The 119,940-nt window shown below is 37.9% G+C and overlaps 5 protein-coding genes across 9 annotated transcripts; 4 read left to right on the forward strand and 1 right to left on the reverse strand.

Annotated features, from left to right (window-relative positions):
• Nucleotides 1-3,902: 3,902 nt before the first annotated feature.
• Nucleotides 3,903-6,744, reverse strand: LOC120344739 (tetratricopeptide repeat protein 19, mitochondrial-like). The gene has a single exon (XM_039414051.2). It carries the CDS (start codon nucleotides 6,637-6,639, stop codon nucleotides 5,500-5,502), a length of 1,140 nt encoding a protein of 379 aa, XP_039269985.2. The 5' UTR covers nucleotides 6,640-6,744; the 3' UTR covers nucleotides 3,903-5,499.
• Nucleotides 6,745-8,316: 1,572 nt separating this feature from the next.
• Nucleotides 8,317-13,362, forward strand: LOC120343946 (dnaJ homolog subfamily B member 11-like). Its single transcript, XM_078113271.1, has 2 exons — nucleotides 8,317-11,715; nucleotides 11,818-13,362. Exon 1 carries the CDS (start codon nucleotides 8,345-8,347, stop codon nucleotides 9,413-9,415), a length of 1,071 nt encoding a protein of 356 aa, XP_077969397.1. The 5' UTR covers nucleotides 8,317-8,344; the 3' UTR covers nucleotides 9,416-11,715; nucleotides 11,818-13,362.
• Nucleotides 13,297-18,427, forward strand: LOC120343947 (selenoprotein F-like). The gene is made up of 5 exons (XM_039412997.2): nucleotides 13,297-13,472; nucleotides 14,041-14,226; nucleotides 15,810-15,873; nucleotides 17,319-17,368; nucleotides 17,893-18,427. Exons 1-5 carry the CDS (start codon nucleotides 13,434-13,436, stop codon nucleotides 18,022-18,024), a joined length of 471 nt encoding a protein of 156 aa, XP_039268931.1. The 5' UTR covers nucleotides 13,297-13,433; the 3' UTR covers nucleotides 18,025-18,427.
• A 2,936-nt stretch (nucleotides 18,428-21,363) lies between these two features.
• On the forward strand, nucleotides 21,364-27,833 carry LOC120344313 (putative palmitoyltransferase ZDHHC24). The gene is made up of 5 exons (XM_039413454.2): nucleotides 21,364-21,555; nucleotides 22,881-23,022; nucleotides 23,736-23,930; nucleotides 24,580-24,732; nucleotides 25,591-27,833. The coding sequence occupies exons 1-5, from the start codon at nucleotides 21,393-21,395 to the stop codon at nucleotides 25,784-25,786; spliced, it is 849 nt and encodes a 282-aa protein (XP_039269388.2). The 5' UTR covers nucleotides 21,364-21,392; the 3' UTR covers nucleotides 25,787-27,833.
• A 4,310-nt stretch (nucleotides 27,834-32,143) lies between these two features.
• On the forward strand, nucleotides 32,144-111,722 carry LOC120344714 (uncharacterized). 5 transcript variants are annotated; one of them, XM_078112902.1, is made up of 68 exons: nucleotides 32,144-32,280; nucleotides 34,484-34,650; nucleotides 35,066-35,188; nucleotides 36,476-36,642; nucleotides 37,351-37,459; nucleotides 40,087-40,098; nucleotides 40,425-40,477; nucleotides 40,820-40,886; nucleotides 43,850-43,959; nucleotides 44,462-44,566; nucleotides 44,801-44,919; nucleotides 46,000-46,105; nucleotides 46,282-46,406; nucleotides 46,709-46,754; nucleotides 48,509-48,660; nucleotides 49,606-49,812; nucleotides 50,440-50,632; nucleotides 52,502-52,612; nucleotides 53,321-53,431; nucleotides 54,035-54,123; nucleotides 54,449-54,526; nucleotides 54,925-55,182; nucleotides 55,793-56,028; nucleotides 56,378-56,503; nucleotides 58,025-58,171; nucleotides 58,645-58,842; nucleotides 59,992-60,105; nucleotides 60,808-60,908; nucleotides 61,164-61,341; nucleotides 62,423-62,573; nucleotides 63,230-63,352; nucleotides 64,055-64,121; nucleotides 64,868-64,930; nucleotides 65,975-66,106; nucleotides 67,279-67,562; nucleotides 69,232-69,396; nucleotides 71,251-71,363; nucleotides 72,642-72,817; nucleotides 74,481-74,592; nucleotides 75,159-75,229; nucleotides 75,733-75,858; nucleotides 76,537-76,613; nucleotides 77,421-77,577; nucleotides 78,151-78,235; nucleotides 78,906-78,998; nucleotides 81,092-81,165; nucleotides 81,904-82,074; nucleotides 82,668-82,745; nucleotides 84,240-84,395; nucleotides 85,043-85,148; nucleotides 85,570-85,701; nucleotides 86,249-86,463; nucleotides 87,212-87,330; nucleotides 87,867-88,333; nucleotides 90,347-90,453; nucleotides 90,925-91,096; nucleotides 92,263-92,417; nucleotides 94,246-94,335; nucleotides 94,798-94,927; nucleotides 96,308-96,388; nucleotides 97,307-97,551; nucleotides 98,718-99,315; nucleotides 100,275-100,555; nucleotides 100,770-100,860; nucleotides 102,377-102,582; nucleotides 103,670-103,747; nucleotides 104,095-104,124; nucleotides 104,580-111,722. In XM_078112902.1, the coding sequence occupies exons 2-68, from the start codon at nucleotides 34,539-34,541 to the stop codon at nucleotides 105,117-105,119; spliced, it is 9,870 nt and encodes a 3,289-aa protein (XP_077969028.1). In that variant the 5' UTR covers nucleotides 32,144-32,280; nucleotides 34,484-34,538; the 3' UTR covers nucleotides 105,120-111,722. The 5 variants fall into 5 exon arrangements, with proteins under 5 accessions (XP_077969028.1, XP_077969032.1, XP_077969031.1 ...); XM_078112906.1 differs by having other exon boundaries at nucleotides 81,904-82,059; XM_078112905.1 differs by having other exon boundaries at nucleotides 54,038-54,123.
• Nucleotides 111,723-119,940: the final 8,218 nt, after the last annotated feature.

The following is a 119,940-nucleotide window of genomic DNA, read 5'->3' on the forward strand; positions in this document are numbered from 1 at the left end:
ACTTCGACAGCGTAGTGTGTTTAAGATGTTGTTGGATATCAGTTGCTGCTTCTATCTAGCCTTGTTCGGAGCAATAGGCACAACTAAGCGTCATATTACGTCATTTATACAAAAAAAGTTGGCCCCGCTCAAATTTTGAGCTGGCTGCGCTCTTTATTGCCTACCCAATTTGGTACTCCCGAAGTATGTGAATCAAGATGGCGGACACCGGAACGTGGAATGTGTACCAGGTTAGGCCATAATTTCAGGTACAAATACTACGGGAGTTACTTGGCTAGTCCCCGAACTCGTAATAGAACTAAAAAAAGGAAAATTGAAATAAAATGATGGCCTAACCCTAATCTGGTACACATACTACGTTCCGGTGTCCGCCATCTTGGCTCACATACTTCGGGAGTACCATCAATTTATTATACCCTGGCCGAAGCATGGTATTTGAACTAGCTAGATCAAAACCAAGAAATACCATTAACTTCTTAATTCTTCAAATCAATAATGTTTCGCGCACGGGTGCAACATTCCTCTTTACTTACTTTCACTCAAGCATAGATATTTATTCTTTGAAGTTATCGACATTTACAACTTTTTCCAGAGCAACTGAGGCGGAACACTATTGACGATTATTAGCTAATAATAGTTAACAAAAATTATTACATTAGGTTTTTAAAATTCATTTCGGATTTGACGAAAGTCGATAATATTAATCGCTTAAGTATATCGCGAGCCATGAACTCGCTATCTCCGCCAGTTACCGGTACTGTCATACTAGGCCAGGGATGTCCAACTCGCGGCCCGCGAGCCGCATGCGGCCAGCTACGTTGTGCGGTATCAAAACTACCCGTTGATATTAGACAGTTGCGCAATGACATTCTAAAGCAAGTTTCGCACTAGGTGAAAGAAAAAATTGCAGACCTAAATTTCTTTCGATTTTTTTATGACAATGTATTTTTTGACTGCTGATGAATTGAGATACTAGCACGTTATTACTTGGCTATAAAAACGAGTTCCAATTATTTTATTGAAACATTTTACGATTAAAACTTCACATCGTTTTCATGCCCTGTCCAAATGGTGCCCGTGGTATGAGCCATCGCTGCCACGCCCTAGATACGCCTCTGCCCACATACCAACCCTGTATTGATAGCCGGATGAGAGACCGTGGTGTGCCAGTGTACTTTCCCGTCTTTACATTTATGCTTTCATTTGTTTCGGCCAATAGTTTCAGAAGCTTTTGGTATTCCCGCTCCCAACTTTGACCAAAAATGAAACTTCTTTACTGCTCATAGCCTTATTCTGAGCAAACCATTTCAAAAAAGTTAACGAGTTATCAGTTATTGGGGTATCGGTAATCGTATTGATTAAAACTAGACCGATATTTCGCTCCTAGATCTGATTTAGAATGTTTCAAGTTAAGATAAAATTTAATATATGATAATTACATATGATTTTACCTTTTTTTTTATCCTTCATGCTTCATTGCCATATTTGCTGATGTAATTAATACAGCAACAAGGTGTCGCTGACTGGATGACTCATTGAGTCTTTCGCGACCTCATGTCAATTGCTATGAATCAATGTTTCTCGTTTTTTAGTTAACTTTGTTTTTCTTTTGCTATATATCAGTTCTTGCATGACGAAATAAATATCAGAATATCAGTATGATCGTTTTTCGTTGGTATTGAATCGGTACCGGCGATAAGAATAGTATCGGTACATCACTGATAAAAATATGCCAAACCATGGCTCCACAGTCCCGACGGACGGTGTTTCACTTTTAATACTGACCAACCTTGACCTAACCTCTCCGCGGTTGTATGTAGTACGTATTCAATGTGTGTAATAATTTAATACTTTTGTGTGATCCAACCCAATTCTTTTGGCAACACCTTTTAGTATAAAATCTGGTTCTGGGAAAATTCGCCGCAGAAAATTTTGCCGTAGGAAATTCGCCACATAGGAAAAATCGCTTTATTTGAAGAAGATTCGGTATTCAAGAGCATACCCAAACCTTATAAATCTAACTGTTTTAATCACAAATACTTGTTTTTATGGCGAAATGCTCTTGCGATTTTTCCTATGCGGCGAAATTTCCGACGGCGAATTTTCCGGACACGATAAAATCTGTACGTTTTAAATCTTACTTGAGGTTTCGTTCTCTTTTCTGATTCTGTAATCAGTTTAACTTATTTTGTTTTCATCAATTATTTTATCGTTGGTTACGCCAATTATGAAGCCGAAATAAATTTATACATTATAAGCTCTTAGTGATAGCAGGAGGGTTCACGTCCACGATTCTGAAATAATTGGCGCGGCGGGTTGCGCATCGTGCTAGGCGACTGGTTTTGAACCAGTGGGCCATGGCCCACAGAAACATTATCAGGTGGGCCACAGACCTATTGAGAATTGCCAGAGTTATTACTTATCGATTTTAATCGGTAAGTATGTTGATGGGTATTTGTCTGTCTGTGTGTTAGATGCACGCGATATCTCACGAAAGCGAGGTTCAATCTGCTCCAAATTTTGCATGTGCAATCATCTTAGCTCGGATCAGAAGCCTATTAATTTTGAATGGATTATGTCGTATAATTATCGAGTTGTTAATTAATTAGTGATGGGACACACGGTGTCACTATGGAGTAAGACCACTGTTTTGGGGGATCCCCTAACCTTCGATCGATAAGTCTTCGGTTTCCAACCGAAATCTAGTTTTGTTTTTATCAATTATTTTATCGGTTGTTACGCTAATTATGAAGCCGAAATAAATTTAAACATAAGCTTTTAGTGATAGCAGTAGGGTTCACGTCCACGATTCTGAAATAATTGGCGCGGCGGGTTGCGCATCGTGCTAGGCGACTGGTTTTGAACCAGTGGGCCATGGCCCACAGAAACATTATCAGGTGGGCCACAGACCTATTGAAAATTGCCAGAGTTATTACTTATCGATCTTAAGATCGGTAAGTATGTTGATAAATATTTGTCTGTCTGTTAGATGAACGCGATATCTCACGGAAGCGAGATTGAATCTGCTCCAAACTTTACATATGCATTCATCATGGCTCGGACCAGAAGTCTATTGATTTTGGATGAATTATGTCGTATAATTAGCGAGTTATTAATTAATTAGTGATGGGACACGCGGTGTCACTAAAGAGTCAGAGTAAATGAATGAAGGATCCCCTAACTTTCGATCGATAAGTCTTTGTTCTCCGACCGATATTCTCGTTTATAAATTACTTGAATTTGATTGTTGTAGCAATGAATGATGATACTGTCTTTGCTACTGAGTTGTAATAAATCTTTTAAATTATTGAAGTAGAAGTTCTATCCTGTTCTTCTCGTAGTTTTTCCCTTGCATGAGAAAGTTAACGGGCCACAGAATTTTATATATATACAACAAAAGTAAGCCGCAAGAGATAAAGGTTGGAAACCGCTGTGCTAGGCAGTGCCTAGTTTGCATCCCGTGGTGGGTAATCATGCTGCACACTTGCCGTCTTACGGTGGTTCACGCAATCGCTGGTCGTTTACCTCCACCATCAGGTCCATGTATTTGAAATAATAACCGGTAAACTATTCCCATACCCGATATGGACTGTAAACCGGACGAGAGGACGTGGTTCCCATATGATAGGGTAGTTTTATCGTTTTTTTCTTTCGCTGGCCATAAATATGAAAACGTCCAATCTGCTAGCTAGTCGGGCATGGGTTAATCAGAGCTCCAGAAGTATGTGCACCAAGATGGCGCACAACCTGAACATAGTATGTGCACCAGGTCGGGTTCAGGTTGTGCGCCATCTTGGTGCACATTTTAATGAGTGACCAAATAAGCATAAGGACTGCATATTTGGCTCCTCAAATCAACTATTTACCCCATTCATATTATATGTTATCATTACTCAAGGGTGCCATATTTACGCCGAAATTCTTATTTCATCATTGTGCATCTCGTGTTGTCGCTATTTATATGAGTTGTTTTATAAACTTCCTTGTACAAATAGACTAAAACCATTCTACACATGTAAAATACACACATGGTGAAAACGTTTTAAATCAACAATTCAGAGGGTGAAAATAGAAGCCAAGAAAAAATTAAAAACATGTGCATTTTTAGGTCTGATTATTAAAATTTGAAAGTGCTTAGTACAAGGGTGGGCAAGGCTTTTTTAGACCAGGGGTCGGAAATTTTGTTCACTCAGACTGGCGGGCGTGTAAGCATGACGTAAAACGTTATTACAATATTACAGTGTTACAAATGCGAAAGTGGAAAACAATAAGCCTTGTGCCAAAACTTTATTCATTCGCAATCTCAACAAATTTCCTTGAGCTATTTTAAACCAAATCATCAAAATGTGAGATTAGTTTGGTTTTGGCGGGATCCGGCGGGCCAAACTGAATTACCCAATGGGACAGATTTGGCCCACGGGCCGCAGTTTGCCTATTTCAGATTTAGAACAATAATGACAAAAGCGCAAATGAATTTCTGTTCCAATCACACTCTATGAAAGTATCTGCTCTACTCTTATCTTGAACTAGTGAGAATCAGTGTTGGGGGGACCTGTGCGATAATACGTTTGTATTATTTATTTATTCAAATTAAGATACAGTCAGTTTAATACAGTCGAACGGCAACAATTTAAAAGTAAAGCACACTGACTGAGAGAGCGACGCCAAGAATCAAATACTAACAGCTTTTGCATGTCTATCGAAAGCCGTAACCGACCAGCAGTAACGAGAACCACTCTATGACGTCGAGGAGTCCATCAATCCTATAAAAGATAATCATCCCCACTGGGTTCACACCCAACCAGTCTAATCAAAGATTATACAAATCACAGTCAATTTCAATTAACAAGTAAACATAAAATTCAAAAAATGAGGTTAGAATCCTTTGCTAGTGTTCTGTGCACATTTTTATACAGTTCATAGTGTATGCATAAATAAGTTATAATAGAATAGTAATACTAGCAAACTAACGAGTTTAAGCAATACTACCCTTGTTTATTGAATATACCACAAAGATTTACCCAAAGGAATTATTATTTATGCATGGAGGTATTATAGTAATATTAAAAAACTGAAGAATTTTAGCAATAGTAAACCAAAAACAAGTTTCTCCCTGGGGGGGAGTAGGCGATGCTAAATTGGGAAGATTCCCGACGCTGATTTTGATCAGTAGCTGTATGGGAATGTCTCACTAAAAACTTAGGCGCTACAGAATTATGTGTACCAATATGGAGGTAACTAATTTTGTTCGCCAACTTTACATCAAGTTGTGTAAAGAGACTGAAACATATGCGCAGGAGAATATTCATTTGCTAACACATACAGTCCCAAACTCGTATAGTACTTAAATAAGTAAATACAGAATAAAATTATGGCATAACCCTAACCTGGTACACATACTACGGGAGTACCAAATCTTTATTGTCTTGGTGTTGAAGTCTAAATTAACAGCATTCTTAATATTAATTTAACCATTACACAATTCTGACCGGTTACACGTCATTGCATTCCTAGTTCATTTATATAAATATCAATTTGCTTTTGTAGAGTCCTATCATTACTTGAATTTGCTTCTTTTCGAGCTTTTCGTAAGGCATCAATAGCCTTTTTCTTTTCTCCTTGTTTATTAAATATACCGCAAAGATTTACCCAAAAAACGGCAAGATCGCCATGGTCAATATTTTTTGTTTTGTTCGCTATGGAAACAACTTTTTCTAAAATTTCTGTCGCCTCTTCAATGTTCCCCATTTGGCTTAAAATAGAGCCAATATCATTGTATAAAACCAGTGTTCGAATGTCATTTTCTCCGAAAAGTTTTATTGAAATGTCTTTGGCTTCTTTTGTGACCTCTAACGCTTCTTTTGACCTTCCCATGGCAAAATGGTAACGGCCATAAGAATCGAGCGTCATTCCTAACAATGCAAATTGATTATCATAATCTTCTTTTTGCTCAACTGTTTTCAATTTAGTTTTTTTCAGTTCTTCTAAATTTGATCTACACGATTCGATGGTCCAATTATATCCAGAAATAGCTAAGTCATGTTTATTTGTCGCAGCATATATAGTTGCCAGTTTTAATGAAATTTCAATAATAGATCTATCATTTTCCTTAATTCCTCCATCCAGTAAGTTCCTAATTACGTGTTTAAAAAGCTCTTCCGCTTTTTCAAGTTTATTGAATCGTAGCGCTAAATTTGCAAGCTGGTCCTGAACGTAGGCGATGGTGTTACGATCTTTTCGAGTCAAAGCAAGATGCAATGCTTCTATATAAACTTCTTCTATTTTTTCAAAGCTGCATCTTTCTTTTAACATCTTGCGTCCCTTCATTATCAGCAAAGCAATGTCTCTATTTCCATCTCCCACAAGTTTTGTTTCTTCCAAATCTGTTTCCTCATGGTTTATCGATGCTGCAATTAATACTAAAAAGGGAAAAGTGATTTTGGAGTTGCCAGAATTGTGTTTTTTATAGTCATTCCTTCTATTGTTCAAAACTAAATTTGGAAACTTTTGTTCGGTGTTGTTGTGATTGCATTCGGGAATTATTTGCAGCGGGCTGGAACCAGGTACATCTCGTGGACGCCAACTTTTCGTGGTAGCAACCCTACATACTCTTCCAGAAATTCTTCCCCACATTGTCATGGGTAAATGAGCTAAAATATAAACCTTAATAGCGTCCACATGAGTGTGGAGCCCCAGAAATCAAAACAAAAAAACGATTGAGATGTTACTATACAGCCAGTCATACGTACGTTAGTAAACGCAAGAAAAATATGTTGGAAACTATTCGGTAAAAATCGATTATTTTTGTTGATACTTGCTATGTCACCAAATTTTATGAATAAAAAAAATAAATGCAATGATATGGAATGAAACAAGATTTTAAATATAAAAAACTAAATCAAAATTCAAGAAATTGTGAAATAAAATACCTGGCAACAGTAATGTCTTCACGCACGATTTACAAAATTAACCTTCGCACTTTGACCCTAATCATTCAAAACAGAAAAGGTCTCAAATTTTTATTACCCAAACTTCTTTTTTAATAGTATTTGCATAAAAAATATTGTATTTTGTATCATAAATTTGCAACTACAAATATTTTTTATTATATATACTGAAATTTGGTAAATAAATGACAAATTTAACCACAGATTAAATTTCGCCGGAAGGAAATTTGATATAGGGCTGACGTCACAATTTACCACACTAGAGATACGTCTTTTAAGCAAGACGTGGCGATATGTTCTTTGATGGCCGCGAGTTATGAATTTTTAATGAATTTTGATGAGAATATTATCAAATAGGTACTTAAAATTGACGTACTTTTGGTGGGTGTAACATTGGATTGGGCAGAGTTGCACCGTGATTCAAAAAGGTTTTAGGCAGTCATGAATAAGTGCGGAAGGTAGGACGCCGGTAACGATGTGTCGTTAGGTCTAGCGTAGTGCTACGACTTAATTAAATGCTGCGACTGCTTAAAAAAGCCCGCAAAACAAAGGTAATGGGGAAATACAGCCCAAACATTACAGTACCGTATTACTGTAACCTAATTATAAATATCAAGGCTTACTATACGAATTGACAGACAGACAGAAGCATAACACTACGTAATTTAATCATGATAAATTTATCGAATTCCAGTTTCAGAGTTTGTAAAATATGTTTGCCTTATTTTGTTTGGTGTATTCAAATGTTCAATTGATTTGAAAATTATTGCCCAATTCCATATTGTCCTTTTTTTTTCTGGTGGTCGGGCGTATTTTTCTTAAACGAAGGCGTTTGTTACAATGGCTTAAGACAGTAAGATTGAGTCATCGTATTGTTCTTAAACGAAGGCGTTTGTTACGATGGCTTTAGATAGAGTCATCTTATTTTTCTTAAATGAAGGCGTTTGTTACGATGGCTTAAGATCGAGTCATCTTATTTTTCTTAAACGAAGGCGTTTGTTACGATGGCTAAGATAGAGTCATCTTATTTTCCTTAAAGAAGGCGTTTGTTACGATGGCTTAAGATCGAGTCATGTTTGTCATGATGATAATATAAATCAATCCCGGTAGGCGTCGGCAGTTCTGTGACCAAATTCCCCCCTTGCGACTGTTTATTGCAGAAGACTCTCTCGATGAAAGTTTTTTCTAAGAAACCCAATGTTGACGTTTTTAGATTGCGCTTCCTTTTAGTTTATTGCGCAGTACTGGTTTGTCTATTTGTGGCGATATGGAGGCGCCAGACTGTCTTTTGGGAAGAGCGGCTTACATTCACCGTTAGAATCTGAAAATTGTGTTGTACTAAAAAAATACTAATTCTTATTTTTTATATCAATAAATTCTGCAGATTTTTAGACAAAATGAATTTATACTCAATTTTCTCGGTATGTGTCTTCGTGATTGGAGTATTAGGTGGAAAATCATATTATGAAATACTAGGAATTGATAAAAGTGCAAGTTTGAAGCAAATTAAGAGCGCGTATCGAAAACTTGCGAAACAAATGCATCCTGATAGAAACACAGAGGATCCCCAAGCTAATGAAAAATTTTCAGAGCTCGCGCGAGCGTACGAAGTTCTTTCGAAAGAAGATTTGCGAAAAACCTACGATAAATACGGAGAGGAAGGACTAAAAGATAAAATGAACGGACGAGGTGACCCTAGTGATGCATTTGGAAGCTTTTTCGGTGATTTTTTCTCTTTTAATTTCGGTGGGGGTCATGGGGGGGAAAAGGAAACCCCTAAAGGGGATACAATTATTTTACCCCTTCATGTAACATTAGAAGAAGTGTACATGGGTGAGTTTGTCGAAATTGTACGATACAGACCAATCGCGAAACAGACATCAGGAACCAGGGAATGCAACTGTCGTAACGAGATGAAAACGATACAAATGGGACCTGGAAGATTCCAGATGATGCAGCAGAGAGTCTGTGACGAATGTCCGAACGTAAAACTCGTCAACGAGGAAAAAGTTTTGGAAATGGAGATCGAAGTTGGGATGGAAGACAAAACTAAATATCCTTTTATCGGGGAGGGGGAGCCAGATATTGACGGGGAGCCTGGGGACTTAATCTTCGATATACAAATATTGAAACACCCCGTTTTTGAACACAAAGGTCTTGATTTATTCACAAATGTAACTATATCACTCTCTGATGCCCTCTTGGGATTCACAATGAACATCAAACACCTCGACGGCAAAAAAGTGAAAATCGAAAGGAAAGAAGTTACTTGGCCAGGAGCGAAGATTAAAAAACGTTCGAAAGGTTTACCGTCTGTCGAAAATGTAAACGTCCGTGGCGATTTGTTCATTACTTTCGACGTGGAGTTTCCAAGGGGAGAATTAACTGACGAACAAAAGGAAGGGATTACAAATTTACTTAAAATTGAGTCAAAACAGAAAATCTATAACGGTTTGCAGGGATATTGATGAAATTAAATTAAAAACCACTTTGCCTATGAGTTATTATTGAAGCAACATTTTATGGAGATTTTTTGTGTAACTGGTCTAAAGCCTGGTGCTCAGAGGACTATGAAAGTCTGGTCTACCTTGGAACATTCAGTGCTTTTATTTTGTTAAAAATTAGTGAACCGTGATTGGTCGGAATATTGTTAATCTAATTTATAAAGTATTGCTGCCGCTGTTTTATGCTGGATAAGACTACAATCTGAATCACTGAAATTATTTGGGAAATATAAAGAAATTTAAAAAATTCATCTTGTTGTTGATAAAGTGTAACGATATGTTGCAAACAACGACTGATGCGCTAAAAGCTTTTTATATAAAATATTGCTCAAAGTAAGGCCCTGTCAATAAAAAGAACTGCAATTTTGCCCAAGGCAAGGCAAATATCCTCATACTGAATATTTGTAACAGTAACAATAAAAGAGTTGTGAAACACCAATGACGCATTGAGAGCTATGCATAAGTTTTCATGTACAAGATTGCTCAAAGCCTCAAATCGAGGTCCTGAACTCTGAATAAAAAGTACTGACTGACAAATGAAAGGAAGGGAATAGTTGCTAGTTTGGCCAACGATAGGTTTCTAGATGCTCACTAAATTTTTGGAAAAAGAACTGACAGAAAAGTCAAACAGTAGGAAAATATTCTTTCATGTGATAAATCAAAGCAACATTCGCTTTCAATATAATTGTTATATTATGTGATAATCAACTATACCCTTTATTTAACCCGGGCACACAACTATGATTTGCCATATGACCAGCTTTCTTGTCCCTAAAAAACAACATAAAAATCCTTTCTGAAAAATATTTGGGAGTGATTTTAATATTTTAGGCAATTTTTGACCAGTTTAGCAAAAATTTTTGCTGCTCAAATATGGGAACTAAGCCTTATTTTTTGCTTCTATATTGTGATGTAATTAGGAAAATTTTTTTATATTTTCTCCTGTATATCTTATAGCTGTTCAATTCATTCCCAAAGTTTCATTTGTGGGTAACTCCTTATATATATTGACAAAAGGGACCTCCGGAAGTATGCGCACCAAGATGGCGCACAACCTGAAATCAGATAGTGTACCAGGTTAGTATTCAGGTTATGCGACATCTTGGTGCATATACTTCAGGTGTACCGATAAAAGTTTTAGTATTTTTTCAAATTTGGGATCCACTGTTAGGAATTTGGATGGATATATTGAAGTAAATGGCCCACTCTTTAGAGGGCTATTGGGCCACCATTGATTAAGTCCGCAACTGGGCCCAATCACCGATTTATTGATGTTTCTATTGAGGGCCAATAGGCTGATATATAGACCAGTGGACGGCAACCACCGGGACGCGGTTCATTGCCGGTCTGTGGAAAGGTGACTGCCAGTCCGCAGAGATGTGACACAAAAACAGACAGGGGCCGAATAACACCTCTACAATCCAACCACAAGCCCTATGACTAAAAACAGCAAACCAGACAAACACAGCGCATTAGTTATTGCTAAACGAACATCAAGCAATGCCCAGATCTAGATTCAGAAACTGTTACCTTCCACAGCATCATATCCATTTGAGGCCGGGTTTTCGATATTGACAACGAAATATCGAAGTAGGCTGGATGTAAGAAACACGTACTTTATTACATAGGCTTAGTCCATTTGTATGAAGGCGGTCCGCCAAAAATTTGATCGGGATATACCGGCATATATTCGTCACTTATAAAAGGTTGCCGACCACTGATATAGACTGTTATATCTACCGGTTAATGGATATTCGGTTCCTAGTATCATTTGATTGTCTCCTCCAGGGATACTGGGCTTCCATATAGACCGTGGGTTAGAAACTGGTAAAAAAAATTTCCCTGATTTGGGTTCCACTGTTAGGAATAGCAGCCCCTTGTGGTCTGTCCCGCGAATATCCTTCTGCTTCTTTTGGCCATCTTTCAATCAACTTTGGGAACCACTGCTCTGAAATTTGTTTCAATTCCAAGTGACCTCCGTTCCGTTTTTTTCACCGTGCATTATGAACATGGTTAGAATATGAATTGACTTATTTACGCCAACATATATTTTCATTTTTAGAAAATTGTATAAACATTTAATTCTGGTGGCTTTTTTTTATCATAACCATTATGACTTATTTATGCAAGAACAGACATTTGTTTTGTACCAGGGTTTTCCGTTGAGTTGCTCATGGGCCGTTTATTGAAAAAAAAATGGGATAATAAAACGGACCAAATAACCAACCGAGCTGCCATATGGCAGTCGATTTGCGCAAATTTAGGTACTCCTGAAGTATGCGCGCCAAGATGTCTCACAACCTGAATTATAACCTGGTACACAACCTGAGTTCAAGTTGTGCGCCATCTTGGTGCACATACTTCAGGAGATCCCAAATTTATATATATATTGGATGTTTTGTATGTCAAAGTAGATTTCAATTTGTCAAGGAAACAGCAGAATATTTTTCGCCATAGTAGAAAATATGTTTTCTCACTGAACAGCTGTTTGGTCATGATTCTGGAAATAATTCACCTAGCTGTATCACACAAATATTCACACCAAAAACAAATTTTTCGCTTCTCGTTTCTCATTTTTGATGTGACATGGCACTTGGGTACTTTGGGCCGATATCAATTTAAAATTGGGGAAAGCGTTAAATCTCAGCATCTTATTTGAGCTCATGGGTGGCATTCCGGAAAACCCTGGTATTGTATATTCTTGTGATCTTTAAAAGAAATAATTATTCATTTTGAAATAACATTATCGAAATCAAGTTAAAGTAGTTTTGAATTCACGCCATCTTGAACTGAAAAATTTGTAGAAAACACTTAAAAATTATAGAAATTGATGGTGTTTAGTTAATGTCGAGTTAGGTCAGGGCTTCCCGAACTTTTGGGCTCGCAACCTCTTCCAATAATTAAAAATTTACTGCGACCCTTGTTATGCAAGCGCTCATCTTCTCGCGTTTTACGATCAACAGTCGGCATTCATATGCAGGCGCACTGCTTCTTTGATTTTATTTCGGAATCGATAGATTCATGTTTTGTACTTGTTTTAATAATTGTGTTTCGAATATAAATATGATAGATATAGTTTTGTGTAAATTGGTGTACTATTCGCGACGCCTAAAATAAACACCCATGTGAGTTTGCGAATTGCGACCCCCAGTTTGGAAAGCCCTGAGTTAGGTGACTTAAATAAGTGATGACACTAGCTGAATCAACGATTCGAACCCCCCAAATACTGGCAGTAACTGTGCCATTTGTTCATATATTTATGTATTGCTCTCGTTAGGTCTGTCTAACTTTGGTACGATTTCAACTTCGCCGCTAGTAGTAATAATTTTTAAGGTATGATGATCCAGAATAACTCCCAGTTCGACTATTTTGAATTTTCATATCCAAGCGAAGAAAGAAAACCAATAATACGACCTAATTGTATTATTATATGACAATGGTCTTTTGGTATTTTTGCTCCAAGAGGAGAGAAAATAAAAGTAAAACAGCTTAATCATATATTCACTGCAATTCTGTGTTTTTGTGTCAAGTTGTTACGGAGTCGTACTAAAGCTGACTAGATGTTTCAATATTATCCATATTTTGGCGCTTCAGAAGTGTGTGTACCAATATGGAGGTCAATAATTTTGTTCGCCTACTTTACATCAAGTTGTGTAAAGGGACTGAAACATATGGACATGGGGTATATTCACTTGGCTAACACAGACAGTCCCCAAACTCGTAATAGAACTAAAATGTGGAAAATCGGGATGAAATTATGGCCTAATCCTATCCTGGTACACATACTACGGGAGTACCCATATTTTTGTGAAATTCCGAACAAACATTAAAAAAATGTGAAATTTTTTTTTGAATTTATGTGTTTTTGTAATTCTCACTGATTATGTTTGTTGAAATTTATCAAATTTAGATTTTTATGTTTTCATAATTAGAGTTTATGATATCATAGTATATTGTATTGTGACTTCATATTCAGAAGAAAATGGGATTCCGGCTTTTACAGCTGGTCTTCCTAGCATGGGTAAGTTTTTTTGTATTGTTTTTTAAATAACAAAATTTTCTTTACACGAAATAGCATTAGATCAGTGGTGGGCTTACTTTGCTGAGTGGGGGTTCCAGATAATATACTTGCTTACTGGGCCAAAGACTGATCATGAAACTATGAATCGAAACAGTTTATTTGCAAAACAACCGTGTAACTGCTAATGCACAACAAACATCTATTACACCAAGTGTGCTCTGTGGCCCACATTTTACACTGGTGAAAATATTTGAATGGATCAACAACAATGGATCAACCATAATGTACAACAAACACCTATTATGCCAAGTGTGCTCTGTGGCCCACATTTCACACTGGTCAAAATATTTGAATGGGTCAACACGACACATAGAGTAGTTTGTGTCAGTGCAATCATGAAAACAGCTGTGTTGTCAAAAAAAACTTTCGGCATACAAAATTTATTTTGTCTGCCAGGTACATTGACAATAATACTGTTTTGCGGCAGCCATGTGGCCCCAAGAATGCTGGCCTTGTTTAGCGAAAAAGGAACTGAAATAACGTCATTTAAAAAATTTGACTTTTCTAGGTCCACAATGCAGCATGCACAGTTGAAGTGTCTGAGCCATACACAGCGGCGCAATGTGCTGATATCGGTTTCAAGCGACACCTCATGTGTGGGATGTGTGTGTCTTTGAAAGAATTCGGACTTGAAAAACTTGAAAATGATTGTCTGAAATGTTGTCAGAAAGAGGCAGATGATAAAGGGACTAAAGTGAGTTGGGAACAATATTAAACTCAAAAATTGAGATCGTTTGCCAATTTAAGTACCGATTTTATCACACCTTGGGTAGAATAGGATTTAGATATTTATTCACAGGGAGAGGAAAGCTGATCAGATGACTTAATCGTATGGTGAACTAGTCCTCTCGTCTGGTTACTGGTCCATATTGGGAATGGGATTAGTTGGCCAGATATTTTTTTCAGATGCATAAACTTGAAGTGTAACTGACCAGCGGTTACATGAACCACCCTACGGCGGCAATGAACCCAGCAATCTTCTCGGAAGAGACCGAGGTGATGAGATTTGAACCCTAGATATGAAACATGCGACACCAACACAGTTAATAAGCAAAACTCTTTAACCATTTGGCCAAAATTCTATTTAAATCTATTTGCCTCATAGGCTACTTACGCTACAATTGAAGTCTGTAAGTGAGAGATTCTAAACTACCCCCAGCTTCAAGGTAAAAGTAGAGAGGGATAGCCTGTTCGTCAATAAATTCTGTGTTAGTTTGGGTACTCCCGTAGTATGTGAACCAAGATGGTGGACACCGGAACGTAGTAGGTGTACCAGGTTAGGGTTAGGCCATCATTCCAGGTGCAAATACTACGGGGGTCACTTGGCTAGTCCCCGAACTCGTAATTAAAATAAAATGAGGAAAATTGAAATGAAATTATGGCTTAACCCTAACCTGGTACACATACTATGTTCAGGTGTACGTCATCTTGGTTCACATACCCCAAGAGTACCTTAGCTTGTATGTAGCATTATAAATGTAGGTTGTATAATCAGCATGGCATGGCCAACACAGTTAAATCTGATGCTTTAACTGCCAGTGGTTCCCAAAGTGGGGTCTGCAGACTTTTTGGGGCCGAGAACCACTTTTAGAGGGTCCACAAAAGAAATCTCATAGTGTGCTTAAATTTGCAAATACACATTTGTCACTTTTTGCTGTTTCGCAATAATTTTCGCATCTGTTTCGCATGTCTATTTGTCGTAGACACTGATTCTACATTTTCTGTTTCGCTCATGATGCCCCACTGTGATGTGACAGAGATGGGGGACTGTGATATCACAGAGAGAGTTCAATTGCTGCCAATATAAGTTAACTGACAACAGAGGTGTAGCTGACGCTGTGTTTTTTGTCGTGATCTTCCAATGTTTTGTTTTTATTTCACAAGGCCAAGAATCGTTGAAAAATTGCATGGGGCTCGTCATGGAATTTTTTTTTAAAAGTTTGGGAACCACTGCGCTAGGCCATTGCACGACCCAAAAAATATGGATAGTGACTCGAAACGACTCGAGCCTCCCCAGTGAGTCTGGAAAACATGGGTTTTCAAAAGTATTGGGTGTCTAAATAGTGTTTTAAGCTACAAAAATTGCTATGTGTGATACAAAAAAATGCTCTGTTTTTACATTTAAAAAAAAGGGGGGGGGGGGGGGCAGTTTCAACCCTGGCTACATCTCTGTTTGTATATACATTATGTTAGAAAATGTAGTCCAATGTTAGAATTTATTAGCGTACTTTTGCAATTCGAATTTCCAATTGCAAAAATACTTTTTGATATTTGTAGAAATTTCCCTCTGCAGTCCTAGAAGTGTGCGGATGAAAAATAGGACGATACCCCCAAGTCAAGGGTGAGTACAGTAGCTATCATTGTAGTTTAAAAACAAATACTTTTCAAAAAACTAGGCTCTTCCGATTTAATAAAAAATATAAGAATACCATCTCAGTAGGGAAAAACTGCATCATTATTCATTGCTGCTACAATCAAATTTAACTAATTCATCAATAACTCAATTTTTGATAAGTTTGTAGCCCACCTGGATAGGATAGGATAGGATTTACATATTTATCCCGGGGGAGAGGAAAGCCGATAAGACGGCTTATCCATATGGCGAACCACGGCCTCTCGTCCGGTTACCATTCCAAGTCGGGTATGGGATTAGATTTACTGTATTGTTTGTTTTCGGAAGCATGGACTTGGTGGTGGAGGAAGCCGTAACCGACCAGCGGTTACGTGAACCACCCAACGACGGCGAGGAGTCCAGCAATCCTCTCGCACATAACCATCCCTGCATGGGATTCGAACCTGCGAACCCACGCAGAGTAGTTGGAGGTGCGGTGGCGAGCGTATTCCTAACGCTTAGCCCGTTGAGCCACACCGCCGCACCTGATAATGTTTCTGTGGCTTCAGCAGTGGCCATGGTCCACTGGTTGAGTACTGGTGTTCTAGGTAAAGGCAAGATCGGGCCCAAAAACTCCAGATAGACCCCGTGGGTGTTAAACCCGACCAGAGTCAAACTAATTAGTTGTATTTGCAGGCCGAGCTCGAATCTTACCCGAAATTTCATATTTTTTTAGGAGTTCTTTGAATTCCACACATAGTTTTGTATATATTTTTTATAAACATATATTTATTTTTAAAAAAAGTCAGCGATAGAGAAGCTTGATCCGAATGTAATGATTGACATCAGATCTTAGTTCTAGGGAGTTGCTACGACTCCGATATCAATATGGACTGAACTTTAACCTCACAGCCCTGTCAATGTCTGAGCCCAGCTAGTGTTAATTATCCATTTCTACCTTCAGATGTGTGTTTCTGTCTGAACTTTTACTTTGATGGCGATCATTTGAAGTCTGACTTCTGATTCAACGGATTTTCCAAAATTCGACTTCACAGACCCGTGCCTGTATATATCAGACATGGGCAAAGTATGGCCCGAGGGCCAAATCCGGCCCGTTGGGTAACACAATCTGGTCCGTCTGATGCTGCCACAACTAAAAATAACTAAATTTTGTTTTAGCTAAAGATAACTCCAGGAAGATTTTAAGATTGCGGTTAAATTTAGTTTTGGCACGAGGCTTATTTATTTTCCACTGCTGCTTTTGTAAATATTGTTCATAAAATGTAACTTTTTACGTCACACCCACATGTCCCCCCAGTCTAGGTGGGCCACATTTTTGGCCCCTGGTTCAAAAACCCTGCCCACCTCTGGTCTATATCCTGAGCCCAGCTGGAGTTCACTTTTTCGTGCATTTTCATGCTGTTTTTTTTAACCACTATCAATTTTTTTTTCAGAGTTTGTGAAAGGAGAAAAATCCAAGCGTTTTCCTAATTTAAGAGTCAAGGTAAGTTTGTGTCTGAGCCTAAATATTTCCTTTCAAAAGCAGAGTACTACTGTATATGGATTTCGAGCACAATGTTATCAGCTACCCAAATCCTGTTGCACAAATTCCCATATTTTAGCTGTAAATATACAATTTTTGAAAGACCACTTTTTAAAATTAATGTAGACGTGAATTAAAACACATTTCTCTTGGTACTCCGGTAGTATGTGTGCCAGGTTGGAGTCATAATTTTATTCCAATTTCCCTTCTTTTATTTATATTAAGAGTTCGAGGACTGCCTGTGTTAGCCAAGTAGCCCATAGGTTTCAGACCCTTAACAAATTGATGTAAAGTAGGCGAACAAAATTAGTTACCTCAATATTGGTACACACACTTCTTGAGCGCCCCTAAAAGATTACGATCCTTCCATATTTTTTTTTCTTCTTGCATACTGTTAGATATCAGTGGCCACTTGTACAGGGCAGGAACTGCACAAATAAATTTCATATATAAATTATTAAAATCTCTCTTTTCTCTGTTTCCAGTATCTCAGAGGACAGGATCCAATCATTAAATTATTAAATGAAGATGAGGAAGTTCAAGATACTTTGAGCATTGCAAGCTGGGACACCGACACAGTAGAAGATTTCCTGAACGAAAAACTAGTGAAAATGTAAAGTATTCAGACGCCAAATTCCGTTAGCTGTGAGACTTATTGACAATGTAACTACAATGTACCTACCAACCAAAATTTTTTTGATACACTGAAAGTTTTTTCTGCCAATTTCAATTATGTGTAATGCAAAACCTCAGCTGTTTTCATGATTGTACTGACACAAACGGTTTCATGTGTCGGATCAATCAGTATTCACCAAGTCCTAATTCAAACTGTGGGGCGCAGTCAAGTTTTTGAGAGTTTGTAAAGCTAATTAAAAAATGTGTTAGATTCGATCTTTCCTGCCTTATTTTGGATATTTACATTCTATACACGTATTTTCAACATGTTTTTTAAATAGGACATACATTCGCTTCACCATCTGTTATTTGTAGCTTATTGTTAGCTAGTTATTTTTGAGGTGGGAACAAACATGACGAATTCTGAAAAGGGAACATGGCATAAAAAGTTTGAGAACCACTGCTGTAATTCCAGATTGGAATAAATTTGGTTCAATTATTGTTTTTTCTCTGTTTGTATTTAAGTAAGGTGGAGTAATACCCTACTAAAAATTGAAAACAATTTGAAAATTTTTCCTCTCTAGCAATTGTCCTATACAATCATGTTCTGAGTCAATTCCAGTGATAATGTGAATTCTAGTTTGCCTTTTTTTATTCAACTTATGCAGTTTTTGCACCCACACTGTTAAGAGAAATGTGTTAATTTTTCACATTTCAAAGTTATTTTATGCTTTTTTCATTACTCTTTGGAAACATAATACAAAATTAAGAGAGCGATGCCAAGATTATTAGGTCATTTGTCCAATTTGAGTGTTCTCATGAATTGGAACAAGACCGAAATTTTGAATGGACTACCCGAATATTTGTAATTTGTATGTTTGAATGAAATTCTGTATATGTATAGATATATATATATATGAAATCAATTTTTTCTCAGCAACAACAGAAATTTATCATATGATACATATTCTCTGACAAGAATAAGAAAAATTCCTAACGTGGCAACCTTAAGTTTGAAAAACATATCTTGACATTAACTATGAATTGTTATGGAATTTTGCATATTTTTCTTAGCAGTGTGGACTTGTTTTTGTGCTTCTATTTTGTAATATTTTCGATTGAGTTTCATTTGTGATAGCTCATTTATGGGGAGGACTCTAACTGATCCTTTATGGGGGTAGAGGAGATGTTAGGGGAATTCCCTTGCAACCCCAAAAAGTACAATTTGGGGATTGGATTTTGATTTCACCCCAATTGCCAGATTTGGGCTTTTACTCGGCCACTAGCGAATGAAAATGCTCCTTAAAACCTCATTGGTGGGGTGCATAAGATAAATTTAGTGGCCGGAGGGGATATTTGCTGTGCTATTCGTGTAAATGAATCTTTAATGTTCGGTGAAATTAAATGAAAGTGTAAAATTATTTTCGGAGAAGTTTTTATTGGGGATGGGGGCAGTGGTTGGGATTTAGCCGGTTCGCACCGGTTCTATAGAACCGTCTCACAGAATTTTATGAGATCAGCGAACCAGTTAGCATTACTGGTTACTCTCAATGACTTTTTGTAACAGAACCTGGTGAAAAATATGACTTTTGTGATGAGTCCGGCTGACAAAAAAATTGAATTCCACCACTGGTTGGCTCTGTATAAGTAATGATATATAATATTATGGTGATGAACCACTATTTTTAGGACGAAAAAATTTCAAGTTCAGTATTGCCCATCTTATTTATAAAGCTCGGTGTGAGGTGAGCTTATGCAATTTTAACCAGAGATGCGTTACCTGATAGATAAATTAGCACTTTCACCACTAGAAAAATACCGCACATCTCCCTTGGCCTCCAGTTCAGGTGAGATTGAGTTTTGGTGAACTACTTAGTTTTTCGTAATCATCCCTGTGCCTTTGTTTTTGAGTTAACAGTGCAAGTGTGAATGGCTGAAGTCTAAATTGTTGGGGTGACCATAGCAGTTACGTGAACTGCTCTCATCTTCATTTTCGGTGGTACGTTAGCTATGGCACGGCGACTTTCCTCTCGTCCAAGATAAGATAGGAAAATCCTAATGGATGTTAGGATAGGATAGGATTTACATATTTATCCTAGGGGAGAGGAGAGCCGGCTTAATCATATGGCGAACCACGGCCTCTCATCCGGGTATGGGATTAGTTAGCCAGTTATTTGTTTTCGGAAGCATGGACTTGATGGTAGAGGAAGCCGTAACCGACCAGCGGTTACGTGAACCACCCTACGGCAGCGAGGAGTCCAGCAATCCTCTCGCACATGATCATCCCCGCATGGGATTCAAACCTGCGATCCCACGAAGGGTAATCAGAGATGCGCTTAGCACGATGCGCCACACCGCCGAGCCAATGTTTCTTTGACCCCAGAAAAATTCTCTCTGTACTTTACTATTGCAAAATTTTGGATGCTCATTTTGCAAGTGTTTTATAGTTGGCACCTAAAAACCGAGTTACATGATTGAAACCATCATTTTAATCAAACTTCCAGAACGGGACCACTCAGCTTTGGTTATGTCTCCGGGAACACGCGTTTGCTCACTGCCAGTTCGTTTTTGTAAGTTGGCGGTTGTCTATCACCGGACGCAGTTACATACTGCAGTACTGACCAGCGCAGGGTGTACCGGTCCCTTAACAGTTCATTTAGAGATGATAAAATTGATATAAAATGATAATAAAATTAGGAGAACGAGCAAAGGTTAAAATGTTCAATACGCACAGAATTTAAATTATAAGGTGTTGCCAAGGGAAGTCTTCATTCATTCGAAATAAACTAGCCTATCTATCTATTCTGCAAGCGGTTGCCCAGTGTAGTTATGTAGTAGCAACCGCCTTTATTTCTGGGTGAGTGCATGTGATTTTGCCGTGGGCAAATTTCATAAAAAGGGTTTTTTCTTATTCATATATTATTCGAATCCCATTCTTTTATAGCATTTCCCATACTTTTCAGATATTTCCCATGATCATATTTCAGATTACTGTCGGGGATAAGGTACCGTACCGGTATTTGTTAGGGGATTGCTGGACGGTCCCAGACCTGGACTTATCTTTGCCATAAATAAATAATGATTTATTTCCGAATATTTCATTACATATAAGTACAATAAGAATAAACAAACAATAACCATAAAATATAATCATGAGCCTGTAGTGTAAGCGGGCGGGAAAGACAAAGTCGACCGACCCCTAACAGCCTGAGGAAAGTTTCTATCAGAACAAGATACTCTGGCGCAGGCATCATAATTACAGTGAAAAAAAATGGATTAAGTGGTAACTGCACGAGATGTCTTGGTTCACCATGTGATATATTTTTATTTTAAACAGAATTAATAATCGTAAAATTAATTACAAAATAAAATGGAGCCAAGGAAAAAGTTCTTTCGATTTCGAAACGAAAAGATAATTTTTTTCACTTTCACTGGACTTATGCTAGCTGTTTATTTATTTGAATTTTTCATCATTCTACCAAGAATTCAGGCGTCAGATCCAACATTTCATAAAGGAATTCATATATTTTTTGGTAAGATTTAATTTTTTGTCAGTTTTTCATATTTTTTAGTATTTTTCGCTAGGATTTCCTGGTTACCACTGATTTGATTCTTTTGTGCCTTATTAATATTCTTCATGATATTTTTCGATAGGATAGAATATTCTTATCTTAGGCCAATGGCAAATCTTGAAATGTCTATGGCAGTGGTTCTCAACCCTTTTTCTTTCGTGGCCCACTTTTGCAAGTGCAGTTTTAAGTATTCTGTGGCATCTGCAGCTGCCGCAAAACCATGGCAGTATTTCCATACCATGGCCGCTACGGCCAAACTCATGGCAACTGACTTATTAGCTGCCACAAACCAATGTCGAGCTACCGTTACCGCGGCAGCAAATTGAAAACCAATGGCAGGTAAAATTTTGCTGCCGTAACCGCGGCAGGTGGGCCGTAAAGACAGGGCTGTCTATTATGGTGACAAATATTGGGTAAGTTGGAACGTTTTTCTTATGGATACAGTTTTGATCGATTTGGGGTTAGGGTTTAAGTAGATATAATTCCACATGATCAATTAAAATCTGGTACATTAATTTGTGAATATACCGTTAATACTGATTACTGAATACTGGATAGCGCTATAAAACCATGGCAAGAGCTGCCGCGGTTCGTTTGTGGCAGGAGCTGCCAGGAAGTGGTAAGAACTGCGCCTCCACTTTTGTTGCACAAAAAATTCTTTGGCCCATTAACCCTCTTGCATGGAAAAACTACAAAAAATATTATCTCAAAGAAGGCACTTCCATTTTAATATTCAAACTGAGAATTACTACTCAAATTCAAAAACACCATCATCATTCAATCAAGTTTAACTAACTTATCATTAGATCTGACACTTTTTAACAGGTTTGTGGCCCACCTGAAAATGTTTCTGTAGCTCGGAAGTGGACCATTGCCACTGATTGAGAAGCAGTGGCCGAGAGCTACTGTTACGGCCCGGCGGTGTAGCTCAACGGGCTAAGCGTTAGGAATACGCTCGCCACCGCACCTCTAATTACTCTGCGTGGGTTCGCAGGTTTGAATCCCATGTAGGGATGGTTATGTGCGAGAGGATTGCTGGACTCCTCGCCGTCGTTGGGTGGTTCACGTGACCGCTGGTCGGTAACGGCTTCCTCCACCACCAAGTCCATGCTTCCGAAAACAAACAATATAACTAATCCCATACCCGACTTGGAATGGTAACCGGACGAGAGGCCGTGGTTCGCCATATGGATAAGCCGTCTTATCGACTTTCCTCTCCCCTGGGATAAATATGTAAATCCTATTGATAGTCTCGCTCGCTCAATCAAAATTATTATGTTTTCAAGGTACTCTTATATTAATCAACGCATATTTGAGTGTGTGGAAATTTATTACAACCGATGCAACAAGTGGGAGCAGGGTTCTGCCAAGTTCGTTAGAAAAAGGTTGGAAATATTGCTGGAAATGTGAAGCCAATGCTCCTCCAAGGTATGATATAATTTAACTGCATTTTAGGATAAGAGTTTCATATTTACCACGGGTAGGAGGAAAACCAATAATACGGCTCAATCATATGGCGAACCACGACCTCTCGTTCGGTTATCAGTATATGTTGGGTATGGGATTAGTTAGCCAATTATTTGTTTCAAATGTGTGGACTTGATGGTGGAGGAAGCTGTAACTTAATTCTTCTGCACACAATTATCTCTTATTGCGAACCTTAACATATACACACTCGTTTGCTCCGGACAAGGCGGTGCTGTAGTGTTACTAATTTTCTTGGTTATCACTATAGTTATTTTTAATGTGCACAATAAAAAACGGTTGAACTGTACAAAAGCAGGAGTGTGATTTTCGTACTAACGTAAGGATCCATGGCGCTCCTGAAGTATGTGTACCAATATGGAGGTAACTAGTTTTTTTCGTCTATTTTACATCAAGTTGTGTAAAGGGACGTAAGCCTATGGGTAGGGGTATGTTCACTCGACTAACACAGACAGTCCCTGAACTCGTAGGGGAACCAAAATTATGATCTAACCCTAACCTGGTACACATATTATGGAAGTATCGGACCCATTACAGATTAATAAATAAAGTACTATTTACTCATAGTGAGAAAGGAATGAAAAGTTATAAAATATGGGAAATGAAGTATTTAACGAGAAATGTTGCTAATATTTGTTATTCAATATTATTTACAGATCTTATCACTGTTTCACATGTCATAAATGCATCTTAGTTCGAGACCATCACTGCGTTCTTGTGTCACATTGTGTCGGACATGCCACGATGCGATATTTTCTAAGTATGCTGATGAATATGTGGGTCGCCCTGCTTTATTCAAATATTTTGAATTTCGATTTCGTATGGGAGGTGTTCCATGTATTACAGCCAAAGTAAGTTTTATTTTGTTCTTTTTTGTAGGGGGGAAGGTTATTGCTCCAAACTAGTCACTGCACGGAACAAAACAGAATAATATAGTTTTTCTAATAAGATAGAATTTTATTCCAGAGGGGGGGATAACGAACCAGTTACGTTATTTATTTTAGAATGTGTTCAAAATCAGTAACAAGTTTTAAATATAGCCTATTTCATTTTCTGGATATTCCTGATTGCAAGCTGTGCATTCTTTATTTTTCTGTTCCATTTACATATTGATTTGTCTAGAGAAGTAAAACTATAATTTAAGAAACTAAATTTACTATTTTGTTGAAAAAGATTATGTGATTTTGTATTTCCACAAACTAATCAATCTTCATTATCTTAACAGAACATTACTAACAATGTTCGTTCCATGGTTAAACAGCATCATCAATTATTATACAATGCTACTGCAATCAAAATTAACTATAGTGACACAAATTAAACTAGCAATTTTAATAGAATTGTGGCACATCTCAAAAAGAATCTTTGGCTCGGCGGTGGGCCATGGCTCTCTGGTTGAGAATCAGTTATCTGATTAAAACTTGGGATAGTATTTAATGGAAATAAATTATGCTTTTTCGCTTTCCTTTATGAAGTAATCAATTTTAACTATCTTTACAGGACGTTACTAACGATGTTCGTACCATGGTTAGCTTGGGTTCTCGGTTATGCTGAATCTGAGACATTTGTAATGGCGATCATGACCTCGATATGTCTGCTAGGGTTCATGTATTGCACTGTGATGTTGGGTTGGCACGGAAGAAACCTGTTAAAGTAAGTACGCTTCGGCCTAGTAAAGGGTGTGCAACACTTTTTGTTGGCGGGCCACATAACCAACTTCAGATATCTATTGAGGTCGCGCAAAAAGTTTTTTCATATACACGACAAATTAAGAAATTCTCACGATGAATTGCTAATATGGCTATTGCTTGGCTATACAGTTATAAAAAGCATAAAGCTACAGTGAAAATCGCCAAATCATTTACCGCAGTGATAAGGGAAAAATAAATTTATGCGAAAATTGCTATGCATGGTATAAGAAATATGCTTTTTTACATTTCAAAAGGAGGTTCTGACCCCCCAGGTGGCATGCCGAGCACATTATGACACAAGAATGCAATGATGGTCTCGTACTAAGTCATTATACAAAAAAAATTGCCCTCGGCCCCCAAAATTTTGGGCTTGCCACGCTTTTGCCTAGTTTGAGGAAAAAGGTGTCGATAATCATTGTAGTATAACAAAAAAAATTTTCAAGTGTAAAATTTTTATATACTACAGGGGAATAATTGCCATGAGGGGGGGGGGGGGGGGGGGAATTTGGGGGTTTGAGGGGCACGCCCCTCCCTCTCCAATTTTCAACAGTTTTTCAAAAAAAATTTACAGCATTTGCAGTAATACATAAAATTAATTCATAGTCTTCTCCAACATCATTTTGCTCTCTTCCTGAATGATTTACTGAAAACCAGAGGTTTCGTGTGTTGCTATTAATTTTCTTATTACTTAATAAACTAAACGAGAAAGCTGTAGATGCCCCACAATTTTTGGGCCGGCTACGCTCTAGCCTATCTAGCCTAGTTTGAAGAGAAAGGTGTGGAAAATGGTTTCACGTTTTAAATTTTTCATATTCTACAGGGGAAGAACCTGCCATGAGATGGCCAAGAAGATTGGTTTCAACTACGATTTGGGGGCAGCTGAAAATATTGCGCAAGTCTTCGGCGTAAATTGGAAATACGCATGGATTTCTCCGATCATACCAAGTCCGCTACCGGGGGATGGAATAAGTTTCAAAGAGAAAGAATTTGTAGAGCGGAACGGGAAAGGATTGTGAATCATAATTCAGCATTATTATTTCATTATTTAGTATAATTTTAAGAAATTTCAAATAAGCCCAAGTGATTCGAGAGTCTTTCTTGCTGCACAGGATAAGTAGTTAGTCCTGAATCAATATTTCAAATGTCTATGTGGAAATTTGGGGTATTGAGGGCCGGATGTAAACAAAAAGGGTACTTCCGAAGTAGTATGTGTACCAGGTTAGGGTTAGGCCATAATTTTAGGTACAAATATTACTTGGCTAGTCTTCGAAGTCATAATAGAACTGAAGTAGGGCAAATTGGAATAAAATTATGGCCTAACCCTAACCAGGTACACATACTACGTTCCGGTGTCCACCATCTTGGTTCACATACTTCGGGAGTACCAAAAAAGCATTTTTCTGTTTCATACATGCCCCTCTTCGAAGCTTGACACACTTTTTAGACTGGGGGTTCCCAAACCAGGGGTCGCGACCCCAAATTGGGTCGAAGTGATAAGTAGGTAGGGTCGCAAACAGGTCATGGGGGTCGCTGAGGTATGATCGAGGATGTACAAAACATCTACGATTTGACAAACCATGTTAAATTTAGCCATTTGTACCATGACTTACAGTAAAACAGGTCCATAAGCATCGCTCTATGTTTATGCTATACATAGAGAATGTAGGTGCTTATTGTGACATCACTGTTTGGTTTTAGCTTATTTTACTTAATACCACCACATGACCAAACTCAAAAGTCTAGTGAAAGAAGCTCTAGTTTCATGAAAATTATATATTGACCTGGGGTCGCATTGGACACTTGAAAGTGGTCTTTGGGGTCATCCTGAAAAAAGCTTGGGAACCCCTCATCTAGCGAGTCACGATGGAGCTTTTTTTCAATTTCAAGAGGGGGATTCTGACTACCAACCACCCCCCTTGTTTTAGACCCTCAAGACCCCTGTAAACCCACGATACCGGCCGTACCCTATAGCTGTTACGGTCTGACTTTGGCGATTAAAAATTTTAGAATCATTCCTTCAAGAATTTCTCGCCACGCCCCTGATCGCACCCATTTACGTTTTACAGTAAATCTTATTCGGATCATTTATTTAGTTTGTATGATTTCATGCTTTTGATATGTGTTTTCTTTATACAGTTAAGGATTTTCATTTTACTATGTAAAAATTTGGGATTTGATTACACTTTCATCCGTAGTAGGTTGCTAATTTGGAAGAAAAATTAGGACTTAAATTAACTTCATTCCCTTCCTTAATCACTTCTAAGGGAATGAAGAAAAAATTTTGGGTGCTCCCGAAGTATGCGAACCAAGATGGCGGACATCGGAACGTAACATGGGTAACAGGTTAGGGTTAGGCGATAATTTTTTTCCAATTTTCCTTATTTTAGTCCTATTATCAGTTCGAAGACTAGCCAAGAGCCTCCCGTAGTATTTATACCTAAAATTATGGCCTAACCCTAACCTAAGACACATATTACATTCCGATGTCCGCCATCTTGGTTCGCATACTTCGGGAGCCCCAAATTTTGGAAATATACTTCCAACAAAAACATGCCATATTCTCAGCTCTCCTTCGTATTCAGCATAGCAGAGAGGAAAGCCGATAAGATATACCCTAGCATTTTGTATGGCCAGCATTTAAAGTCACGCAAGTGGGTACTCTCTCTAGATCTGAACTTTCTTAGGCCTTAATTGAAGATATGCATTATTAAACTTACACATTATAAACTATGATATGTTTAGGTCAGCATATTTATAATGTGGAAACATGACTCGTAATGTAAGCAAAATTACTTGAGTTTGTAACAGTTTATAAAATGCCAAAATGAATTTACTTTTCTATAAAATATCTTTATTTATTATCTTTATCTCTGATCAAGAGCTGATGGTTAAGGCTGCCATTGGATTGAGTATATTGTAATTGAATAGAAATTGCCTTACCATCTTTTCTCACCCTAGTAAAATTGCAGCATAATCTGTGTGTTGTTATGTAGTCTTCATACTGTTGAATGTTGATTATACCTTGATTTTTCACTGTTGATTAAATTTTATAATTTTGGACTATTATTCTCTGTTTGGAGTTGGCGTATCCACTAAGCTCGACATGGCAGACTACAACCCGCAGGCCAAATCCGGCCTGTTGGGTGAATCAATCATGCCCTGCAATGAGCTTGTTAGATTTTTATGGTGGTCTGTATGAGTGTATTTCACGTTGTCACAGACTTTAATGAGAAGGGACTTTATCAAAACTTTACGTTTTCTCGCTCATTCTATTCCAAGGCGTACGTTTCATACCTCTTTCTTTTGCCTCGTGCACTTGTCATGTGTGGCCATGTGTAACTTTTCAAGTCACAATTACATGGCGCGCCCGTATTGGGGTTGCCCACTCTTGTGCTAAGCGATAGGAATATTGACATTGCACGCCCGATTACCAAAAGTGTGGTTTGCAGGTTCGAATATTGTGGGAGATGATTATGGCTAGGCTGTTGTTGCATCATTTTAGGCATTAAGAATCAGCTGCGGTGTGGCGCATCGTGCTAAGCGTTAAGAATACGCTCGCTACCGCATCTCTGATTACTAGGGCTGGGAATATTAGGGAAAACACTTTGAGCGTAACCGGGTAAAATTAACCGGTTAACCGCCGCGTGACGTTTGACGTAATAATTATAATTTCAGTTTGTTACGTCACAACGGTTGTAAATCAATTTCGCGTGTTCTTATCCCGGTATCGCCCAAAATTATTCACGAATCGATATAGTTTCATGATTCCTCTGCTGCAATAGATAGGCAGCGTGGTTCGGGCATGTGGAGAAATTTTAGAAAACCCGATTCCGTTGTTAAACGTCATTTATGTGACAAATTTTTAGTGTTCGATGTGCAATTTCTACTTCGAGATATATATCATAAAGAAAATCGGCATCAACTGCGCACTTGTTGTATGACATTGAATATCCGATTTTGGAATGAAATCGTGAACAGTATATTTCGAAATCGACCGAAAACTGATTCTGAATTCATCATTGTAAATTTTCATTATCAGCAACCTTGGTGCTTCCATTATTTTTCACATTTATTGATTCTTTACCCCCACAGTCAGCAATATTTTTTTGAATTAAACGCCGCAAGAGATAAATTTGCGATGGCATAAATTTTTACGCCTTTACTTTACTACCGTCATTTTGCTCTATTTTTTGAACGATTTACTATAAATTAGACGTTAAGCAGTATAATATTTTAGTAAGATATGAACTTGTTGCGACCCTGCAGGTGGTTACGAGACGCGCAAAAATACACGGGCCGCTGGGATCTTTTTCAGTATTTTGGATAGGCACAGTAGGATTTTGCGCCTGCGCCAAAAGTTACCGACGACATTGTAATGTAAATTCATTTCGTTTGAGGCGTCGATCAACTGCAGAGGGATGAATGGGATAAACCAGATAGAAAAGAAAAAGCTTGATTAAAATTGTGATTCTACTTTACAGTGCAGATTTGAAAAAGAATCAGTCACAATATTGGATATCTCTTGATAACGAATACCCATCGCCAAGTAATCGAGCAATTAAACTGTTGTCCGTATTTTCAATCAGTTCGTTATGCGAAAAAACATTTTCATCACTAGCTTTAATTAAAACGAAGCAAGGAAATTGGCTGCACGCTGCTGCAGAAACTTTTTTGAAGCGCCTATTGCAATCCTTGTGTTTGTACATGATTTGGCATGTACATGTTGTTTATGTGAGTTTTCTGTGTACCTTTGGCGTACAATGGGTGCCCAGCACTACATTTTATTACGAAAATATACGGTATTATTTTATGATTCACCCATTTCAATTTTCGGCCGGCGCATTATTTGATTTTCTCCGTGTGAAATATTTTTAAGTGTGCCTTTTTTGTCTAGAATAGAAGCATAGTGAGTGCCAGACATTGCATAATATTACCCTAATATATGATATTTCTTTCTGTTCCACTCATTTCAATTTTTTGCCGGTCGGCGAGTACATTTTATTAAATTTTATCGGTCCGCTCTGGTACAAAGGTTGGGAACCACTGCGTTAGACGACGGCAGCAAATAGGTAAACGTGAACTGCAGCCGACGACTACCACGTTGGCGTTTTAGAAGTTATTTATTAGATTAATGTGAAGCGGGACATATTAATGCAGCTTACGTTGTGACATTTTCTGAAATGAGGGAGCCCTTTATGGTCTTTACTTCTGCTTACTTTTATACCTTGGAGGTTGTGTCCGTTTCGTGTAATTATTCTTATTTTCGACTGGTTAGATAAATATAATTTTTCTCTGCTCCTTCTCTCTAAAATACAAGACAACAATTGTCACTGACTTGATAACCCTGAATGAATAACATATATATATTTGCGTAATTTCGGGCAATCACTATGCTTTTAAAGAAAAAACGGTACATTTACATTTCACACGAGAAAAACTATCAAATATTGTGCCGGCCAAAAATTGAAATGGGTGGAACATAAAATAATAACATATATTTGCGTTAAAAATGCAGTGCTGGGCACGCAGTATGCGTAAAAAAGGCACACATATCACAAAAAAATTATGTACATGCCAAAACATGTACGAACGCAATTCAACCCCAGTGGGAATTTTGCTACTGTTTCGTTTCTAATACAGGATTGCAAACGAGACATCAAAAAAGGTTTTGCAACACGTAGTTCTGCAGCGGTTCACAGTCAATTTATTTGCTTCGTTTTAAATAAAGCTAGAAGTAACTGGTTAAAAATTCGCACAACAGTTTGATTGCTCGATTACTTAGCGATGGGTATTCGTTATCAAGAGAGCTCAAGAATGATTTGTGACAATGATTCTTTTATAAACCTGGACTGTAAAGTATAGGTTTCATCGGGTTCATCATATTCATCCCTCTGCAGTTGATCGCGCTCTAAACAAAATGAATTTATATTACAATGATAAAGTCATTGCTAACAAGGCATCTGGCTCAAAACCTGCTGTGCATCGGGAAATATCTCAGCGGCCTCCGCTTTTGTTGCGCGTCTCGTGACCACCTGCAGGGTCGCAACAAGTTCATATCTCGCTGGGTGTCATGGTGCAGCTCTTGAATATTATACTGTTTTTGACAGTTTTCTGGTTTGAACAAAGAAATATTCATAACCTTTTATTTGGATGGTAATATTATTCAAAAAAGGCAAGCAGAACGGAAAAAAGCACGCTTGCTGATTTTCAGGTTTCTAAATCTTGCGAGATTTGACGGAGCGCTTTCGCGATGAATCGGAAACGAAAAAGCGAAAAATGTGATTACTCCAAGCTAAGACGTCACCGGGCTATTAATACCGCACTTATCAAACACCCATATGACGCGGAAAGAGAAATTGCGTAATAAACCAAAGTAACTTCGACTTATTAATCAAGAAAAGCATGCAGAACGGGAAAAGCACGCATGCCCATTTTCAGGTTTCTGAACCTTGCGAGATTTGACGGAGCGTTTTCGCGATGAATCGTAGCCGAAAAAGCGAAAAGTGTTATTACTCGGCGCCATGATGTCGCCGGGACATACCGCTCGTATAAAAAAGCAATATGACGGCCGGAGAGAAATTGCGTAATACACCAACGTAACTTCGTCTTTTCGGCTTCGGTAAAGCGATTGAAACGTTAGAAAAACAACAAAATGAAATTTCCCGCGGACCGACGAAAAGGCTTCGCGGAACGGCACCGGTCCCCGGACCGGCGATAGGGGACCTAGGTCAACGTACGAACTGCGGATCCAGTGCGCCAATGGATTATGTGTATTTCAGAAGTATTTTAAATTTACATGCCGTTTTTGATCATAATCACAGCTTAAAAGATTGATTGATTGATTGAGCTTCCCGTTCAATGTATCGCATTTATGTGGATTATAAAAACGAAACAAATGCACAATGAATTAACAAATGCTCCGAACTTGACCAAGAAATTATATTTTATGCGTGATTGCGGTTTTTGAAGAATGCTTTACAGTTTTTCTGTAATATTTACCATTTTATTTTGGAAACAAAACAGAATTAATATTATAAATATATATATTAAACGAAATGGTGCAAAACTCTATAATATCGAACATTCCGGAAATGGTCGTTTCGTCTTCACTCAAGCATTTTTGAATGGAATTTCCGTCGCGTTATTCAGGAAAGACACCTAGTGATCACAAATATTATTATTCAACAAATCCGTTGATGCTTATTTCATCAGTTAGATATTGCAATCGTTTCGACAACTCCCAATAAAATTCAATATTTTGTTTTAATTTTTCATTTTGTCTGATTCGAATTGAAACAGAGTATATTTTGTCAAACCGGAAAGAACGAATTTTCATCATCACGCTTTGTTGTGCTTAGTGACGTCACGATTTGGCCGCCATTGTAGAAAGTGGCGGTTTGTTGGTTTCTAGGTTTTGATTTTTGGTGAATTAAATCCAAGTAATCCTTTTATATTTTATGTTTTACAGCTTAGTATTTGATATTTTTGAATCCCGAGAGAACTGACCAAGGTAATGAATGATTTGAGATATATTTTTACGCAATTTATTTGTTACAAATTTTGTTTAAATTACTGGTGGTGGAATTACTTTCTTGACCTTCGGTTGCAGCGTAATTCCAGTTGTTTGCAAAAAATCGCACTGTGGAGTCAGCAACGACATTTTGTTTATTAATATGATTTATAGGCGATTAAATTGCGAGAAATCAGGAATTATTACACAATACAAGTTTCTTTGTTTTCACTTCCTCTTCTAGTTTCAGTGCCTTTGGCAAATCAGCAAATGACAGACGAAAAAACAAGTATGCTTGACTAGTCAGTTGGGCCGTTGTGTAGTACCGATGCAAGATTATTGATGTAGCCTACTTTACAGACAGCTGGATAAATTTAAGCAAATCTAAAGATAAACATTCTGCCATACCTTACATTACAGCATCAGCTTATTTTCGCATTGTCAAACTAAAAGCAGAAAGGCTGTTAGTTCTGTAGTTCCCCTTTGACTCCTGTCTTCAGAATGTAAAATTGTTTGATAACTGACTCCAACTCCGAACCTTATGCTAATGCAAGCCTTCTGTCAGGTATCGGTTGTAACAGTGATTGCAGAAATTACGGGCTACGCCATCCAAAAATTACGTCACTACCCCTCCCTTTGTGAGAAACAAAGAGTGTTTGTATCATTGAACCAAATGGAGGGAAATTTTAGGGATTTGGATAGTGTGCCGTACTGGGGTCTCGTGTAGTTTCGTACCTAACGTACTTCTAGTGGGCGCAGCATAACAATTTCTTGATATGCCAATCCTAACCCCCATCTGACTACGCCATCCAAAAATTACATCACTACGACATCACAATCACGTCATGGTGCTTGCCAAATATACGTACAATCACTCAAAATGGCATTGGTGCAGACGATAAAGAACTGACTGACATTATCGATCTCTCTCCTATTGGAATCGTTGCGACGAGAAAACGAGAGATATAACTGTTCGATTTCGGGTGCTCATTTGCGCATCTTGGATGGCGGTTCGTATAGTTTGGCTCTATTACGTCACTGTGACATCATGTTGACGTAATTTTTGGATGGTGTAGTCAGGTGGGGGTTAGGATTGATACGTGAAAAAATTGTCATGCTACGCCCACTAGAAGAATGTTAGGTACGAAACTACATGAGACCCAGTACGGCACACTATCCAAATCCAAAGTATGTTAGGTACGAAACAACATGAGACCCTGATCAGACACCCCTCCTTTGAGAGACGTCTGGACATTGTTGTCCCTCAATATCAGTAAAAACACAGTATAATGAAGTTGCGCAAAATACTACGAAAAAGCTCAATCTAATAACGTCATCATTGAATAACTTGGGAAATAATAATCAGATTTACTGAAGGAAAAAAAATGATACCATGGCATTCGAGAGATTTTAGCCGGTAATTTTGGTCATATGATGGCGCGATTAATTTAGCTTATTATTGAGACAAGCATGGCGCGATATGACGCATCTGACGTGGTGCCAGACGCCCCTCGTTTGTGAGACACATGGAGTGTTTGTTTTATTGAACCAAATGGAGGGAAATTCTAGGAATTTGGATAGTGTACCGTACTGAATGTCCTGTCATTTGGTTCAATAAAACAAACACTGCGGTTTTTGTTGAAAACTCTCGAATGCTACGGTGAAAAAAATTTTCATTTGTTAAATGGGATTATTTTTTCGCCGAGAAATTTAATGATGACATTTTTATATTGCGCTTTCTTTTAGTTATTTGTGCAAATTCGTTTGCGGGACATTTTTGGAATTTAAAAACTGTGCACACTGTTTTAGTTGATTTGTGTCGATATGGAGGCCCAAACTGTCTCGTACTAGATTATGACTCCTTACATTACACTTATCCATATAATAAGTCGTAGATGTATGACATCAAAACGAAATGTTTTGCATCACAGTACATTCAAATATATTATAAATTTACCAATTTATATTGATATGGAGGCCCAGACTGTAAATCGTTATTTTTCTCTGAGGAATCCAATTATTGCGCGATCTCTCATATAGCGTAGTATCCGATTTGTGGTGATATGGAAGCGCCTAACTGCCTATAAAGCTAGGGTTTAAATATGGTGGCCTTTGGTCATTATGGTAAAAACTGTACCTTACTGCATTATAGTCCCAGAATAAATTTGTGCCGGTATGATAAGTTATTCTCTGTCTTTCACAGGTCTAGTTCGGGGCACATTGATATCTCCGATGCTTCTAAGTGTGTTTGAATTGATATGTCAACTGGGTATGGAGTTGCAAATACGAAGGGGAAGGATGGACGGTTCCATACGCTTAATCTGACGTCGACTTACAAAGGAAAAACTATTGAAAACCCTAAACCCTCTTGTGAGTCAATTTTTGTTTTAGATTCAGAGCAGTGGTTTCGAACTGTTTGTTGGCCTAGTGCAGTGGTTACCAACCTTTTTTGACTCGTGGTTCCCTTTTGGAGGCTTGAAGCATTCATGTATCATTCCAATGGTATTTTGATTGCAGGATTCCAAATTCCATTATGCGTAAACAAATCATGCGCAAAAAAGCGAAAAAACTGTGAATAACCTTATCAAGGAATAAGAACAGGGAGTTTTCGTGTAAAGTGAAACGTAAAATTAGTTTTGCGATTAGCATTGTGCCCCCCCCCCCCCAACTGCTATATGGCCCTCGATTAAGAACCACTGGCCTAGTGACTTCTTCACTTTATCACTAATAACTAAATATCCCCTGAAATTAAAATAAAATCTCTTTTTATAATTTTACTTTTCAGCGGCAGTACGACATGGCTTACAAAGCTTGGGAAAAGTTCAAAATGTTCGTAGAGTTCCCCCGCCCGCTAGTTTGCCGAGTTTAAAGTCAGAAAATTTAGGAAACGACCCGAATATTGAGCTAGGTAAGTAAAACAAGAGAGCTATGCTCAAATATATGGACACGTAGCGCCACCCAATGGCAATAATTTTGATGACGTCATAGCGAAAAAAAAAAGTAATAGCCTTCTGGAGAAAAATTTTATCTTCAACCACTGAAAATTTCAAAGCAATTGGTCCAGTATTCGAAGAGAAAAGCGACTTTTTAAAAACGTGTCAAAGAACAACAACAACAACAACATAATATTGAAACGATCGTTATGTCCACTTCGTGTCCAACAATTCGGATTTTAGGTCACACGATGGAGTAGAAACCTTGAGTCAGGGGCACTCTAGAATTAATAATGATTTAATGTCGTTTCGTATATATTTTTGTATTTTATCGTTAACTATTAAAGCGTATAAGCAGGTCTCGATTCTGCATATATCAGTATTTAGGAATTAGATACATTTTGAGGCAAAAAATATTGTAATAGTCTTGAATTCCATTGTCCTGGGAAATGTCTTAAATTCCAATGCTTAACATAAAACAGTTCTCCAATTTCAAGATGTCCAGACTAGGGACATTACCAAATAAGCAATACGTTTACAATTTTGCTATATTAACATCTAAATCCAACAATGTGGGGAATTCCCACTATCTTAATAATTATAAAAATAGAATAGGATTCAATATTCTTGATTCAAGTATTCTAGAATAGTAAATTGTCCTATATCGCCCATCCCTACTTTTACAGTATTTCTGTGAAATATATAATATGAAATATGTAATCCAAGCGTCTACAGAGCATTTCACGGCTTGTGGCCCCCTTCCGAAGGCTTTTAGCGCACCTGGCCTTTTGTTCTTTATTCAAGTGGTATTTATAGTGTTATTTTGATTGGTGGATTTCATAGATTTCCATGTTCAAACAATTCAATTCTCAAAAAGTGAACAATAACCTGTGAAGTAACCTTATCAGGTAACGAAACTAGGAAGAACATGGTATTTTCTCAAAAAAAAAGTATGCAAACAAAATAACATTAAAATCAATTTTAGCAACTAGTATTGTAGCCCCCTCCGACTTCTCTGTGACCTCTTTATGGCAACGAGCCCAATGAGGTAGAACGCCAGTGTTATAGAATGTAAGGGTTCTGACATTTTCAGGGAACAGAAAAGCATGCAAACAAAATAACACTAAAATCAATTTTAGCGACTAGTATCGTGGCCTCTTCTATTTCTCTGTGACTCCTTTTGGGGTCCTGGATTGAAGACCACTGTTATAGAATGTAAGGGCATGGGTTCTGACATTTTCTAATTGAATTCTAATTTTCAGTCCCTAAAGACGGCACAGGATGGGGTTCGAAACAGGACCCAAAACCAGCAGCCTCCTCCAGTTCAGCAGCAGGAGTTGTAGGCTCTCAGCAGCGTGTAAATCAGCAGCAGACGTCGGAATCGCAGCACCAACGTCAGCAAGCCCGATACACTCAGCAGCAACAAATGGTGAGGATTACTATTTAGTCTATGTCAACGGTGGGCAAACTGCGGCTCGCTGGAGTTTTCATGCGACTTTTCTCACTGGCAATAATTATATATTATCCAAATGTAACTAAGAGAAACTTTAGCGTAACAGTTTTTTGTTCAATTCATTAAGCGGTTGAAGAATATATACTTTGCAATATTGTTATTATACGTTTGTGTAAAGTTCTTTTCAGGTCACGATATTCTAATATTATTAATTTCTAAAATTATGCGGTTGTCACATATTTCTGACTAGCTGTATGCGGCTCTTATACTAAAATATTTAGCCCACCCCTGGTCTATGTCCAGGGCAGGAGCCTAGTTAAGAATTCTCAAAAGGAAAGGGGGAGTTAAATATTAAATTGCAAAGTTAGACCATAACAGGCAGCTGGCTTTGTCTGGAAACGTGATTTTTCCAAGAGTTGTGATGGTCAAGCTACAGAAAATTGCTATTTATATTACAGATAAATGCTTTCATTTCACATTTTAAAAGGGAGAGGACTGACCCATCACCAGCTTCCCACTGGTACTCTCCTGGTCCAGGGTTTAATCCATTCAGTTTAGACCCGAATTTAGACATATGCCTGATTATTTACCATCAAGTTTTACTGAAAATATCTTTTTTGATAACAACACAATTTTACGAATTCTTTAAAAACCCACTTCATTTGAATGTTTAACTTTTTTCAGTCATACGCAGCAGCAAATTCAAGCAGCAACAGCAATTCTACGCAACAAAAACAGCCCGCACAGGCAGGCGGAGGGTGGGGAAGATTTCCACGTAACACACATCACCAAGGTACGTGAATTCTTAGATGAGGGTGGTCCAAGATTGGCAGTTCTGCGGGCCACAAAATTACTTTTGCATTGTTTGCGGGCCACAATAGTTCCAAGAACTTCGCTCGTTTAACTTCGCTAGTTGCCTCAGCTAGCCATAACACTAGTCAATTCGGTGACATTGGTGATGCAACAATAAGTCAAAAGATTTTTTGGTTGATTTTATGACGAAACAACACAAAATGCGATTTGTTTGATTTCTCTCCGAATGCAAAGCGGGCCGCAGATAATGAAGCGGCCTGGGTTTGAACTACCCTGTCTTAGATTATTAGTAAGCAGGTTGTCTTGTTCTAATGATATCTCGATTTTATTTGTTTTCCCATTTACGTTAGAGTCCCATCTTGTAGTCTGATAAGAGCTAGTTGCATTAGACTAGGAGTGGGCGAATTACTGCCCGCAGGCTGGATCAACCCCGCTTGTGCTCGCTGAAATCACGTCTATGATTTTTATGGATCTAAATTTGCGTTTTTATGGATATAAAATTTCTGTTTAAAATATCGAGGAAAATAACAAACGAGAATATCGGTCAGAGACCGAAGACTTATCGATGAAAGTTAGGGAATCCCCCAAAACAGAGCTCTTACTCCATAGTGACACCTTGTATCCCATCACTAATTAATTAATAACTCTCTAATTATACGACATAATTTATCCAAAACCAATAGGCATCTGGTCCGACATATGATGAATGCACAAGCAAAATCTGGAGCAGATTCAATCTCGCTTTCGTGAGATATCGCGTGCATCAAACAGACATACATACAGACAAATACCTATCAACATACTTACCGTTTAAAATCGATAAGTAATAACGGGTTAACTCAGGAGTGGACAATTACTTTATCGAGTAGGCCAGTTACAAATAATACACTTGGTTAGGGCGACAAAGAAACTATGAATAAAAAAGTTTATTCACACAGCTAGGCTAACGTTTATATAATAAAAAGACGCACAATGTAACAAGAAGGGATGGGCAATATAGAATACCGAATCCGGAGGATTCGAATCCCAAAATATTCGAATCCAACGGGATCTGATAACAGGATTCGTTTTCCGCCTTTCCGGCGCTATGCGTCAATTTTTGTATTTCGGGTTTCTAATTTATCAATTATAGACGAGCGTTTTTCTCGCGTGGAAATCTCTCTCGTTTAATTAAACTTGCGTCTGCTCGCAAAGAACCCGTAAATCGGTAAACATCAAACACTGTAATTTCAATCGGCATATTCAGGACAAGAAGTCGGCAATATAACCTCACGGCGAAGACTCGTTATTGCACAATTTTTTGCGTTTTCCTTCTTTGCTATCTAGCTAGCGTTATTTGTGCCGACTCACTGGTGATATTCCGATAATCTGAATGTAACAATCTTTAATTGTTTACGGACGTGCCTTGCTTCATTTTAAATTAAATGATTTTTCGCGACCTATGAGTTTTCCAAAAAAATGATGCACTTAAACCAAAAGCCAGGCGTTAAATGTTATAACATTACTTGCGATCAAATATTATTTACTAATAATTTTATTATACCATTTTCCGAAATACAAAGTTATATCGCAAAACGCGAACATCTGTCACATTTAAATTTCACTCACAAAAGATTACATATTTTTCGGTCTAGAATATTCTAAAATAGTAAATTATTCTACATTGCCCATCCCTAGTAACAAGCCGGATCATTAGGACATTATACAGGGAGTCCTCGACTTACGACGTTGTTCCGTTCTTGAGAAGCGGTGTAACCCGAATTTTAGTGTAAGTCGGAACATTATACTGTACAGTACATAAATTACTCTATACATATCATACTGCGTTGTAAAGTATGGTACAATAATAAAATGTACAAATAATGCAAAAAGTACGATGTAAATGACGAAAACCAATGAGCACAAAGCACTGATTTTCTTGATCACAATTATCCAGTTTAAGGGCTTAGATATTACAGTACAGAATTCTATTTTATATTTTTTTAAAAGTGCGTTCGTAACCTCGAAACAGCATAAGTCGCGACCGTCGTAACTCGTAACCCTGTATAGTCTTATTATCAGCATACACGAGTTGGCCGGGTGAAATATTTCGGGCCATAATTTGCCCACCCAATCTGGCTTAGATATAACCAGGGCTGTGAAGACAGGGAACTAATTTTACACCAAAAATCAAAACTTTAAGCAGATAAAAAAACAACATTTTTTGAGTGCTGGGCATTAAACAGATATCTCACGGAAGCGATATTTCATGGAAGCGAGGTTGAATCTGCTCCAAATTTTGCATGTGCATTCATCATAGCTCGGATCAGAAGCCTATTGATTTTAGATGGATTATGTCATATAATTAGCGAGCAATTAATTAATTAGTGATGGGACACACGGTGTCACTATGGAGTAAGACCACTGTTTTGGGGGATCCCCTAACCTTTGATCGATAAGTCTTCAGTTTCTAACCGATATTCTAGTTTAAATTGTTTGCTAGGATTGCTCCAACTTGATATATTTTTATTTTCTGTCGAAATTTAAATTTTCATTTCTCACCTTGCCTTAGTGAAATCTTTAAAAAAAGATGATAGAAGTTATGCAACATGCAAATTTTCTTTTCAGGGGGAAACCAGGGTCATTTATCAGATGATTTCCCATCTCTATCAAATACAAAGAGTACACAGCAGGTAAGTAGTATATATTTGCTTATATTATGCAGGGTGCTCCCGAAGTATGCGAACCAAGATGGCGGACATCGGAACGTAACATGGGTAACAGGTTAGGGTTAGGCCATAATTTTTTTCCAATTTTCCTTATTTTAGTCCTATTATCAGTTCGAAGACTAGCCAAGAGCCTCCCGTAGTATTTATACCTAAAACTATGGCCTAACCCTGACCTAGTACACATATTACATTCCGATGTCCGCCATCTTGGTTCGCATACTTCGGAAGCCCCCTAAGGACACTTATCAGATGATTTCCCATCTCTATCAAATACAAAGAGTACACAGCAGGTAAGTAGTATATATTTGCTTATATTATGATTGAATAAACAAAGTTGTTTTGTGCATAGTGTGGGATGAATAGGCAAAAGGAAGTAAATATGGTTTAAGCCAGGGATGGCTCCATGGCAACTTCAATCTAAGTTAAAAATTTGAAATTATGGCTTCAAGTGATAGCAGCTTTAGACATCGTAACAAATTTTTGATTCAATCTTCGAAGTCTAAGATTATCGAATTTTGGTACCGAAAACTTTAGCATACTCGAGAGTTTTTTAACTGTTAACTGTTGAGGACGTTTAGTAAACTTAACTGCTGAAACCATATATTTGAGCATTTCCTTCTTTGTTTTCACAGGAAGATTCAGAAAGGTCTAAAGAAGTAAATCAATACGGTGCTAGTGGTCCAAGTTTAAGACCACAAAGTGAGTAGATTCCTAGTTTTAATCAGCTAAGTTTTGTGTATGTGCTTTTTGTTGATGTTTATGTGTGTGTGTTTTGGTGTGCATGTGTGAAAAGGAGTGAATGTTTCGGTTTCAGATTTTAAGTGTTCACATACTATCAGTGGCGCAACCAGGCCGTTTTCAACGGGGGGGTCCGACCGGAATTTACACAGTGCAACCACGACGTAAGTCGCAACGCCACTAGGTGTCGCTCCGCTGAAACACGATAAATTGCTCGTGGTTAAAAGGGAAACGCCATCGATTAAATCCCAGCCTTTCGCTTACCTTGCACTCGTTCATTAACGGCGCTTCGCTTTGTCTTGCACCTCGTGGGTAGCAAAACGTCTTTCATTACATTCCGGCGAATTGCTAACGAAAAGCTGTTAATTATTTTCAACGTTTCCCTCGCTTTGCGCCTCGTGGATGCTTGAATAAATTCCAGTGTTTCCCTCGTGCCGTGCCTTGCCCGTTGGGTGAATTCCTCAAGACTAAAAACAAAATTCACTTCTTGCGAATGGACCTTTTCCCGACCCTAACCCCAGAAAAATTCTAAACTAAACTGAAGCTCACCGGAAGACATAATGACAATTAAAATAATTGATTTACAACTAATTTTTGGAAACACAACTAAAAGCTGACTAATTTAAAGCAGGGATGTCCGAATCGAATTTAAATTCAAATATCGCGAACTTCAAATACTGTTTTTTCGTGTTTATAATAATCCCGAATATGGCGCACATATCCTAGCGTCGTCGTCCATGTGTGGTTCGGCAATATATTACAGCTGACATGGAAGTATTTCGATAAACGCCGACTTGAAGAACTTATAAGACTTCAAGGACGTTTTTGATTGAAAATATTTTCTTATCGTGTATTTTAACTTAGTCGAGATGGTTTAGGTGTCCTCGGCAAATTGTGTCTTAATTAGTTGTTTTCATCCTCAGTTTCGATAGTGACCGAACATAACAGGAAATTTTTTCATTTCTTGTAATTTAGCGCATATAAAATAGCTCTTAAATAGTATTTAATATCTATCGCGGATTTCGTCGGCATCCGGCGTTGTAGACAACTTCTTTCAGTTTAAGTTAGCTGTATTTATTTACAAACAAAAATACATAACAGCCGACATGAAATATTCAAATCAGCGCAGAGTTCAAAAATAAAACACGTTTTATGGTCTTAATATGCACATAGAAAGAAGAAAGGACAGAGAAATAACGACTTAGAACGGTGACTTTATAAGCACTTCAAGTCGGAGTTTATTGAAAACCTTTCACAACGACTGTTAGTTATTGCCGTGCCACACATGGCTGCTTTCGATTGCGATAAAAAATGAAATAATTGTGAAAAGGTTTTTAAATCAGAACGTGGACGGGGGCGGTAGGATGTGTACGGACGGCGTTTTCGGTTTTCGGCCTTTCATATGTAGAAAATCTTAGGTTAATCGAAGCAATATTTTTCCGAAAATAATTTTCGTATCCAGATTTTCAGAGTTTCTACTGCATTATTATAACATGAAGACGGGCGGCGTTACATTGCGTCAAGATTATGAAGCACGAGGGTATTCGTCACAAGAGAGAGAGAGATAGCATTATGCTATTGTCGCTTTCAATTCGCATCGACAGCGCGCGATTTCTACTTTTTTGAGGTAACATTTCTCATTTTCGAATACAAACATATACGCGGGGATAGCGATTACCACGTAACTAACAGCAAAAGGGTATGATTGAAGTCGGGCGGTGATAAAGCACTGGAAAAAAGTAGTTTTCACCCGATTGTTATGACCGTGGAACGACGTTGTTTGAACGTAGAACAATAATAAAAAAAAAACGAAATTCAAACGGGGGGGACACGACCCCCGTAACCCCCCCGCTGGTTGCGCCACTGCATACTATGTATAAGCCTTCGAGATGTGCATGTACATTTCTATGTGTTTTTGTCTTTTTTTTGTGTGTGTGTGCATGTCTGGATAATAATTGACCACAAAGTGAGTAGATTCCTAGTTTGAATCAGTTAAGTTTTGTGTATGTGCTTTTTGTTGATGTTTATGTGTGTGTGTTTTGGTGTGCATGTGTGAAAAGGAGTGAATTTTTCGGCTTCGGATTTTAAGTGTTCACATACTATGTATAAGCCTTCGAGATGTGCATGTACATTTCTATGTGTTTTTGTCTTTTTTTTTGTGTGTGTGCATGTCTGGATAATAATTGAAAAATTTTAGTATTGGTTGTATTGTCTGTCCATTAAGTTATATATATTTTTTCTATGTATCTTTACGTATGTGTGACAACACTTGTCATGTGCATTTCTATGTGTCTTTGTCAGTGCGAATAAGGAGATGTGATGTGCATGTGTGTATTTAAGATATACATGTGATTGGGCAATATGTACACTTGCATTTTCATGTGTCTCTCTGGCATGTATGTGTAGATAATAAGTGGATGTGATGTGTGTGTGTAAAATGCCCATGTGCATTTCTATGTGTCTTTGTCGGTGTGTATGTGTGAATAAAAAGTAGATGTGGTGTGTGTATTTAATATTCAGATGTGTCTTTATATGAGTTTTTATTAGTGTGAATGTGTGTCCAGGCAATATGCACACATGCATTTTCATGTGTCTTTTTTCATGTGCTGGTGTGAATGTGGTGTGTGTAATTAAGATTAATGTGCATTTCTATGTGTCTTTGCTGAAATGTGGAATAATATTAGTATCGGGAGTTGTATGTGCTTACTACATAGGTGTACATGTTTGTGTGTGGAACTTGTGTGTGTGTGTGGATATTTCTATGTGTGTATGTGTGGATAATGAGTTAAATCATTTTAGTATTGGAAGTCTTGTGTGTGAACTATGTATGTGCATTCAAGATGTGAGTGTGAACATTTTTATGTGTGACATTTCCAGCCACACAAATCCTTACTTTCTATAATTTTTCGATTCCTTTCTTACAGACATGGAGTCCTGGAGAGAGGGAGGCGGGAGAAACGTTCCCCAAGTAGATTCTGATGAAATAAGAAGTAAACGACCGATACAAGATGATCAAGTTATCAGTGGGGAACAGGTTGTGTGTCTTTATTTGTTTTTATTTTCATATCAAAAATTGCTCAAAGCAAGTTTGCAGGCGCTTTCATAGAAACGCAGGAGATCAATTTCTGCGCGAAGTTAAGAGCGGCTATTAAAATACTAACAGCCACCACATATGTGTGGAATTGCATGTTCGAACGTATATTCTCCCATATAAGCCGGCCCCCTAAAAATGGCCCTAAAATGGTGAATTTATGAAAATTCGCATAAAAGCCTAACCTACAAATCGTCCGCTCTTAACGTGAGAACTTAGCATTGTTTGAGTTGTAGCTGTTGGAATTTAGTTAGCATAATGTCATTTCGTTTGAGGTGCGATCAGAGTTATGCACATATGCGCCCACTTTTTAGTACGATTAGAATTAAGTTCATAAAGGTTTTTACCTAGGCTTATATGCGGGATATATGGTAAATACTGATTAACTATTATTGAATACCAAAGAAAAAGCGTCTTTTATTTATAATTCATTTTTATATTCCAGAATATGAACAATGGCGGCCAAAGTATGCCATCCAGAGATAATATAAGCCACACTGGAATGGGGCAACATGGCATGCAGTACAGGGGAAATATGCCCAATAATTATGTAAGTTATAAGACTATTTTTTTCAATTCGGCGCTACTCGAAGTAGCTAAGTATGAGCGATGTAACCAGCTATCATGGACGAATGGACTGGGGTCAATGTTGACTCTTTTAACAAGTGCAAAATCGCTGCATCTGTTTCAGAAGGGAAAAAGAAATTCTCGCTGCGTACCTGAATACAATATATATTGGAACAACTATTTTTCAAAACAATAAAATTCCAATTCATTTTCACAGCCTCAATATGGCCGATATCCACATATGAACATGCCACAAGGTGGCAGTAGATATCCAACCCAGGGAGGAGCCCCCCAACAACAAGGACAAATGAGATACCCTCAACCACAAGATCCAAGGTGGGTAAATTTTAAGTTTTCAAGCGGCACCCATATCTGGGGTTTATAAGTCAAAGGTGATTTTATGGTTGTATCTTGTGAAAGTGAACTCAATTATCTTCTAGCACAGGGGTTGGCAAATTACAGTCCATTGGCTGAATCCGTCCTGCGAAGTACTTCATCCGACTCACTCTTGTCTGCTGAAAATACGACTAGGCCTATAGTTTTTATGAATATAAATTTTAAGTTCGCCACCTCTTTCGATACATTGAAGTTTTACGGGACCCCTGGTATTTAGGCATTGTTATGCAGGCGCACCTCTTCTTTGATTCTATTTATTCTCTCTAAATCGTGAGATTTAGGTTTTGCACTAGTTTTAATAATTGTGTTACGAATCAGAAGTTTTGGTACAATGGGTACAAGTAATACAATACAAGTACAATGGGTATAGAATTTCGTGTGAGGTTGATACACTCTTTCCGACCCCTAAATTTTGTTGTACGTCTCCTGCGGGGTTGCAACCCTAGTTTCGGAAGCCATGGTCTAGTTCAGGGTAGTCCAAGGTTGTTGGCTCCGCGGGCCACACAATTATTTTTGCATTGTTCGCGGGCCACAATAGTGCCAAGAATAGGTAAACATTGCAATACAAAACAAACACTTTTACTGTGCAAACGCATAGTTAATCAGGCATAGCCATTCAAGGCTAATAGAATCCGCATTCAATTTTTAGTTTTTCATGATGCCTATAGTATATTATTAATGAATGGCCGGGCCACATGTGGACCACCTTGGTCTAGTTTATTACACCCTGAGTGGGTTTGGGGGGGGGGGGGGGGCAAGGGGTTTCAGCAAGAGACATATAGTCCTAACATTTCCGGAATATTATACAAGGCATCCATAAAGTCCCTTTACAATTACATTTTTGTTCTGAAGTCAGTTCTCAATATATCTTAATTCCTAACCAGGTTTTGTTGTTTTTCAATCAGTAATTGTTCAAGTATTTTTATCTCATTTAATACATCTGTGAGGGCCAAAACAATATATGGTCTCGATTAAGACTTTATAAACACTCTCTATATATACATTCAATGTTTCTTCCAGGTTCCGAGGGATGTATATGAACCAGGGGCCACGACAACGAGCCCCGAACAAACAACAGGACGGATATGGAGGGATGCCGTCCATCATATCACAGACAGAATTAAAGGTATGCATGAGCGGGTATCTTTAAAAAAAATTCTGCTTGTAAGAGCGCAGAGAACACTGAATACAATTCGAAAAACATTCTAAACTAATTTCCAGTCAAGGGACATTCAATTTGTGATTAGAACTAGTACATGTTGCAATGCTCTTATATTCTTTTTCTTTATTTCCCATCCACAGGAATTCGACCACCTAGCGAAGGAGCATGACGAAGGATGGGCAGAAATGCACGGAGAAGTCGACTACAGTGAAAAACTAGTCTTTAGTGACGATGAAGACAATGGTGGCGGTAATAAAGAAAAAGGGTGAGATTTTGTTTATAATTTTTTTATTTTTATTTTAGTGAATAACAATTTAGATGTCTATTCAGCCCAGATATTTCACTATTCCGGAACATAATGAAAAAAATAATTTAGAACAAAGGGGGGGGGGGGGGAGGTGGATCGTAGACAATTTTATGAGGAGTTGTAAAGCTGATTAAATTTGTCCACCTTATTTTGAATATTTACATTTTTTTTCACAGTGTTTCTCAAATAAAACATACTTTCGCCGTACTATCTTACTGCTTGCACAGCCATGATTATTACTTTTGCTTTTTTATGTCCAGGGGAGACAAACATGCAGATCAGCATTTCGACCATGGAAGACCGAAGGTAGGATTTAAAAAATTTAAGAGTAAAATAAATGAGTAAAATTTCAGACCAGATGTCTGCGGTATTTTACGATAAATTCTTCCGTTTCATTTTCTTAAATTGTTCGTTTCACTATTAATGAAAAATGTTCATAGCCAGTGTAACTCGCAAGTCTGGATTTTATACAGTTTTCAAAGTTCACAATGTGTCCATAAATAAGTACAACAGTAATATAGATACCATATTTTACCGACCATTTCACAGCCAATAAACTCCTTAAATTAGGGCTTTCATTCATACATAACACCGGATGAGAACAGAACTGACCTAAGTCACAATTTTGAGTTTTGAGAAAATCGCAAAAAACAATTTGGAATTTTTTTATTTTTTAATTTCTAAATATTTACACTTAGTAAAGACCTGATCTCTGGTTATTTTAATGTGGATTCGAATATTATTGTAATCAATATTTTTTGGCACTTCAGCTTCAATTCCTTCCCGCTTTTTTACCCCCATAAAGGAATTTAGCCCATTCTGTTCTCAACAACTTTTTTTCTGTATGGGATGCAAGGTAAAACAAGGTGACTTAGGCCTAGGTTGCACTGAACAAATTTTTAGGGATGTAAGTTTCGGACATTTTATTTCTGATGTTCATGCCCATCATATTGGAACTTGGTACTATCTTTTTTCAACATTTTGGGGTTTTGAGCCATGCTCTACAAGGTGGTCTTGAAATCCTGAATTTCTCAATAATGAAAATTTTAGCTGGACTTGGGCCAATTCTGTTCTTAAATATTTTAGTCCTAAGTCCGGCTAAGATTTTTATTATTGGAAAATTCTGGATTTCAAGACCACCACCTTGTAGAGCATGGCTCAAAACCCCAAAATATTGAAAAAAGTCAATTTTCCAAAAATGTGACTTAGGCCCCTTCTGTTCTCATCCGGCGATAAGGTGCACAGCACCTATAAAACGCGTCGATTTTTAAAGCAATAACGTACAGGTTTTGAGTGTTTCACCAGTTTATAACACGCATGATCAATTTAAAAAAAAGGGGGTTTAAAATGTGTCTTATGGTCCATGAAATACGGTAAATTCTACAGTGAATAAAATGTATCATGATAATAATAATTTTAAACTTCATGCCTTTACTGTTGGGAAACAGCTTTATATCAGCAGCTTTCAATTATTTCTTGAATTTAAACACCAAAAATACAGTTCACATCAAACGTAGAATAAGGTTTTCATATTTATCTCTGGGAGAAGAAAGCTTATAAGACGACTTAATCACATGGCGAACCGTGAACTCTCATCCTGTTACCATTCCATGTCGAGCAGGGGATTATTACTTATCGATCTTTAGATCGGTAAGTATGTTGATAGGTGTTTGTCTGTCTGTCTGTTGGATGCACGCGATATCTCACGAAGGCGAGATTGAATCTGCTCCAAATTTTGCATGTACATTCGTCATATCTCGGACCAGAAGCCTATTGATTTTGGATGAGTTATGTCGTATAATTAGCGAGTTATTAATTAATTAGTGATAGGTCACGCGGTGTCACTATAGAGTCATGAATCGAAACCGCAGTTTCGATCGATAAGTTTTCGGTCTCCGACCGATACACGCGGTGTCAATATAGAGTCATGAATCGAAACCCCAGTTTCGATCGATAAGTCTTCGATCTCCGACCGATATTCTCGGTTATCCTCAGATGCACAGACTATGTAAAAAGACACAACATATCTCACATACCTGACATAACTTTATTTTTTCTAGGACGGCGACCGTTCTATGCATCCTCGTACTGCATGGGGTCCCTCCCAACAAGGGGGCTATGATGGAGGTATGGACCCCAACATGGGGTGGAATCAACAACAACAATACTATCAAGGAAATTACCAAGGACCAAGACCAATGGGCCAGCGGGGGTGAGTAGAGGGGTTAATTTTTCGTTTTGGTGCTCAGAAAAATGTATCTGAAATAATACTTTGAAGTTTATACTCTAAAAAGACTCTAAAAGGGCAGGGAATTAAATTTCTTAGACTGGCAGTTCTGAATAGAGAGACAGAGTTTATGGATCGTTTTAATATTATGTTCTTTGTCACAGAAAAAAAACGCTTTTCTCTTTGGTTACTGGACCAATTGCTTTGAAATTTTCAGTGGTTGAAGATAAATTTTTTTGCTACTAGGCTATTACTTTTATTTATTTCAAATATTCCGGTGAGCTCTGGGGGATTCGTTTTTTTATGTGCTATGATGTCATCCGAATTTGCCACTATGTGGCGCTACGTGTCCATATATTTGAGCATAGTTCTCTTGTTTTTTGCAACAAACATTTAATGATTTTCATTCCTTGGAGATGGTTGGAGTCGCTACAAAACTAAGAAATATTTTTTTTCATTGATGATAACAAACTTCAAATATTTCTACGGAATTGAAAAAAAAATTTATGTCTCGAGTGTTTTTAAAAGTCTAGCAAAGCGGGCTTGAGCGTTTCAGAAGGGCAAATGTTTTAATTTTGAAAAAATTTCGATGAAAAAATTATAAATGTGAAATCTGGTTTTAGTAATAAAAGTTAAAAGCCATATTTGCCAAAATATTTTAATAAAATATTAGAGATAAAATATTAGAGATTAAAATATTTATTTTCCATCTTTTCTCCAAACATTTTTTTTGTTTCAAGGCCTCAATATGCTAAATTTATCCAACATAATTTTATCAGAGATCTAATCTGAAGTCCGAGCCAATTTTTCTTGGGTTGATGTCGATTCCGTTGCCCTAGATGTCAATCGATAGCGTTTATAAATCTTCCAGTCACTACTGTCTAGTAAACATCAATTTTGAAAATAATTTCTCTTATTTTTTCATTTTAGCAAACCATACGAAGGTCGAATGCCACCACAAGGGGAAGCATATCCCTCTAACCAACCCCCAAGATACATGGGGCCGCAGATGTACCCCCAGAAGCCCCACCCCTCTGATGTGGAAGGGGCAGAATCTGGAGGATGGGGGAGGCAAAATGATGAAAAATTTCTTGCAGCGGAACGAGCGAAACGCAGAAGAGAGGAAGAAGAAAAAAGGTAATTTGACGTTGTCAGAATTTTCACGGCTCGTAACGATCAGACATTGCTGATCGGCTAGCGGTGTAGCTCATCGTGCTACGCGTTAGGAATATGCTCGCCCACGCACCTCTATTTACTCTGCATGGGTTCGCAGGTTCGAATTTCATGCGGGGATGGTTATGTGCGAGAAGATTGCTGGACTCCTCGCTGTCGTAGGGTGGTTCACGTAACCGCTGGTCGGTTACGGCTTCCTCCACCATCGAGTCCATGCTCCCAAAAACAAATAACTAACTAATCCCATGCCAGACATGGAATGGTAACCGGACGAGAGGCCGTGATTAATGATCATACATTGATATATGCCAGAAGTTCCCAAAGTTGGGTACTCCTGTAATATGTGAACTAAGATGGTGGACACCAGAATGTAGTATGTGGACCAGGTTGGGGTTAGGCCATAATTTCAGGTACAAATACTAAGGGAGTCCCTTTGGTTTTGATTTGTTAGTGTCTGCCGACTCTTGAGGTTTTTGTCAAACTCCAATTCAAGTGCTTTATTTTGATGTTTTCGGGACTACCTTCAAACAAGACTTTGATAGATCGTGCTGAACCCAACTCATTTCAAAACAATTTTTTTTTTATATTCAGGATGGCATACGAACAGCAAGGTGCTGATGGCAAAGCGGACGAATACGACCGCAGAATTCCTCGTAACCATGGAGAAGCGGGGAGGTATGATATGCCCGCTCATGGATTACTGAGGACACCTAGTGAGGAATACAGACAATATGAAAAAAGGGGTCAACGTACAGAAAGTGAAAGCAGTGATGAACGCAGAAAGGTATGAATTTTTATGTTTGAAGGGGATTTCCCCAGAGGGGGGGGCATGAACTCAATAATAAAATAACCGTTGCTCAAGTTGACATTTCCATAATATGAGTGCTTTCAAGACAGAAAGCAGAATTGTAATATTGAAATTTTGGGGGAAAAAATTGAAAATATTATAAAAATATAGATTCTTTTTAAAATGGTATCTGATCATTGTTTGAAGCGATATTCACCTTATATTTTCAATAAAAAGTTAAGTTTCAAAATCAGAAATATAAGTTTTTCTTGTTTTTTCACTTGACTAACTTTATAGCAAGACAAGAGGCTCCGCTATGTACTCCCGAAATATTTGAACCAAGATGGCGACACCATAACAATTTATGTGTAACATGTTAGGGTTAGGCCATAATTTTAGGTACAAATACTACGGGAGTCACTTGGCTAGTCCCCGAGCTCGTAATAGAAATAAAATAAGGAAAATTGGAATAAAATTATGGCCTAACCCTAACCTGGTACACATACTACGGGAGTCACTTTGCTTGTCCCTGAACTCGTAATAGAACTAAAATGAGGAAAATTGGAATAAAATTATGGCCTAACCCTAACGGGTACACATACTACAGGACTACCCTTCGCTATATAATCGAGCCATCGGTTTTCCTCTCCCTCAGGGAGAATACGAAAATCCTGAATCCTAATTTTATGTTTTTTCATGGCTTATCACAGTGCACCAACCTTCAAATAATTGAACTGATTGCAATCCCCTCGGACTTCCTGCCTCTCCAACGCAAATCAAAATCTTTTTAAAACCTTATCAGTGGTTCTCGACCTTCCATGGCTCGTGGCCCCTTTTCGGAGGTTTTTAGCACTTAAGGCCCCTTTTTCATCATTCTATTGGTGTTTATAGTGTTATTTTGATTGGTAGATTCTAAATCCCATTATGTTCAAACAATTCATGCTTAACAAAGTGAAAACACCCTGTGAAATAACTTTATCAAGCAATGAAACGAAACTAGTGATCAGAGATTGCTGACTTATCGATCTAGCGGCGCTTATTTTTCGCTCTTGACTCAATAGTGGGGACTCCCGAAGTATGCGAACCAAGATGGCGGACATCGGAATGTTATATGTGTACTAGGTTAGGGTTGGGCCATAATTTTAGGTATAAATACTACGGGAGGCTCTTGGCTAGTCTTCGAACTGATAATAGGACTAAAATAAGAAAAGTTGGAAAAAAATTATCATCGCCTAACCCTAGCCTGTTACCCATGTTACGTTCCGATGTCCGCCATCTTGGTTCGCATACTTCGGGAGCACCCAATAGTGACACCGTGTGTCCCATCACTAATTAATTAATAACTCGCTAATCATACGACATAATTCGCCCAAAATTAAAAGGCTCCTGATTCGAGATATGATGAATGTACATGCAAAATTTGTAGCAGATTTAACCTCGCTTTCGTGAGATATCGCGTCAATCTAACAGACAGACAAACAAACAAATACCTATCAACCAGGGATGGCCAATTTCGAATACATTTATTATTATCGAATACGTTTGAAGATTCCCGTAAAACGAAACACCACGTTTACGGCGAAAAGTGGCTACTATTCGGAATTATTCGAAAATCATCCGAAAAGGTATTCGAATACTATGATATTCGAATAAATGTGAATATTCGATTCGTTTTGGACAACCCTGCCTGCTATCAACAATATTACCGATCTCAAGATCGATAAGTAACTAGGAAGAACGGTTCCTTATAAATGAAAAAATAAAAACAGTTGTGGGCCCAGCATTGTGGCCCCTTTAACTTCCTATACCCCTTATTTAGAACCACCGAACTACTATATTGTGTTTATATTTCTGTAATTTTTATAGATGGATGAATATTTCCAGAGAGGAGGAGCGGCCCCCTATCCTGCCGGCAGTGGATCGGTACCACCCGGTGGTAGAAATTTACCACCTAGACTCGCAGCCCAGAAAAAACAGGTTTAATTTTTTTTTTCCAAATTTGGGGGGGTGGTAGATATTTTGTTATTAACTGTAAAACTATTTACAACTTATAAAAATTTTATATGTATTTGACTGATCTTCTGCACTAATAAACGAGAATATCGGTCAGAGACCGAAGACTTATCGATCAAAAGTTAGGGAATCTCCCAAAACAGCGCTCTTAATCCATAGTGACACCTTGTGTCCCATCACTAATTAATTGATAACTCGCTAATTATACGACATAATTCATCCAAAATCAATAGTCTTCTGGTCCGAGATATGATGAATGCACATGCAAAATCTGCAGCAGATCAAATCTCGCTTTCATGAGATATCGCGTGCATCTAACAGACAGACAGACAAATACCTATCAACATACTAACGTAATGACCGCTTTTCTGATATTTAAATACAATTTTATTTACGTCAAGAATTAAATTGTGGTGTCACCTGCAAATAACGGAGATGTTCGAATTTTAGGAAGGGTTGGATGGTTCATCTCTTATATTGGGGTTTAGGTAAATCACTGAGTTAAAAAAAAACAATAAACGCTTAACCCTTACTCAAACAACTCGCCCAGAATATCAGAAAACGTATGATCGTTGCTGAACATGACATCTCGGTCGTTCCACAAATAGTATTTTCTCTTAAAATCAAAAGTTATTCTATTTCGTATGTATTTTTTTTTTATCAACTTTTTAGGAGGAAATGCGCTGGAAAGAATGGGGCTGGGGTTACGGTCAGCCACAGCAATCACAGCAATACGACCCCAGACAACAATGGGGGCAATACCCCCCCCAACATTACGGACAGGTTGGTTAAATCTTTTTACCGACTAGATCAGTTGCGATCAAAGAGGGCAATTTACTAAGTGCCCCGGAATCAACAGAATTATGTTAAACATAACTAACGTGAAACTTGCTAACAGCCAGGGTCTAAAACGGGTTCCCAAACCAGGGGTCGCGACCCCAAATTGGGTCGGAGTGATGAGTAGGTAGGGTCGCAAACAGGTCATGGGGTCGGTGGGGTCGCTGATGTATGATAGAGTATGGATGTACAAAACATCTAAGATTTGACAAACCATGTTAAATTTAGCAGTTTGTACCATGACATACTGTAAAACAGGCCCATATGCATCGCTCTATGTTTATGCTATAGAAAATGTAGGTATTTATTGTGACATCACTGTTTGGTTTTGGCTTATTTTATATAATATCACCACATGACCAAACTCAAAATTCCAGCGAAAGAAGCTCCAAAGTTTCATAAAATATATATATTGACCTAGGGTCGCACTGGACACTTGAAAGTTGTCTTTGGGGGTCATCCATGCTTTTTCAAATTTGAAAAAGGGGGGTGTTGGCCACCCCCTGGTTTTGCTCTTGAAATAGACAGAAAATGTTTTTTTCATTTCAGCAGTCGGCTGACCCCAGGCCTCGTCCTCATGCTATCATGAAAAGAGAGCGTGTTGAAAGTGAAGGATCTCATGATGCGGAATCTGGAAGGTAAGATTTAAATGCACAATATTCTGCCTGACAGTTTGGCTTAAAATTCCTCAAGTCAGGTTATATAACATTATTTGTCGATGGACAATATAATCAACTTTAAATATTTAGCCGAGCCACACAAAAAAATTAGTTTTTCCATGCAAGAAAATACATGAAAAGAGAATGTGGCTAACAGTCAGCCTCACAGTAAGAAAAGGCATCAGACAAACAGCGAAAAATTTACCGCATCGACAATAATCGATAGTAAGTTTATCCAACCACCATGGCCATACACCAGATTTCTTTTTCAAGAGAGAAATTAAATTTTTTGTCGTTTCAACAGAACCCGCAAGCCGTCAGAAGGCTCTACAAGATCCCAGCACAGTGGAAGAGCAACCCCCGCTGATAAGGAAAATGAAAGGTGGGTAGAATACTAATATTTTACTCGACAGAAAAATCATTATTCTCTAAAAAAGTCGGCTCTTTTAATGTTCCAAAACATGGGCTCTGAAATGGTGAGACGCGCCCATTACAGGCCTAAACATATAGTGAAGCGAAAGTACGTTTTATTCAATAGACATGTTAAAAATATGTGGATGGAACGTAAATATCCAGAATAGGGGGGGCAAGATTTTTATTTTCAATTAGCTTCACCCCCCCTCCCCCCCCATGAAAAAATTGTCTACACCCCTCTTGTGGGTCGTGCCCCACCATTGATCTAAATTATTCCCAACAACACCTCACCCCGGGGGCAATAAGTTGCTAGCAATGCTGTTTCGTAAAAATTTGGTATTATATTTCATATTTACTCCAAAACAGGCCATCAGATCGGCGTCCACCTTCAGTTCAGTCCCGAGAATATTATCGCCATGGTGACGGTAAAGAGTCTCGTCGTCGTGACAACGCCGTAGGTGAAGAAGCGCCACCTAGGGAGCAAAAATTATGGGAGCCGAAAAAAGAAGAGAAGCGGTCAACCATTAAAAGACAATCTTCGAGAGAAAGTTCTGCCTCGAATGCGTCAACAAACGAAACACGACGAAATAACCAACAAAAGGCTTTGTACTCGAGAAATGACGGGTGAGTTTCCCAGACAGTACTAACTTGAATTTATTCAGTCTTTCTTACGTCCCGAGTGGTTTCCAAAAAATTGAACATATGGTAAAATTAAAAAGTTCGCTGTAACTTGACAATTATAAAATTTGGTCGACAAAATTGAATGTTTAAAGAAGACACCACAAAGTCTGTTCGCCTGTTTATTGCCAGTTGAGATATAAATTCATGACCCAGAGGTGCCGAAGCATGGCCGAGATCGTCGTGGCGACCAAAATAGTCGCAATTTTGATCCCTGTCCTGTTCCGCAGAAAGCAGTCTGAAAAATCCTGCTCTAGACAAACAGATATTGCTATATGTGGAACTAAATAGAAAGTGAATTCGAATTCTTCATGGGATTTTTGAAATGTCATCCCCTCCAAATGGCCTGGGATCTTGACATTGTGTATTTCTTGAGTACGTAGCAGGGGCCGTCGCAATAAAATAGTCACATCTTCCAAGTATTCATGATTCGGCTCGAAAAAATATTCGATTCGGTTCTAAAACATCAGGTATTCAAAATGTCCGGCCCTACTGATCAAGTCAACTCTGAATTTGAATTTTTGATTCCGCTGAATTTTTCCTTAAAATTTTCCAGCAAACCTGTTGTAACAAAGCGTGGCAGCTCTCATTCCGACAAGGATTCTGGGAGTACGAAGGGGGTGGAGGCAGCCACTGACTCGAGGCTCCGATACCAACGAGAAGCCCCGAATGATCCGGCCAAATCTCGTCATGAAATGAGCCGATCGAAAATGAAATTCAAAGATTTCAGAGTGGAAGAACCGGATGAATATGAACAGAAAGACAGGAAAAGGGATGGAAGCAAGAAAACAGGTTGGATTTGTACGAGAAGCCACTGCCATTGTTTTTCATTTCCGGAGTGAAAAATTTCAATATTTTTGGATTGATTCAACTACAAAATGATTCAAATAATTTGGGATTCTATTTGGCAGTCCTAGTTATGACCTTTTTATAACGGGCGTTATGCGTTTTCAAGTACATATTAATTTTAAAAGAGTTGAAACAAAAACTATGGCGCCTAAATTGTCAAAATCGACCAAAGCAATTTTGCACTTTTTTTTCAAATGTGAAGCAACTTCGCACTCATAATTCCATTAGAGTGAACATTGTCCCATATCCTTCAGAAAATTTTTTTGACAAATATATAAATTTTTTTGCTTAGGTAAAGGCAAAACTGATAGTCGAGGAAAAGATGAAAATTATAAAAAAGAGCCGAAAACCTGGAATAAAGAGGCCACTGCTCAGCCAAGCAGAACGGCGGAAACAAGAGAGAGAAAAGATGACTCAAGTAAGTACTGTGTGATCCAAAAAAAAAGTTATATTTTTTACTTTCGACTATTTTTAAAATTACAAAGATTTTTGGGTGCTCCCGAAGTATGCGAACCAAGATGGCGGACATCGGAACGTAACATGGGTAACAGGTTAGGCCTAGGCGATAATTTTTTTCCAATTGTCCTTATTTTAGTCCTATTATCAGTTCGAAGACTAGCCAAGAGCCTCCCGTAGTATTTATACCTAAAAATTATGGCCTAACCCTAACCTAGTACACATATTACATTCCGATGTCCGCCATCTTGGTTCGCATACTTCGGGAGCCCCGATTTTTGTTCCATTTTCAGAAAAAAATGTTGACAAAAAAATGTTACTGCTTTTAATGCAGAATAATAGACTTGATTACTAGGACGTAGGATCAAAACTCAATATGAAAACAAAATACAGTTTGTTTACAACAGGCGGCCCGCGGGCCACAACCCGGCCCGCCAAGACAATAAGTGTGGCCCTTGTCAACACTCAGATATTTTCTCACTAAGCATCAAATTCTAACCTGACAGTTTATGTTTAAAAAAGCGCATACACGGGTTAAAATCCATAAATTTAAAGCCTTTTGCCTTTATTACTGTAAGACTAAGCTATAGCCTTTTTGTGGTGAAAATTTTTCAATTCATCATGTACCCGGAGGAAATTGAATTTTTTGAATGGCCCGGCTAGATGTCAGAAGTTGGTTATATGGCCCGCCGACAAAAAATGTTGCCCACTCCTGGTTTACAACATCTAGGCCAAGGGTGGCCAATTAGTTTTCTGAGTGGGTCAGTTACAAATGATAGACTTGGCGGGTTACTTGGACTGAGACTCGAAACTCAGTATGAAAAACTATGGATAAAAAACAACAGCTGCGCTAACATTTATATAATAATAACAAGAGAGTTATGCTCAAATATATGGACACGTAGCGCCACCCAGTGGCAATAATTTTGATGATGCATAGCGAAAAAAAAAAGTAATAGCCTTCTGGAGAAAAATTTTATCTTTAACCACTGAAAATATCAAAGCAATTGGTCCAGTATTCGAAGAGAAAACCGATTTTTTAAAAATGGAGACGGAGACAAATAACAATAACAATAACAACAAAATTTTGAAACGATCGTTATGGCCACTAAACGTAGCCAATAAGCACAATGTAACAATCGCTGTCAAGATGAGGTTATTTTCATCGATATTTTTTACAATAATTCATATCATTGAAATTCATAATTGACAAGATTGTATCAGCCAGTAAGTTCGCTTGAATGCCGGGAAACTTGTGTTTTCAAGAGACTTTGGGATCTGAAATGCGTTTCAAGCCACAAAAAATTGCTATGTATGTTACAAAAATTTTTTCTTTTGAATTTTCAAAAGGGGAAAAAATTTTTTTTTTTTCATTGTTTGAAAAAGGGGGGTTGCAAACAACAACTTCCCCCCTCCATCTTCGATACGTCGCTGTATCTAACTTAAAATCCCACTCAGCGATTTCATATCTTTCTATTCGCAGAATTAAAACCAGAGGGGGAGAAGAAGACTTCGGATTCAGTGGCCGCTCCCAAACCTGCTACCCCCATGGATTCTGCTAATCAGTCCAGGAGAGAAACTGCAACATCGCGACAGAGCTCTAGGAATGAGGATAAAAGAGACAGAGGAGGTTTGCATTTTTTTGTTTGGGGGGGGAAGTTTACATTTTCCTAGTTTATTAGGTGTTTTTTTTTTTGGGGGTGGGGCACCTATTTTCATTGTTAAACTTGCAACTCCACGACAGAGATCTAGAAATTGGTATAGAAGAGGTTTGTTATTAGTTTTGGGAGGGGAATGTCCCTATTTTTTTAGTTGCTTTCTTACTTTATTATGTTCGGGGAGGGGTAATCCCCTATCCTTTATTGTTGGACCTCGCATCAAAGATCCAGAAATGAGGATAAAAGAGATAGAAGAGGTTTGTTTTGTTATTGGTTTTGGGGGGGGAATTTTTTTATTTTTTCTCATTTGGAGGGCGAATTTCTTCGGTTTTCTAATTTGTCTTTTTTACTACACATGGAAGCGTTTGCCTGTTTTTTTCGTTATTTATTTCCCTCCCCCCAATATTTATAATGAAAAAAACTGACTCTAAATTTTGGTTTTTAGCTCGACAAAATGATCGTCGTGACGACAGGGAAAAACCTGACAATCGTGATAAGCGAGAAGACACAAGAGACATCCGTCGTGACGACAATCGTGACACGAGACGAGAAGATAATCGCGATAAAAGAAGATTTGAAACGCAGCGCTACGATGTCAGAGAAAGGCAACAACAGAAGAATAAAGATAAAAAATTTGATACAGGTTTGGGGTTGCTGTGTTATTTTTTGCAAAGCAAGGTGTCTAAGTTACATAGAAATAAAATTCTAATAGAGGCGCTCCAGAAGTAAGTGTAGCAATATGGAGGTGACTAATTTTGTTCGCCTATTTTACATCAAGTTGTGTAAAGGGACTGAAACCTATGGCCGTTGATATATTCACTTGACTAACACAGACAGTCCCAGAACTCGTAATAGAACTAAAATAAGGAAAATCGGAATGAAATTATGGCCTGACCCTATCCTGGTACACATACTACGGGAGTACCAACAATGTGAGTATACGTACCAAGATGGCGGACACCGGAACGTAGTATGTGTACCAGGTTAGGGTTAGGCCATAATTTATTCCAATTTCCCTTATTTTAGTTCTATTGCGAGTTCGGAGACTAGACAAGTGACTCCCGTAGTATGTGTACCAGGTTAGGGTTAGGCCATAATTTATTCCAATTTTCCTTATTTTAGTTCTATTGCGAGTTCAGCGACTAGCCAAGTGACTCTCATGGTATTTGTACCTGAAATTATGGCCTAACCCTAACCTGGTACACATACCACAGGAGTATCCTCATAGAAGAGTTGCAGGGGGCTAACTAACACACTTGAAGGTTGCTCAAGGATTTAAGAGTCATACTAATATATATTTCATGGAAACATGACAAGCGCTTAAGTGAACCACCTTGCGACGGCATGGAGATTCAGAAATATTTTTACACATAATTGGGTGTTGCTGTTCGATAACCAACTTTGGTTCCTCGCGACTTCTCTTCCCAAGTTGAAATGTGTGATAATCTTTTTTCTTTCGTATTTTGTGTAAAACTGACTTTTTTACTGGTTGGAGATAATAAACTTGACTTGATGTGATTCAAACCTGTGCACTGGCAAATTGTAAGTCAGGGGGGCAATGGTGAGTGCAGAAGTAACTAACGAAGTGCCAGTAGTAACTAACACGATGCACCAACTGCTGAGCTGTTATCCTCGAAAAGCCAATGGGTATTTTAGAATCCACCCTATGGTGGCGAGGAGTCCAGCAATCCCCTCGCACATAATTATTGTTAATTATCCCTACTAAGGATTTGAAGGTGATAAAAAGCGTTTTCCAAGCACTCTTTACAATTTCAATACATTTTATCCTCAGTTCCACAACGCCAGCAATCTCAGACCGAACCATCCAAGAAGTCCGAAATGAAACAGACAGGACAACTCACCCCGACCTCGACGTCAAAACCTGCAACTGCTGATCCCGTGAAAGGTTAGTTATTGGATGCGAAGAGTTTATTTGTTGATCAATTTTTCTCCTATTTAAGTTCAGTTAAGCCAACGTCATGTGCACTTGGTTAAAAGTAATCTTGAAAAAAATCTGTAAGTGAACACTGAAATGTTAAAAGCTACTGAAACATACAGAATCAACACTAGAATTTTTTTTATTACTTATCGATTTTAATCGGTAAGTATGTTGACAGGTACTTGTCTGTCTGTATGTCTGTTAGATGCACGCGATATCTCATGAAAGCGAGATTGAATCTGCTCCAGATTTTGCATGTGCATTCATCTTATCTCGGACCAGAAGCCTATTGATTTTGGGCGAATTATGTCGTATAATTAGCGAGTTATTAATTAATTAGTGATGGGACACAAGGTGTCACTATGGAGTAAGAGCGCTGTTTTGGGGGATCCCCTAACTTTTGATCGATAAGTCTTCGGTCTCTGACCGATATTTTCGTTTTAATATCATCATCAAATACTTCAACTGTTATGTGAATTTATTCTATAACAAATGATGAAAGATTCTGGGATTTAATATTTGCAGGGAATATATTCAGTTCTTTGTAATGATTAATTAAAAATATTCTTGCGCTAAAATGAGCTATGATGGAGTGAACAGAAGTAACCAATTGAGCAATCTTATCCACTCTCTCCCCCATGCCAACTAACCCCTTTTTTCAATTTTCAGGCCAAGAGAAGCCACCAACTCCCGTCCCAAGCAAACCATCCACGGTACCAGCCCAACCTCCAGGCACCAATGTCTGGGAAGAGAGGAAGAAGAAGATGCAGGTACTGTTGCCACATTTTTAATTGTTTTTCAGATGTTGAGGACTGTGAAATCGAGAGAAAATTTACATCGATATTGGCTTCGGATTGGGAAATAGTTGTGCTCGGACGCAAACTCTGGATTGAGGAAAATTTTAACTCTGAGAAAACAAATTTCGAGCTCAAAAATCCCCACGTGTGCCGGTGGTAATCAGTTTTGTGGCGGAACATATAGTTCTATTTTTGTCAAAATAATTTTGTTTTTTTAAACTTTTCCAGACTGAAGCCGAAAAAACTGTAACATACACTCCCACTGAAGATGACAAAAAACGAACGTTGAGGGAAACTGCTCCTAAAGCTGTCGAAGGGAAGCCAGAGATTAAGAAAACTGAAGAAAAACCGAGTTTTGATAAAAACGAAGATTTGAAAGACGCGAGCAAGAATCGAGATTTTGAAAGTGAGTTATTGTATATTGTCTGCGATAGAGATGTAGGAATATGGGTGTTCCAGGGGTGTGTGTGTCAATATGGAGGGAACTAATTTTGTTCGCCTTTTTTTACATCAATCTGTGTAAATAGAAATTGGGATAAAATTATGGCCTTACCCTAACCTGGTACACATTCTCCGGGAGGACCAGAAAAATGAATAAAATATGAAAGCTATATACTGGTGCACAACCATAGTTCTGTAGAGCGATGGTTCTCAGTCTTTTATGGCTTGTGTCCCTTTTCTTGAGGCTTTAGCACTCATAACCCTGTTTAGCCTCCGACCCCCCCCCCCCCCCCCTGTTTAGTTCGATTGGTGGATTTAAATCCCATTATGTTCAAACAATTCATGCTCAACAAAGTGAAAACACTCTGTGAAATAACCAAACCTCCTGAAGTATGCGCACCAACATGGCGCACAACCTGAACTCAGGCTGTGTACCAGGTTAGGGTTCAGGTTGTGCGACATCTTGGTGAGCATACTTCAGGAGTACCAAATCGATCTTCGATCTTAAGATCGATAAGTAACTAGGAGAAATGGGGAGTTTTATTGTAAATGTAAAGTATAATGAGTTTTGTGTCTAGCATTGTGCCCTTACCCAACTCCTCTGTTGCTCTCCTGGAGTCGAATATAAGCCAAATTTTTAGTGAGATCAGTGGTATGCGAGTATCAGCCGACCCCTTCGTTCGGCAACTTTTTTTTTTTGAGTTTTAAACTTGGCTTATATGCAGGATATACAGTATTTCACGTTTCAAAGATTGATAACTGCTTGCCCTGAGGATTGCAGCTGTACCACAAGATCTGGACCTCCAGAAGTATGTGTACCAAGATGCAGCACAACCTGAACATAGTATGTGTACCAGGTTAGGGTTCAGGTTGTGCGCCATCTTGGTGCACATACTTCGGGAACGCCCATGATCCATCTACTATTCTCTGTGTGATATTAGTCAATCTAACAAAATTATTCTAAAAATGGAGAATTTAAAACAATCTTAATTGAATATTTCTTCTTTTCTTATTCCAAAATTTTAAATTTTCATCTTAAATTTCAGGCCGGCGACCAGTTTCATCTCGTCAAGACTCGTATTATCGAGAAAAGAACAGTTCAAGGAGAGGTCAAAGTTCGCGACCCCCAAGGTCAGATCGATACACAGAACGTCACTATGATGAACGTGGCACTGGTCGTGGTAGAGGCCGCGGAAGGTATGTAGTGGATGTGGGAGACCATCAGACTATAACAGTTAACCGGGTGAAATTTACCGGTTAACCACATGAAATCAACGGGATAACCGCAATGTGGCGTTTGATGTACCGGTAATAAGTTCATGATTATTTTAAACCGCTTAACCAGGGATGGCGGATCACAAACCGTGACTCGCCATGTTTTTTGCGAATTCTTACATATTTTCAATTCACGAATTATTGTAAATAAACGTACATTTCATTATAAATTCGTAAAAAGATCAAGCCTTATTTCAATCTTACAATAACGAAATAAAGACAAAACCTGAAAAAGCTGTTTTGAGAAGATGAGAAAAACATGTAGTTTTGATTTAGCGAGGTTGAATTTGCTCCAAATTATGCATGTGCATTCATCATATCTCGGACTAGAAGCCTATTGATTTAAAGTTGTATAATTAGCGACAAGGTGTCACTATGGAGTAAGAGCGCTGTTTTGGGGGATCCCCTAACTTTCGATCGATGAGGTTTCGGTCTCTGACCGGTATACTCGATTGAATACTTTGCCGAATATTAGCTTAATATCAACCTAAAACCACCATAAAAACAGTGAAAAACCGTGCAAAAATCTTGCAAAAACGTGCAAAAACCTCACTTCAAACCTTTTTCAATTTTTCTAGATCTCGAGGAGGCGGAAGTTACAGCCGAGGCGCTCCAATCAGAGGCGGTCATTCTCATTACGAAAGAGGAGCGTCTGTCAGTACTCGTGGGCGAGGAACACGCGGTGCAAGGAGAGGATTCAGGTATGTTTGTTTAAGAATACTTTCATGTAAGTTTCATCTTAAAATCGCACTGTGGTGCTTGGAGTCAACCTAAAGGGTGACTATTCGGCATATACCAGGTCATCTTGATGTACCTATTGTTTTTTTTTTTAAATAACATATTTAGTTTGACTTCATTCTATTTATCATGTTCTGTTACACAGTGGTTCCCAACCAGGGACCCAGGAGTTGGAAGGAGTCACAATGCTCGGCGCAATACGAATGTTAGTTTCCACTTCACCAAAAAACTATCCATTCTTCCTAGTTTCATTACTTGCTAAGGATATTTCACAGAATGTTGTCTCTTTGTTGAGCATGAATTTTTTGAACATAATGAGAATTGGAATCTACCAATCAAAATAACACTATAAATACCACTGGAATGATGAACAGGGCATAAGTGCTAAAACCCTTCTGAAAGGGAACCACTATAAAATGTTGGGAACCACTGTGTTGGACTTTCCAAATGGTTGCCGTTACAAACCTCCAGAAGTATGTGCACCAAGATGACGCACAACCTGAACATAGTATGTGTACCAGGATAGGGTGCCATCTTGGTGCACATTCTTTGGGAACGCCGCCGCTACTTGATGACCAGTATTGGTTTTAAGTCTCCTTTCACCCTGACATGCGATTTTTAATATTTCTTTTCATGAAGCTAACTTCTATTCTTTTTTTTTTAAGAACTGCACCCCCCAGAGGAGGCCATGATAGGCCCAGGACAGCTCCATACAAAAGCACAAAATTCCAGGTTAGTGTAGAACTTTAATCTAAAAATTGGTTGCATGCAATAGTAAGATTCGAAAATTTAATAACGAGTGTCTGGTATTTCTTTTGTATTGAACTACAAAACTGCATTATGCGCTTCACGAAAACTCCGAAATTTTTTGGACACCTCATATTAAAAGTGAAACTAATATCGTACATCCTCTTTTTAATACTTATCGATTTTAATCGATATCGCGCGCGATATCTCACGGAAGCAAGATTGAAGTTGCTCCAGATTTTGCATGTGCATTCATCTTATCTCGGACCAGAAGCCTATTGATTTTGGGCGAATTGTGTCGTGTAATTAGCGAGTTATTAATTAAATAGTGATAGGACACAAGGTGTCACTATGGAGTAAGAGTGCTGTTTTGGGGGATCCCCTAACTTTCGATCGATAAGTCTTCGGTCTCTAACCGATATTCTCGTTTTCTTACTTAATCCCGACATAACGTGACATTGCAAAACAATTATTGCAACATCATGCAAAACAGTCATTGCAACATCACAACTGTGAGAAATCTTCCTGACTTGATTTGCGGGTGTAACCATGTTTCATACATATCAATTTTCTGTTGCTTGAAACACTTTGGCTCCTGATAACTCATATTTACCGGCCTTTAGCCAGCTTATACAGAACCCCCTTTAAATTCTAGACTAGGCCCCTCAAGACCCGAATATTAAAACTCAAATCTGCAATCATATTAAGTGTGACATAATATTTTTTCACAGCGGGATGACCATGTAGACGGAGAAACAACCGACTCTGAGGTGTATGTTTCAGATGAATTTGAGGTTTGTAGTGTAAACTGTATTGTATTTCTGGCAACTATCATTTTCCTAGATGGTTAAACATGACAGGTGATGTCATCAGTCCATATGACTGATCATGACCAACCAGCTGTCAAGGTGAAGTGACTATGTGCTCTCTATGGTCGCGTGCACAGTTGCATAGTGTAACTTATGGTTACTTTGGGTATGTTAATTACTGTATATGTTAAAATCAAGATTTACGCAGGTTTTGGTTGAAATATAAGAAACCCACGAAGATTTTCCGGCGACCCAATTGCCGGTCGTCACTGGTCTTCACCATTACAGTGACTTCTCGTTAGTCGAAATAATTCGTTCTAGACTGGTGTTTTTGAGAGTGCCGAAACTTTTTTGCCACAAGAAGCAATGGTAATTACTTAAAGTAAATTGACTAAACCAGTGGTCGGCAACCACCGGGCTGCCGACCAAACAAACACAAGGCAAATACCGAAGTAGGCTGAACGTAAGAAACACGTAACGTGTATCACTGTCGACCATGTCTTCAAATTGGGAGCAATCAATGGCCAGCAAACAAATGCAGATTTCGCAATAAATAGCATCACCTTTGTTTTGAATATATTGTCAAGTCACTAAGTTATACTTACTAAGTTATATCTTGTTTTGTCTGAAGAAGTTAAACTATGATCTAATGCAGTGATCGGCAACCACCGGGCCACGGCCCATCGCCGGTCCGCGGATAGGTTACTACCGGTCCGCAGAAAGGTGACATAAAAAAGATACAATGCAATAGCATTGTTACCTTTATGCGAGGTCGGGTTTTCAAAATTGACTACTAAAACTATAAAAGCGAAATATCTAAGTAGGGTGAACGTAATAAAAACATGTTACGTGAATAGTATCACCTTTGTTTTTGAATGTATTGTCAACCAAAATTGTCTAATTCATATAATTAATTAGATTAGTTAGTTTGTATAAAGGTGGTCCGCCAAAATTTTTGTCAGGCTTTACCGATTCGTCACTTAAAAAAGGTTGCCGACCAATTGACTAAACAATTAATAAATTTCTCAGCCTATATCTACCCGGAAACGTGAGATAGGGGAACACTCGGAGGAATACACAGATTCTGATGAAAGCTACTCAGAAGATGAGGAGACTGGCGTACAATCATCCAATAAACCGAAAAATGACTCCAACGCTAAAGTAAGATTTTTTCACTTTTTGCCCATTTTTGATCCTTTGATTATCACCATGGAAAGTAGGGATCTCGATTTTCGACTAAAGGAAATTCAAAATTTCGACTTCGCCTTTGCGGCTTTAGTGTGGGAATGTTGACCACTTAATTCGTAAAAGATACATGAATTTGATAGTGGGGAAAGCTGCCTTCAGTTAAAACACCATTTTTAAACTTTTATTTATAGGAGAGAGATTTTATTTCGTATTTATGTGTAGTACCGATAATATTCTTCATTACTTTAGTCTGATTGTAATACATGCATGTGTACACATTAGTGCGAGTAGCGTGTGACACTAAATATTGAACATAAAACATAACATAAGGCGAAATAAAAAAAATTCAAATTAAGCAAATGGAGGATGCATGTTCTTCATTTATTTAGTAAAATTGTAATACATACATGTTCACACATTGTGCACTATTTAAACTTTACTGAAGCCGGAGTGCGAGTAGCGTGTGACACTAAATATTGAACAAAAAACGAGGTCTTAGTTTTCGTTTATACATATAGTAAGGCGAAATTAAAAGTTTCGAATTAAGCAAAGGGAGGATGCATGTTGGCAACTATATTAAGTGAACTACCTAATGTAGGGGTCGGCAAACTTTTGTCGTTCGCGGGCCAAAATTAAAAGTTACAAGTCATTGGCGGGCCGCATATATTTTTAGAAAGTTACAAACCGAGGGAATGGCCAATGAATCACATTTTTTCACACAGATTTCAGTTAAATTTCAAGCAACACGCGAAGACTGATCATTTGAATATTTTCTGCGCCATTAAAACCATTTACACTCAGCATCAACTTTTTTTACGTTCTGTTGCCATTTGTCTAATTATAATCAATTATAGACTCATTAAACCAATGATTGTGAATTATATACTCGTTAGATGATAATATAATTTGGTGTCTCAAAACAAATCCTGTTACGTAAAGAATATAATCGTTAATACAGTTGTTTTGTTAATATAATTCAGTGAAGCGTTGCGGGCCAGATTATATTGTTCTGCGGGCCGGATCTAACAGTATCAAAAAACAGCCACATTCATTGCCACTACAATCAAAGTTCAACCATAGTGACACAAAGTAAACAATTTATCAATAACTTTTGCAATTTAGCTAAATTTATTTTTAATGTCCAGGAAAATTCAGCCCAAGATAACACGAAAAATCGAGCAAATGGCGTTAGTAACCATAGTGATCGTCAAGATTCTACACGCCCACCTAGAGATCGACCAATCAATACAAGGGGGCGTGGCAGCTCAATACCATTCTCTGCTCGAGGAGAACCTTCTAGACGAGGGCGTGGGAGAGGGTTTGCCAGTTCATCCACAAGAGGGCGTGGGAGAGGAATTTCAACTCGAGGGGGTGCAAGATCTGCTCCCCCATACCCAGGTCGGGGCCAAAGGCTGAATAATGAAAATGGGTGAGTGGAGTTATTTTTTTTAAAGTATCAAATGCAGAGAGTAAGTGAGATTAATTGAATTCTTGGTTCTTGATGCTAAAAAACCAAGACTCGGATGGGGGTAAAAAAAGTAACTCTAGTCTGCGACTCCGCTAAAATGATCATGAGGAAATAAAGTAAAAAAAGTAAAGTAAAAATGGTGCAAGATCTGCTCCTCCATACCAAGGCCGTGGCCAACAGTTGAATAATGAAAATGCGTAAGTGTGTTATTTTTATAAAAGAAGGAATAAATGTGAAGAGTAAATAAGATTAGTTTAATCCGTGTGTAAAGTTGACAATACAACTCAGTTCAAAGTCAATACATCGATTCATACAGATTAACAAAACCACACACTAATAATGAGCATGCTGCCCAAACAGTAAAAACAGAAAACAACCACAATAGAAAATTATTCACGCCTGAGCGAACATAATAAATGAAGCAAAACGAAAGTGAAAGAATGCAGTGCTTAAAATGAATAAAGCAGAACAGTAACACCGTGGTCGTGGGGTAAAAAAAAAACCAAGACTATGATAGGGAGTAAAAAGTAACTATAGTCTGCAACCCCCCTAAAACAGGGGTACACCACTCAAATGAGGATACGTGCCAAATTTTTCAAAATAATCTTGTCGCGTGCCACGCACAATTGTGGTATTGTTAATTAACTCCCGTAAAACAAACAAATTGCAATAACAATACATAATAACGAATATCTAATGTCCTGAAATACTGCTGATTTTGATATAAACGTGATATTTTAATGTATATCATAAATATTTTTTTTTACAAAACCGTTCGCGTACCACGTTTGAGTGTAAGGCGTGCCAAATTTGGCACGCGTGCCTCGTGTTGTGCACCACTGCCCTAAAAGATCACCAAGTTGAAATTGAATTAGACTCTGGTGGGAATAAAAATCCAGGGATATTTATCAAAACAGGGTTGTGATATCTGAATTTTAAAAGTTTCTGATAAGTCGGTTGAAAGTTTATTCTGAAGTTAAAAGTAAATAACACAACCAGACAGAGCACATGATTAACATATCATCAAGGACAGAGTGTCCTTTTACAGCTGAATGATCTGTATTTATACTAGTGATCAATCATGCATGCAATGATATTATGACATGACAGTGATGATTACTGTAAACAAAAACATAAATTTCATGGAAAACTATCAGTTTATTGGGCCAAGCCTGTAATGATGGTTGAAGAAGTGAAATTTTGACGCCTCTCGCTTGCGACTTCTGATGTCTTATAAAGTTAGTAGCCTCGTAAAAAGTACTGGCACTTGTATAAAATATGAGAGCGTTGCTCAAATATATTGACACCAGGCCGAACCGAAAAGTAGTACGAGTATGCAATCTATCACAGTAGACTACCTGTACGGCAATCTTGGCGATTAACGTGAAAGCGGAACTACCACAAGGTGCGCAATTTTTGATGACGTCATCGCAGACAAAAAATTAATCTCATGTAGCCCTCAAAATTTTTCAAATAAATAGTCTTTTAGCGAAAGCTGCAACATTTAACCTCTAAAAATTTTGGTCCAGTAGGCAATGAGAAAAGTGATTTTTTTTCATAACAATAAGAGGAAAAATACTAACAAGAAAGCCAACAACAACAATAACATAACAATATCTCTTCCATACAGTTCTCAACATTCCATGTATACCTCCATTGAGCGTGAACCGAGAGGACCTCCAAGTAATGGTAGCAGTCGACCGCCTCGCGGAGGTGGTCCATCACGGGGAGGAGGCAATAGAGAGTTTCTTTCAAACGATAGAAGAAAGAAATCAACAAGACCAAAGCAAGACAGGTTGGAAGTTGTTTTTGTATTTACTTGTTAGTTGCAAATGTCGGGTCAAGTTTTATGATCATGCCTTGCAAAAACTGTAAAAAACCATCAAAAACATGCAAAGACAGTAATGGGCTGTATAGGTAATGTTGAATCTTTAAAGATTTCGGTGCTTGCAAAATTTTAATAGTTTTTCCAAAATCAAAGCATACTTGCCTAAAGCTTTGCTCAGAACGGCAATAAAAAATCCTTCAAATATACCCTTATTTTTATGCTTGAATATATTTGTGTGCTAGATGTTGTTGGTTACTAGGGATGGGCCGGGATTCGGATCCAGGCATTTTTTGGACTCGGATTCGATTTCGAGTCCACGTCGTTTTTACCGAGTCTATAATCAATTCTGTTTTTACTAATTTACGCCTATGTTTGTACTTTTACCTCTATAAATCCCAGTATCTACCTTAACTAGTTGAAATTCAAGGTTAGATATGTAACAATATCCCTCGTGTGTATTATAAACACTCGTAATAAAAACGACGCGAAATATCCAGATTATATAACGCAAGGTAAAAACTATCGATAGCTTATAACAATGATACGCCAGCCGCTTTCAAAATATCTATCCTTTGGAGCAGTGGAAAGCATGGAGCGTTTCAGAACGTTTACATGAACTACTAAATTGCAAGCATTGTATTAACGACAAGTGGCATCTCTCTACCATTTGCACACGCGGCATAGTAAATTTAAGGTTAGAAATATCTGGAATTATGGGAAAGCATTGTAGTCAAAAGCTTTTTATTTTTTTATTTGACATGTAAGAATTTCTAAATAGCCGCCCAGAATTGACGCAAAGTGGTTGGCTGAAAATCCAGTTCACAGCCAAGGGGCACATTGACCCACGTTTACGTTTGTATTATGGCAGCCAAAAAAAAAGAAAAATATATTTTTAAATTGATTCAACAGCTATCTGCAGAACCATTAGGCAAAAAATATGAGCTACGTCGTATGTTTGTTAGCGCGCGATGCTGTAGTATGGTCAAAAACGTGTTTTTCCACTCTTACATTGTGACGTCACGGACTCGTAGGATTCGATTCGAGTCCTTGACCTATTACTCGGATTCGTCGAATCTCTGTAATGCCGGACTCGTCCCATCCCTATTGGTTACAGAGTATGATCATGCTCTCATACCCAGTGTAACTATATTTGTACTGAATCAGGAAGATTTTAGATTTCACACTAATACTAGTTTCTTTCGTCCTAGTGGCCAAGCCTTCACCTAGTGGGTCGTGTTGTTTCCTACCAGTTGAGATATCGTCTGTTTTTGTCTGCTAGTCTGACTGCTCGAAATCCCTGACTTTTGAACCAAAATATTCTAAATTATTCCTAAATTTAAAAATGTACTATAGGGTGAATTTCGAATGAATTTGAAAATTCGATTCGTTCAGACATCCCTAGGTGTAGAACGAGCAATAAAGATAGTAGATCAAGGTTGGAAAGGTATTCAAACCGGGGGCCAAAAATTTTGCCCGCTTAGACTGGCGGGCCATGTAAGTGTGACGTAAAAAGTAACATTTTATGAACAATATTTACAGTGTTGCAAAAGTAAAAGTGGAAAACAATGAACCTAGTACCGAAACTAAATTTAATCGCAATCTTAACAAATCCAATTAAAACATCAAAATTTTTTTTTAGTTTGGTTGTGGCAGCATCAGGAGAGCCAGGTTGAATTACCCAACGGGCCGAACCTGGCCCGCGAAACCTAGTCAGTCATGTATCTATGCCTTGCCTATATCAGTTATAAATTCTTATATTTCAGTGGTCGTAAATGGTTGTTCTAGACCGCTTAGTAATCAACAACATAATCATTTTTCCAGCCGACCCCCCAGATTCAAACGCTTAGAAGGAGGTTCCGTTGCCGGGAAGACTAGAGAAGACGAAAGACAGCCTGGTACAGGTGGCAATGCAACTAATGGCCCTGGAACCCTAGGTAATGTTGGTTATTATTTTTTCCAACGACTTCTCGTCCAATTACTAGCCTAATTATTGTACTGAAATAGTGAACATGTTATTTGGGTCAGATGCGGGGACAGTACTTTTCAAGGGGGGGTTTGTAATTGCCAAGTTATACCGTAACAGCTAGTCTTTGAGGGTCTAAAAAGCGTTTCAGACAACAAAAAATTTGAAAGATACAGAAAATGCTTTTATTTTTCATTTCAAAAGTGGGGTTTCGACCCTCAAATCACCAGGCATTGTTGTTTGCAATTTTTCTTTTTGAATACGTACCAGTGGAGTGGCCGAGAATTTTCAAAGGGGGGTTCTGAAAATCTAATTGCCAAGTTAGACTGTATCAGTTAGCGGGTCCGGACTATCCGCAAATTTTCCACAAAAGTGTGGGTTATTAAGCTTCTTTGACCTTGAAATTGTCAAATGACCTTGAAAATCTGCATCTTGAAGTTAAAAATTTTATTTATATTTAAGTATTTGAACATATTTCAAAAGACTTTGAGAGGTGTTAAAAATATTAGGATGACCTTGAGTTTTAGGTTGTCCCTGACCTTGAGAGTTTGACCTTGGCCTTTGTACTGGTTAATCCATGTGACTGTTGCCACATTTCACTGTGATATACAATGATGACGAATAGATAGGGACAAATGATATGAAGTGATTATAGTAGCAGACTCTGAGTATATCACCTAAATGTGGCAACATAATACACAGAATAACAAAAAAGATGACATCACAGGTCATGCTCAGTCATCTGTGACTGATGACATCACAGGTCATGCTCAGCCATCTGGAAAAATGCTAGTTGTCAGAAATACAATACAGTTGACACAAACTCTTCAGCAGTGTTTCGAAACTGCTAAGACTAAGGTGCTTCTGAACGGAGTTTGGTGAACATGAGTAATTTTTTTAGCATTTTAAATAAAAATCGGACAAAGATGAAAAAGAAAGGGTTAACATTTGGCTTTGATTACCTAGGCCTACATGTTTACAAATTTTTAAAGGCATGAAGTACGCAATGACGATTACTAAAGCGAGTTTTATTTGAAAGCTGTTTTTGTGTATAAGTGCGCTTTGAGTTTTTTTCGGGATAATTAGGCGCTGCACAAATAAAGTGTTTGGGAACTGCATGATTAATCGATTGAAAATTTTTAGTCATTTAAGATGGTTGAAATTGCTATAATGACTTTACTTTTATTATTTCAAACTCACTCGGAGTCAGGAACCGAAATGTTTCAATAATGGTTTTTAATTTATTTAGAAAAAGGGAGTAATGAGACATCAGAAACACCGTCACCAACTTCTCCCCTCCCACCCCGAACTATTGATGGAGCGCCATCCGGTGTTGACGGAATGCATTCATCAGACGTTGGTGGCGAGGAATGGGAAACAGCATCCGATAACAGCGATAATAACGGTTATACTGTTGCAAAACAGGTAAAAATTCGAACTTTTTAGTTACAAATATTTTTTGTTCAAAAGTTTTTCCCAAAATATACAGTTATGTGGAGTTCACTACGTTGTAACTGTTTTCCTGATTGTTTGAAGATAGTCTCGAAGTATGAGTAGGGTTGCGCCATAATTTTATTTTGATTTTCCTTATTTTAGTTCTATTACGAGTTCGGGGACTGTCTGTGTTAGTCAAGTGAATAACCCCCTGCCCATAAGTTTCAGTCCCTTTACACAACTTATGTAAAGTAGGCGAACAAAATTAATTACCTTCCTTGTGTTATTGGCACACACTTCTGGGGCGCTGTTTGAACTGCTTGATCTAACTCAGTTTTTGCCGATGTGTAATTCTGTTTCGATAGTTCTCTGCATTTCAGTATTCGTCTGTGAGATGACCGAGTGCGTGTGACTTTGTATCCCTTGAATATTCTCATAAAGAATAAGAAACTACTTTTAACCACTAATGCTCAGCGGTTGGTAATCAGAATCCCCCTCTTAAAATTGAAAAAAAGCTCCATCAGGACTCTCTAGATCAGGGGTTCCCAAGCTTTTTCCAGGACGACCCCAAAGACAACTTTCAAGTGTCCAGTGCGACCCCAGGTCAATATATCGACACCTCAAAACAAAACAGTGATAAGTCCACTTTTCCCAAAAATGACATTTTTCGATTGCTGATTTTCCTGGACTTAGTTCTACATTTTGGTCTATTTGCCTTATCTCTAGGTGCTCTAGATCTCAAGACAGCTATGGACATAACCCTGCTTTTTTTAGGGCATTTGAGAACTAAACAGAGCTGTGTCTACTATAGTGGACTTAGCTCTGGATAACTGCATTGTAAGTTGGGGCTAAGTCCGTTTTTTGGACATAGCTCCTCTCAAAAAATATAATACAAAGCGCTGAGTCCATACCAGCCTCTATAATAATATAATAAAGGGGCCCTGAGTCCAATAAAATTGTTTCTGGCCCAGAAAATTGAGAGCCAAAAAGGGTTAAGTCCAAAAAAAAAAAAAAAAAAAAATTTGGGGCGGAGCACATATTTTTTATACCATCTAAATATGGCCTTCATTGTAACTTTGGTGGACCATAAAAACTAGACATCCTCGATGTAAGGTATTAGAGAAATAGAAAAAAGAAACAAAAAAAAATTTTTTTTCGTGTTTTTCTCAAAACTAGAAAAATGGACTTAGTCCAATTTGGTTTTCATGGGACGATATATATTTTTCATGAAACTTTAGAGTTTATATCACTAGACTTTTGAGTTTGGTCATGTGGTGGTATTAAGTAAAATAAGCTAAAACCCAACAATGATGTCACAATAAATACTTACATTTTCTATAGCATAAGCATAGAGTGATGCCTATGGGCCTGTTTTACATTAAGCCATGGTACCCTCCTAAATTTAACATGGTTTGTCAAATCTTAAATGTTTTGTACATCCATTCTCTACCATACCTCAGCGACCCCACCGACCCCATGACCTGTTTGCGACCCTACCTAATTATCACTCCGACCCAATTTGGGGTCGCGACCCTTGGTTTGGGAACCCCTTTGCTAGATGTTCCAATAACTTTGCAATTCAAATTTTCAGCTTCTCCTCCCCGCTTTGAAAATTACTGGCTTTGCCCCTGCTAATGCTTTTTTAACTTTTTAGGACATGAATGATCCTTTGGAAACGGAGTCAAACTCACGAAACCGAGATAACAAGCCTCCAACCACAAGAGGGGGCTATCAGGATAGACGTGGACGAGGGAGAGGAAGAGGGGGTAAGGGGTTGTTTAATGTTTTTTGAAGAGAAATAAAAATTGCTCTGTGTCGTTGTAGTAAATCGAAATTTGCCTATGTTACATTTTTCTATAATAGACTTTTGATCTGCTGTCATTATGGACCAGTATCTATTTTTTGCTAATGATTTGGTTTCTGCGAGACTAACTACTTATCTTCTATGCTTTTGTGCTGGCGGATTCGTATCCATATAATGCAAGGATGCTGTAGCAAGAGTAAAGATAACTATCTTAAGTGATTCAAGAGTCTTGCTGCACAATAACACAAATATATTTCTGTAACGTTTTGTGAGATATGTCTGAGGAAGTCTGACCTTGGTCAGACGAAACGTTACAGAAATATATTTGTGTTAGTGTGCAGTAAGACTCTTGCATCACTTATGATGCGTACCTGTTTTAGTTGTTATTTCAGGAAGTCTTCAAATAATAACAAACTTATTTGTCGTACTGTGAGTACATGCATCTGCCATTAGGAGTCACGTCGTTCACTTTGCTAGACCCAAAATGTTTTACGGGAGCTATCTTAAACAATAACTTCTCTTATTCAGGAGGAAATCAAGGTGAAAGAGGAAACAAGAATAGAAACGATCAGGGAGGCTTTGTCAGTGGGAATGCTCAGGTACATAGATTTTTTTTCAAAGTTTTTGCTCAAAGTAGGTTGTTACGCACTCTCTCATTAGTTGAGAAGATCCATCTTTGAGCAAAGTTACAAACGGCCACGAGGAAAAAATGAGTTAATGCAGAGGTGGGCAAATTATGGCCCGCAGGCTGGATTTGGCCCACTTGCGCGTGCTGAAATTAAGACTATAGTTTTTAAGGATATAAATTTCTGTTGAAAATATGAATGAAAATAATGAATCGTTGGCTAAAATAAATTCTGCAATTCCTCACATGTATGCGTATCTGATTAGAATGTGCAAAACGACTCGCATATGCTTCTAACTATTATTCCGATATGATGGTGGATAAATAATGCGACAGAAAGTGCCGATTCGCGTCAATATGATCAGGAATGCAACCATGATGTAGTCGATATCATATCACTGTAGTCCCCTGAGAAAGTTTATTCATGGCAGATTTCGACTATGTGATGTCCATAACTTGACTTTCGATATTTTCTAGGTTTACTCTCTTCATTCTGTCGATTACACGCATCAGGAAGCAATCGATGAAGCGATACGTGATGCCTCAGCGAAGAATCCTGATGATGCTGCAAGTAAAACGAATAAGAAATCAAAACAACATGAGGTATGTGTGACCTTCATATTTTGAATGACCTTGAAATGTGTTCATGTTTGACCTTGAGGCTATGAAAGGATTTCCAATGTCTGTAGTGACTTTGAAATTGGCAAATGACCTTGAAATAACACGTGGAATTCATTAGAGACATTGTTTAACCTTTAATTTGAATGACCTTGTAAAGTGGCTCCCAGTAGTATCTCGATGACCCTAATATTGATAAATGACCTTGGAATTACATCTAGAATGGTCTATAGAGTTGAGGTTCTTTGACCTTGAAATTGTTGAATGACCTTAGAAATCTGGATCTTGAAATTGAAAATTTTGGGTTATGAAGTTTTTGAACATGCTGTTGTTTGACCTTCATATTCCAAATGACTTTGGGAGGTGTTGTTGGAGGATGACCTTAAGAGTTTTAACTTGACCTTTGCACTGGTTAATCCATGTGCCTGTTGCCACATTTCACTGTGATATACAATGATGACTAATAGATAGGGACAAATGAAATGAAGTGATTATAGTAGCAGACTCTGAGTATATCACGTAAATGTGGCAACATAGATTTATTGGGGGACCGACTGCTTATCCGTTACCTATGCTTTTGCGCGTAATATTTTAAGCATAAAACACAACAATGTCCTTGAACCTTTTTTGACCTTGAAATTAATCTTTGTTTGTTTATTTCAGGAATTATTCAAGTTATACGATCTGCATAATTACGCAAGTGTTGTGAATGTTGATGATCTGCCTGACGTCTCGCACAGGTTAGTGTTAACGCTTCATTGTTTTTATTTGTTTGCGGAAGTCACTCTGAACTAGGCTGTAAACAAAAGGGAGGTAGCTAACTTTAATTAAATTTAATTTAAAAGATTTCTCATATTATCCCCAGGAAAAGAAAGCTGATAGAACAGTTTAATCGTGTATTTATATACTTATCTCGGAAAAAGCCTACCTAATCAATCCAACTTGATAAAATGCTTGATAAAATGGACTTCCAGAAATATGTCCACCAAGATGGCGCACAACCTGAACATAGTATGTGTACCAGGTTAGGTTTCAGGTTGTGCGCCATCTTGGTCCATACTTTGGGAAGCGCAGATAAAATAAGTCATAACTTCTTATTAAGACTCAAAAAATTTTTATTTCTAGCAGTCTGGTAAAGTATGCTTTGCTCATGGTAACGTTTTTGTTTTCAAAATTTGATTTTGTGGGAGCTGAAGCTTGATGGCTGACCGAAATTTTTCACAACTCTTAAGCCAGTTGTAAATTTTCTCCTGTGCCACAGTTAGTGCCATTCCCGTTGTAAACGAAAGCGAGATTTACCGTCGCTTATGTTAATCTCGAAGAAGACTTCTTATCAATAAACTAAAACCCGGAAAAACTAGACCAACAGTTTGCGACCGATTGCTAAATAAAACAGTGGAGTACATCAACGTACCCGCCGCAATCTAGCGACTTTTGTCGTGGGTACGTATACGTGCCCACCGCATGGAGAGGGTTAAGCCAGTTGTAAATTTTCTCCTGTGCCACAGTCCTAAAATAATCTTCTTTCTATCTAATTCCTCATTCAGAGACCAAGAAATCCTTGACATTGAGAGTTTAATTTCTCTTCAAATGGATCAGAATCAAACGAACGCTTCTCCAGATTTTGTTGACGAGGAAGGATTCACCCCTGTGCTGTCGAAACGAGAATTAAGAAAAAGAGAACAAATAAGGAAAAAGGAGGAGGTGGGGGGACCTTATTTTTTTCTGTAGTTTTGTCTATGCTTGAATAGAAGCCAGGAATTTTTGAAGCAGGGGGGGGGGAGGTTCTAAGATTTCTGTTTGCCAAGTTATTTGCCAGCTAGCGGTTCTGTCTGCTAACATGGATTTACAAGAGTTTTGAGGGTGAGAGGCGTTTCAGACTACGAAAAATTGCTGTGTATATTACAGAAAAATGGGTGCTCCCGAAGTATGCGAACCAAGATGGCGGACATCGTAACATGGGTAACAGGTTAGGGTTAGGTGATAATTTTTTTTCAATTTTCCTTATTTTAGTCCTATTATCAGTTCGAAGACTAGCCAAGAGCCTCCCGTAGTATTTACACCTAAAATTATGGCCTAACCCTAACCTAGTACACATATTACATTCCGATGTCCGCCATCTTGGTACGCATACTTCGGGAGCCCCGAAAAATGTTATTTTTTTACATTACACCCCTGATCATAACTTCATACTTCTTAAATTTGTAGTATTTCCAATCCTAATTGAGATTTCTTGACTTTTCTTTGAGTAAATTTATAAAACTGAATTACTTTTAGGAGGAAAAACTGCAAGAGCTAGTTCGTAGAGCTAAAATTGAGCAACAAAAGCAGCAACGACAAAGATTGTTCAATAAAACACCAGGTAAGAGCTGATGTTGTTATTACTCATCGATTTTAATCGGTAAGTATGTTTATAGGTATTTGTATGTCTGTTTGTCTGTTAGATGCACGCGATATCTCACGAAAGCGAGATTAAATCTGCTCCAGATTTTGCATGTGCATTCATCATATCTCGGACCAGAAGCCTATTGATTTTGGATGAATTATGTCAAATAATTAGCGAGTTATTAATTAATTAGTGATGGGACACAAGGTGTCACTATGGAGTAAGAGCGCTGTTTTGGGGGATCCCCTAACTTTCGATTGATAAGTCTTCGGTCTCTGACCGATATTCTCGTTTTCTTCTTGTCATGAAACAATTGATTTTCTCATTCACTAATTGACCAATTGTTTCAATTTTTATTCTTAGGCTATTACCTATTTTTATTTCCTAAATTTTTTCTTACTCATTCCTGATATATCAAGCAAAATGTCGCTATATTTTTATTTTCTATGGCTATTTGCCAAGCATGGCATCTGTTTCTGATTTGCCGCTACGCTGTATGAAAATGATTGTTTGTGAAAGGATTGCTGGGTTATTCCCACAGTAAGTAGCGAGGGTAATGTCGGACTAAAAGATTTTCACTGTTAAAAAAATAATCAACATTGTGCCAGTGAAAACTTGTACATTCTCGTATTTTTTCTTATTTCAGGGAGTCCTCTTGGCGGATCAAGCGGAACTATTAAGCAACCGGCTGAAGTCAAGAAAAACAATGAGGACAATTCATGGACATCGACACCTATTGGTAAGTTCAAATGTCGTACTGTTCAAGGAAATGGTGTCTGGGAGCAAAGTTTTTGGTTATTTATTTTAATTTGAATTACCATAAATGGTAGCTTAAATTTTATTCTACATATAAATGCAAGTTTAATAACACATTGCCAATGATGATTTGTGCACCACTCCTATTAATTTGTGAAGAAAGATGCACAACCCACAGAAACATAGTCTGAGGCAATCTAGTCACTTATCAACATACTGACCGATCAAGATCTGTCTGTTTCACTTTCGTATGTTACGCGATATTTTATGAAAGCGATGTTGAATCTGCTCCGAATTTTGCATGTGCATTTATCATATCTCGGACCAGAAGCCTATTGATTTTGGATGAAATATGTTGTATCATTAGCGAGTTATTAATTAAATAATGAGGGGACACACGGTGTCGCTATTGAGTCCGAGCAAAGGATACACACCGCTAAATCGATAAGTCGCGGTCCCTGATCGCTGTCTTGTTTATATTCTTAAGTGTTGTGCAGACAAACTCTGAACATTGGCATGGTTCAGCCCAGGCTCTGCAATTCTCCTCAACACCTTATTTTTTTGTGTATGGCGCAGTTTTACTAATATTGTTTGGGGCAATATTGCTGTTATTTATAAGTATCGTTAACAGAGATGGGTAGGTTAGGGGTATACCTCTAGGACTGGGGTATAGGAAAGGCTTTGAAAACCCTAAAAACGGGCTTTTTATAACTAGGAGAGGGTCCTTGTTTGGTAATATTACTCTGTCTGATTGGTATTATTTTTGAGATACTTATTCATGTAAACAATTACTGGGGCTCCCGAAGTATGCGAACCAAGATGGCGGACATCGGAATGTTATATGTGTACTAGGTTAGGGTTAGGCCATAATTTTAGGTATAAATACTACGGGAGGCTCTTGGCTAGTCTTCGAACTGATAATAGGACTAAAATAAGGAAAATTGGTAAAAAATTATCGCCTAACCCTAACCTGTTACCCATGTTACGTTCCGATGTCCGCCATCTTGGTTCGCATACTTCGGGAGCACCCAATTACTTATATAATATATAGAGTAGTTAGTGGTATATAGTGATGAGGAGATCTAAAATGGACGAATAGAGAAACGACTGCTCTAGATTCTCATAATTTTGAACCCTTTCGAAGATTCTGCAACGTGATCTCAGTTTGGACCTTCTGTAGTATGTGTACCAAGATGGCGCACAACCTGAACGTAGTATGTGTACCAAGTTAGGGTTCAGGTTGTGCACTAATACTTCGGGAGCGCTCTCAGTTTTATTTGAACACATTTACAGCAGTTAATTTATTTGCTCGGGAATTTGAATTTGTGAGCTGTGATGTCAATTAAGGGTACTCATGTAATATGTGAACCAAAATGGCAGACACTGGAACGTAGTATGTGTACCATACTTCGGGATCGCCCAATCAAGTTAGGTCTGGCACTTCAGATTTGGACCTAAGATGTGTTGCCACCACAGTTACGTGTGACATTTCAATCAGTGCAGCCATAAATTTTGTTCCAGACCGGTGTTTATCAACCTTTGTTCCCATGTTGTCTAAAAGTTCATTGGCCCATTCAATTTTTCATGCAAGGTAAAAACTACAAGAATACACAAATGAAATTAAATTTTTCGAAAAACCATAGAAATTTTTGTAGACATGCCGCCCACCTGAAAAATGCGTCCATGCCAACTGGTTGGGAACCAGTGTTGAAAACTCGATCCTAATTTTTCTACTCTTATTCACTTTTCTATTAAGTAATCATCTTGAGGCTGTTTTAATGATTCTATCATTACTTGTTGGTTTTGTTATTATGTTGTTTCTGTTCTTTGTATCGTTTTGAAGAAAATCGCTTTTCTCTTCGATTACCGGACCAATTGCATCAAAATTTTCAGTGGTTAAAGATGGAATTTTTCTCCAGAAGGCTACTTTTATTTTTTACTATGATGTCATCAAAATTATGTGGCAGTACGTGTCCATTTATTCGAGCATATCTTTCTTGTTCTCTTATCAGCTGCGGCCATAAATTTGGTTCTTATACTCAATCTTAACTTTTCTCTTATTTATTCTCTTACCAGGTACCTGGGATCCGAGAGAATCAAATATCCCAGCGGCAACAAGTGGGGAAATAGTGGTTGCGGTTGTAACTCCAGTAAGTAGTACTTCTCACTATTTGTAGCTTTTCTATACAAAAACGGGTAGACTTATTATAGCTATTGTAACTCTGGTTGAGTAGCGTTAAAGTGTAATTTAAATTTCTGAACTCTTTTCAAGGTGTTTATATCTACTTTTGTATTATTAGTTTGTTCAAATCACTTAGCACATCAGCATTGTGTTTTTTACTTATCGATCTTAAGATCGGTAAGTATATTGATAGGTATTTGTCTGTATGTATGTCTGTCTGTATGTCTGTCTGTGTGTCTGTTAGATGCACGCGATATCTCTCGAAAGCGAGATTGAATCTGCTCCAGATTTTGCATGTGCATTCATCTTATCTCGGACCAGAAGCCTATTGATTTTGGGCGAATTATGTCGTATAATTAGCGAGTTATCAATCAATTATTGATATAGTGATCTAGATTTTTGTAAAGCGAGAGAATTTTGAAACCCGTCGAGTGTGTGTGTGCGATGCGCGGTGCGCAAGTTACAAGAGCGGATGAATCGAAACTGCAGTTTCTGTTTTGGGGGATCCCCTAACTATCGATCGATAAGTCTTCGGTTTCCAACCGATATTCTCGTCTTCTCTATTAGTGCATAATTAATTCACTTCTGGATGCCCTTCGATTTAATGGAATTTGAAGGATATTTTTGTTTGAATGTGTTGGAACATATCGACTTCTTTGGGGTCAGGAGTGCCACTGTCTCAATCTTCTTAATTTTTTCATTTTAGGAGGCAAACAAAGGAGAAAACCCAGCGTCTCAGCACGATAGCGGAGTCGAATCCTCAGTTCCATCATCTCAGCGCAGCAGTCCAGGCTCAGCCGATCCAAAAATCAGTTTCAGCAGTTTTGGAAACGTTTCTACGACAACTGGGGTTATAACCTCGGTAGGCGGGGGTCAGGTAGTTAAGAATGGGGTCAGTGCCCTCTGTTGTAACCGCCCATGCAACCATATAAACATTGGGACGCGAGTTCGAATCCCACCTCATCTAACACTAGCATGTTCACATCTTGGCGGTTCTATAACCTAACAAATCACGAGCTAACATTTTTTAATAATTCTGATGTGACTAAAATTGCTTCTCTGAAATTGCCTTGTTCTGCGCAGAAATAAAAATAAATTCGAACTTATTTTTTGCTAAAAAAGATTTGTCAAAATTTAAAAAATCCACCAAAAATAATTTCTTCCAATATCTGTCCAAACTAAATTTTTTCGACCATCTCTGCGAGGAAATAAAAACTATTGAAACATCCCCACTAAGTCTTCGAAAAATCCCCCGCTACCACAAAAAATGCAGAAAAAGAAAAACACTCCCTGTCATCCAACATAAGTAATCCATGTTCAAAACGAGGTTTAACCCCCCCCCCCCTCCTAACAAAAAAAAAATTCATATCATTAATCTCATAGCTTGATCCATAACACATTGCTTGCTAATTTTTTTCTATTTAGCCGATTTAACAAAAAAAATTTTGAAACTTTTCTTCTCAATTTCAGTTGCCGTCAGTTATACATCTGATCCAGAATCCCGAACTAGAAACGATTAAACCACCAGTGGCAGCAGAGTACCATCAGGTATGTATTGGAGGATCTTTGCGAACATTTCAAGAGCTATCGCCAGGCCTTACGGTAATGAGGACACTGGCCAAAACGGCGAAAAATTTAACACAGCCACGGCGGAAACCGGAACGTAGTATGTGTACCAGTTTAGGGTTAGGCCGTAATTTCCGGTAGATATACTACGGGAGTCACTTGGCTACGGGAGAATTGGAATAAAATTATGGCCTAACCTGGTACACATACTACGTTTCGGTGTCTGCCATTTTGGTTCACATACCACGGGAGCGCCAATATTTTCACACACTTTCCAAACATAAACTGTCGGATTAAGATTTTATGCTTCATGGGGAAAAAACTGGGTGTTGACAAGCTTCACACTAAATGGAATGGCAGGCCGTGTTGTGGCCCTTGCAGCCGCCTGTTGCACACCCCTGCTATAGACACGCTCGGGGTTGTCCAACCGTTTGGGCCAAAGAGCCACATTTAGTTTGGGCCACTTGACATGGTTGTTATGTTCTAGCTTTTACGACTGCTGATTAATGAAAAACAAACAAAATCATCACACCAAAATTATAAAAACAATGAAAATACAAAGATACAGTTAAACCAAAAGTTTTTACCACACATAGATATTTCAATGTCAAGTATGACACTGCTTTTATCCAGTTAATTTGCCAATATTCGAAGCGACGGACAATGCAGCCATACATACCGAATATTTCATATATGACTATCAAAAATTAGTGATCTCGCGGGGGATTTGACATGTTCCATCCGCGAAAAAAAACTTGCTCGTACAAATAACGGCTGTCAAATATTAAGGTCATAAAAACTGCCTCTTCTAGCTTCACAGAAAAAAAGGGAAAACAGATTGAAATACAAGAAATCTCTCTCCAGCAATAACGCTCACAAAATGCTTTCGATAGCTGGGTGTACTTCTCGAGCGATTGAATGACCAGGAATAATTTTTTTACTAGAGGTTTCAATAATGGCCCAGATTTGTGAAAGTCCTTGTGATTCGAATGAAACCGCGCGGGCCACTCGGAAACCTCCGGCGGGCCACGGGTTGGACGACCCTGCTTTAGCTGGTATCTAATCCTAATTGGAAGTCATATTCATCAAAGTATTCGAATTAAAAGTTACAGAAGTTTGAAAATATCGGGTGAAAAAAACGAAACCCATGTCATTGGAACATATTCTATAGCAGTGGTTCTCAACCTTTTATGACTCGTGAGAGAGAGAGAAAGAGAGCAAAAGCACCCTGCGAAATAACCTTGTTGAGCAGCAAACTAGGAAAATCTGAGATTTCTTTTGAAGTGAAAAGTAAATTCAGATTTCAGCCCATCCTTGTGGCCCCCCTTCAACTCCTCTGTGGCCCCCTTAGGGGGCCGAGGGCCCCCGGTTGAGAACTGCTGTTCTATAGGTTACGTTTCTGGGGTCACCCAGCCTTTTAAAATTTCCCCCTCTTTACTTAGAAGTCTCTCCATTAATCCTTTTTATACCCTACAGACTGGATCAACTATGCTGGGTGACTCCGGTGGCAGTCCTAGGAGCGTGGGTTCGAATCCCGCTGGTGCTATTGGAGGCGAACGAGGTAAACGTGTGACAGAAGCATCATTGGAAAATGCGCAGATGGAGACAATGAACTTAGATATGATGCCACAGGTGGGCGCTAGAGTTTATTTTAAAAAAGAGGACTGGGGAATGAGAGAAGCAATTTCCATCTGCTTGCAAAGTTCCCTATAAAAGAGCATAATGAAAATGTTGTTCTTAGACGGTTTTTCTATGTTTTTAAGCGTTTTAGCAGGGTTTCTAGTGTTTTTAGACGGTTTTCTCCACCAACAAATGAACATCGATAAAAACAACATTGAATTTTCCTGAAATATTGCTTTAAGCAAACTTCATTTCATTTTTTTGTGTTTGTATTTCAACAAAGTTTTAAAAAAAAAAGTTTGTAAAAACTCGCTGAATGACTCTAATACTGAACAGAATGTAGTACGTTTGTTGCCGAAAATGCTTCAATACTATACGCCATGCAGTTGCTTGGCTTTGCAAAAGCGAAGTAAATGTTGCAAAGTTTTCATGATTTTATATTACCCACTTTTACAATTATTACTGAGCAACATTTCAATACAAAATAAAATAAAATTGAGTGAAAAATAAAATTGTTTTAAAAACTAAGCGACCCGAGAACAATCTTAGCCTCTGGGTTGACGACACATAGGTTGGAAAACACGCCCCTAAACCATCATTCCATTGAGCTATAAAATTTAAGGTTTTAAGATAATTCTGAATTGATTTTCCATTTTTAGGATGGCCAGTTGGATTCCAGCAGTATTCACTCTCTGTTCAATAAAATGAATGACAAGAACGTGATTTCATTTGTTGCTGATAATACTGACACTGGAGTTGGACAGAGTATGTGTTTGTTTTTTGTTTGCGTGAAGATAAATCCATTCTCATACTTTTTGTGTTATGGTTCTCCCGTGAAGAGTTAGATTATAGATGTCATATTTGAATTACCGTCTTGTTGCCACATTTCAACGCTACCGTTGTCAAATTTTAATAATGGCGTTATTGCTTCTTTGGACAGTTACAAAATCAGCAAGTCAGTATAATAAGTAAACGAATAACTCATGGGGCCCCTGGGTTTCTCTCACATAGACTTGGGGCTTTATATGGAGCACTTTAAAAACTTATGCAGTATTAGAACCTTAGATGTTGGCACTTTATAACCAGTTTTGGAAGCCCATGGTTTCCCTACCACAGTAATACGCTTGCAATTGGTTTGTTTGGGTGAAAAAAAAATTTGATTTGATTTATACCATTTCTCATATAGACATGACAGCCAACCAGTCAGGAAGTCCGCTATTCAAAAGCACGGAATTTCAAACTAAAAGAAATTATACTCCGTTTGGCGAACCTCACGCAAATCAAGATGAAAATACTAATAGACAAAATGCATATTCAGGTCAGTTCTTTAAAATTTTTGACTCGATTGACTGATCATAAGTCGACAAAAAAGGCACTGTTGCTGGTTGAACTTTGACCTCTGACCTCTTTGAACTCTATTTAACACCTCCCCAGTTGCATGGGTGGGAGGGAGGGGGTTAGCCAAGGGGGCTCAAACGGTTGTCCAACCATATCCAAGTAGATAAGGGTGTCCAATGCTCGAAATTGCGGGATATGGGCCGGACAGATCTCAAAAAAAAAAAAAATTTAAAAATTGATATAACGTGGGCGACCCTTGACCCCCCTTCAACTGTCCTAGAAGTAAATTGAGCCCGGCACAGAAACCTAATTTTTTTTAGTAGGCCGCTTTAGTGTCTATAACAGGTTTTCACCAACTGCCGGCCCTTATATTGGGGCCTTCAAGTGATATTTGGCGAGCTTCACTTTGTACCACTCTAGTAACACAACCTGTTAAGCAGTTACTTGAGATTTTTGTTGTGTTTTAATTGACTCTTTTTTTAAAAGTTACCCTAAAAAAATATTCGCAAAAAATCCTCTCATCACAGGAATAGGAGGATCATTTAATCCAAATCTCGAGCCAGAATCAAACATCGAAAACTCGGAGAATTCATCGTTCCAACGTTTTCCGAACCCCTCTCCAACAAATGATGCTGCCACACCCACTTTGCAAGACACGCCTACTCCAACACTAGGCGCTTCACCATCAAGACAAAGACTTGGAACTGGGCATTCAGCTCCTCCAATGGGCGGTTTCCATCAGGTATGAAATGTAATTTTAGGTTTTTTATATGCTTTTTATTTCAAACATATTTATGTACCAGCAGCCTATATCTATATCTTTCTTATTACTTATCGATCTCGGTATTTGTCTGTATGTCTGTGAGGCACTTACGTATGTTACGCGATATCTCACGAACGCGAGGTTGAATCTGCTCCAAGTTTTGCATGTGCATTCATCATATCTCGGACCAGAATCCTATTGATTTTGGATGAATTATGTCGTATAATTAGCGAGTTATTAATTAATTAGTAATGGGACATGCGGTGTCGCTATTGAGTCAGAGCAAAGGAATCAGAACCGGATTGTATTTTGGGGGGGATCCCCTAAATTTCGTCGCTGCAAACGATCGATATGTCGGCGGTCTCCGATAGCTATCTAGTTTACCATTGTTTTTTTATGCCTCGTTGTGACCAAGGCTCGTTGTGACCTAGGCATTTACCGATATTGAAGGAGTCATATCATACACGAAATCTTAAGTATCCGATATTAAAGTTTTGTTTCATTGGTCACTTTAGGCATCCCTAATTGGGTGTGAGTCGTCTGTAATGGGACATCCTAGTTGCCATAGCACTTGTTACCGTGGTAATCTCGGAGTTACCATAGTAATATATAGGGCAGTAAACTCACAGTTACCATGGTAACCATGTGGCCCTCCTAGTAACAGTAACTTAACAGTTACCATGGAAACCGCAGTAACCGCAAGTTACCATCTTTGTTTACACTTCAGATGCCAATGTCGAGCATGACTCAGCCAGTTATTTCTGCACCGTCATCATCAATGGCACCACTTAGTGGTTCGAATAATCCTGAAAATCCAACGAACGATGACTTGAGTGGAAGACTGGGGTAAGATGATATTTCTTGATCTTTTTTGAAGGTTAAACAAGGTCATACGACTCGAATACTGTTATCAAGCCCAAGTGAAGTTGTTGCTGTCATATCATGGCAGTTTAACAATCTTTACACAGGGCAATATTTGGTGGCACAGTTGGTAGAGTGATGAATTTTTGATCAGAAGGTCATGGGTTCGAATCACTGCCAAGCCATCTAGTAAAAATATTTTTTCAACGCAATTGTGACATATGACTATTTTCTGTAGTGGTGTGTGAACGCTCAGCAATCTGCCTGAGTGATGTATTCTATGTTTTAAGTAATTTATGTGTCTGGAGGAATATAATAAGGAAGTTACATACATATCTCCCAAGTATTCGAGACTCGATTCTAAAATCATCAAGTATTCCAAAATGCCCAACCTTACGACTTGTTCAGAGTGTTGTATTCCCATAGATTGAGTATTCAATTCAGTACGCCAAGGGTATTCCCCCTCCCTTTTATCAACATGATCAGAATAGAATCTCCCCAAAATATTTTCTGTTTTTCAGCGTAAGCCCCCCAGACCCAGCGGTTCAGTCCGAAATGAGTGAGACAGAGCCCCCTGGGCCAATCCCCCTCCCTCCCACTCATGCAACTGGGGAGGTATTAAATAGAGTTCAAAGTTCAGCTGCTGGTGACATCAGGGTTCAAAGTTCAACAGGAAATGATCTGGGGTTCGGAGGTCAAAGTTCAAATGTCGGGGATTATACTGCGATTAGAAGTCAAAATCCTATGAGAGGTCAAAGTTCAACAGGAAGTGACATTGGATTGAGAGCCCAGAATACTGCTGGAACAGAGATGGGTCTCAGGGGTCAAAGTTCAAATGACCTGGGGGGTCAAAGTTCAACAGCGATGTTATTAACTCCTACGTCACCATCTGTGGACTTCACCAAATTAGAAACGGCGATGAGGTCGGCAAGAAAAGCTTGGGATAACACTTCCTCATATGGAGAGGAAGGGCAGAAACAACAGCAAGGTATGGAATTGGAAACCCCTACTTATGACACTATTCCAGGGGTAGGCAAGGTCTTTGGACTACGAGCTAAAAATTTTGGCCCACTTAGACTGACGGGCCATGTGAATGTGACGTAACATGTTATGAGTAGGGCTGGGAATTTCAGGGAAAACACTTTAACCGTTAACCGGGCAAAATTAACTGGTTACCCGCCATGTGACGTTTGATGTAATAATTTATAATTTCAGCTTGTTACGTCACAATGCTTATAATGCAATTTCGCGTGTTATTATACTTCGAGATATATATCATAAAAAGAAAAAGGGCATCAACTGCGTACTTGTGATATGACATTGAATATCCGATTTTGCAATGAAATCGTGAACAATGTATTTCGAAATCGACCGAAAACTGATTCTGAATTCATCATTGTCAAGTTTCCATAATCAGCAATCTTTGTACTTCCATTATATTTCACATTTATTGAGTCCTTACCCACACAGTTATGCCACAAGAGATAAATTTGCGATGATGTAATCATATTTAAAGAGAAATTGTACGGTATGAAGATGATTTGTACCTGAGATGTCAGTTAACGGTTAAAATAAATCGTAACCGTTAACCATCTGAAATCGTTTAACCGGTTAACCCTAGTTATGACCAATATTTACAGTGTTAAAAAAACAAAAGTGGAAACAATAAACCTTGTGTTGAAACTGAATTTAATTGCAATCTAAACAATCTCCTTGAGCTATTTTTAGCTAAAACATCAAAATTTTTAGTTTGGTTGTGGCAGCATCATGCAAGACAAATTGAATTACTCAACTGGCCATGTTTGGCCCACGGGTACTAGGTTGCCCATGTCAGCACTATTCAGTATCACTATGTTTTGATCTGTTTGTCTGCCGGTTCAAGATAGCTGAATTATTCCTAAATTCATAATTTTTTTCATATCTAATATAATGAAATTTTTTTGACTCGCCCGCCCGTGGTGTCGGACTTGGTCTTTATTTTTTTCCGCGCCGGACTTGTCCTATTTTTTTTTTTACCGAGCCGGGCGGGGCACGTCGGCGGCGTCATCGTGGTGTCGGACTTAAATTCACCACGGCGAGCGGGGCCGACGGGCGCTCCGATTCGAAATCTTCCACGTGATTGGCCGTTACTCACTCATCCGCGACGAAGCCCACGTGTCATTTCGCAATACGAAAAGGGGGCGTCGCCGCCGCCCATTGGATCGCACAATTTCGCAATATGGAATTCAGGAGTCCGCTTGCACACTAACACAAATAATTTCTGTAACGTTTATCTTACGAAAATCAGTCTTCTTTAGACAAGCAGTTAAAATTATTACGAACCCGCTAGTACAAAAGGCATGTGAGGTAGCTCTCACCTAATCTCTACTGATAGTCATGAATGTGACATGGGTAAACTACAGCCCAGAATGAAACCAAATTTGGATGTTCCAACCCAAAATAACTCAAGGAATTTGTTGAGATTGCGATTCAATTTAGTTTTGACATGAGGCTTATTGTTACTTATCGATTTTATTTGGTAAGTATGTTGATAGGTATTTGTATGTCTGTCTGTCTGTCTGTTAGATGCACGCGATATCTCACGAAAGCGAGATTGAATCTGCTCCAAATTTTGCATGTGCATTCATCATATGTCGGACCTGAAGCCTATCAATTTTGTGCGAATTATGTCGTATAATTAGCGAGTTAATAATTAATTAGTGATGGGAGGTGTCACTATGGAGTAAGAGCGCTGTTTTGGGGGATCCCCTAACTTTCGATCGATAACTCTTCGGTCTCTGACCGATATTCTCGTTTTCCACCTTTGTGCTACATGGCCTGTCAGTCTAGGTGAGCAAAATTCTTTGCCCCTGATTCGTCCTTGTTATAAATGATATTCGATTCTTTGGACATCCAGGTTTCACTGTCGAGTATGAGTCCAATGACTTTTTGATAAATGGTTACTTAAGCTTCCCAGCACCGAGTATTCTTACTGAATTTAACTGAAATGATTTTCTTTCAGCACTGAATGAAGGATCCGTTCCTTTCTCTTCATTCCATTCTTCCACAAGAAACGTCGTCTCGTCCGGAAATGTTTCTCAAGCCATCGATACTTCCTCAGATGTACAGGTAAGATTGGTCATGGATAACCGATGGTTTAACGGTTGACCATTTTCAAATAATTAACTACTGCGGATTAAAAGTAAAAAATTTTGTTCAATTTTTTTTTATATGCTATATTATTTTCACCTTACTATATGTTATTTGTAGCTAGTTCTAAAAATTCAAATTTTACAAATTCTAAAAAGGGGGCGAGGCTTAAAAAGGCCGAGAACCAGCGTTCTAAATCATTAGACTGTAGTGCACAGGGTTGAATGTTTAACTGATAGTTAGCGGATACAATAAATATTTCATTTTTGCTTGTATTAATAACAGGGACATATCTGAATACATCCAAAATTAGTTACAATTCATAAATCTTCATTTTAAATATTTAATTAATCTGAAAAGTCATCAAATTGTTTGTTTGAAAAATATTCAAGTTTTTGGTTTTGCTCTCGAATATGCCTGACTGTGACCATTACTTATGTTATTTTTCAGTCGTCATTCAATGTTGCGCAATCACGAGAATGGAAGCCTACACGTAATACTCCATCAGTAGGTGGCAGTATAGAGCAAAGTGGGGCAGGCGGAGAAACAAACCCCTCAAATATGAAAGTAGTGGCGACATCCACTCCTACGAGCGCCGGATCATTCAGCTCGGAATCGCAAAGTATGGTTTTTGATTGTTGAATTAATTTGATATTATCAGAGATTTTTCCACTGAATCAAGCTCTATACCAGACATGGGTGAACTGCGGCCCGCGGACCGAATTCGGCCCCTTGGATAATTCAATCTGGCCCGCCTGATGCTGCCACAACCAAACTAAAAGCTCAAGAAATTTGTTGAGATTGTGGTTGAATTTAATTTTGGCACGAGGGATATTGTTTTCCACTTTCACTTTTGTAACGTTTCGTCAGACTTCCTCAGACAAGCAGTTTACAACAATGGACAATGGCCATTTCTTGCCATTGTTGTAAACTGCTTGTCTGAGGAAGTCTGACTCTGGTCGGACGAAACGTTACAGAAATACATTTGTGTTAGTGTGCAGCTGGACTCTTTAATTGAATAGAATAGTCATGTTTATTCCAGCTACAGTATCCTTGCAGTATAAGCATACGGATCCACTAGCATAAAGGCATAGAGAAAAGATAGGAAGTTAGTCTCGCGCAACCCAACTCAAAATTACTGTAAATATTGTTCATAAAATGTAACTTTTAACGTCACACTTACATGGCCCGCCAGACCAGATGGGCAAAATGTTTGGCCCCTGGTTTGAAAGCCTTGCCCGCCCCTGTTTCATTCCAACAGCCAATGAAACTTGAGGTCCTACTCTATTTGCTGATTTGGCTCGACTTGCAATTGGATAACATAAATTTTAAAATTCTTTTTATTTAATGAGATGCGGCTGCTTTTGCAGTGCGTTGTTTGAAGTGAAAGCGTGTTAAAACGTCATGTAAATTATGTTTCAAATTTCCTTCATCGTCCAATTCCATCAGAGATGTCCTATTAAAAAAAAAAAATTTAAAAAATAACCTTTTCATGCTTGCCTCCACCTTTTTCAGAGCAAATTATTTCGAAGTTTCCTTCATTGTCCAAAGCTTTTTTCAGAATCATACAATGAGAAAATAAAATTCATCCATAGAAGAAGTTTTTTAAATCTTCTTTTCATGCTTTTCCAGGGCAGGGTTTCCCAAACTTTGTGGGTTCTCCTTTCTATGAATCTTATTCTTGACGGACCACCTTCCTATGTCGAATCAATTTATGTGCCTACCCAGCGAGGAAGGATAATGTTTCATTATTCGAAGCAGATTATTTCAAATTTTTTTACGTTTCAGCGTCAAGTCGGCCGGCGTCAGCAGTCATGCAACAACAGCAGCAATCACAGTTAGTCTTGCCCGTCATTTCTCAGTATCTTATGTTAACTGGAATTCAGGACCACAACTCGTCTCAACTCTTTACTCCTGCACAACATAGGATGCCTGTACAACAGGTAGGTGGCGTTGTTTGTTTTTTGTGGGCTGGGGGACGAATTTTGACTTATTGTACTTGTGGCCAAGGATAACCTGCACGCTTGTACAAAAAAATTGTTTGGTATTCCATTTTTTAAATAGTTAGTCCCTTACAGGGGTGTACCCAAAAGGGGGTCATAACCCCTTTTACCCTCCTTTTAAAATGTAAGAAAAGCAATTAAATGATTCAGAACCTTCTTTGTAAATCCCTGACTCTGTCTGGTAAAATGGATGTATGCCAGGGGTCGGCAACCTACGGCCCGGAGTAATATAATCCTGCCCGTGACGCTTCACTGAATTATAGTAACAAAACAGCTGTTTTGACCATTATATTCTTTACGTAACAGAATTTATTGTGAGACACGTGTAGACTAATCTATATTATATATACTCTAATAAGTATAAAATTCACAATTACTCATTTAATGAGCCTAAATTTAATTATAATTAGACTAATGGCAACAAAACGCAAAAAAGTTGATGCTAAGTGCAAAGGGTTCAATGCCGCCGAAAATATACAAATGGAATTTTTTGAGATGCAATGAGGAAATAAATCTATATTCTATTCGAGAGATGTATCATTGCTCGATTTTTAATTTAAAAAGTACCATTCGTTCGGTTTTTCCACTTTCTAAAAATATGTGCGGCCCGCCAATGACTCGCAACTTTAATTTTGGCCCGCGAGCAACAGAAGGTTGCCGATCCCTGATGTATGTAGTTGCCATTTGTTATTTACAGGCTATGAATCAAAGTTGAAATTCAAAATTTCTCAAAATAGGGACACATATTGAACACTAAATTAAGGTGTAAATATCTCTTCTGTACTTGTGATGTAATCTCACCTGATATCTCTAACCTCAATAATTACATATCCCCTTGCATAAAATCAAGAATATGTTCCAGTTAACTCTTATCAGGATTCTATCTAATCTTATCTCTGGCTCAGCCAATATTTTCAATCCATCTTCACAGATGTGCATTATGTTTAGTGCAATTCGATTATCAGTATGTTATCTAATCTTATCAACAGCGATAGATCCATTATCATTAAATATCTTCAACCTCTCTCCACAATTATTCAACCTCCATTCTGTTGATATCTTATCTTCGGAGATCATACCGCTATCAGCGGATGTCTTCAACCCATCTCCATCAGTATGTTATCTAATCTTTTCCTCTGAGAACAAACCATTATCAACAAGTGCCTTCGACCCATCCATATACCAATGCATTACTTATAAGTGATCAACCCATTATCAGCCGATCTTTTCAACCTCTCTTCATAATAATTCAACCTATTCAACGATGATCTTTTAACATTATGTTATCTAATCTTATCGCCAGGGATCAGCCAATATCCTCAACACATCTATATAGCAATTCATTGATATACAACAGGGTGGTCCAAACCCAGGCCCAATTCATTATCTGTGGCCCGCGTCGCATTCGGAGAGGAATCAAAAAATTGCTTTTCGTGTTGTTTCGTCATAAAATTGACCAAAATATCTTTTGACATATTGTTGTATCATTAATGTCACTGAATTGACTAGTGTTATGGCTTGCTGAGGCAACTAGCGAAGTTAAACGAGCGAAGTTCTTGGCACTATTGTGGCCCGCGAACAATGCAAAAGTAATTTTGTGGCCCGCGGAGCTGCCAACCTTGGACCACCCTGATATATAACATCTCTTATCAGTATGTAATCTAATCTTTTCCTCAGTAAATAAACTACTATCAGCTGATGTCATCGACCATTTCCATAACAAATTACATATCTTTGTTTTGTTATCAATATGTTATCTTATCTTCAGGGATCAACCCATTATCAGCCGATATCTTCAACGTCTCTCCATAACAACTTACAACAAATGCAACAAGCCGCCATGATAAGCCATCTTCCAGTAATATTTTTTTGTTGTTGTTGTTTAAGTTGTTGTTGTTGTTGGTGGCGAACCATTTTTTAATCGCCCTGTTGTTATGGTGAAATTAAAACGATGATTCGTCACCCGCGTACTCGGTTTATCATACCCTGTGTGATGTGGGGGCGTGGGACCCTATATCTACGTTGCCAAACGCGCCTCACTGAAGTGTTGAAATAAATCATATCCGATAATAATATAGGATGACCATAACGTCCTAAAATTTTTTAACCATATATCGTTTTGGCCCACACAGATGTGATGAATGAAGAAAAAATAAACAATTTCTGATTCAACCTGGTTAAGATATATTGAGAACTGACTTCATAACAAAATTGAAATTGTAAAGGAACTTTATGGACAACCTATATTTCATAACAATTTAAATCCTTGGAGAGGATATGTAAAAAACATCTTGTGGAACTCCTTTTTTTGTTTGTTCAGGATTACTCACTGATGGGTGGCATGAGTTCGTACAACAGCCTCTCTCATCATCCTGTCGCATACAACACACAACAACAAAGAGATTTCCAGACTTCCCTGTTTGTTCAAACTACTGTTGTCACACAGACAGGTACTTTTTATTTTTTATTTCTTCGCTCCAATTATGCTTAAAATAGCATCGAGCCAAGTGTTAAGAATACGCACCTTAATAATAATACGATTAATTAATACGAGAATACGATTAATTAATACGATAATTAATACGATTACCTTAATAAATAATTATGTGCGAGAGGATTGCCGGACTGCTAGACTTCCAGACCTGTCTGTTTGCCCACAGACTGTTGTAACACAGACAGGTATCTTTGAACTTTTTAATGAACTTTTTGAATGTTATGGGGCCGTCCCACACCCCAGCCGGGGTTATTGGGGCTAATTACACTGCCATTGCTCCCCCTAATCAGCGAGTCCGCACAGATGAATTTTCATCAAGTATGGGGTATATGACATCACAATTTGCGCCCAAAAACATGAGTTACCCCCAAAAACATCCGACGTCCCAGCCCCAACAAGATTCCTCCCCAATGGGGGGAAATATGAAAATGCCCCTTTATCAACAGCAACAAGTTTTTATCACGTCTCTCTTTGGTCCATTTATACTAAAAATTTCGGCGATGTGGTGCATCGTGCTAAGCGTTAGAAATACACTCGTCACCGCACTTTTGATTAATCTTCATGGAATGACTATGTGCGAAGGATCGCTGGACTCTTTGCCGGTGTAATGTGGTTCAGGTTACCGCTAAACTTCCAGAATTTGCTGTTTGTCCAAACGACTGTTGTCATACAGACTGGAAGTTAGAAAATGTCTCTATGTTGAAAGAAATTTTGACACTGACGCTATTTTTGAACTTGTGTGAAAACCAAATTTTGATGGTACTCCCGTAGTGTGTTTACCAGGCAGTGTTCCCTTTAAAGTGTTGGCGTGTGCGCGCGAACACAGCTTTCAGAGGCTGCGCACACGCATGGATTTTCTACGCACAGACGTATTTCGATGTAATGTAACAATGTTCTCGGTTGGCAGGTTGAGAAAGTTTGTTGTTGGCCCACCCATTACCCGGTTAGAACGCCAAAATTTCTTCATTGGTTTTTGCACAAATATTAGTCATTTCCAAAAAAGTGCGCACACATGCTACAAAAATTAGAGGGAACATTGGTACCAGGTTAGGGTTAGGGTCGATTTTCCTTTTTTTAGTTTCGTTACTAGTTCAGGGACTGTCTGTGTTAGCCAAGTGAATATACCCCCTGTCCATGGGTTTCGGTTTCTTTACGCAACTTGATGTGAAATAGGCGAACAAAATTAGTTACCTAAATATTGGTACACACACTTCTGGAGCGCCATTTTGATAACATAGACTTTCTATTTGATTCAGTGTTTCCAAAAACATGCTAAACATACCTATACCATCATACTAACTGATTCACCTCTTTATATTTCTTTTTTTTTTTGCAGTCAAAGCTCCTCCTCTGAACACAATCGCTCTGAAGCCTCAATCTCATACGATGAGCAACAGGACACCATATGGAGCTCAAGGTACATACATGAAAGACATTTTTGAATACACTAGATCAGTGGCTACCAAACTTTCGAGTCGGGACCTACTATTTATTACCACAGCGTATGGCGACCCACAACAAAGTATCTTTGTTGGTTCTATTTTCTTTTGTTTTTTATGACATAACACAGAACACAGCAATGTCTAATCATCGCAAAACTACCGTGTTTCCTCGAAAATAAGACCTGGCCTGAAAATAAGACCTAATTTGAATTTTAAAAATGATTTTAATTAAACCCTACCCTTAAAATTTATTAAAAAATGTGTGGGAGAGGAAAGGTTCAATGACCTGAGGTAAGGTGAAGATCACACCACTATTCAAGATTGTGTGATGTCACAATCGCAATTATGATATTTTTCACTTGATTTTTGTATAAACAATGGATGTCGGTTTCTATATGATGTTTATTAAAAAATCTCGTGATTTTCTACAATGTAATTTTATTTTTGATAAATGAACACAAAAGACATCTTCCAAAAAAAACATAGTGTTATTCTGCAAGAGAAAATAAATCTAAATCCTGTCTAAATTTCGGGGAAACACGGTAGGGAAGTGCTGTACAGTGTACAAAACTGCTATGCGTAAAAAAGCCACATGGTCACTCTTTGTGTAGCAAATTTTTGTTCCTTTGGGAAGATCGTAAAAAGGAAACTTTCACAGATTAGAATTTAAATTCAATTTGATTTATTCCGTTTTTTTTTTTGAAGATTTACGTATTCGAGTCGCCACCAATCCTAATAACCGGTATATTTACTCAAAGCTTTCTACATCTTTTCACAACTCACTATGGCCCTTTAGTTTGAAATCAAGAGGATATATGTCATTTTCTTGAATATGAATATCCTTCTTAAGTTTTTCCCTTCTGAGTTAAACATCTCAAATTTATTATTTCCAGGCATTGGACTGAATATGGCTCACCGCTCACTACAAAACACTGTTGTCACGGCAGCAGGTAGTCTCTCACCAGTCGCTACGCCAGTTTACTTGCCAGCTTTGAGCTCAACACCACATCAGCGATCAGCCGGCTCTTTCCATAGCCATCCTGGCCAGGTTTCAGGCTTCTATGCTACACAGGCTCAGCCTTCAAGTCAGCAGCAGCAAGCCAGACAGGCTTCGTATCAGCAGCAGGCTCAGTATCAGGTATGCTTCTCACCTGAAATATTTTAAAATTTTGGAACTTTCAATTTTAAAATATGTTCAACCATTGTACTCTGTTGAGTGTGGGCCTTCATATGTTTAGCGTCTGTGTACCTACAGTATATACATAAAAAAACATAAAAGCACAGTTTAAAACTTTCAAATTTTCCTAACTGAGGGGTCAGCCTATACGACGCATAACTAGTAAAAAGTAAAACAACAATAATGGTTATCATTTTCATAAATTCTCTTCTGCAACCATTTGATGTGATAGGTGTGTAACTTCTGCTGTCTTTGCTTTCTAATTAAGCGAATTTGATAAGTATCTGACTCCAAAACAGAATATATAGTAGGTTACGTGTTCAAATTGAGATATCTGTTAATTTTATATAACAGTAAGGATCTGACCAATTTGCCTGTAAAGATTTTTATTTCCACGGATAATATATCACAATAAATTTACTTACAATAAAACACACTCACAATCGTGAAAACCAAGTCGGTGATGAATTAGCATTGTTGTATCGAACGAATTGAAATAGAAAAGCCGTGAAAACCACGATCAAATGTCTATTTAAATGGTAACATCTTTTTCATCTCGCTCGCCAAAAACGGTACCTTTCTTTATTATCCAAAAATCTCGTTTCCCACGGAGCAATTTTTGCTCATATCTAGAATGTTCGGTACCCTTCTTACAATAATTACACTTGTTTATAGGTTACCTGACATGGGAAATATCCATTTTCTCATACACGAGAAAGATCTAGACTCAATATTTCGAATGATCTAGAACGATCTCTTCAATATTTCGGTTGTTTATGGGTCACCCGACATGGGAAAATATCCATTTTCTCATACACGAGAAAGACTAGAAAGATCTCTTCAATATTTCGATTACGTCAATTATAATATAGAATTTGACTTCCATTATCCAAATTATTGGTTAATTTGTTACAGGTGCAAACGGTTAATTACGATTTATAGGGTCGACTTATATGCAATTTTTTATAGATTTATCGATTTAGAAGATCAGCTTTCATGCAAGGATATACAATACCTTAAGATTTTTATGCTTAAAAGTTTTTTTCTAATTATGTAAAATTGTCTAGCTATTCACAACATGCAGTGCAATTTGGTGTCCTGACTAAATTTTAATTATTTTACTACAGCCAATGATGCCGGGGATGAATAAAGCTCCATCTCCTTCACCTTTGACCTCTGGTAGCCATGACAGCGTGATGGGGTCATCCGGAAATGTTATGGGGCCGTCCCACACCCCAGCCGGGGTTATTGGGGCTAATTACACTGCCATTGCTCCCCCCAATCAGCGAGTCCGCACAGATGAATTTTCACCAAGTATGGGGTATATGACATCACAATTTGTGCCCAAAAACATGAGTTATCCCCAAAAACATCCGACGTCCCAGCCCCAACAAGATTCCTCCCCAATGGGGGGAAATATGAAAATGCCCCTTTATCAACAGCAACAAATGGGGTACATGATGGGAAAAGCCCCAGTATCCCAATCTTCAACTTATGGGGGGTTGCAACAACAACAAAAGCCCCCTACACCAGTGAACCCCGGTAGTATGACCCCAACAAGCCAACCGGGAATGAAATACACCCCGTTTTCACAACCTCAACCCACGATGAAAACATTTGCCGCAGTAGATCAAGCGGAACGCTCGAAACAACAACAGATGACGCAATTGCAATATCGTCAAAATCAAATTCATGGAATACTGTCTCGACCATATGCTGGTTCAGGTTGGTTACGCATGGTTTTGCTAGTTATTAGATTGGTTGTATAAGACTGGTTACTGCTGGTTTTACTGGTTTCAATTTGGTTATGTATGGTTGCATACATATATGGTATTATTGGGTCAGGTTGGTTACGCATGGTTTTACTAGTTATTAGATTGGTTGTATAAGACTGGTTACTGATGGTTTTACTGGTTTCAATTTGGTTATGCATGGTTACATACATATATGGTATTAATGGGTCAGGTTGGTTCAGTATGGTTTTACTGGTTTTTAGGTTGGTTGTATAGAACTGGTCACTGCTTGTTTTATTGGTTTCAATTTGGTAATGTATGGTTACATACATATATGGTTTTAATGGGTCAGGTTGGTTCAGCATGGTTTTACTGGTTATTAGGTTGGTTGTATAAGACTGGTTTCTGATGATGGTTTGGTTTTAACAGTTACAGTTGGTTGTGTATGGTTTTACTGGTTTATTAAAGTTGGTATGTATGGTTTTACTGTCTCAGGTTAGTCATATATAATTGAATGTGTTCCACGAGATAGAAAGTAGCCTGAATATTCATATGTAAAGCAGAATCGTAGAATAAAAAACTTTTTAGACCAGTGGTTCATCTTTTTAGAATTTGTCAGTATCGTGCCCCACCTCAAAAATAACTAGCTAACAATAAGGTACAAATAACAGATAATAAAGCGAAAATATGTTTTTTTTCAAAAAATAAAAAACACGTTAATAATATGTGGATCGTAAATTAATGAATTAAATGAAGTTTTAAATGTAAATATCCAGAATAAGGCAGGCAAGATCAAATCTAACAATTATTTTTATTTTTAATTAGCTTCATAGCCCCCTCAAAAAATTGTCTACCCCCCTTGTGGGGCATCCCCCACCGTTTGAGAACTTTAGACATAGGCACCCTAATCATATATTCAAACTTTTAATTGCAATTTTTCATTTTCAACAGATATGCAGAGTCCATCCATGACAGGGCCATCAAACTACCCCCAATCTCGGGGCGCAGAATCTGGCCCCATGCCCCCACAAGCCGCCGGAAACATGCCCCCTCCATTTAACCCCATGGGTCAACGGGCTTCAATGATGACATCACAATGGGGGGGACCAATGCAAGCGGGGAAACCTCCACAACAAATGGGGCCTAACATGGGAATGGTCCGACCCCCCATGGATATGATGGGGAAGCCCCAAAGAATGATGAACCCTCAACAAAGATTCATGTCTTACCAGGTGAGGTTGTACATAAGCTGGAAAAAATAAAAAAAATCTATAAATGTATTTTTATTATGTTTAAAATGTATTGATTATTAAAAATTAGATCTCAAAGTATATTTATGATTTTAGAAAAAAATTTTGAATCATTTTATTCGATATTTGAATTTTTTTTTATGATTTATAATTTAGTTTAATATATTAAATTAATATATATAAACAATTTTTGCAGGGAATGCCCCAACAAAATATGGGAGGAGGAGGCCCCACACGTCCAGGAATGCAGTTCAGACCCCAAAGAATGCAACAACCTGGCCAACAGAGTAAGTGTTAGTTTTAGATAGAATGTTAGCGTCCTTCTTCACCAAAACTCAATATATGTATCCGATTTATTCAGCGCGAGCTTGCTGAACGCAATCGGCATTAAATCAGTGTTGCGGCGTAAATCAGCAATATGTTTTATAAAACAATCGGACCTCCTGAAGTATCCGCACCAAGATGGCGCACAACCTGAACTCAGGTTGTGTACCAGGTTAGGGTTCAGGTTGTACGACATCTTGGTGCGCATACTTCAGGAGTACCAAACAATCATCATAGATTAGAAAGAAAATTGGAAAACAAATATATCCACTACTGAAAAGCTTCGGCGCTCCCGTTGTATGTGAACCAAGATGGCGGACACCGGAACGTGGTATGCGTACCAGGTTAGGGTTAGGCCGTAATTTTTTTCAAATTTTCAAATTTAGTTCCATTATGAGTTCGGGGACCAGCCAAGTGACTCCTGTAGTATTTGTACCTGAAATTATGACCTAACCCTAACCTGGTACACATACTGCGTTCCGTTGTCCGCCATCTTGGTTCACGTACTACACGAGTACCTTTAGGAGACCCTTTCATTTCTAACTGATCAGAATTTCGAAGCAATTACTTGAGTACTTGTTTTTCATCTAAACTAGGCGTGTGCAACTTTTCATACAAGAGGGTTAGATAGAGATAACTGGGTGAAACCGCACGCCACGCTCCTATTTAACACAGGCTTTCTAGTAGCTGCATGCACAAAAATTGTGGTTATTGATCTTTCGATATGCTTTGTTCGCTTCGCGCAAGCTAGCTGTTAGGGCATTGTCATGTCATAGGCATAGATAATAAATTGGGAATCAGGTATAGACTTTGCAACGCAAAAGGATGGGAATTACTAAATTGAAAACTCGTTTCGCGGGCTGCAAGTCATTCAAAATTGTCGCTTTTCCGCGAGCCGCAGAATTTTTTCTTGAGGGCCGCATTTGGCCCATGGGCCGCCGCAGATTACAAACCCCCGATCTAGACAACAACAACAATTTTTCAAAGCGGTTCATGCAGAGCACTTAATGTTGAATAAAACAAAATTTAAAATATTCAAAACCATAGCCTTTTAGGAGGCGCTTCTATTTTTCAGCTATTGAGAAAGTAATTTTAATCCCAATAAGAAAATTTCCCAAAACAAACACTAAATAGCAATCGAGACCGCCGACTTATCGATCATTTGCAGCGATGAAAGTTAGGGGATCCCCCAAAACAGAAACTGTGGTTTCGATTCCTTTGCTCTGACTCAATAGCGACACCACGTGTCCCATCACTAATTAATTAATAACTCGCTAATTATACGACATAATTCATCCAAAATCAATAGGCTTCTGGTCCGAGATATGATGAATGCACATGCAATTGGGAGCAGATTCAATCTCGCTTTCGCGAGATATCGCGTTCATATAACAAACACCTATCAACATACTTACCGAACCGATCAAGATCGATAAGTAATAAGTCTTATGCATTCAAATAATCCTTATTTCTTTCCAGTTACCCCACCATTTGGGGAATTCAACGCAATGAAGCCCCCACTCCCAAATTCAAATTCTAAGGGCCCAACAAGTGCTGGCCTCCACTCTTCATCACAACAATCAAAGAGCAAAGTACCCCCCATCCCCTCGCTAGTGTGTGGGGTTCAGAAAGGTTTGGATACAACAGGAAAGAAGCCCCAGTACGTACCATTGGAAGTTGTCAAGGTATGTTTTGCTGTTTGGTTGTATTAAGATGGGGATTGCAGTATTTGGTTGTATTAAGATGGTGATTGAGGTATTTGGTTATATTAAGATGGTGATTGGGTATTTGGTTGTATTAAGATGGTGATTGAAGTATTTGGTTGTATTAAGATGGTGATTGGGGTGTTTGGTTGTATTAAGATGGTGATTGAAGTATTTGGTTGTATTAAGATGATGATGGAGTATTTGGTTGTATTAAGATGGTGATTGAGGTGTTTGGTTGTATTAAGATGGTGATCGAGGTGTTTGGTTGTATTAAGATGGTGATGGAGTTTTTGGTTGTATTAAGATGGTGATGAAGTCTTTGGTTGTATTAAGATGGTGATGGAGTGTTTGGTTGTATTAAGATGGTGATTAAATGTTTGGTTGTATTAAGATGTTGATCGAGGTCTTTGGTTGTATTAAGATGTTGATCGGGGTTTTTGGTTGTATTAAGATGGTGATTGAGGTATTTGGTTGTATTAAGATGTTGATCGGGGTATTTGGTTGTATTAAGATGGTGATTGAGGTATTTGGTTGTATTAAGATGGTGATTGAAGTATTTGGTTGTATTAAGATGGTGATCGAGGTATTTGGTTGTATTAAGATGGTGATTGAGGTATTTGGTTGTATTAAGATGGTGATTGAAGTATTTGGTTGTATTAAGATGGTGATTGAGGTATTTGGTTGTATTAAGATGGTGATTGAAGTATTTGGTTGTATTAAGATGGTGATTAGGGTATTTGGTTGTATTAAGATGGTGATTGAGATGTTTGGTTGTATTAAGATGGTGATGGAGTATTTGGTTGTATTAAGATGGTGATTGGGTATTTGGTTGTATTGAGATGGTGATTGAGGTGTTTGGTTGTATTGAGATGCGATGGGGGTGTTTGGTTGTATTAAGATGGTGATGTAGTGTTTGGTTGTATTAAGATGGTGAATGGGGTTGTTGGTTGTATTAAGATGGTAATGGGGTATTTGGTTGTATTAAGAAGGTGATTGAGGTATTTGGTTGTATTAAGAAGGTGATTGAGGTATTTGGTTGTATTAAGATTGGGTTTTCTTTTGACAGGAACAACAGACTGAGGGAAGAATGAGCCTGTTATCTAGCATTTCATCATTTTTCAAAGATACCGATGGAAAACCAAAGGTTTGTGAATTTTACTTCAAATTTGGAAGGGGAATTGAATAATTTAATATACGGAATACATGCAATGTGTTTATAATTAAGCCATGCCAAACACAATAATATAATGCTCTGCTTGGTTTTCTATTTTCATGGTGTAAGACGGTAAATGAATTCCATTATTTGGCCATGAAATATAAATTGTTCAAAAAGAATATTTTTCAAATGGAAATTTTTCTCAAAATCTTATATGAATATGATTCTCTCCAAATATACCGGATGTTTTTGTTACATCTTTAGTTAAAATCTAATTATAAAAATGGAGTTATTTGCGTCATCATTTTCATAACAGACTATTATCCTTTTTTCAGGATGAAGACGCTCCTGACCCAAGAAAAATGGTGAGAATCCCCTGTGTGCTTGATAGATAATAGGTTGAAGATTATGGGTTTTTTCCCCATTTCATCCAGATTGTAATAAAATATTTAATACCAAAAAATTTCTGATTCTTCTAATAGGCATTATAGCTTCTTATATATTCTTATCTGCATGTCAAAGTGACATGTATAAAACAACAAAATGAGAATAAAAATGAGAATGACATTGGCATCCAACAGTTCCGAGCCCAAACGCTAAAATTCAAGTTCCACGGTGGGCACTAATGCCACTAATAAAACTACTAAAAAATATATCAGTGGCTACGAGCCCAGAGGCATGTAATGAGTGAACAATGCGTAATTCAATTTGGTTGACTCTTGGTCAGGCGATTCTGGTCCTTCTACAATACAGTATCTCAGATGCTTGCTCTGAGCCTGGTTCAAGGTGAAAAAAAATAACGATACCTTTCCATTTTCAGACTGATGATGACTTTGCGAATCGTCCGCGTCCTGGTCGACGTTCTCGTGCGAGTAAAAATGCAGTGGGAGGAGGAAAGTCCCACCAATCTAAACAACAAGGCTTCGGAAAGTTCGAACTTTCGAGCCAGCCATCGATAGTTACAACATCTGTCAATACCGGAATAACAAGTGGCATGGCATCTGCGACCGGTGGCATGGCATCTGTGACAGGTGGTATGGCATCTGTGACAGGGGGTATGGCATCAATGACATTGGTATCCAATACATATAATGCCACCACAAGCGCCACATTTCCAGCCCCAAATGCCACAATTTTAAGTTCAAGTGCCACGGTGGGCACAAATGCCACGGTTTCAAGCTCTAATGCCTTTTCTGGCATGAGTGGCCCTATTAAACGTACTGGACCAATAGGTGGCCCTGGGGCCATAAAAAAGGGCCCCAATGACCCCCCAAAACCGGAAGCCACAATTAAGAAGAAGACTCTTGCCGAAACCAGACCAAAGAAGGGCGAAACGATTAAAATACCGTTGACAGAATAGAAATTAAAGAAATAACTAATTTTTAAGAATTCCAAAAGGGATTCAGACATTATTTTGGGTCAAAAAACCGTATTCTGTGACCCAATTTTTTCAACAAAATTTAGAACTTGTATAATCAAGAGAATCCAATTAGAAAAACATTTTATATCGAGAAATTGCATATTTGCATAAATTGAAATCTATAAAAAAGCCCCAAATTTATGTCCTCCCCAAGAGAGTACGAGGAGGACCAAGTTGCTATGACGATAGAAAAGTAAAATCAAGATTCCATAGCAACCAATTGTTTAATAATAAGTCCCTGGAAAAAATAAGAAGGGACCATACCGGTTGTCATAGCGACGAATTGCATGACAACCATACAAATTCCCCGGTTGTCACGGCAACTATTTCCATGACAACCATTTTGAAGTAAATTATGAATCTTCTTTAAAATAAATGACCTTGAATCATGTAGTTTGACCTTGGTGACCCCCGTTTGTTTGAAATTTGTTTTTGTTGCTGAATCCTGCTGTGTTAATTCCTATATACCATCAGGAATATTGCTGTATGCGTATCTTTTTTACCCCAAAAAATACAATTTTTCGCCCCAAAAATAAAACCATAGGGCGTGTATTTATGCTGCGAATTTAATGATTTAAAAAAACAAGATTGCTGCGAACAATTCTTGTTTTTTTGCCCCAAAAAGATCACGGGCACTGCTGTTATATACTTTTAGCCCAAAAAATACCATCCTGGGCACTGCTGCAAATTTTTTGCGATTTTTTTAATCGCAATGTGTGAGTTAAAACCATTCCACACAAAAAAAATCGGCGAATAAGATCCGAGCCGAAATATTCAATATAATAAAACCCAATCCTAATGTCTTAATAAGACGCTAAAGTCGTAATATTTTCGTGTTTCACTAGGACCTGTATATATCATTTCTTATGTAATTTAGTCGTTGGTATCTTAGTTATACACGGTGAAAATTTGTAGTTTATGGTTGTTGATAAATTCCGCATGTGTGTGCGGCCACTTGTTTCTCTCTCTATTTTTTTACGCAATAGACTAGTTGGTAAAGCATCGGACGCATTTATAATGTCAACTCAGGTTAAATATCATGGGTTCAAAGTTCAGGGAGGCCCAGAATTGAAGAATTTAGTATTTTGAATATATTCTGAAATAATTTTTTTCGAATATTAAATATCGAATATATTCTGGAACAAGTCTCCACAAGAGAAATTCATCAATACAATTGTCATTTTGTATAAATCAAATCAATAAAAAAGGCCCCAAAATCATATCCTACCCGAAAAAGTTGCTACAGCGATAAAAAAAAATCAAGATTTCATTGTAACCAATTGTTTACTAATCCTTAGTCCCTGAAATAAAAATAAAGTGACCATCCCGGTTGTCATAGCGATGAGTTCTATTTATAAATATTATAGCTCCTTATGTAACAGTGACAGAAAGTAACAATAATTAATTAAAAATTTTCCTCATACAGTATTTTTTAATCCTGTTACAAAAATTATAATAAATCCATGGTGTTTTTTACAAGCAAAATTTACAGGCAACGATGTCTCAATGGTATTAGAAAAAGTTCGTCGAGGCAAAATATATACCCAACCTTCATTAGAGGTTCTTTGATTCTTTGTATAATGTTATATTTTATTGACATAAGAATTCTCTGAGAATTTTTGCTCGCCTATCTTTTTTTATAAAAATGGCGCAAAACAAAATGAACCCTTCCATCAGAGATTTTTAAAAATACGCATTTAGATCTGGACTTGTTAATTAATACTCATTGTGCACGGCGCTCTTCATCCATTCAAGTTTCTACCGTGATTAGTCTGATTAATTGCAGTTCATATTTCAATTATTTGGCCAGCCGTAGGATGCTCTTTGGGTAATTTCTGATTGAAAATATACCATTTTTAATGTAAGAATTTGAAAATTGTAAGAAAAATACTCTGTTTCCATAAGAAGAAGTTGGTTTTCATAATCGTTTCCGATTTTTAATTTTCAAATGACCCACGGCCGCACACACACTTCCAAATCCGTTTCCAGGTGCATAATAGGCTCAGTGTTCACTTCTCATTTTTGCAGGTGTAGTCAATGGGAACATTATTTCTGTGTAGAATTATTTCTGTGTGGAATTTCAGGCATGCTTTTTTTAAAACACTGTGCAAGTTTATTCAAATTAGCCATTTTTTGGCTTAAGAAAGTTAGCTTTTGGCTTGCTTTTTAGCCATTTTGGCTTCTTTTTTGCGACTTGTTCAATATAGGACTAACGTTTTATATGTGTTCTATAATTTAGTTGAAGTCAGCAGGCAGGCTATTCATCATTTTTCATCAGTGCCGGTATTTTTTCAGAGTATTTTCGGAAATTGGAATTTCTGTCGAAAAATTTTGAACCAATTCATCTTTGTGTTGTAATCATCTCGAAACTCTTCAGATCATCCAATTTCATTAAACATTTTTTGTTTGGCGCCTTTTGGACTTCAATAACTTTAGTAAGTGACTGTTTTAAATAATTGCGGCGCTTGTTGCTGCCCATTTGGAGCCATATTCTGAGCAAAAACGTAGAAACACTGCATAAAAGTGAAAATAAATAATTCCTGCCTGTTTATCATTCAAGTGATGTTTATAGTGTTATGTTGATTGGTTGATTCCGAATCTTATTATGTTCAAACAATTTATTTTCAACAAAGGGAAATCATCCCGTGGAATAACCTTATCAAGCAATAAAACTTGGAATAACAGAGTTTTGTAGTGAAAAAAAAAGTAAAATTAGTTTCGTGCCATGGACATTCGGTTAAGAAATTGGTTGAAACTGTAGCAAAAATCTTTTAATCAAAATTCATCTTACATAACAGAAAATGCATGTTTATAGTCTTTGTCCAGATCCATAGCATGAATATACCTCTTTGGAAATGTCTAAAATATTAGCCCAGTTTAACATGACATGACTCTTAGTAAGTTACTAGAGTTAAAAAAAAAGTATGATTTGATTTATTCCGGACAGAAAAATACTCTTATTTACTTCAAGATATTCATATTCAAGAAAAAATATTACAGTTATTTGTATCGTACCGGCACCTTTCAGAAAGTGCTTTCAACCAAGAAAATTTTTTTCACCCAAAATCAACTTGTTTACATTTTTCTATCATGATTTGCTGAAATATTACTCATTTTATGGTTACTGCTGTTGGATAGCCTAAGCCTGCTGAATTAATGCTTGAACCGGTACTCAAAATGTGTTCCCTGTTTACAATCTTTTTGCTGAAATTGTCATTTAACTTACTAAGCCTAAGCCTGCTGAATTTTCAGTTCACCTGCTTATTATTTGAAAACTTTTGATTGTTAACCTGTTTTTTTAATTTAATTTAAGTGCTGTAATGCAAGGCTTAGCCTAAGCCTGCTGAAAATGTTGAGCCTAGGCCTGCTCAATACTCAGTAAAGTTAGATTGCTTATTGTTTTGAAACTTTGTGTACCGGATTTTTTAAGTTATGAGATAATTCAGCCATTGACTGCTGTCATGGTAGGCTTAGCCTAAGCCTGCTTAAAACAAGCCTGAACCTGCTGGAATTCAGTTACAAGCATCTCAATTACTTTGTACATATCGTTCTTATCGACAGCCTGTGTTCTGTGTGTTTTCTTATTACTATTCTTTTTTGTATCGGCGATGCCATCTGTGACTATCTGGGACCAGACGTTAAAACTTGCTGCTCTATGCTAACATTTATGGTAACTTTTGTCATGAAGAGTAGCCAGTTATGTGTTCATTTTATCTTTTTTAATGTCAAATCGTAGGATCAGTTTTTGGTCTCTTACTTACAATTTCCCGATCTTCTACCTTCAAGAAATCTCTCTTCAATAATCGTTTTCGCTCATTGTTAAAGTCCAATTTTCCAAGTTTTTTTCCATATTCTATGGATCTATTATTAAGGGAAAATGTATGAACAATCCACAAAAAAAAAATCAGAACTAACATTTGGACAAAAGTTTAATTGGTGTACATGTATAGTCCCATATCCAGATATTTTATAATACCTCTCTTCTGGCAGTTTAAGTAAACTTGGACTACTTTACACAATTTTTTCTTTTGAGAAAAATTCACATTCAATTACTTCCCAACTAAAACAAATGAAAATGGGAAAAAGCAGAAAACTCTTGCAAGCATAGGAATATAGATTGGTATGATATAACTTGACATATCGAATACATTTCTAAATTGGGGGCAAGTTCATGTGGAAAATTACATAAACCACTATATCTTCGTGTTAATCTGAAATGAAACAAATATAAAGGACCTCCCTGCTTCACACACTTACAAAGCAAAGTTTAATGAAAAATTAACAGATAAATCTTGCTGGGCTTGGCAAATTGGAATTCTACAAGTCTATTTGACTTTTAAATTCAAGTATTTCGATTTTGTTTTGCACAAAATGTTGCTACCTATGATCTGACTTGAACAGTATATTCTGAAAAGGGTCAATATTACTGGGAATAAATGTATTTTTTGATTTCTGGTAACAAAACTTCGGCTGTTCAATTTTGCTTTTCAATTCAGAATTAGTGCACCTTTATTTCTGAATATTTAGAATTATGGCTTCGACTACGATACCGTATAAAACACCAATTCCCATTCCATAGCCAAGTAAGTCTAAAACTTTATGGAACGGTTCATTGGAATAGTTACGTAAGCGGTTTCCTAAGAATTTAATATACGACTCTGGATAGCAAAACATTGGCTGCTTGATTTTGCTTTTCAATTCAGAATTAATACACTTTTACATATACATTATTACACTCCAGAAAATTTGGAATTATTGCTCAGACTGAGATACTGTAAAAAAAACAATTCCTATTTTATAGCTTCTCGGAGAGCTTTCCGAAAGTACCCAGAACTGTTAATTGGGTTTGTTACGTACGTATCTGGTTTCCAAAATATTTAAAATAGGACCCTGGGTTTCAAAACTTAAATGCTCAATTCGGCAATTATACACCTTTATTCCGGAAAATTTGTCAAATGTCAATTCCAACTGAAAACCGATACATTTTTTGAAATATTCTGGATATGTTATATCTAAGTATATCTAAAAAATATGGCTACATTTAGTCCATACCGAAACCAGAAAAATTGGCCAATACACTGATACAACTCTAGTTTACAAAAGCGCGTATTTTTTGAAACTTTGATCTGTTCGGTATGTATTTGGTTTCCAAAGAATTCAAAATACAACCCTGGATATAAAATCTCAAGACCTAACTCAAAGAATTTGAAATCATGAATCCTATTTCATGTCATCTTTGAAGTCAAACATGAATGCCTTTCCAATACTATCGAATTTCATTTACCATATCATTGAACATTATAATGTAGCGTATTTTGAATTTTTGTCAAACTTTTTTTCTGCGAGGCCTTATAATAATGACTTAGCCTACATAAGCAAACGATACATTATAACTTGAGAGCTGTGGAGTCCGACACCATTTCTATTAAATTCTAAGCTTCTAAAAAAGCTACCTCCAACCCTAAATAAAGGAAAATTTTGATGCGAGTTTCGACTTCTGACATCAGGCTTTGATGAAGTATTTTTTGACCACAGCATTTTAGTAATGCAAGATTTTTTTCCCGAAATTTTGGGTCAAATTGATCCTTGGTTTTTGATCACAATATGTTTGCACTTTTGTTTACGCTTCAAAATTTGACTTGTTTAGGAAAAATGATTAAAGATTTAAAAGAAGCTCTTGGCACTTGTATGGTCGCACATAACTTCGATCTCCATTGCTTCATTGTGATCTTCACATGACCTTGCCTTTGGACAAATTTTCTTTATAAAGAAAAGAATCACAAGTGCTCCATCATAATTCTATATGGTTTCAGTAGTCCAGAATCACTACCGTTGGTTCGAACAAATTTCAAAAAGTAACCATGCCTCCACACTTTGAGTGAATTCTCTTTAAAAGAAGAACAAATACTAGTTGTTCACCTGCAACTTTGCTCTAAGATCTCATATTTGCTTCCAGAGAACAATCACAAGTCCTCATTATCATGAGTTTATACTGTTTCAGTAATTCAGAATCGCCTCCTTTTGAGTGAGTGTGTGTAACCGTTCATTGAGCAAATTTTTAAAAAGTAACCATGCCTCATTTTGAAAATTTCTGTTTATAAGATGAACAGCTTCTAGTGCTCTTCTCTGATCATATTAATTCTAGTTATTTTCAGTAATTCAGAACCGCCTCCATTTAATGAGTGACCTCGCTCTAAGTAAATTTTCTAAAATAATTGAAATAGCGAGTTTTTCTTCATAAAGTGCTCCATCAGAATTTTATACAGTTTCAGTAATTCAGAATCACCTCCATTGAGTGCGACCTCGCTTTCAGCAATTTTTTTCAAAAATTAATTGAATACCGATTACCGAAGTTTGCAATTGCGACCCCGTCTCCACAAAAAATTCCGAAGCTCGGATTCCGCAGCTCTGCTTGTGTTATTATGATGTAACAATTCTCCCTATTTTTGAACTTTTTGTACCGTTCTTGTTTTTCGTCTTTGTGTTTCCCGATAGCCGCCGTTACTTTTGTGATGAAACAAATACATTGGAAAATTCACACAATTTTGATTGTTTTGTAATAATAGTAAATATTGGAGGCATTGTCAGGTCGTCTGCTTGAGCTAGGCGTAAGATTGGGTCTAATTATCAAATTAGCTCAAATTTAAGTCATGAGAACTCTTCCAAAATGGAAACGAGAATATCGGTTGGAAACCGAAGACTTATCGATCGATAGTTAGGGGATCCCCCAAAACAGAAACTGCAGTTTCGATTCATCCGCTCTTGTAACTTGCGCACTGCGCATCGCACACACGCACTCGGCGGGTCTCAAAATTCTCTCGCTTTACAAAAATCTAGATCACTATATCAATAATTGATTGATAACTCGCTAATTATACGACATAATTCGCCCAAAATCAATAGGATTTTGGTCCGAGATAAGATGAATGCACATGCAAAATCTGAAGCAGATTCAATCTCGCTTTCGTGAGATATCGCGTGCATCTAACAGACATACAGACAAATACCTATCAACATACTTACCGATTAAAATCGATAAGTAATAATACCGATAGAAGAGTTGTAAGTAACTACTTATTCGATAAAAGCTTAGGCGAAGCCAGGGGGACTATAGATTTTATGGATATAAATTTCCGTTGAAAATGTCGACGAAAATAACGTCATAAAGACCCTGATTATTACATTGTGTATCTTATTATTACATAAACGTTGGCCTAGCTGTTGTAAATAAAAGGATTGGCGCTCCGCAAGTATTCGTACCAAGATGGCGCACAACTCTAACCAGGTACACATACTATGTTCAGGTTGTGTCCCATCTTGGTCGGCCATCTCGGTTTCAATTCCTTCGCTCTGACTGAATAGCGTGTCCCATCACTAATTAATCAATAACTCGCTAATTATATGACATAATTTATCCAAAATCAATAGGTTTCTGTTCAGAGATATGATGATGAGCAGATTCAACCTCGCTTTCGTGAGACATCGCGTAACATACGAAAGAGAAACAGACAAACAAATACCTATCAACATACTTACCGATCGAGATCGCTAAGTAGGTAGGTATTTAATAAAAAAGAGGTCGCGAACCGCAATGTTAATCAATTTCTGATTCCAGGTCCCTGAACTTTGTTCACCTAATATACCGCCGTTAATCAGTCCATAACATTTATTACGTTGAGAGGAATCAGGACCGGTAAACCGCAAAAACTTTATTACCGTTTTGATTCATTAATCGTCATTAACCACCAATAAAATATGACGTAGTTCAAGGTGCCTGTCTGGCAAACGTTGCCCAGTACCGTAAGGGAAGCAAACAAACTAATTGTCATTGTTTGCGCACAAGTCTGATTTAAGGGACGCTTTATTACATAACAACGACAATAACGCTGGTAGGTGATGAAAAGGGGAAAATTCCCCGGTATTCATAGGTGGCCTACTTTTTGGATCAAAGGCCATGCTTCCGAAAACAAATAACTGCTAACTAATCTCACACTCGACATGGACTGGTAACTAAGTTATGCCCGTCCTCCAGGTCCTCTGCATTTTGTTTGTCCGTTTGTTTGTTTTTTTTGTTTTTTTTTAGAGTGACCAAAATAAAATTGATTTTTGAAATTGTAATTGATTGACGAGGGGCCGTGGTTCGCCATATGGTTGGGCCGTCATATCGGCTTTCCTCTCCCCTGGGATGAATATGAAAATCCTATCTTATCCAAATTAGTTTGACTTCGTTCCTGCATTCAGATCTAACCTCAAACCCAGGGTGTAAAAAATCGGGCGCTCCAGAAGTATGTGCACCGACATGGCGCACAACCTGGTAACCCTGACCTGGTACACAGACTAGGTTCCGATGCCCGCCCTCTTGGTTTGCATACTACGGGAGTACCATTTTTTCGTTCCTGGAAAAACTGGCTGACGATACAGTTACGATACATTTTTCATTAAGAAAATTGACTGGAATATGCTGACATTTGGAATTACTGTACTTTTCTTATTGTTGGGTCGCAAATATCGACTGTGTTGGATTTTACAAAAATTGGGGTCGCGAAAAAAAGTCACTTATTTATATCAAAAGCGCGAAGGAGCTTGATCGGTTGCGGCTCCACCGACCATACAAATATGGGGGATCCCGAAGTATGCGAACCAAGATGGCGGACATCGGAATGTGATATGTGTACTAGGTTAGGGTTAGGCCATAATTTTAGGTATAAATACTACGGGAGGCTCTTGGCTAGTCTTCGAACTGATAATAGGACTAAAATAAAGAAAATTGGAAAAAAATTATCGCCTAACCCTAACCTGTTACCCATGTTACGTTCCGATGTCCGCCATCTTGGTTCGCATACTTCGGGAGCACCCAAATATGTGCATCTGAAACAAATAAGTAGCTAGTCACCCATGCCAGAATGATACACCTCTCTTTCGGGATGAATGTGAAAATCCAATACCTAAAAAAAATAAACATTTCGCAATTCATGCATTTGAAACAAATATCTAGTTAACAATTCCCATACTGGTAACAATTGCCATGGACCGGTAACCGGACGAGAAACCGTTGTTCGCCATATGATTGAACCGTTTTATCGGCTTTCCTCTACCTCCAGATTGATATCAAAATCCTATCTTATGCGAAATATGCTCTGACAACTTGACGAGTGGCGTGGTACGACATCGACGTCTTATCAACTTTCCTCTCTTTTCTTGATAAATATGTAGATTCTGATGAGGGTTGAACGACCTATAAAATATTGTCACGAGTTGTTGTGTCTCGTTTCATGTCTATCGCGCAAACAATGATTAGCCGAGCAATTTATGTATTGTTTATTTAATCGATACGCGTCCTCGAAATCACCCGAGTAAGGATGCGAAGTTTGACTATATTTACAAGAATTATATTTTTATCCGATTCCTATTCTCGATCTCGAATCTCGATTCCTCGACATATCTTACCGAGAAAACATATCCAATTAAACCATATGAAATCAAACAAGACCGCGATGTTCGAATATATGGACGTACAAGAAGGCCAAAACCAAGTAGTATGGGTATTCAATCTGTCACAGTAGACAAAATCGAACAAAAAAAAACGAATTCCATAGAACCCACAGAGACTTTTAAAATAAATAAACGTAAAAGCATTTTAGCGATAAGTACGCATATATATAGTGCGGCGTTGTAGCAACTCATCATAGCAGTCAAGTAATTTATACATGTATGTGAAAGACTTGCTTTGAAACGTTACAAATAGTTTGCAATCCAAGTTTTACCCTTAAAAATCGAATTCAGACTTGATTCCGCAACCCCTACACTTGAGATGTCAGTCGTAGCTTATACAGAGCCTTATTTGGAGTGAAAGGCACCATATAAAAATATAGGTACTCCCGTACTATATGAACCAAGATGGCGGACCAGGTTCGGGTTAGGCCATAATTTCAGGTACAAATACTACGGGAGTCACTTGGCTAGTCCCCGAACTCGTAATAGAAATAAAATAAGGAAAATTGGAATAGAACTATGACTTAGCCCTAACCTGGTATAAATATCATGTTCAGGTGTCCGCCATCTTGGCTCACACACTACGGGTGCGCTAAATATAGTTTCAGTTGCGTTTGGCATTTCAGTGGAAGTCAGTAATCAGCATTTGAATGGACTTCATAACAAAGGGCCGCGGCATTGACCTACCATATAGACAGCGGGGATCCACAAAAGATGTGAAATTTGAGATAAACATCCCCGCTACGTTTTAAAATAACAAATTAGTGATTGTCCAGTTGGAGTTCGAATTAGGAATGATTTGAATTTTTGAATTTCAAGCGCAATCTGCATTTCTAATCCTAACTGAATAGTTAGTAATTTTTTTTTATTTAGAGTGGGTGGCAGGGGTGTCTATACAGAAGATCCTAGGTTCCATTACATTTGCACCTATGGAAATTTGTTTTGTTTTATTGATATTTGAACCCATACTAACCCTAACCCATGGGTTTTAGCACCCGCATATAGATTGAACCTGCGAATATACACATGGGTTCAAATGTACGCGGGTTCAAATGTACGGTCTCCAAGATCCGACAGCAGGTTGGAAACAAGGGTGGATTTATGGTCCCGATCGCCATTTGAATGGCCTCTTCTATACAGGGCTATTGGTCCGCCATATAGACAGCAGGTTAGGAAAAGAGATGGAGAGAACCACCTCATTTTCAATACATAAAAGTCAAAAAGGCTGTTGTAGGCGCCAGATGCTCCCAGTCACTTCTTTGCTCCTCATAATTTTTTATTATCTGCGTATGTATGTCGTAACAATGACTATTTCACGGTGTTAATTTGTAGAATTAGAGGAAGCAAATGTCAGTTGGCAGTTTACTTGTAAACGGTCAGTTCTAATAAACGCAGAAATAAAGTCATTTTACAATTTCAAATTTATAATGAAGTGAGTTCTTATTATATCTTAACCAGGTTTGTTGTTTTTTTAATCAGTAATTGTAAAGTATTTTTACTTCATCTGTGAGACCCAAAACAATATATGGTATATATAAATTTCCTTCTCAATTTTTGAAAATTTCAAGAATTCATGAACACCTTATAATTATATCGTCACTATTATAGCTGTGACAAAGTTGTTGTTGTGACTCGTCTCCTAGAGAAAGCGTGCAAACAATGAGTCGATGAGCAATTAATGCTTTGTTTATTTAAATGATAAGCGGCCTCGAATGTCGCAACAGTTTTACCTAGCGAGTAGTATGCTTGCTTTAGTCACGGGATGGGTTTATGTTCGCGTTTTCATGTTATTTTTAAACATGGGCTGTATACGTAAAGATGGGTTGGTCGCATATGCGCGTCTGTTTCAAAGATGATATGTTACGTGTAAGATAGATGCAATAATTCGACTTATTCCGAGAGCTCACCCAGGGAGTAGTGTGCTCGCGCTAGGCATGGGAGATATCTATCTTCGTTTTTGCGTGTTCATGTCAAACAGGGGCTGTATATGTAAAAATGTGGCGTCGATCCAATTTTTGTCTGGAGCGATTCGAATATTTTACTATTCGATTAGATTCGAATATTCGATTCGAAATGCCCAGCCCTAGTTGTCAGGGAGTTCGATAGAATAGAATTTACATATTTATCTCGGGGAGAGGAAAGCTGATAAGACGGCTTAATCACATGGCGAACCACGGCCTTCCGTCTGGTTAACAATCCATGTCGCGTATGGGATTAGTTAGTTATTTGTTTTCGGGAACACGGACTTGACGGAGGAAGCCGTAATCGACCAGCGGTTATGTGAACCATCCTACGGCGGAAAAGAGTCCAGCAATTCTTTCGCACATAACTATTCCCGCATGGGATTCGGACCTAAGAACCACACAGAGTAATCATAGAGGTGCGGTGGTGAGCGTATTCCTAACGCTTAGCACGTTGAGCCATAACGACCGAGCTAATACAGAAGATGACCCTTTCTCAAATTTAAAACTCATAAGTTATACAAACACGCCGATTATGTAACAAATATGTACAGATGCCTGGGCGTTATCACAAACTGAAGAGGATCTCGTCTCGTAAAATATTAACTATGACAGCTTATATGGCGTTTTTACGGCCTTGGTCTATTAATACTGTTAAGGTGAGTTCGCTGAAGGGTGATGATGTTCTCTACAAAACATTAATTTAACTTATGGAGGCTTTGGTGAATGTAGATTTCATAGGTTAGATGTAAGATTGGAGATTTTTTGGGGCTCCCGAAGTATGCGAACCAGGATGGCGGACATCGGAATGTAATATGTGTACTAGGTTAGGGTTAGGCCATAATTTTAGGTATAAATACTACGGGAGGCTCTTGGCTAGTCTTCGAACTGATAATAGGACTAAAATAAGGAAAATTGGAAAAAATTATGGCCTAACCCTAACCTGTTACCCATGTTACGTTCCGATGTCCGCCATCTTGGTTCGCATACTTCGGGAGCACCGCATTTATTTATGTTTATTTCGGGGAGAGAGAGAGTATAAGATGATTAATTGATATACCGTACAGATAGATTACGACGATATCTTGGAGCGTGGCAATGTCATATGAAAGATTTTAAAATACTTGAATATAACATAACTTATACAAATTCAATCTGAATATTGGGTAAAATAGGATTTTTATTTTATTTCGAGGGTGAAGGAAGCGTATTAGATGGTTTACTAGTATATAAACGACGACTACTTGACTGGTTACCATGCCATATACAACGCTTAGTCATTTCGAAAAGTGTATTTTTCCAAATGCGGAGAAAAGCGATTTTCAATAACGATTTATCGAAACTAGAAAAGATATCTAAATAGTTCATGTAATGGAGAATTTGTGATTTATGCGTATTTTGTAGAGATGAAAGCGTATAAGGTGGTTTGATCATATGGAATATGACGCCATCTCGGCGTTGGTCTATTTATATCGCCAAGTCGAGATCGTCAAAGAGCGATGCACATTACGCAACATAAATTTAGTTTATTGGGGCTTTGTTGAATGTAGATCTCATGAGTTATATGTAAGATTGGATATTTCTCTGTTATTTCGGGGAAAGAAAAGAGGATTAGATAGTTCAACCATATAGAATACGGCGGACTCTTGGTGCTAGTCTATTCATGTCGTTAAGTTGAGATCGTAAACTGGCGATGTATGGCAATTAGATGACGTGAGTATGGTTTAATGAGGTAATTCGTTGGATAGACTGACAATTCGTAACAGGAAGTAAACGACAGAGAAAGGTGAAATTAATTTGTTGATTCACATACACAGCATTTGAAATAAGAAACAATAAAACATTTATAATAAATGCAATATGTAAAATATTCAATCATGTTTTAGTTATGTTTGACACAATTATGTTAATTTTCGGGGCACACTTAGCAAATCGCCGCGACGTCTCCTTTGAGAACCGCTCAGTGGTCAGAAAGGTATCCAGACCAGAGGCTAAAATTTTTGCCCAACCAGACTGGCAGGCCATGTAAGTGTGACGTATAAAGTTACATTTTATGAACGATATGTGCAGTGTTACGAAAGCAAAAGTGGGAAACAATAAGCCTCGTGCCAAAACTAAATTTAATCGCAATCTCAACATATTTCTTGTGCTATTTTTTAGCTAAAATATAAAAAATTGGTTTAGTTCGGTAGTGGCCAGATTAAGCAGGCAGGTTAAATTACCCAACGAGCCGGATTTGGCACGAGGGTCGTTGTTTGTCTACGTCATAGGTAGACAAAGCGATCCAAAATCACCGATATCACTGAAGGTTTTATGACAAAATGGCCGATCTTGTCAATGCAATATGACTCACTCGCTTACTTATTGTTGTATTTTAAACCTTTGATCACGAAGAAAATTTCTCCTATTCTTCGCCATTGATTGGCCATTGTTACGGAAATAAGCAAGAGAGTCGCTGGGAAACTTCCGTTGGGAGTTCACATTTAATACAAAACTGAAATAGGCGACAGGGACGTGACCAGTCATATTAGAGTTAGAGTAGGGGCGAAAAATGCGAGATTTTGTAATATTGCGCCGTATTGGTATACAAAGGCTTAGTCAGCAACTTTCAAAGATTGGGGGGGGGTGAAATTTCTAATTGTCAAGTTAGGCCGTAACAGACAGCGGGAATACATGAGTTTTCAAAAGTATTTTGCGTTTCAAGCCACGAAAATTGCTATGTATGATAACAAGAGAGCTATGCTCAAATGTATGGACACGTAGAGTCACATAATTTTGATGACGTCATAGCGCAAAAGTAAGTAATAACCTTCTGGATAAAATTTTTATCTTTAACCACTGAAAATTTCAAATCAATTGGTCCAGTATTCGAAGAGAAAAGCGATTTCTACAAAACGTGTTGACGGAGACAAATAATAACAATAACAACAAAATTTTCACTACGTGTCCAAAAATGTTGTTTCATACATTTTAAAAAATGGGAAGAGGGGGCGGGGACCTTTATTTCTCCCCCATCTAATTACGCCTATACTGATATACAGTATAACGTTTTTATACAAGTTTGTTCATGGCAAACCTCGAGACCATTAAAATAGTACTAGTAGAAGAGTTGTAGCAAATGATTTACTATTTTTGGACACGTAGTGGACATAACGATGTTTCAATATTATGTTGTTGTTGTTGTTCTTGTTCTTGTTCTTTGAAACGTTTTTAAAAAGTCGCTTTTCTCTTCGAATACTGGACCAATTGCTTTAAAATTTTCAGTGGTTAAAGATAAAAATTTTCTCCAGAAGGCTATTACTTTTTTT

The sequence above is a fragment of the Styela clava genome, chromosome 5, assembly GCF_964204865.1.
Source record: "Styela clava chromosome 5, kaStyClav1.hap1.2, whole genome shotgun sequence".
In the NCBI taxonomy this organism is placed as follows: Eukaryota; Metazoa; Chordata; class Ascidiacea; order Stolidobranchia; family Styelidae; genus Styela; species Styela clava.

What these genes read in the sequence shown, in the direction of transcription:
- LOC120344313 (XM_039413454.2), top strand. Translation starts at nt 21,393, where the DNA reads ATGGAGCCAAGGAAAAAGTTCTTTCGATTTCGAAACGAAAAGATAATT. An exon ending in AGGAATTCATATATTTTTTG is followed by an intron (nt 21,556 to 22,880) that starts GTAAGATTTAAT and finishes TATGTTTTCAAG; the next exon opens with GTACTCTTATATTAATCAAC. An exon ending in CACGGAAGAAACCTGTTAAA is followed by an intron (nt 24,733 to 25,590) that starts GTAAGTACGCTT and finishes CATATTCTACAG; the next exon opens with GGGAAGAACCTGCCATGAGA.
- LOC120343946 (XM_078113271.1), top strand. Translation starts at nt 8,345, where the DNA reads ATGAATTTATACTCAATTTTCTCGGTATGTGTCTTCGTGATTGGAGTA.
- LOC120344714 (XM_078112903.1), top strand. Translation starts at nt 34,539, where the DNA reads ATGTCAACTGGGTATGGAGTTGCAAATACGAAGGGGAAGGATGGACGG. An exon ending in ATGGACATCGACACCTATTG is followed by an intron (nt 78,999 to 81,091) that starts GTAAGTTCAAAT and finishes TTCTCTTACCAG; the next exon opens with GTACCTGGGATCCGAGAGAA. An exon ending in CTCCTGACCCAAGAAAAATG is followed by an intron (nt 104,125 to 104,579) that starts GTGAGAATCCCC and finishes TTCCATTTTCAG; the next exon opens with ACTGATGATGACTTTGCGAA.
- LOC120344739 (XM_039414051.2), bottom strand. Translation starts at nt 6,639, where the DNA reads ATGACAATGTGGGGAAGAATTTCTGGAAGAGTATGTAGGGTTGCTACC.